Source organism: Ochotona princeps, chromosome 8 (assembly GCF_030435755.1).
Source record: "Ochotona princeps isolate mOchPri1 chromosome 8, mOchPri1.hap1, whole genome shotgun sequence".
Taxonomy (NCBI): domain Eukaryota; kingdom Metazoa; phylum Chordata; class Mammalia; order Lagomorpha; family Ochotonidae; genus Ochotona; species Ochotona princeps.
This window is the reverse complement of record NC_080839.1, coordinates 47,595,427-47,730,371: the sequence shown is the minus strand read 5'-3', so window position 1 is coordinate 47,730,371 and position 134,945 is coordinate 47,595,427. Positions and strand designations below refer to the sequence as shown.

The 134,945-nt window shown below is 46.2% G+C and overlaps 4 protein-coding genes across 6 annotated transcripts; 2 read left to right on the top strand and 2 right to left on the bottom strand.

The window, feature by feature from the left end:
• Positions 1-20,038: 20,038 nt before the first annotated feature.
• On the bottom strand, positions 20,039-23,021 carry ATP6V1E2 (ATPase H+ transporting V1 subunit E2). The gene is made up of 2 exons (XM_004582784.2): positions 22,970-23,021; positions 20,039-20,946 (listed from the first exon to the last, which is right to left on the bottom strand). The coding sequence occupies exon 2, from the start codon at positions 20,896-20,898 to the stop codon at positions 20,218-20,220; it is 681 nt and encodes a 226-aa protein (XP_004582841.2). The 5' UTR covers positions 20,899-20,946; positions 22,970-23,021; the 3' UTR covers positions 20,039-20,217.
• Positions 23,022-33,571: 10,550 nt separating this feature from the next.
• Positions 33,572-70,987, top strand: RHOQ (ras homolog family member Q). Its single transcript, XM_004582786.2, has 5 exons — positions 33,572-34,040; positions 34,563-34,621; positions 64,283-64,447; positions 64,690-64,785; positions 67,733-70,987. Exons 1-5 carry the CDS (start codon positions 33,899-33,901, stop codon positions 67,886-67,888), a joined length of 618 nt encoding a protein of 205 aa, XP_004582843.1. The 5' UTR covers positions 33,572-33,898; the 3' UTR covers positions 67,889-70,987.
• On the bottom strand, positions 68,103-102,616 carry PIGF (phosphatidylinositol glycan anchor biosynthesis class F). 3 transcript variants are annotated; one of them, XM_058667988.1, is made up of 7 exons: positions 102,495-102,616; positions 100,756-101,002; positions 98,886-98,977; positions 97,543-97,659; positions 93,205-93,273; positions 79,023-79,134; positions 68,103-68,427 (listed from the first exon to the last, which is right to left on the bottom strand). In XM_058667988.1, the coding sequence occupies exons 2-7, from the start codon at positions 100,981-100,983 to the stop codon at positions 68,314-68,316; spliced, it is 732 nt and encodes a 243-aa protein (XP_058523971.1). In that variant the 5' UTR covers positions 100,984-101,002; positions 102,495-102,616; the 3' UTR covers positions 68,103-68,313. The 3 variants fall into 3 exon arrangements, with proteins under 3 accessions (XP_058523971.1, XP_004582842.2, XP_058523972.1); XM_004582785.3 differs by lacking the exon at positions 93,205-93,273 and having other exon boundaries at positions 79,023-79,131; XM_058667989.1 differs by lacking the exon at positions 93,205-93,273 and having other exon boundaries at positions 68,342-68,427; positions 79,019-79,131.
• A 98-nt stretch (positions 102,617-102,714) lies between these two features.
• CRIPT (CXXC repeat containing interactor of PDZ3 domain) lies at positions 102,715-110,206 on the top strand. The gene is made up of 5 exons (XM_004582787.3): positions 102,715-102,849; positions 103,784-103,849; positions 104,521-104,575; positions 108,874-108,977; positions 109,351-110,206. The coding sequence occupies exons 1-5, from the start codon at positions 102,834-102,836 to the stop codon at positions 109,413-109,415; spliced, it is 306 nt and encodes a 101-aa protein (XP_004582844.1). The 5' UTR covers positions 102,715-102,833; the 3' UTR covers positions 109,416-110,206.
• The last annotated feature ends 24,739 nt before the right edge of the window (positions 110,207-134,945 follow it).

Sequence of the window (134,945 nt, the reverse complement as noted above, 5' to 3'; positions counted from 1 at the left end):
AAGGACCAATGTCATCTTCAAAGTCCTTACAAGAAGGGATGGGGATGAGAGAGAGTGGATGAGACTGTGGACTCAAGGGACAAAGTCATGCAAGGCCACACGTCAAGGAAGGTGGAAAGCTTCTTGATGCTTGAAGAGGCCAGATTCTCTAACACCTCAGGAAGGAATCCAGTCTTGCAGGCCCCTTTCAGATCTGAGCGCTACAGCTGGCAGAGTAGAAATCATGGCTCGTACCAGTCTGTCACAGTGGCCACAGGAAGCCAGTGCCAGCACTGGGACTCCTCAGCTCCTGCAAGTGTGTTTCCTCTGACAAGGTTTTGTGTAGTGCTGGACCTGAACAGAGCCACAACCCCCAACCCATGCAGGCTTAGGGGCTGTGGGTAGACACCCCCCCATCGGATCCATCAGAGCTCCCAGATCCCAAGACAGGCCTCTCGGGACCTTGTAGGAAGGGATTTTCTCCCAGTGCACTATAGTGCATCCTTTGGGGGAGGCAGGCAGAAGAGGGAATATAGAAAGAGGAATTAAATGTCTGAACTGGCCCAAAGAAGTCATCAAGGCTACTTTACTGGAAAAGTGGGAAGAGAAAAGTAGACACAAACAACCCAACCCTCAAAGCTACACACACACACACACACCCCTTCCTTTGCACCCACCATCTACCAGCCTGAGCAGGAAAGCTAGCCCAAAAGCAAACACGCCAGTTCACACAAATAGTTGTCCATAACAAATGTTCACAAGTTCCCAAATACACCCCAAAATAGCTACAAGGAACATCGGGGGAACCACAGGGAGGTACAAAATAAAGCCCCCCAGCTCATAGAGAACAAAGTTCAGCTGCCCCTAGCCACCAGCTTCCGGAGCCCTCCCCCAACACACACACACCTCACAAACTGTCAGCTGACCCCCAGAAGCCCAGGCAGCTGACCCATACAGGAGACTATTCTAGCGATAATGGGGCCAACGAATGAGGCTAGACACAGCTGTGCAATCAACCCAATGTGTCTGGAAGCCTCCCCTTTCCTGGCTCTCCTTTAAGAGTAAGAATGTGTTTCTGTCCCCCTGGGCCCTCTGATGCTCAGTGAAGCCACGGGAAGAAAGTCTACCTGGGGATTTCAGTGTCAGAACACATTATGATGCCATTGAAGTCCAGAGCAACTTCTCATTTTGCACAGGATTCAATACATTCACCTCCATGCATAGCATGTGGCAGGTGTTTAACATGGAAGTAATAAAGCTGTCTTTTCTCATTAGACTTTCTGTACTAGAACTTCTTGCTATGGGAGACTTCTCACAAGCATCTGAATTGATCCATGAGTTGGAGGTGAAAGAGGATGACATGAGGCTGGCAAAAAGCTTAAGGCCTACCTGCTGACGCAGTTAGCACGTATAGGGAGTCTGAGCCGGAAGATAGTTCAGTCCGTCCCCCTGTTGCCAGATGAAACCTGGCATTTTCCTGATCTTCAGAGAAAGACTCCATTAACTCCCTTGAGCGGTTAAGCCTGTGTCTCCTCTCACACAATTAGCTACAGCCACGAAATTCGCCTCCACCCTCCAAGCACACGAGTCATGGTCACGCCCCAAATGCAATACAGGTGTCTTGGTTCAAACGCAAAGCCAACAATCAGGAGGACCAAAGATACAGTGGACAGGAGAACAGCACAGCTAACCAGGCAACAAGCCAGCCTTCCAGGCATTCCTGGGCACTCAGGGTACAGGCACCCCACTGAATGCTCACAGCAACTCTGTTGACAAAACCGCAGGATGTACACGTGGGTATCCCCACATCTCACACATCAGGACACTGAGGTGTCGAGTGGTAACCGACAGCACAAGGTCATGGCTCATCTCAGGTCGGACCGCAAGCATGGGCTCTTGCCAGGTTCCTAAAGATCCTGTCTTGAGAAGTCACAACCTTCCAGGGAAGCTACGTAGAATGCCCAGGAGAGTGTCATGGACAAGCCAGCCCACTGTTATGAGGAGAGCAAAGGTGTGGAGCTCCCCAGAGCCCAGGGTGATTGAAGTAGCCTTCCAGGCCGTCTCCAACCTCTCCCGCCAACCACTCTGCTCTCTCGCCTGGAGCTTCCCTCCTGTCCGCCAGCACAGAGATACTGTATCGGACAGCCTGGGCTTGAAGGTTGCTTTCAGCTGCAAAAGAAGCCAGCCTCAGTGGCTTACCCACATGGAGACCAAGATTCCTCACTTACCGAGTGGTCCGTCCGTGGAACCGCTCTGCCAAGTCCCAGAGAGCCTGCGTCTCCCCCTTGCCGCAACAGCATCAACCCCCACCGTCGTCAACACGGCTACCTTAACACCAACTCAGCAAACCGCCCTTAATACACTTTCCAAGAAGCCCCACCCAGCCACTGTGTGCTTACGTCTCATTGGTCAGACAAGGTCAGGTGGCTACTCCAGAGCATCTCAGGTGTTACCTTTTGCCCAGACGCTATGGCAGCCTTGAAGAAAATTAAGATTCTGCTGGTCGGTGGGAGGAGGGGTGGGCAGCGAGTAGAGGGGATAAACGAACAAATAACCATGCTCACCACCCCTCCCCCCCCATGTTGAAGGCTCCTGAATGCGGAACAGGGCTGGGGTAGTCAGGTGGAGCACGGGCGGTAGCCAGTGTGAGCAGGGCCCAACACTGCCCTGCAGACCACACACCACAGCGGGAAGGCCATGCTTTTCTAGGCTGCGGGGGACTCCCGATGGAGGTGCACTTGGCTGAGCTTGAGGCTTAAGGTATGAAAGATGGGAGGTGCCTTCCTGCTTCCCAAGTGGTGCCTTCTAGGGTCTAGCCCTGAGTCCAAGGCTGGGATGTGAGTTGGAGAGGCTGCTGACACCTACACTGGGGCGGGGGGCAGCAGGCTTGGTTCCAGAGCCACTTCTCCGCCCTTCCTGCTTCTAATCCACTTTAGTAAGTGGCTGATAGCAAGTCAGTTACACCTTCCAGGCTTCCATGGGCTCTGAATGATATACCCTCTAACTCAGTAGAAATACATGAGAAAGGCCCATAGCCAAGTGTGAGTTTTCATTGACCTGAGATGGTATCCAGGGTTGACTTTCTCACCTTCAAAGCAAAGAAGCAGCAGAGGAGGCAGAGAGAATGATGGGTGTGTGACTGTGAGAGTGTAGGGGAAGCTCCCACCAGCATCTGACACAGGCCCAGGTGGCTGAAGTTCCCATGCACTGTCAGGAAGGGAACCCAGGGCTTCCACAGGACTGCCCCTGCCCCTGCCCCTGCCTGGGTTCTTCCTCTGCTGCCTCTGTCCTTGCCTGGAGCTGCTAAGAAACCCAGCTGTTGCACCTGGCACCTGGGACTCCCCAGAAAGACCCAGACTTCCTAGGCCACTGTCAGCCTCTGTCTTCTTTTTTGATCTGGCTCCTGTGTTATAGCTCCGGGCAACTCCTGCTAATATTCATTCATTCATTATTTAAGGGTTGCCACTGTTTCTTCAGGAAGGTTAAGCATGATTAAAAGATGGGATTTTTCCACAGGGCATAGCAGAAAAGTATGGCTCCTCCATTTTGAAGCTGTTCTGGCCAAGGCTTACTGCATAATTTATAGAGTCTGACTTCTTCAGATTTAATTAGCCGAAGGAACAGCAGGTGCAGGTGGGTGGCCAGGACTTATTAAACAACCTCTGAGGGCTGGTGGGCTTCCCAGAGTGGAGTTTGGACAGGGAGATTTCTTTTTAAAGATTTCTTTGCAAGAGTTACAGAGTGAGGGGGAGAGAGATCTTCCATCTACTGGGTCCCTCTCCAGAAGGACACAATGGCCAAGTCTGGACCAACTGGAAGCCAGGAGCCAGGAGCCAGGAGCTTCATCCAAGTCTCCTATGTGGGAGGCAGAGGTCCAAGCACTCAGACAATTTTTCCACTGCTTTTCCCAAGTCATTAACAGGGAGCCAAATCAGAAGAGGAGAACCCAGGACTCAAACCAGTACCCATGTAGGATGCCAGTGTCACAGACAGTGACTTTACCCACTACCCCACTGTGCCAACCCAGACTTACAGATTTCCGCTGCAACAGAGTAATGTCAGGAAGAAGACATTTTTGTCTCTCAAAGAGAGCAGTTAGGTGGCATCCAAAAGCCTGCATTCTTGGGCAAATCTCTGCAGACAGCCACAAGTTGAAGCTGCCAGCCCCTCGTTGAGTTGAGTGACAATTTAGTGTGATCAATATGTGCAAGCACATGGCACAGGTGGAGATTCATGGGTCAGAGGTGTTAGTGAGAGAGGAGCAGAGAGGTGGAGGAATCACTGGCCTGCATTCCCAGACCTGGGACAGGTGGGGAAGAGCTGGTTCTAGAATGTGTGAGGCCTGAGGCCAAGGAACCATGCACGGTCCACTGTTTTAAATATATTAAGATTCCACTATGGTGATAACAAAGCAGTAACCGAGTGTGGGTCCCTGTGCACTATTCTTGGATAAGCCATGGAGGTGGGCCCAGGGATGTCTTTCCGCCTTCTCAAATCCCAGCCCGAGAGAAGTTGTCCTTGGTCCCCACTCCTACAGCAGGAGGGAGGGGAAGGTCATGTGCATTTGGGAAGGTTTGGGGTAATGGACAAGGTCCCCTGAAGGTCAAGGGACTCCTGGCACACCACCCAGCTCTGGAAGCAGAGTGTGGCTGGGCAGGAGGCAGCTCTTAACGTGCAGGGCACACTCCGGACTTCCAGCTGCTAATCACGAAACTAACACAAGTCCAGGTCTCCAAGTTGGTGGCATTTCCTTTCCCTCCTGGCTTCCGCCCCAGCCCCATTCAGCTGACCATTTTCCCCCCTCCGGGCTAGAAAACCCAAAAATAGGAGAAGAAAGCGTGCTTTAACCCCCGTGAGCCTCTTGCATCAAATGACACAGTCACTTTGCCTCCAACTTGTCATCAAAGAAGCCTTTGTAAGGTCCTGGGGCAGAGCATGCCTTGGAAACCAGCCACCAGGAAGCCGTGCGGCAAGTGCTGAGCAAGGGGTTGGGGGTGGGCGTCCTTCAGGAGCTTCCCCTCCACCCCAGCACCTGCTGCCTGCCCCTAAGATATGACTCTGAATCCAGCTCTGGAGCACACAGAGTTGATAATAGTGAGGCTCCCTGCACCACCACATTGCTGAGAGCCAACAGGGAGACCACAAAAGCTCAATCAGTGCTTAGGGAAGAAGGGAGAATCATTGGATATAAGAGCAGCTTGAGAAAAGCCAAATGAGCAAGAGCATCCTATGGAGGATTCCGGAGAAGGGACCTCACCTTTACCAAATTCCCATGGGTACAGTGTCGTGCCCAACACACTTTGTGCCACCTATTTCATGCCTGGATAGCTTCCTCTGCGCCCCACTCTACTCCCATTTTCTATGAGGTGCACCCATCCCAGGAAAGAGCATAACTTGAACCCAGGGTCTCCCTCTTGAATCAGCCATGCCTGACTTCTTCTCTGAAGCCCAACAGGCCTGGGCTTATTCTGAGAAAGGAGCAGGTGCCTGATAGAAGGCCAGGTGATCAGATAAAATGAACTGTTTCAGTTTATTTTTACAGGCACCCACTTCTGGTCAACTCTATATCCCCCATCCACAAAGCCCCTTGGGAACTCAGCAGGCCTGAATGAGTGCCTAAACCTTGACAATTTTTAATTAGAAGACTATGGAAGCACAGTGGAAGTAAAAATAAATAAAACACCTTACCCGTAGGAGAATTCTGACTTGTAAAACAAGTCAGTTAGGGTGGGATTTAAAAACATGAATACCAGTAGGGCCCAGCACTGGTCTAAGACCCAGATGTACCTCTTCCAATCCAGCTGCTTGCTGATACACCGGGAAAAGCAGGAAAAGATGGCCCAGGTACTTGAGGCCCCTGCCACCCAGACTGGAGAGAGTTCTTGGCACCTGGGTCTGGCCTGCCCTGCCACAGCCCTGCATGAGCTGTTGCTTAGGGAGTAAATCAGCAGATAGAAGATGTCTTTCTCTTTCTCCCTCCCTCCCTCTCTGTCATTCTGCCTTTCAAAATATAGAAATAAAATGTTTAAAGAAGATAAAGCTGGAGCAGTGGCAGACAGGTTGATCTTCCACCTGCAGTGTGCCCTTCCATATGGATGCCAGTTCATGTCCCGGCTGCTCCATTTCCCATCCAGCTCCCTCTTGTGATCTTGGAAAGCAGTGGAGAATGGACCCATGCATCCTTATGGGAGACCCAGAGGAAGCTCCTGGCTTCAGATTAGCTCAGCTCAGGCCTTTTGGTTCATTTGGAGAGAACCAGTGAACAGAAGCTCTCTGTCTCCCCCTTCTCTCTGTAAATCTGCCTATCAAATGAAAAATACGTTAAAAATAGGGAAACTGGGCAGGTACAACTACAGGAAGGGAACAGTGAGCGAAGCAGGCAGCCTCTGTTTACCTGCAACCCACCCACCTTCACCTGGGAGATGCAGGTCCCAGGTTCCATTCAAGGGCATCCAGAATTCAGTCTCTTATGTGGTTCCTGCTGGATTTTAAATGCTGGTTCAATTTTCTTTCTTTTTTGTTAAGATTTATTTGTTTTTATTGGAAAGGCAGATCTCCAGAGAGAAGGAGAGACAGGAAGAAAGATCTTCTATCCATTAGTTCACTTCTCAAGTGGCCACAGTGGCTGGAGCTGAGCCAATCCAAAGCCAGGAGCTTCTTCCAGGTCTCGCACGTGGGTGCAGGGTCCCAAGGCTTTGGGCCATTTTCCAGTGCTCTCCTAGGTCACAAGCAGAGAGCTGGATGGAAAGAGGAGCAGCTGGGACATGAACCAGCTCCCATACAGGATCCCAGTGCTTGAAGGAGGAGGAGGATTAGCCAATCAAGCCATTGTACCAGGCCTTGGTTCAATTTTCTTTAACCACTCTACATACCAAACGAATGTCTGAAGGACTCCCGGCTCATAGTTTCTGAACTTTGGATGTAATTTCCTTCATGAGAGAGTCTCCATTTCACTCAGAGACTTGCCAGGTGTCGGGGTTCCATGAACACAGACTCAGGTGCAAGAAAGCACGTGGCACGCCCCAGGCAATGTGTGAGCACAGAAGCCTCTTCGCTTTGCAAACTGCCTCACCTTGAGGTGTTTCAAGAGACAGAACTCTAAATGCATTTCAAATCAGGTTAGAGTGGCAAAAATCTAATTTCCATGCAGTTTCTGGAAGGGAAACAGGAATTCAGTAAAATTCTGCATCAAGGTTAAGGAAAGTGCATGGCCTGGGAGCAGGAAAATGAGATGGGGGGCGGGTGCGGGTTGCATGAGACAGGGACCCAGGCTGAGTGAAGTGGGGGCCCAGACTACATGAGGTGGGAAAAGGCTGCATGAGGTGGGAACCCAGGCTGTGTGAGGTGGGGGCCTGGCCTGCGTGAGGTGGGGGCCCAGGCTGCGTGAGGCAGAAGGTGAGATGGGGCGAGGCTGGCAGCTGCTCCACAGGGTTGATCAGACAAACACTGGTGAGGTCTGGGGAGCTGGAGAGGGAAGAGAAGGAGGGAGCATCATTAGTTGCCATGGTGATGGGAGAGGAAGAGAAGGAGATCCAGAGGGGGGAAAAAGAGTGAAGAGGGACCTCAGGGAAGAACTGTGTTGTTTTACTGCTCACAACAAATTCTCTCCTCTCTACCTGGGCTCCCTCTGCTTCTGACCGTGCAGCCCAGCCATGGATAAATGACTTTGAAATGAAGTCAAGGACACGTGGGTCCTGAGCGTAGGCAGAATGAGTGGGTAGCTGCTCAGGAGGCTCTAGATCTCCAAAAGTCTTCTTGGATTCAAAAGATTTTCTCCACTGCCCTGCCGCTAAATCTATAACCCCCCTTCTAGGGCAGCATATCTTGGACTCAGGTTTTGTTCATTTCTATTACAAATCTTCATGAGGCAAAATATAATCTTAGCTATCAGTTTCTAGAGCATTGTCCCCAGAATAGTTCTGTGACCTCTGCAATGTGTGTACAGCATGCAATTCCCCCTGATTTTCTTTTTGGGAAGTGCCCTCTCCCACAATCTTAGCCCAGGAGGTAAGTTGATTTCCATTTAAGCGCAGGCCCAGGACAAAGGAAGCCCTGGCCAAACCAGAATTCCATCTTCTGGCTAAGACAATTGGTTCCTGGGCGTACATATCACCTATGTCTGACCAGTGGGTCTCCAACCTGGGATTCTTGCTGGAACTCTTGGGAAAGATAGAAACTTCTCCCCTGGGGTACTAAGGTAGCAGAATCCAAGTCTAGAGTTGCTGGCAGGTGTCTAGTTCTTCCTGGAAAGAGCAAACCTTGAAACAAAGCTGACACCAACAAAAACAGAGTCAAGAGCAAAGACACAGCCAGGGGGAAGAATGTGATATGAGCTCTTAGATCCTAAAAAAGAGACACCCCAACTTTGCAGCTTCTAGCTTTCCAATTAATATTGATTTAGATTGGGTTTCCTCCAACTGGGACAAAGAATTCTGAATCCTGTGATGGCTTTCCCAGTAGAAAACCTCTTCCAGAGTTGGCACTTGGGGTCACAGAAGCTAATGGAGGACATAACGTGACATCTCTTTGTTGGAGAATAATGTGGAAATCCAGCGAAACAAGGGAGTTTTGGAGACATAGAGAGAGGCAGAGCTACTAGGCTCACACACAGCGAAGGGAGTTAGGTCTCTGATTCTTAGAAGAAAACAGCCCTGTTCTAGAACCACTAGGAGATGGATCATTGATGGAAGGGACAAGAGAGGGGCAGCAGGAACTGGCAAGGGACACCACAAGTGGGAAACTCCACAAGCAAGAGTATGCTTAGCCCTGCCAACACGCTGAGCACTGTGCTCCTCAGAGGGTCTAGGAAAGGTCTAGAAGCAGTCCTAGGGTCCATTAACTGATGGGTGGATAATAAAACTGTGGGCAGTCAATATGGCAAAATATTATCCAGCCATAGAAAGAATGAAGTACTGATTCCTATTACAGCAGAGTTGAGTGGGAAACACTATGCCCAAGAAGCCAGTCACAAAAGGTACTGTGTGACATTTACCTAAAAAGTCCAGAACAGACACATGGAGAGACAGAAAGATTAGTGGGGGCCAAGCTCAGCAGAGCAAGAGTTTGCAGGGGAGTTATCAGTGAGGAGGCACAGGGTTTCTTTTCAGTTGATGAAATAGTCTAAACTTGAATGTGATGGTGATTGTGCAACCTGATACTAAAAGTCATGCAATTGTACCTATCAACAAATGAACTGTATCTCAATAGAGTTGTGACCACCACCCAAAAGCTTCCTGGGGTTCTCGCTAGTCTGTGTGTGGTGGGGACAAGGGCAGGGACTCAGCCTCCAGCAAGCCTGGAGCACAGCATGTCACAGCTGCCACCCTGGGAAGCAGTGCTGTCCTCAGGTGGGGCAAGAGTCAGACAGCTCCAGTTAGAGGAGTAGAATTTCTGACAACCCTGCATTATAACTCCACCCTTTTCCTTCACCTGCCACTCTAATATGCCTGCCTTCCCATGAGACACCTGTGTCTCCTCCAGGGCCTAGAAGGAGCAGACATTGCGATGGCTACATGGTAATTAAACTGCACATGGAAGCACCATGAAAATCCCAAAAGGCCTTACATATGCTAAACTGTACTCTTTTCATGTATGCAGTTAAGCTGCCTGCGTACCTAAATAGAAGAGGGACCTCTTTTCACTCCTGACGGTGCTTAGAGAGCTTTCTCTGACCTCCTCCCTCTCCTCAGAGAGAACTCTCTGATGAGTGTCTGTCCCTGGGGGTTGCCCTCACTCACGTGTGAGTGCATGTTCACTCCTCTCAGACAAATCCTTTTCTCACTTGTGCACCGTAGGACACCTTTGCTTTGAGCTCATCTCAGTGGGGACGAGAACCTAGGATGAAGATTGAAATATACAGGCTCGCTTATAGCAGAGGGACCTCGCTCGGTCTGGCATTGCCAAAGGCCTCCACTCTGGCTCGCCTGTGACCTCACCCCTCCTCCGGGGCCAAGGAGCCAACAGGCTCCCAGGGACATGTCACTGTCCACTCATGCTCACACCATTCCTCCCAGACCAAATGCCAGATGATGAAATTCCTCACCTCCAAGATCCAGAACCTGTCTCTAGCTGTCCTCTTTTCCAAGTCCATCCTTGCCAAGGAAGGCTGAATGGCTGGCGAGCAGGTAAGAGGTGGGCTTGCAAAGTGGAAACAGATCTGGAACCCTAGGGGGGGTCCCACAGGTGGAAGGAGAGTCGGCGGTGAGAGAGTGGGTGTCTTAGTGGAGTGGCTGCTGCTCTACCTAGATACCTGAGACTGAGAAACTATCAAGAATGGAAGTTTCTTTGGGTCATGGTTCTGGTTGTCTGGGAAGTCCAAAGGCCCAGTAGCCACATCTGCTCAGCATCTGGTGTGGGTAGATGATGGCAGATGGTGTTTCACGGCAAAACAGCAAGCCACTAGTTTGTTTCTCTCTCCGTGGTCTTATAAAGCCACCAGTGCCACCACGGGGCCCCACCCTCAAGACCTCATGCAATCCTACTTACTGCCCCAAAGTCGCACTTGCAGAGCCCTTTGGCACCCACAGCGCATGGACTTCAGGAAAACAAGCACACACAGGTATGGCAGCCAGCAGGGGTCCCCAGTACAGGGGCAAAAGCTGGGAGGGCCCTAGAGCTGGGGCCTCCCTTCAACCACCATGCTCCAGCTAGCTATCTGAGGAGTGTGAGAGCTCCAAGTTCAGACCCGATCTTCCAGGTCATTAACATTTCCTTGTTAAGACATGAGGCTGGAACATTGCACTGTCCATTTTCTTGAGAATCAGAACATATGGGTGACCCTCCCACCCTGGGTACCACCCATGTCAGGAGCTGGTTGTGTGGCAGCTGTATTTAAGAGAAAAAAAAAATTGAGTTGAACTTTGCTTTCTAGGGGACAGCAGGGTAAGGTTTTTCAGGCTGCATTCACAGATCAGAGAGACAGAGTTCACAGATTTTCTTGCTCCAGGCTAATGAGAGAGTTGACACATGTCTGCCAGCAACTTTGACTTTTAATGATTCCTCTCCACTAAACATCTTCTCAACTCAGTGCCAAGGTTAGACCAAGTAATAAAGTGTGGCTGGAAGCTGGGGTGGTTCTGTGAGCCACGCCAAGGATTCCACGGCCTCTTGACAAAGGTGGTCTTATGCTCTCCACCCTCTGGGCTCACGGTGCTGCCTTTGCTCCAAATAAGACCTTTTTCTAAAAACACAAAGGCACCACAGAGTCCAGCAGAAGCCCCAAGAAGGAGAGGTCCCAGGATGGCCAGGAGAGGCCTGCCAGCAAGGTGGGAGAGGGGGTATTGCAGAACTGGTCCCAGCTGACAGCTGTCTCTGCCTGCTTCAGACCCTACCCTGCTCTTCAGGAGCCCTGCTGGGATGGAGAAGGGATTCTTTCAAGTCAAGTTGAACTGGAAGAAGGCAGGCTCTGAGAGGGGAGTGGGCACTGGAGCAGACAGGCAGCAGCAAGGGCCGCTCTGGACAGAGAGAAAGCCTGCCACAGGTCTGGATAGGCTGCTGGTCACTCTGCCAGCCACATCTTCTCTGTTACAAAACAAACCTTCAGAACCTGGTGGATGCCCCACCCCATCACCTCCCTCTCTCTGCTCACCCATTCAACAATGGCCTATCAGACCAAGGGACGGTCTCCTGGGAACATGTGGAGATTTTTCAAAAAGGTTCAGGCTTTGGCTCCAGCCATTTGAAGAGTCTTCAGTAAGTCCTCACCTTCTGCCAGGGTCCTCTTGGGCAGGTGGCCCAGCTGTGTACGTGTGTGTGATGGAAATGCTACCAGTTCTCGGTCCTGCCCGCCCCTCTCACTTTTCTCACTTCTGCCAAAAGACAGGCATGTCTTACCCATCCTAAAGCTAAGCAGGTGCATTGACCTGGGAGGCCATGTCCCAAGCAACAAGGGAATAGTCTAAATGCTTGTGCTCAGGTTGAGAATAGGTGTGTGCAAATCAACTCTCTGCCAAGTCTCTGCTGTCATTGAAAATGAAGCAGAATCAATGCTAGCTGTCAGCTAATAGATTTTGAATCATCTATCCCTGTGATTTGGGGGTCGTAACTCAAAAGAAGTTTGTACAGTTGAGTGCTAATATGCCACCAGAACGCCTTGCATTTCTTTTGTAGGGAAAGGTTTCTGAGCCCAGCTCTTGTACCAATTTATTTTCTTTTTACTGCTGAAAACTGGCCCCTTCCAGTAATAAACAATATTCATCCAAAGATGTGTGAATTCATGGGAATGGGGAAAAGTTTCATTGCTTTAGGAGATGAATTTCATATTAAATTTTGTTTTTAAGCTTCTTATCTACTATAATTTGTAATAGCATTTGTTTTGGTTGCAAACTGTCATCATGGTACCGATCACCAGGCAAATTTTTCTTTAAATGTTTATTTATTTGAAAGGCAGTAACAGAGAGGGAAAGACAGAGACAGAAAGACAAAGACAGAGATCTTCCATCCATTGATTCACTCCCCAAGTGGTGGCAACAGCCAAGGTAGGTCCCAGGCTGAAGCCAGGAGCCAGGAAGTTTATCCAAGTCCCCCACACGAGCAGCAGACAGCATCTGCTGTTTTCCCAGATGTATTACCAGGGAGCTGGATCAGAAGTAGAGCAGCTGGGACTCCTGGAGCCCATTTGGATGCCAGTGTCACATATGGCAGCTTAACACACTCTGCCACAGCGCCAGCTCCAACAAAGTGTTCTTTAATGTCTAGAGCTTATGGTCACAGTAAGCATGTAAAATAAATTCACTTTCTATAGATTTTTCAGAGAGAAGTATGATGGGGGCCATATGAAAGACTTTCAATCACAAAAATACACTAGTCTAAAATCCTGTAGGGGAAGTAGAAATGTAAATGTAAATTAAAGTAGACGAAAAAAGGAAAGATGAAATATGTCCAACACGTTCATGTATTTTTAAACGGGATGCTGGTGGGATCCTGCCATTACTGGAGTGTTGCGTTTAGAAACATGCTTCAGATTACTGTAACTGTGTTATTTCAAAATGTCAATATTTGCAAAATACTGGCGAGTCAATTCTGCGGAGCCAAATGTTTGAGCCTAAAAATGTGCAAAAGGGGTACACAAGTTTTCAAAATTCCTTTAGGAGTCTGCAAGAAAAATATTCATAGCACGGGGATCGGAGGCGTGTGCCTGGAATCAAGGGCTGTGTATGTCTCCAGCTGTCCGGGCAGGAGAGCGAGGAGCACCTCATTGTTGGGGATGTCTGCCCCAGGGGTGGGCTGTTGGGTGAGGAGCCAGCTATGGGCTTCCTCAGCCCACCACCACTTCCTCATTGCTGTTTGTGCCCTTATTTTGTTCTCAGGCTCCTCTAAACCCACATTCGCTGCACTCTAGAGACTCTGGCAAGTCAGAATGAGTTTTGATCTATGATTTGCCAGCCTGCCTCACCCCTGCCTTCTTCCCGGAAGTTCTCCCAGTCGGCAGCTGGTCCCATTTCAGGACCCTTGTGTCCTCAGCTTCCCTCAGCTGGGAGTCAGGGCAGGGCAGCCCCTCTCTGTGTCTGTCTGCACCTGCCTCGGTGTCCCCAGCAGTGGGAAGTGGGCCACTGGCATGCAGGGAGAAGCAATGCCAGAACTGAGTCCCTGGCATTAGCCAACGCTTGCTAATGCTGTGTTTGCATTGTCTCTGGCTTCCCAGCTGCTGGTGAAGCTGGGCGTCCTGGGAGACCCCCTGCCAGGTCCCCTTTAAGTAACTTGCCAACTTGGGTAATGGAAATGCCCTCTCTTCCCTCCTTCTGCTGCTTTTGGGTCCACTAGAGCTATGAGGTCATGCCCATAGCTCCATGTGCCACGTGATCACTGGCACATCTGTCAACCGTGATACAATTACTAAGACAGTACGGGTGTTTATGACATTTAAACCTGCTCTCACCTCCTCCTCACCCTCTGCCTCCAGCCAGTCCCTTTCCTACCAAGGGATCATCTCAAAACTCTAAGAATCCGAAAGGTGTGGCTCGGCAAGCTGCAATCTGAGAGGAGTGCAAAGGGAAGAAAAGTCCAAGATTGCACTTGCTTCTTTGGAAACTGTGTTTAAGTCCAGTTCTTTAAGATCCTTTCTAGTAAGTTATTTAGTAAATCTGGCAGGAGTCTTTTAAAAGGCATCACACTTTAACCAGTTAATTCCAGTTCTACAACGCTCACCTATAAAGATAAACCTAACTAGGACAAAGGCTCCAGATAAGCAAAACCCATTGCCTTTTTATTGAAGCCATCCAATTAGACGATGAGACTAAATTAAAAGAGCAATATACAGTCATCCCTCCTTATGTGTTTAGAATTGGTTCCTAAACTCCAAGAACAGCAGCAGCCTCATCTATCCAAGTCCCTTATACGAAATGGAATAGCATTTGCATGTAACCCTGTGTATATCTCACTATGTGCCTTAAGTCACCTCTAGATTAGTTATAGTGCCCAATACAATGTAAATACTATGTAAATAGCTTTTACACTATTTGGTTTGTGAAGTGATGACAAGGGAAAATATAATATTTGTTCTCAGTACAGATACAAATTTTTTTAAAAAAATTATTTGAAAGAGTTGCAGAGAGAGAGAAAGGGGGAAAAGAGACAGACAAAAAGATCTTCATCTGTTGGTTCACTCTCCAACTGGCTGCAGTGGCTAGAGCTGAGCCAATCTGGAGGCAGGAGTCAGGAGCTTCTTCTGGGTCTCTCACATGAAAACAGGGGATCAAGTACTTGGACCATCTTCTGCTGCTTTTCCCAGGCACATGGCAGGGTAATGGATTGGAAGTGGGGCAGTGAGGACCTGATCTGGTGACTTACAGGATGTTGGCATCTCAGCAGGTAATTTTGTCTGCTATGCCACAAGCTGGCCCCCAGACACAATTAAAAACAAAAAATGTTTCTCCAGGGTGGGCATTGTGACCCAGCAGATTAAGCCACAGCTTGAAACTGTGAATATTAAAGTACCTGGGATCAAGTCCCAGCTCCCCTTTTGATCCGAGTTCCAGCTAGTGTGCACCCTGGGAGGCAGCAGAGTAAGGCTCAGACACCTGAGTCTCTGCCACACGTCTGGGAGGCTTGAATGGATCTCTTGGCTCCTGGCTTCAACCTGGCCCAACCTGGTTGTTGGGGACTTCTAGAGAGTGAACAAACATGGAATATTTGCACTCTCTCTCTCTCATTTTTTTCAAATAGGTATTTTAAAAAAACTTCTGAAAAACCCTTGAACTTTGCTAACATTTTCCTATTTCAATAAAAATGATGTCATTGAATTAACATGCAGTATCAAAATTAGCATGGAACACGTGGGAATCTCTTCAACCTTCCTGGAGTGATTTCTGCTTTGTCTTATTTCATTGCCAAAACTCCTCACCAGAAGTAGGTGTTCTCTCCTACTTCTCAGAAAGGTGCAGGAACAGTGAGTGAGTTGGAGCAAACCACAAGGACTGATAGACCTGGGACCAAATTACAGGCCTGGGAGTTCTGCGCTGGGACCATACACCACACTGATTCCTGCACATAAAGACTGTGTGGTGCTGCCTGGAAAACAAACTACAATTATCAGGTCCCCCAACTCTGGGACCCAAGGGCAACTCTCTCCAGGCACGAGCCAGGGGCAGGAAGCACGCCCTCTTCTCGTTCTTTGTCTTCAGAGTAAGAATGCCCAACGCCTAAAGCATCCCCGCCACCCTCCAAAGCCACCCATTTACCCACACCCACACACACACATAGTCACCCTTGTCTCTTCCTGGGAACATTCCCTGCCCATGGATGCAGAGGCCAGATGTAGAGTTCACTCTGGCTCACACCCTCAGGGTACAAGATGCTTGGTAGGAACAGCAGAGACCCCCCCCCCCAAGGTCAGAGTGTGCTTAAGCCCAGTGGCAAGGCAAGCCGGTGCCACTGAAGTTGGCTGGGCAGACAGGACAGAGGTAACAAAGAACAGTTAGTGATTGGGAAGGCTGGAGGACTGGGAGACCTAGGGAATTGGAACAGAAAACAAGTGTGCTCATGATAGAGTGAGGAGGAGCAGGGGCTTGGCCTGAGGGCAGGGTCTGCCCAAGGAGAAAAGCAGGTGGCAATGCCCAGACAAGGTCATCTATGAACCTAAAGGACTTCTGGCAATCGTCCATACCAGCATTTGTCCCCACCTGGAGTGACAACTGTGTCCCCTGCTTGCCCTCTCCTGGAGATGTGACAGGGAAAAAGACAAGCTTTAGCTACAAAGAGAGCCGTGTGCTGGGAGTAGAAGGAGTAACAGGCATTTCTTCTGAGGCAGAAAGGCAGGGTGGGTCAAGGGCTGTCTTTGGGTACCTGACCAAAAGGCCACACAGCAAAACGAGGCCTGTGCTTTTCATGGTTGCAAGTTCTCAGTGGCTTCCCGTGCACTTAGAGTGAAGGCAAATGCCTTCACTGCCCCCACCAGTCCCAAAGAGAGCCCATCCTGGGCCTTCTGTGGGTATACATTGATGCCCAACTTCCAAACATACCCTTGTGGTTCTGATCTGAACATCTGTCTCCTTTTCATATTCAACTTGAAACTTAATCCCCAACATGTTAGTATGGGACAAGGAGGATGGCTCTGCCCTTATGAAAAGTGTTGGAGGAAGACAGATGCGGAGCTCCCCTACCGTCAGTGAGGATCTGGTCCTCGCCAGACATGGAGCCTACCAGGACCTTGGGTTTGACCTTGTAGCCCCTTCAGATGGTGAGCAATACACTTCTGCTCTTTACAATTTACCCCCATGAAAGGATTTCCATATTAGTCTGAATTGACTAGGTGAAGTACTTGTGGTTCCCTCTGCTTTGAATGCATGTCAGACCTCCCAGATCTCCCACTGTCATTCTGTTTATGTGGCTGGCTCCTCCTCATCCTCCCAATAGGAAGAATTAAGACAGGGCCCTGGGAGCAGGGTTCATAGAAGGACTTGCTGGACTATAACTTCTCCCTAGCAAGTAGGTCAACTCCAAATCACCCCACTATCTACTTGGGCAGTGTCCCCTCACAAGCCCGTGCCTTCTCCCCTGCCCTTTGCCATCTCTATGAGAATGCTCTTTGGCAAAGTCTGTGACCTTGCCTGTCCTGTCCACCCCAGCAATGCAGTGCCTGGCACTGTGCCTGGTACCTGGAAACTACTCAATAGATACTTGTGGGATGAATAAACAAATGAATGAATGAAGAGGTCTGTTGATTTCAATGTAACCTTGTAAAAACCCAGGGCTCAAATTCCCAAGGAGAATCTTTAGATACTTCCTGTTGTTCTGTCACCAGTGGAGCCACAGCTCACTTCTTTCTCTCTCTTGCTGAGTTCATCAGCACCCATCCTGAGCCAGCCTTGAGCTAGGGGCTATGTGCTGGATCCCCTCTTCCCACTCACTCAATGCCAGAGCCCTGACTCCACATTGCCTTTTCCTGGGTTCCCTCAAGTCTTATCCTTCATGCCGTAACCCACCGCACCCCTCTTCTGTGGGTCTTTGCTATGACTGAGCCCCAAAGTTGGAACACCTGGGAAACAGAGAGGAAGGTCTCCAAGGTCCCCGCTGTTGCAATGCGTCTGCTATTGCATCTGTCCTTCCAGGAGCCAAAGCTCCCATGCTTCCTCACTACATCAAGTTTTTCATAAAATGACAACAATCCCGTCTTTTCAGGCATTTTGCTGTGGTCTCAGAAGACCTGTTAGCAGGTTATGGCCCTGCACTACTTCCTGGATTCCTCTCAGCTTCAAACTCCAACCCACACATGGCTCCCAAGGCTGCTTTGAGTTCTGAGCTTTCCATCATCCCCAGGGACCTGAATTCATGTGGGTGTGGCAGTAGCCAGAGAAAGCCACACAGCACCCAGGGTGGGCTCACTGCCCAGCAATGGAACAAACAACATGCTCAGTTCCATGACTCCAGGGAAGAGATAGAAGATGTGGGTTACTGGGCCAGGAGCCTTCCAGGACTGTCTCTTAGAGTGCCCCTTGGCCATGTCTGCAGGGAATTAGAATAACCTGCCTCCCAGTAAAGGGAATTGCTATATTACAGGGCAAGGAATTCGGCTGAGATGCTAAGACTCCCTCATCTCATCTCATGTTGGATTGCCTGGGTCCCATTCTCAGATCCAGCTCCAAACTCAGGCTTCTGTCAATCCTAGCAGGCAACAGTGATGATTTAAGTAATTGGGTCCTGGCCATTATATGGGCATTTGAGCAGTGAACCAGTGAATGAGAGCACTTCACCTTCCAAATAAATAAAATGGAAAATATTTTTAAAATGAAAAGACTCCTGGGTGAGCTGTGAACTGTGCCGGTAAGCATGGCGTGGGGTGCCACAAGGGAGTGAGAGTTTGTCTTGCGTTAGAACAGACATGGAGGCAGAGGCCAGGGTCCTTTCTGGTGCCTTCAGCGATAGCTGTGATGTCAGAGGTAAGGTTGTGAATTGGAAAGGCTTCAGAGAAGAATGCTAACGAGAGCACAGACTTGGAGGAGGGAATGAGACAAAGCTTTGAGCAACACCCCCAGAGAATCCAACAAGGGACCACAGGTACTCCCCAGAGACCAAGCTGGGGCCAGACCTGCCAGCCCATTTCTGGGGTCCCCTGAACCCAGGGAACCAGAGGAAACCATGGAACCCTCTCTGTCCTTCAGGTCTGGTCTCTAGGCCTTGTTGAGGGTTCTGCCATGTGGGCATAGCATCTCCAAAGTGATGCTTTGGTACTTCCAGTGACCCAGGAAGGAATGACAGCCTCTGTGCAGGGCGGGGCCTCCCTGCTGTTCAGGTCCCCTTGCTGTCCTCCAGCAGAGAAGAGGGAGCCTTCAGCAGCCACTTGTCACCAAGCACAGAGCTTCTGTGTCAGCAGCCACAGTTTCCCTTGCACCTCCAGAGGAAGTGCTAATGAGAAGAATGGTTTCGTGGAAGAGTTGTGCCTGCCTGTGGTAGCAACAGTTTGTTCTTTGAGCTCCTGAGAATCCAGGAGTTTACACAAGGAACATAGCCTACAGAGGGCAAGGTGTTCATCCTAAAATGGAAGGAAGACAAGATCCCAGGCATCACTGAACGTGCCTGGGGCAAGCATCCCTAAGGCAAGACTCCCAGAGGGGTACAGCTCAGCAAGATGCCAACAGCCTGCCCACCCCAGAGGCCCTGGACCAGGGGAAAACTGCCCTGGGGTGGGGCAGGGAGAGCAGCAGGATTGGACAGGCCAGGACAGGTTGCTGATTTTCATCTCTCACAGCCTCTGTGACTTTCACCTCCTTTGCACAGAGCTGAATGAGTAATCAGTGTTCACTGAGGCCCTTAAAAGTCCTAACCAGGCCTCTGTCCACTAATGTGTCCCCCTACACAGTGACACTAGAATGACCTGGCTCTCACTGTTTCCCCTCCCACAAGCTGCCACGCTTGTGCCAGGTCTGTGGGGGCAGAATCAGGGAAGCCCAATAGACACTGCTCCTGTAACACATGCAAGAGACTTGGGTTCTTCAACCCTCTACACCAAGCTATGTTCAGATCCAGCAAGAGACAGGATCATCCCCCCTGTGTTGCCTACTGAAAGTGCCCTACAGCACCCCAGCCTGGAAAGGCACAACCACTCCCATGTCTGACCCTCAGCCTCTGGGGAGCACACATACCCCACTCTGACCCTCCCTGCCACAGGCAGAGGGCAGCAGTGGCTGAGATGGGGTGGGCTGGACCTCAAAGGCCAGAACCACACATGCTCCAATGTCCCATCCAGGGCTTCACTTCCCAAAAAAGTACATTCAAAGAGAGAATCAGAACTCTCAAGTCATTGGCTGCTGAGCATTAAATTCTCAGTGCTGGGCTATTCTGCCCACAGACCCTTGTGTGACTGCGCTGGCCATACACCCAGGAAATTGGCCCAGTATACATAAGGAAAACCTCTGAACCTCAAGACATAATGTGTGTAAGTGAAACCCAACACATCAGCAGCATGTGAAAGAATCTGTGAGCACCCAGAACCACAGACCAAGGTCACCTTTCAGATTTTTTCCAAAGCCAAGTTGAAGAGCAGCCAGCATCATTCCCTCTATCTCAGAGCGCAGGATGGATCAGAAGCTGTGGGATGGGCAGATGAACTGGCATGCAATTCCTGAGCATTAAGCTGAGCTTTATTCCAAAGTTCACGCTTGCTAATGTCCAGAGGGCATTTCATAATAGAAGACAGAATAATATCAGAGCACCAAAGGGGAAGACCCAGGACCCGTTTCCTTTGCCCAAGAGCATTTGCCTCTGTCGTTCAGCAATTCGGCGCAAGCATCACTTCGCAGCAGCTTACAGAAAAAATTTTCTGTTGGCATTTGCTCCAAACAAGGCCGTTCGAATTTCTGGCATCTTCTGCTGGGCTGACAGTTCCAACCGACTTTCCAGGGTATTAGAAACCTTGATTCTCTGATCACTACTATACACCTCCACGCCTCCAGCTGCGTTGGCAGCCAGGTGGGCCTCCGCATCAAGCCGAACCTGCACGGGTTTCCGGGAGGCTAGCACGTACTCGGGAATGGCTCTCTGCACCGCAGCCTCCACCAGCAGGACATCCTGGGGCCTGCAGCGCACAATCACCGTGGGCTCCAGGAGGCGGAGCAGGGCCTGCAGCACCAGCTTGTCCAGAAGCTCCTGGTAAACCTCTGGGTCCTCCACCAGCCTGCCAAGTCCTAGCTTGGCATCATTGAGCAATTCGGAGATGAGGTCGTCTCGGGCTCTCAGCACTGTGAGCCGTGCCTGATTCCTCATGGTGGACATCTGGATCTTCTTCTGCTGTTCAATCTGCTTCTCCTTCTTCTCATAGTACTCCATGATCTTCAGTCTCTGCGTTTGCACGAGGCGCCCTTTCTCGATGTTGAACTCTTCCTCGGCTTTGGCGTCTATTTCCTCCACCTTCTCGTTGGCCTCCTGCTCGATGAAAGCCATCATGTGTTTGATCTGCTTCTGCACGTCCACATCGCTCAGGGCCATGGCTGCACTGGCAAGGAGGCAGAGCAGGCGCTGGTGTACCTCGGGCGGCTGCGATGCAGGGCAGGGTGTCAGGATTCTACTCCTCCCCGTGGAGTGCACGCAAGGAAGAAAGAGAAGCTTGGAGCCCATGGGCAGGGATCATGAGGGTCATCTAGACACCCTTCATGTCACAGATAGGGAAGGGGGAGCGCTCAGCTAGGGAGAGCAACTAGTGGAAAACCAGAGGCAGGGGTCTGGATCTCAAGGGTTCCACCTCTGCCAGACTCATAAAGTCAGTGTAATTCCCTTCAAAATTCCATTAGTGTTTTTGGTCAAGCGGCCCCAAAGAGCCACAACCTTGAGAAAGGACAACAAAATTAAAGACTTTGTACTTTCTAATTAAAATGTATTAAGTATAAATATATAAAGTAATCAAAATAGTATGACTAGATATGACAGACATAAACACCAATGGAACAGAATGAAGAGCCTAGAAATCAACCCATCAAGTAATTTTAGCAAGAAAATACAATGGTGACAGATAATCTCTTTAACAAATGGTGCTGGAAAAACTCAATATCCATACAAAAGAATGAAATTGAACTGTTATCACATAAATACACAAAAATCAATTCTTAAATAGCTAGACATAAAATCTGAAATCATAAAAGTCTGAGAAGAAAATATAAAGGGAACGCATTCATAAACATTAGTCTTGGCAATAATTGCTTGGATTTTACACCAACAGCACAGACAAAAAATAAACAAAAATAAACAGGATAATATCAAATTTAAAAGCTTCAGTAATGGCAAGCAAGGAGCAGAGTGAAAAAAAATGATCTAAGGATTGGGATAAAATGTTTACCAACAATACATCTGATAAGAAGTTACTGTCCAAAATGTATCAGGAACTCCTGTGATTCAATGGAGCAAGCAAACAAAAACCAAGAACAAATAACCTGTTTAGGAAAATAGCAAAGGCCATGGCCATTTCTCCCTATAAGATGCATAGGTACATGAAGAGGCTCTCTCATCATCACTAATCACCAAAGAAATGACCTCACAGTTATTTATATGATCATTATTCAAAAAAGACCACCATCTATGTTAGTGAGGATGTTCAAAGTTGTGGGACACAGCACGAAAGTTCCTCCAAACAAATCTGAAATACCAATGACCCAGCAGTCCCAGTAATGGGTATTTATCCAAAAGAACCAAAAGCAAAATCTTGAAGAGAAAGTTATGCACCCATACTCATTGCCAGGTCATTCACAACTTGGCAACAGGTGGAAGTAACCAAAATGTTCATTGGTGTATTAACAGATACAGGAAATGTGGTGTGAGCATACGAGAGAGTATGATCCAGCCTTAAGAAAGAAGGAAACTGTCTCATGTGTTACAACATGGGTCCACCCTGAGGATACCATGTGAAGTGACATAAGCCCATCAAAAGAAGACAAATATGGGAAGTTACAGTTATAGCAGCTGGCAAAGGCACAGAGACAGAAAACACTATGGTGATGGCCAGGGGCCAGGTCAGGGAAGATGGGGTGCTCCCAGGGAGTGGGCACAGAGTTCCAGTCATGCAGGGCAAGTGAAGGACAGCAATCTGCTGGACAACAAAGTGTTTAGAGTTGGCAATACAGGACTTTGCACCTTAAAAATATGCTTAGAAATTTTTGTGCCACATGAATTTACCACCCTTCCCCCACAAAAAGTGGGAAAAGGATCCTGGTCCAGAATGATGTGTTAATAGCACACCCCGAGCATGGCAAAACACAAGCCAATATTGGTAACAAAAGCCATGTCCTTGGGCTCCACCTCACAGCTGCCATTGGAAGTTTACAGGAACATCATTTAACCTATCCCCTCTTCGGGGAGATACTTTAAAAAGAAAAAGATACAATTCTGTCAACACAGCAAACTATCCTCTACTCCTAAATAAGTCTATGAAATGGTCACTGTGCGGATGTCCTTAGGTAACTCTGCTATCATCAGGCTTGGGGGCACCTGTCTGTGAAAGCAGAGTCCCAGACATAGGAGTCCTTAGGTTATGCACGTAGAGGGAAAAGCACAAAAGATAAACCCTTACCAGTCCCCCCAGCCAGCAGCCTTCCTTTGCTCTGGCGCCAGGAGTCCACAACAGAATGTGGAATTTGGAACATACACTGCAGCCTGGCGCTGTTGCTTTCTTTGTACAGACGACCCTTACGGTCTGACCAGGCAACTTGGCATCCATAGAGACAGGCTGTCACAGGGGAAGGCTGGCCAAGTCTGCCAAGTGGAGGCCAAGAGGAATTTCCTTGGCACCTGGGCCCTGGCTGGGGGTTCTGCTCGCACACTTGGAATTTGAATTAAGTTGGCTCACAGTTGACTTCAGTTCTGGGGTGGGATTGCCTGAATAGATGTGTGTATGTCCAGCGGGTGGTTTATTAGTGTACTAATGAAAAAGTCAGGTGTCAGGTTGATGGACATTAGCCTCCTTTCTTTGAATTTGGATGGCACAGGGAGCCACATTCTAAGATTGCTAATGAGACATCAGCACAAGTAAAATTCTCCAGATGGATACCCACCCCAGGTGCTACTGTGACCTGTCTATGAGACAAGGCATCTCTCTGTGCCCAGACAGGGTTGAGTGGGCATGGTTTTACCTATGGTGCTGGAGTTTGCAGCCTGATTCTGAACTGACCATTGTATGACTTTGACAAGGCAGCTGACCCCTGGAAGCCTCAGTTTCCTCACCTATATAATGGAGTTGATGCTATCACCCACATTATGCAAGTATGGTGAAGGCTAAGTGAAAGAGGATAATTGTCATGGTTGGTGGTTGCATCACCTTTTTTCCTGCAGTTAACTTTGATCATCCCTCCTCTGCTTCGGGCTTCATTCCTTGTGGCTGCCACTCTATCATGTACAGATTTGATTTCCACTCTCTCAGATGGGAGCATATCTTGGTCATGCTTCCTCATACAAAACTTAGATACTTCATGGCACCTTTGCCCTCATCCTTGATAATGGGAAATGGAGCATCAAAATCACAAGAGCTTTTAGCTGGGAAAGGGTAGGATCGTCTGACAGCCTATCACCCCTGTGCCTACCTGTACAGTGCTCCTTGCCTGCACACTCCCCCACCAAGCAATTTGTTAGTACAGGGGTTCAAAGGCAAGTGGCCCGGTGCAATGGTTCAATGGCTAAATCCTTACATTGTGCCAGGATCCCATATGGGCACCAGTTCATGCCCTAGATGCTCTGCTTCCCTTCCAGATCCCTGCTTTGGCCTAGGAAAGCAGTTGAGGATGCCCCCAAAACTTTGGGACCCTGCAGTCATGTGGGAGAACTGGGAGAAGCTCCTGGCTCCTGGTTTCAGATCAGCTCAGTTCCGGTCATTGCCACCATTTGGGAGTGAACCAGTGGATGGAAGATCTTTCTCTCTGTATCTTCTCTCCATAAATCTGATCTGCCTTTCCAATAAAAATAAACAAATCTTAAAAAAGAAGAAGAAGAAGAAGAAGAAGCTGCAGGGCTAGCAGGATCCAATCAAGGCCTGCACATGTATCACTGTAGGAACTCACGTCACTGGCAGATGGACTTTCCAGTCTGTCTGGGAGGAGGTTATGCGCCCACACAAGCCGGTGGCTGGAACACAGTAACAGCAAACAAACCCAGAAATGTGAAGTCTGCACTTCTGCTCTTACCTGAAGGCTTAGACCCCTACACTGAGGGCTAGGACAGAGGGCAGTAGGGACAGCCTTCCAAGCCACATCCCCATCTCTATAACCGCTCAGGACCAGGGTCTCTGCATTGCCTCCCCAAACACATTAGCCAAGCCCTGATTAGCATCTCCAACGCATGCATTTCCCTACTCTAAAACATCTTGCTCTGCTTCCCTCCCCGACCTACATCCCACTCACATTTCAGGCTTAACTGAAGTCCTACCACCTTTTAGGCCTCTAGGATTCTCCTCAAAATGACCACAGCATGACCTGTCTTCCAGGAACAGTTCAGGACTGGCTTCAGGATTACTTGCTCCAAGAGACTCCTCAGGTGCAGGGTCTCTACCACAGAGCAAGGATGCCTCTGGGGGTGCAGAGGCATTGGCCAACCCTGGGCTGATTAGACGAAGGACTCAGAGTTGGGGAGGAGGCTTTCTTTTCTCTTGTCTCCTTTTATTATGAAACATAAGACACAATGGATAAAGTATGGGAGCATAACGATTACGGGGCAAATGCACATGTCAAGAAAGAAGACACTGCCATTGTCCACCCCTGAAAGCAAGCTGAGAGACAGGGTCTGAGAACAAGAGAGTCGATCTGAGTGGCTGTGAGGATGGCTGCCCGGGAGCATGTTTTCTGGTGGCTCTGAAAGGGCCTGTGTGAGGGGTGGGGAGGACAACGGGAGGGATGAAAGCAGGGACTACAGCAAGGTAGTGGCTGCAGTTTCCTGATTACATATGAATCCCGTCAACAGCAGATGGTTTGCTGCTTCCTTTGTATCATGCAGTCCTGGAGACAAACTTTGAGGAGCAGGGATAAGTGCTGTTTGAGGTATTTATCACACGGAACAGAGTCACCTTGCCAGAATGAAAGGTTTAGATGAGACAAGGCAGACCTTGTCCTGACGGATGTGACTCAGGCCTCGTGGTTCCTGCTGCTCTGAATTGTTGCCTTTAGGAGACCCAGTCTTGTGTGATTCCAAATACTTTCCTCACCAGCTTCCCAGGAGTCCTTTCCTGTGGCCTTGAGGAAGGAGGCACTTCAAACCTGGTCATTTCATACGCAGGTGCAGGAAGGACCCTGGCAGGCAGAGTGAGCAGGGAGAAGCTCGCTTCTGGGGACCTCACCTGGTGAGCCTGCATGCCTGCTGGGGGAGGAGCATCTTCAGCACTGTGGGAGAGGAGCAGGTGGCAGGAGTGCTTAGTGGATGAAAGGAGCCTGCCAGCCTGCAGCCCTGCCCAGCCTCTGAAACCATTGCCATTCCTTCCAGTTGGGAGCCATAAGCCAGTCTGAAGCCAGCCGTGCCTGGGATGGGATGTTTTCTCCTAGCAGAAAGAAAACAACACGCAACCTGAGTCTCCAGACCTGTGGCAGAGGAGGGGAGATTGCAAAATGAGGGAGGGGCTTTCCAGAGCTGGGAGCACAAGCAATGTGTGGGGCCTGGGTAGTGGGTGAGGAGATTCACGAAACTCCTTTTGGGGATTTCAAATGTTACATATGCAAGAAGGGAGTATCCCCTTTTCAACCTTCCCACTGCTCTTGGGAACAAAACCCCTGCTTTGAAGCAGCCTGCCTACAGGTGTCAGAGAAGTCATACATTCTTCAAGGACATTATTGATGGAGGAATGTGCCTTTCCCCTCCCAGCACTTTCCTTGACACTACTTGCCTGCCCCTGTGGGCATTGCTTTCTCCGGAGCTCATTTAGATTTTTTTCCATTTTAATGCACAACACTACTAAACCAGGTATGTACAAATGTCTGGAAATGCCTGTGCACAGGGCCCCAAGCAAAACTGCAACCAGAGATGCCACCATCTCATGTGGGAACAGGTTCATGTTTTGACTGCTCCACTTCCAACACAGCTCCCTGCTAATAGTCCGGGAAAGCTGCAGAAGATAACCCAAGTGTTTGGGTCCCTACATCCATGCGGGAGATCCAGATGAAGCTCTTGCCTTCTGGATTCAGCCTGGACCAGCCCTGGCCATTGCAGCCATCTGGAGAATGAAACAGTGAATGGAAGATCTTTCTCTCGCTCTCTCTTCTCTCTCTTTCTGTAACTTTTCTCTGTAATTCTCATTTATTCAAATGAATAAACTAGATCTTAAAAGTAAAAAAAAAAAAAATGAGCTCACAATTCTTTCAGGGATAGTGCCAGGAATAGAAGTGCTGAGTCCTACGTGCTATATTTTCAGTAATGATGTCCCCATCTGGGATGCTGAACTTTAACCCTCAATGATGTGGCGTCCTTAGGAGGTGATGAGGTTATTAGGACAGAGACTCCCTGAGTGCGATTGCTGCCCTTTTAGAGTAAGTTCAAGATGGTTCATTTCTCCTTATCATGTACAGATGAAGAACAGGCCTTTGCCATTTATGGAGCCAGTGCCTGGAACCTTGAATTTTCAATCTTCAGAGTGGTGAGAAGGAAGTCTGTGTTGTTTCATAAATTATCTGGACTAGAATATCTGTTATAGCACCCTGAATGCGCTAGGAAAATAATTTGAGCGCTCTTCATATCACTTTCCATAGGCCCATTTTGCTGCCACACTAGCAGTGCCAAAGTTTTTCAGCGTCTCCACGTCCTAGCCAATGCTTATTTTCTGGCTTTTCTGCTTGTTTCTTGCTTTGGTAGGAGTCATCCAAGTAGGTATGGTGTGGTATCTACTTGTTTTGATTCACATTTCCCTAATGGTTAGTGATATAAGCATCTTTTCCTGTGCTTACTGGCAATTGGCATGTCTTTTCAGTTCAGTGTTTACACAGCCCTCTTACCCATATTTAAATCAGTTTGTTTGATGTTTGCTGTTGAGATGTAGTTCTTTAGCCTTCTATGGTCTTGAGCCTGCAATTGCCAGCTAGTGTGCTTGGCTGGAAAACAGTTCTGTGAAATCACTCTGCAGTAGCAGAAATGAAGCCAAATGGAAATCTAGAATTTAGTACTGCTTTGTCCTTATTTGAAATACATGTGGTTTTTTTCATAACATCTGTTTTAATAAGCATTTTAAATGCCTCTTTTCTGCGTGATATTCATACATAGTTTACAATGAAAAATTCACTTACTGATATGAATTAGAGTCCAAAATCTTTGAAAATCACTGTTCTACAGGTTAACAGAAGATATCCTTTTAGAGAGCAGTTAAGTAGCCATCTATCTTTTTATAACATATTTATTTATTTATTTATTTATTTATTTATTTATTTGAAGGGCAGAATAAAAGAGAAAGAGAGATCTTCATCTACTGCTTGAATCTCCCAATGGCTGAACCAGGAGTCTGGAACTTTCGTCAGGTCTCCCATGTGGTTAGTAGGAGTCTGCACTTCGAGCTACATTCATTGCTTTCCCAGGTGCATTAGCAGGGAGTCGGATCAGAAGTGGAGGAATTGGGACTTGAGCCGGCAATATATGGCTATTGTTTTTGCTTTAAGAGGTAAATTATCCTATATAGAAATGTTTAACAGAGAGAAAATGTGTATCCTGTTTATCCATGTGTTTCCCCCTCTGGCTTTCTATATTTCTTTGTAGGATCCACGTTTCCACCTGCTCTCATGATTGTTCTAACCCTAGACCTTCCTTTAAGGTTTCTTGCAGGCAAGTTTCTCTTTAAACTTTTGTGGTCTGAAAAAAAAATTATTTTAACCTTCAGTTCTGAAGGCTAGTTTTGCTAGATATAAAATTCTTGGTTGGCAATGCCTTCTTTTCTTACTTCCTCTAATCACTTACTGTAAACATGTTATCTCATTCTAGTTTGCATTGTCATTGATGAGAAGTCAGCAGTTATTTCTATCTTTCTACCCTTGTATCTATTACATCTTTCTCTCTTTCAGGCCCACACTTATTACTGGTTCCAATAATTTAGTTATAAAGAACTCTTTTGATGTTTACTTGTGTTCATCTTGCTTTGGACTTGTTGAACTTCTTAGGTTTGTGAGGTAGTGATTTTCATTAAGTTTGGAACATTTATGGCTACCATGTCTTCAAATCACTAACCACCCCCAGTCCTTTTCTAGGTATCCAATTGTACGTCATATTGCATCATTTGATTTGGTCTTACAGGTCATTGAAATCTTGTGTTGCATTGTGTGTGTGTGTGTGTGTACTTTGCTTCAATAGCTTCTACTGCTAAGTTTTCAATGTCAAACATATTTTTTTAAAGATTTATTTATTTTTATTGCAAAGTCAGATATACAGAGAGGCCGAGAGTCAGACAGGAAGATCTTCTGTTTGATGATTCACTCCCCAAGTGACTGCAAAGGCCAGTGCTGTGCCAATCCAAAGCCAGGAGCCAGGAACTTCCTCCAGGTCTCCCACGTGGGTTCAAGGTCCCAACGCTTTGGGCCGTCCTTGACTGCCTTCCCAGGCCACAAGCAGGGAGCCGGATGGGAAGCGGGGCCGCCGGGATTAGAACCAGCGCCCATATGGGATCCCTGCGTGTTCAAGATGAGGACTCTAGCCACTAGGCCATCGCACCAGGCCCGAATGTCAAACATATTTTCTTCTATAATGTCCAATCTGCTGTTATGCTCAGCTAGTGAGTCATTCAGTTCGTGTATACATTTCTAAACCATAGAAGTTTCATTTGCTCCTTTTTTCTATCATCCATTTTATCTCCATTGTATTAATGTTTTCCTTTAAGACTTGTATGTATTTTAAATTCCATTTTAAGTCCTTGTCTATGAATTTCGTTGCCTCTGTCATTTATGAGGTTTTTTTTTTCATTTCTGAGTTTCTATTGAATAAGTTTTCTCTTGGTTTTGAGTTACCCCCCCCTTATTTGCATGTCCAGTAATTCTTACATATTGAATTTTCTGTTGTTGAATGGTACTGTCCTTTTAAGAATGCCAAAATTTGGCTGGCAGTTATGGCACTAGTGGATGAACTTATTCTTTTCAAGGCTTATTTCACAACCAAGTTGGGGGATGTCCAGTATTACTTGTACTCTACAGCTGCTTTAGCTCTTCTGGTAAAGGAGAGCCCGCTGAATTATCTGGACGTTTGATAACATCATGTCACACTGGCCCGCTGAAACTCAAGCATCTCCCAGTCTTATTGAGTCCTGGGACTCAATCAGCTCCCAGATGTCTGGTGGTTCTTTCACCCTAGGCATATGCAACTTAGCCCTCAGCAATGGGCTCAAACAATCTCAGGGCCCTTGGTGCTGCTATACACCCTTTTCTCTGACCCTTTGACTTGAAGTTACTCCCAGCTGTGTCCTCTACCCAATAAAACCATCTTTATCTGCTTGGGTTTACAGTGCCAACGCTCAGAAAATGATGCCGGCACAAAGAGTGGTAGGAGAGTTTATCTTTCCTCCTCTTCTCTCAGTCCTGCGCTATGTTTTGTCCAATATCTGCAAACAGTGGTTTTATATATACTATACAATGTTTGGGTTGTCTACATTAGGAAGATAAATCTAGTGTCTGCTACTTGGTATGGTAGAATTGGAAATCTTTACTTACATCCAGTATCATGCTGTTTCAGTATCACACTCTGCTTCTCCAATCCTTAAGATGCTGGGCTGCAAGTCATAGAAGCTAAGTACGGCTGATTCAACAGGTATCTTAAAGGCTAGAGCTGTTCAAGACAGGAACACTGCCACCCATCACATGCCTCAGGAACTACTGTGATAAGAAAGCCACTCTGGTTCCATTACTGTCACCAAACTTCAGTCAAGCCATGTGTACAGCTGTCACTTTTAAACAGCAACTCAATTATAGCACATCCATTACTGCCACCTATTCTCGATGTGCCACTTCATGTGTTAGGAGCTGAATTGCATATCCCTAAAGCTGCAACTTCCAGAAAGAGTGTGCCCTGTATTTATGCCTAGTTTCATAAGCTCTTCAGTATGACAAGGAAAGCCAGAGTCTGTAATTTTCAGCTGCTATAAAGGATGCTCTTTTTTTCTCACTTAGAGAGGAGAAAAGCTCTCCAAACTCACAGCATGGCGGTTACACACAGGAACCAGAGCATCCTCTACAGCGGAGCAAGTGAGTCTTGGGTGATTTTCTGGCATCCTTAGGATTGCAGCATTGAGGAAAGCCACTAACATTAGCTCTAGCAAAGGGATCTGTGTCCAGTCTCTTTTGGAGCCTTGGGGGAGGGGCCACTCCCAGGTCACAAGCACAATCCTCACGTTTCTCTCAAGAAAGTGTCCTCTCCAAAGCTTAGCACTGGCTGGCAGTGCCTGGAGTCATCTGACCTCATGTGCAGCAGAAGACAGTGAATCATAAAGATGTCAAAATAGCTGTAATGGTGCTTAAGCCAACATTCCCAGAGACTGGGGCATACTTATGAGTTTTGGGTAAGTAATGGTCAGAAAAAGGGGATCTAGATACTGGGATCTAGGGATGTAACTGGAAATGAAAACCAACGGAGTCCATCTGATTTATCATTCTGATCAGTAGGGATCACCAAACTTCAAGAAATTGTTGCAATGTATAAGCTGTTAATACCTTAGGCCAACACACTTGTGCAGTGAACATGACATCTGCATTGCATGGCTCCCAGTGAACAATAAACCAGGTCCCCACACCAGTCAGCCTGCTCCCTGCCCACACTCTTGCCCCTGGGGGCTGGGTTCTGGCTTTACCAGGCCTTCTTGTCCTACTCCTAAGAGCCTCCTAAGCCCTGTGTATAGGATACCACTCCCACATGCTCCTCCTCAGCTTTGCCAGAGCTGTGTACCAGCGGGTGGCTGAATTTCAGGAGCCTGGGCTGGGTTCTCTAAGCACACTAGATAGTAACTGGCCACTTGTGCATTGGTTCTTGTCCACTTGCCCAACTCCGGGGACCCTGACTTGCTAGCTATTTGCCCCTGCCCAGGAATAAAGCCTGGTGAATCGTGGCTTTCAGTCGAAATTGTTAAATGAAATACTGAAAGGAAGTAACAACAAGAAAGGAGGGAGGGGTGGAAAAACAGAAGACGACTAAGTGGCCAGTTCACCGTTCTTGCACAGACCTGGGTCTGTACTGGTGTCTGTGGTTATTACAAAAGGAAAAAAGCAAGCAGACAGCCTCTGTGATACTTAGGGACCCAGCTACTTCCTGTCCCCATGATCTGACTTTGGAGAATTGTTTTTTCCAAATTGAAGGATTCTTGTCTTTCTCCATAGGAAAACTGCTGATCTCCTTCCAACACTTAGGAGCTGGGGTAAGGGCACCTCCTCCCTGCCCCACATCCACCCTGGGTGGGAAGGGCCCCCGAGGTCACTGTCTTCCTGGCTGTTTGCTTGGCATTTCTGTGGTCCAAAGGAATGAGGTCGCTGTCACTGATGAAGTCACCCCTGCATGATTCATCCTTCACCCAGAGCGCTCTAGCATTCTCAGAGCTCCTCCTAGAACTTCTAGAGCTGGAAGGCCCTTGTCGGATGAGCAAACGTCTGCAGATGAACAATCCGTAGCCCAGGGAGACAAAGAGACACACTCTCGGCAATGCTGCTAGGAGGGGTGGGAGCTGGGGCCAGGGTCAGTGTTCTGGGCTTGGGCGCCCCGCAGTGGCTTCTTATTCTCCTTTCAGAACCTGAGTCCCAGCAAATGCTGCCCCTGGAAAGGGTCCTACAGGCACGGTAAGACACAGTAACTCCTTCTGTCTCAGCCTCTAGGAAGAAATGGCGGAGAAGTCTTCGAACCCAGTCCTGACTCAAGACTCTGCCCTATCTACCTCGGTTTGTCAATCGTAGCACACCAAATACCTTCTAGACCCACAGCGCCATCCAAAGTGCAACGCAGATGCCCGCGCTCAAAGGCAACGGGCTCATCTGGGAAAATGCTCAGGGTAAATCTACAAGGAATTTCCAAGAACCCTGGAAGTTCCCTAGGAGAGTCAGATTCAGAGTTTCAACTCTGAGAAATGATAAGCAATGAACAGGGCACGGTGGTGGGTATGGTGGTGTCACAGTGGGATTTGCCAAAAAGCACACCTGCATCTGTGACCCACGGGAAAAGCCTTCGGGATGCCCTCTTCGCCTAGCTCTGGCCAGGCCCCGCCCACCTCAAAGCCACCTCTCCACACAGATTTTCCAAGGTGCAATCCACGAGAGGCCAGCGAGCTGGAGGTGCAGGTGAGGTGAATTCGTGGAGTGTAGCCCCGCCCCAAACCTGGGGTCCAAAATAAAACAGACCTCCGGGACGGACAGAGCACAGAGGCCGAGGCCTCCACGATGAGCAACCCAGTGAACTCCTCCAAGGGCCACTCGGGGTCGGGGATCAGGGGTCGGAAGGAGGCTTCAGAGAATGCCGCCTCCACGAGAGCGCTGGTGCATTCTCTGGGACCGGGGCCAGCGGGTCTCCCCAGCAAGAGGGCTGGGCCGTGCCAGTGGTTCCACTTCTGTGCTCCCCTTACCACCGGCTCCAAGCAAAGGACAGCAGCTGTCGCTGAGAAAGGCGTGGCGTCACGGTTGGGGATGACAAGCAGACAGCCAGGAGTCCTGCCCTCCCGGCTCAGCGACCCCACCCCCTCGTACTCCTTTCATTATTATTATTTTTTTTAAGCTCCCCGGGTCTTCCTGATATCTAGTTTCATTGTGCCCTTAGAAACCGCTGGGACGGCTCCTGCCTTCCGGGGCCAGTTTAAATATACACGTATAATGTTGCCTGACTTCATTGCGTCATCGTGGAAGTCGTCTCGGTTCCTCAGGAGGCCTCCGCGTCTTCTCCCAGCCTCGGCGCCTCCGCACGCTTCCGGGCGCTGCGGGCACTTGCGCGAGGAGCCCTCCTCCCGGGCGCTGGCCGGCTCCTCCCCCGCGCCCGCGGCCGGCCGCGCCGGAGCCAGGCTCCCGGGAGCCGGCAGGGCCGCGCGCGGTGGCGGCGGCGGCGGCGGGGCGCGGGCGCGGAGCCGGCGGGCGCACTCGCGGGACGCGTCGGGCCCGCCCTCCTCCTCGGGCCGCGCCGGGCGGGGCGGGGAGAGCCGCTGGCCCCTCCCCTCCGCCGCCCGCCCCAAAGTTGCCGTCTCCTCCGGGCCCGGACAGTCTTATGATCCAGCGGATCCTCCCGCCGAGGCCGGGTTGGGCAGCAGCAGCAGCAGCAGCGGACGCGGGCGCCGAGCGCCGGGGGCAGCGGACGCGGGCGCGGCGACTCGGGCCGGGGCGGGGATCCGCGCGGCCAGCGCAGCGGCGGCGGCAGCGCCCCGGGCCCGCCGCCCCCTCCCCTCCCGCGAGGGGAGCCGCTGCATGGGGCCGGGAGCGCGGCTCAGCTGTGCCGAGCGGCGGCGGCGGCGACGGCGGCGGCGGACCCCCCCGGCGGGCGGCGGCTGAGCCCGGGGCCGAGGCGAGGGCTCCGGGGGGACCATGCCCGGAGGCCGGCCGGCCGCAGCATGGCTCACGGGCCCGGCGCACTGATGCTCAAGTGCGTGGTGGTGGGCGACGGGGCGGTGGGCAAGACGTGCCTGCTCATGAGCTATGCCAACGACGCCTTCCCTGAGGAGTACGTGCCCACCGTCTTTGACCACTACGCAGGTGAGCCGGGAACTGCTGACTAAGGGCCGCTCCTGCCGGAACTTTGGAGCAACTTTGGCGGAGCCCCCGAGCCGCCTCCCCAGCCAGCCGCTCCCGCCCCTCCCCCGCCGCGCGCGGCTGGGCAGGCCGGCCCCACCCCCGCGCTCTGCTTCTGGCCACCCCACGGTCGCATACCCATCCCCTTTGGCCTGCGCCCTCTGACCCGGTTCGATGCCCTGGACCGACCTCTTTGACCTTCCCATCGCCTCCTCCCTCGGGCCCCAGCCCCTGGAGGGAAAGAGAGGGTGGGAGTTTCGGGGAAACCAAGACGAGACGTGGCCACGGGAGGGGTTGGACAACTTGGGGACCCGCTTCCCAGGGAGCCTGGTGCCAGGGAGCAGGGGTGACGTCTCCGGAGGAGGTGAGGACGAAAGTGCCCAACGTGCTGCCAGCTGGCTGGCTGGGCAGGGAGGGGAACAGAATGACTCCCAAAGCCCAGGTCATCGTTGAGCCTCTCTCCTTGTCCCCACTCTGTCCTTGCAGTGAGCGTCACCGTTGGAGGGAAGCAGTACCTCCTGGGACTCTATGACACGGCTGGACAGGTGAGTGGCCTTGGCTGCAGGCTGCCACCCTTCTTATCCTCCACTTGCGCGGGCCTGCGAAAGACCCTGGAGAGAGAGGCTGTGGGCTGGAGGGTGTGTCTGCAAGGGGGGCTCCTTCTGGACCTGGGCCCTGTGCCTTTCATTAAAGTCAGCAAATGAGGAACACGAACGTAACAGCAAGCTCAGCACAGCCCATGCGTGTTACGGGCCCTGGGCCTGTGAAAGTTTGTGCCGGCGTGGGTCTTTCTATGTGGGTCCCAACTCCTGTTGCAAAGTGGCGGTGGCCAATCCTGAAGCGCCCTTATTTTTAGTTGCCACTGACCAGGTCTCCCCCTGGCTGCCTGTGTCTGGGCCCTCATTGGTGAGTGGTCTGCCTGCCCGAGGAGCCTGATTGGTGGGAAATGGCATCATCGAACATGAGGGGACGGCGTTTGGTCCTGGCTGTGTTTATTACAACATCATTGCACCCTGGGACTCCAGTCCCTGAAAACGTCACTTGCAGTGTTAGCAGAGGGCCACGGGGACAAAAGCAGAGAGACGCAGGCACCCGGCCACTCCCTGGAGAGGAAGGGTGAGGAGTTCAGTGTACATCTGGGAGGCTGAGCTTCCCCCTCCCCCTTCAGCTGCTTTAGGTGACACTGTCCTGGGAGAGATTTGTGGAGAAGCAAAAGGCACACTTCTCCTTACAGCCTCCAGCCACTGGGCAGCTGGGAGGGGCTGGGCTGGGCTCCTGGAGGGCTCTAGACTTGTTTCTGCCTGTCTGTCCCAGCGCCACCCTCTCCTCAGGTCCACTTTTGCCTTGAGGCTAACAGAATGGTGGCATGTGATGAAGTTTTGTATAACCCAGCGCTTGGACTTTAAGAATCAGGCAGCAGTTTGCAAGGGCCATGCAGACTCAAGGGCCTAAGGACATACTGGCAAAAAAACAAACAGCCACCACCAGCCTTTTGCAGGGCACCAAATGGGAGCACAGCACACACCAGGTGCACAGGACAGCAAGTGCTCTGCAGAGCTTGCCTGGATGTGGCTGCCAGTGCTGTGATGCTGGGGAAGAGTCTGTGTTGGATTCTGAGAAATGTCTTGTTGGCCAGAGGATGGATGCCTTGCCTCTGGGTCCTCAGCAGGTTAAGCTAGAGGCCCGTGTACTGGGTGCCGGAAGCCATGCACCCCCTTTCAAAAGAAGGACCCAGGTCTAGCCCAGCCAGTGCTCAGCATACCAGGGCCCCTTCTAGTTGCCTGCCTTGTGATGGTTGCTCCTGCTTCTACCTTCATTGGAAAGCGTGGAGCCAAGAGGCAGAACTCAGTCATGGGGAACCAGATACCTTATTGGTTGACCAGCAGGAAGTTTTACAAATCTGCCTCTTGTTTTAACTTTCTTATCTCTGCTCATCTCTTTGGCTTGTCACTGTGATCCTCTTTGATCACCTTGCAGTCATGGTCATCCTGTGTGCCTTTCCAGCCCAGCTGGTCTCCACTGAGGCCCTTCCACCTAACGGGTAGGGGGCAGCCCCAGGCCAACACCTGCTTTCCTCTGTAAAGCCACCCTGTGCGAAGGTGACATTACATTCCTTTAGATGAGGGAACAAGCTCGAAGAAGCTAGAGGGCTGATCTGCAATCCCACAGCTGCGGGGTGCAGGTGGGTGAGCCCGCTGCAGTTTGAGAGGTACTGCCTTTTGCATGCAGGAGGTCTCTGTCAACAGCATGAAAGGCTCATTGGGTGGTTTGTGTGCCCACAGACACGGTACTTAGAATCTTCACCGCTGAGTTAAGGTGGGACGCCACCTTTCCACAGCAGAACGTGTCAGAGAGCCACTACAGTTAAACCCGCTCCACTAAGTTTTTCATAGGTCAGCAGTGTTGTCTTTTCTGTGAAGAACTCTAAGATGTATGCCAAGCAGCACCCAAATGTGAGTAAGATTGCACTCCAAGGTGGGACACCTGCTCTGCTGGCCAAGGGGTATGTTAGGTCCCCCTGGCATTTCTCCCAGTGTCTAGACTTGTTTATGGGTCAGAGTTCGTCATGATTCAGCTGTCAGCAGTCGAGGGGTTATGAGTGAGCACGCTTAGCGATGAGACCAGTGGGCCCTTGTTGAGCTGATACTACCTGCAAGTGTGCCTGATCCCATGCTGAGCTCCTGGGGGCTGCAGAAGAGTGGGCTCTGCCTCTGCTCATGTTGGCATAGGTACAGGAGCTAAAGTGTGAATAGGAAGTTCCAATTGGTCTTGCTCATTAGGAGTCCGTGCTATGTGAATCAGTGTCACGTTCTCTTCAGCATCATAATGCTAACAATGAGAAAGGAATACACGCATATACTATATGGGAATTCAAGAGATTCATGGAAAAATGAGATTTAATGAAAAGTTTAGGGGTGCATGTTTGCCGCAGCAATTCAGAGTTGCTTGGGATATTTGTATCCTACACTAGGGTCCCTGGGTTCAAATCTCAGTTCCACTTCTGATTCCAGCTTCCTGCTAATGTGCAGCAGGCAGCAGGTGATGGACTTGGGTCCCAGCCACCCACATGGAAGACTCAGATGAAGTTCCAGGCTTTTGGCTTTGGCATGGCCCAGCTCTGGCTGTTGTGGGCACTTGGGGAGTAAAACAGCAGTAGCTGGGAGATCAATCTCTCTGTCTTCTTTGCCTTTCATATAAAATGAAAATAAATAAGTAATAAATAAAATACAGAGAAATTTATACCAAAAATTTATTAAATTCACATATAGGGGTTTTTCTTCCCATCATATGCATTTTCCAGAAACTTTTTGGTGATTCCTTGTGTATGAGAAGTTGTTGCTCTAATAGGCGGCAGTAAAGAGTTCTGGGGCTTTAGAACTAGGCGAGTGTGCGTTCAGTTCACTGCTATAGTCTGTGATTCTAGCTGTTACTTGCTTTCTGAGGGATCCAGAGAAACTTGTGGCTGTCTGAGTACACTGCAAGGTTGTAGGCTGGCTCACACTCTAGCACGTGTGCAGGCAGCTGAGCGGTTCTCCAGGCATCAACATACTAAACAGTGCACTGGAGCATCATGCGGTGCCACGGCAGCTGTGTGGGGAAAAGGGCCACGGGTGGCCGAGCAATGTGTACTGTGCCTGGAACAAACGGAAATTCTATTAAAGGCCAGCTCCTAGCATGTCAAGCTTCCACCTCCCAGGAAGTACGAGGAGCCGCTGAGAGGTCTGGGTAGAGTGTGAGAAACACTTACAGTGTGCAAAGCATAAGTAAGATTCCCCACAGTTCTGCCTCCAGGGAGACGAGAGGAGAGTTGAAGCTGTGTGGCGCTGGACTGTACTTCACTCCCTCCCTTCCTAAAATGTCCACCCAGAGACCCAGTGCATTGGTGGCAGCAGACTGCCTCCCTGGGGCTGGACCTCTCATCTGCATGCTTCCTCTGGGTCTCCTAATGGACCCCTGTGAAGGTCAGAGCCACCTGGCTCATTTATATGTTAGGGAATCTGCCAGTCAAGAAATGTTTCTAGGAGATGCCCTTTTGCCGGCCAGATGAGGCTGCTTTGCATTTGCCCTTTGCTGTTTATCAGCAGGGTACTGATGGGGGGAGTGTGTGGAGCTCAGTCCTCATGCTCTGCTCTGCCAGGGGCTTCTTTCAGCATCCCCAGCACCTGCTCAGCAGCTCGCAGCACCTGCTCAGGGAGCCTTCCCTTCTCCTGGCCCAGCCCTGCTGGTTGGTCTGAGGGCAGCCATGATTTGGGGGTGGAAGGCCCTTTTCTCACTGGGACCTCATGGGGAGTGCTGGCTTCCTGCCTCTGGGGAGCTTCTCCTTCCAGCAACAGCCCTGCTGCCAGCTCAGGGAGGGCCTGAGGAGGCTGGGTCTCCTACCCATCCATCTCCACCCCCACCCCACCCCCCTGCCCTCTGGGCTGTGGAGGAAGTGAAAAGAGCTCTCTCCCTGGCTGTCCAGACAGGCCAGCAGGGAGCTGCCTGGCAAGCCACTCTCTAGCTGCAGGCTCCAGGCTGGCCTCTTAATCCTTGGCAGGAAGGCAAAATTGGATACTCTGGCATGGGAAGGGCTGGAGCCCAGCTTATCCCTGGTCCCAGGGTTCCCCCACCCTCCGGAGCCTGATTGCTGGGAGAAGATCAGGATCTCTAGAGTTACAGACTGGGCCACCGCATCAGTGCATGGAAATCCGTGTGCGTCTTTTGGGGCACGCTGTTGCTATTTCTGTCCACTCAAACACACGAGTTCAGGGATCCATGCATGAGAGCTATAAATATCCTCTACTCTAGTGTTCCTGGGCTGGCTTCTGCAGTGACAAAGTGAGACTTGTTTCACACTTGACACAGCCTGGCAGCTGTGGGGCCCCTCTGGGTGCCCGGAGTGGCGCTTCCCCCCCTATAGAAGGGAGTTTGCTCCTGCTGTGATGGGGAGGGGAAGAGGAAGGCAAAGGAACTGTTGTGTACCATGCTCGGCTGGGTGTCTTCACTGCTCGCAGCTCGCTTCTAGGCAGACTGTGCCCAGAAGAGGAAGTTGGGGAGGTGGTGGCGTGGACTTAAGAGGATCAGACAGAGAAGTGCTCGAAAGAAATGGCCTGCAGAGGTCTTAGGAAGTGCCCCCTGCCCACCCTAGAGGCCCCCAGGTAGAGACTAGGGCTATGGCAGGTGGGATGCTGGCACAGAACATCCTGGTTTCCCTTGGTAACCTGCTGCAGACCTGTCATCTTGTGCATCTCAATAACCTTTTTCCAAAGCAGTTTCCATCCCTCCATGGAAATGCTGGTTTCCTCCTCTGCCTGGGGGAAGATGAATGGCCTTTGCTGTTCCAGGGGAACCTTGGCACCCCTTCTGTGGGAGTCAGATGTGAGTTTGGGATATGCCAGCACAGACCGTGGCAGGGGGCAGAGCCCGCTGGCTCTGATCGGCTTCAGATTGTGCCGTGGCAGGACCCCCTCCTCTCCCAGGCCCTTGGATGTGCCAGGGGTTGCTGAGATGCCATCCCTGAGCCCCAGGGAGTGGATAGCCTCAAGGGGCTGAGCCCATGTGATCATTTGCTGTGAATGCCATGCCAGGGGATGGGTGGGGGAGCATGTCATTTTCAATCTCCTGGGCTACAGGCTTTTATGGTTTTGTTGTAGAGTTTTATGAATTTCAGGAGAGGACTCCTGTCGTATTAAAACAGTGCAGTCAGTTTCCAGCAAGGACTCACATGGTGGCAGAAGGGGTGCTTCAGAGAGGCCTGGCGTGGGGTGCAGTGCAGTTTTAATGAGACCAAGAGAGCCACCAGCCTGGACTTTTGCAAACAGGATGCCTGCTGAATGTCTTCTCGCCATGGGCCATGGCTTTGCCCTGAGCAGGCAGGCTCTGGTCAGGGAGCGTGTTTTGCCTTCAGTTGTCTGCTGTTCTGCTTTGGGTTTCTGGCCCAAAGGATGCCTGGGGCAACAACTGTCTCAGGCAAGGCTGGGTAGAGTTCTCTGGCACTGTGGGGCCTGTTAGGCTCTCTCAGCACTTCCGGTGTATGGAAAAGTAAGGAGTGTTCTCCATATTTCCAGCCTGGTAACTGATGCATGGTAGGCATATAACATGTGTCTTCACATGGCTGATTCTCAATTGACTCTTGGTTTGCTTTTACTTAGAGGCTAAGCAAGGGCTAAACTGTGGCCTGAGGCACAGCCCCTTTCCCAGTGGGAATTCCAAGGTCCACGGAGCACCAGGCATGTAGGTGTGTGGCGAGCATCACCCAGCACTGTTCCTCTGGAGCAGGCTCTAGCACCTCTTGCCCCTGACCTTCTGGAGAGAAGGCATGTTGGCAGTGGAGTGTGTGGGTTTGGGGTTCTGCCTATGACCTTGGAATCCCAGCTTGCCCTTTGCAGCTATGAGACCGTGGGCCTGCCCTACCTCTGTGTGTGAGATGGGAGTGATTTTTGCCTTACAGGAATAGCTGTAAGGATTTGAGGTTGCATGTGTAGTGAGACTGTGGCTGGAGCCCCCTCAGTGGTTACTGAGGCCAGATCTAATTGGGGGCTGCAAGCCCATCTGGTCCAGTTGTTGTTCACTCAGTGTCTTCTCAGTGTTCTAGCCTTCGTGAGGGACAGGTGCTAGGAAGTGGGACAGCTGCACTCCTGGGAGTGGTTGTCTTGTGAAATCCAGGGCTGCGTGGACCTCATGGGGTTCAGACTGGCAGGTGGCAGTAGTACACTGGGGCCAGTGTGAGTCCCAATTTGTGGCTTGCTGGGTCCAGCTTTCTACTTCCCAAGCAGGGACTTGACTTTCCCAAACCTCAGTCTCCTTAAATGTAAAGTGGACTTTCAGGACAAAACTCAAAGTAGACTCCATGGGCTTGGGCTGCTCCTTCCGGCATGAGCAGTCTCACTTCTGTCACTTACTCCTGGCACCCTGCCCATCCTGTGTGGTCCAGAAGCTGCTCTGTGGGCCAGGAAGTGAAGGCTTGGGCAGTACTGGATTAGAGAAGGCCTTGGGGCGTGGAGGGGTGCAGCTCCAGGAAGGCAGCTGTCCCTGGGCATCCATATAGGCCTCAGATGCCTGCTATGATGTCAGCATACAAAACAGTCTTGATCTCTAAATTATGGAGTTTTTCACCCAGTGACTGACAACTTAGTAATTAAAGAGAGATTAATCTGGTGCGGTGTTGCTTGTTGATTTTTAATAGAAAGACAAGAAGGCGGGGGAAGGGCCTTAAGATTGTCGCCATTCCTTCGTGAGCAGTGAGCCAGCTACCTCTCCAAGATACCTGGATTGGACTGCTCCTTCCTGACTTTGGGTGGATATTGGGGCTCGAGGACAACCCTCAATGCCCTCCACACCAAATGCCGCTCTGAGTGCACTGCGCTTTGCATCTGGGACCTGCTGTATAGCAGGACGAAGGAGGTGGCACTTGCCCACTCAAGGAGGTTTTAGACTACCCAACCCTGATGACAGGCAGCCACTCTCTCCTCTCCACCGCCATTCTGATTCTGCCCCCGCCCAAGTCCAAGTCCTGGATTCCTTGTGTTAAATTGTGTGGCAACTCTAACCCATGGGAGACGCCTCCTTCCCCATGGCATGCATCCCACTGTTGAATGTTTCCTATAGAGTGTTCCAGACACATCATATTCCTCTCTGGATGAGTCCAAGGAATTGTTTCCTTGGAGGGTTATGTTTACAGATGGGGCTGTTGCCCTAGTGACTTCTGGAAGAACTTCTGCCTCTTCTGAAGTGAAGGTGCCTTGTCAAGTTGTCCGTGTCCCACTATTCTTCCTTAAAAGGTGACTCACACAGCCATGTTGCTCATGAGTGTGTGGGGGCAGGAGGAGCAGGGAAATGTCCTGTGTTGAACTCTAAATGGATGTTCAGTGTCCAGTCCCTAACCTGACACCAAGAGTGTAGCTTTTGTCTGCAAGTGACAGGTGTCTTTTCTATTCCCAAGAGCCATGCAGGCCTCTCTTTCCTCTTTCAACAATGCCTATCCCTCTGTCATCTGAGTATTTCCTGAACCAACCCCCAAAACTCCCACTACCACCTGCTAATGCTCACCTGCCTTCCCAGCCCACCCCATCCAGCTCCCGCCCCAATGAGCACCCGAATCTTCCTGCATGGGTTTTCCAATCTCAAGCCTAGAGAACAACGTCCATCCAGTCCATCAGCAAATACTGCTGACATCAGATTGGGGCTGAGGCCCATGCTGGGGACAGAGGTCACAATGGGTTCAGGCACAGGGCCAGCCTCCCCCTTTGCTGCCAGAAGGTGAAGGGGTTAGGTCAAGAGTGTGTGCTTCATGTGTTGGCAGTGAAAATCTGGGCAAACTGAGACTCTAAGGTGAATTGTGTCAGCCAGTGGAGAGATTTCATTGTGCTTGGAATGGCGAGATGGGCAACAATTCAGAACTATCAAAACCACTTGAGCAGTGCCCTCGGAGCATGCCCCACATTGGGGACCCAGGGATGGGGTGGGAGGCCGGGTGGGGCTTCTCCATTTATCTCCCTCCTTACCCCAGATACATACACACAAAAATGTAGAAACAATGGTCCTACCCACTTTCCTGTAACCCTTGGTCCTTTGTGCCCTAATCAGCTATATAAAGATTATCAAAATAAAATAATTTAAAAAAAAAGAGTGGGAGCTGAGGAGATGGATGGCTAATGAGAACTCAGTTTAGAAGGAAATCCTGTGGATGGGCTCCAGGGAGAAAAGGGGCTCAGGCTGGATGCTGAGCTGTACCAGATGCTCTTCAGGGGTCCATCTGTCCCTTCCCCCCAACCCTTACAGTGTAGCCTCCTGGGAACCCAGGGATCTCCACTCTCAGGTTTCACATCCAGGTCTCCTCAAAGATTCTGGCAAATCTGCATGTTAGTTCCCAGGTGATTCTGATGCGAGCTGTGGCGTCAGGGCCACGGAATCAGTGACATTCACTGAGCCCCCATCCCTACTCCCAACATGGCCCTGCCCTTCCTTCCCTCTGTCCCCCCATCCCATGCACTCCTACCTTATACCCTGTCCCCAGCACTCAGGGAACTTGATTTGTTTATTTTCTAAAAGTTCTTCTTCTTGATCCCATGAAACATCGCCCCTCTACGCCCCTGCCCCTTATTCTTTGCCTGTGGTTGGGAATCTCCACGGTGGTCGGGATGAACTGGACCCTTAAGTCAATGGGGGCTGCCTCCCCAGCCTGCCAGGCGGGCATGGGCCAAGGCACTCTTGGGAGAAGATAGAGCAGAATTGTGTGCTGCATGCTTTGGCTCCATCTGCATGCTTTGTCTGTCCTAAGATTGTGCTCACAGTAGGCTCCATGTGTATTTATTGATGTAGCCTAATGCCAAGCCATTTTCTCTCCTACACATTAAGCAGCTAGATAGGAAGACTGGCTGGTCACTGCCCCAGCAGGATGGCAGGGTAGTGTGTGCTAAGTTCATTCCAAAGGCTCCTCTTTGAACTAAAATTCCCCAGGTGGGAAGAGGCCCACTGGACAGGGGTCATGCCGTCCCGTGCTGATCCCAGCTTTTGGTGCACTGTCCCCCTCTTCCTTCAGCCATCTACCCATTGCCCCTTTCACTCTTTCTTTTTTTATTTTCTTGTTGTTGTTCAAATTTGTCCCGGTCTAGAAAAAAAAATCCCTTCTCAGATGGTGTAATGTTTGTGATTGCTTTGTAAATGCATGGGTGAGTTGTGCCCCAGCACAGGGTTGCTGCCCACAGGGGAGAGCCTTGAGTTCTGTTCGAGGCACTTCAGCTCCCCTTGTTGCTGCTGGCAGATCAGCTAACTGGTGCAGCGTTCACCCCCGCTGCCTTGCATAGGGGGTGGTAGGAGGTTCCAGGGGCCTGTCTGTCCTGCAGGGACAGCGAAGGGACTGAGTGTGAGGGCATGGGTAAGGAGGAGGCAGCCAGGGCCCTGCTGCTCAGGCAGTTGGCAGCTACAGGTTTTCAGCTTGATAGCAGAAACAGAGAGGGTCGCCGCAGGGCCAAAGCCATCTCAACTGTCACTGCAGCCCCCTGCAGCTAAAGTGTCTCTAAATTGTCACACAGCCTGTTGTTCCCAGGCTGTGTGTTAAGTCTTCATTCCTCGCACAGATGGTGGGGGCTCTGAGGGGACACTGCCTGTGGCCTAGAGCAGCTGTAGGAGCTAGGTGTGCTGAGTTTAGAGGAGACTCTTGGCCAGGTGACGCCAGGAAGACCCTCTCCCATGGCTGTTTCCTCTCTGTGTCAGCTTCTCTCTGCTCCTTTGATCTGACCAGCTGTCGCTGGGGGGTGTGCAGGTCAGGCCCAGGGAGCTCTTATGGGAAAGGCTGTGGGTCTGTTGGGATAAACCACTGACCGGGGACAGGTGCCTTTCTCTAGTGAGTCCAGGCCTGTGGGAGTCCTTGGCATATGCTATACCTAGGACCCCTCTGCATTGAGAGTGACCTGTGGCAGCCTGTGACAAAGAGGAAGTTGGACACTTGCTGGAGTGCCTGATAGGTTCTGCCTCCCCTTGACCAGGAGGCAGACCTAGATGCCTTCTGCTGCCCAAATAAACATCAGCACAAGTCAAGTGGTTGTTAGTGAGAAGGTGGCCACTCAGCAGAATGCCTACTGACGAAACTGTTGATCTGTCAATTTCTCCATCTTTCCCCTTTTTGCACAAGATTTATTTTATCTGAAAGACAGAGTTGGGGAGAATCAAGATGGTGGAGTAGGGTAAGGACATGTTTAAACGGACAGAGAAACATTTAATCAGGATGAAGCAGAGAGAACACATTCCAGGAAATAGGAGAGGACAGAGCAACAGCAGAGGGGTACCTGGAGACTGACAGACACAGGAAAGCAGCAAAAACAACGGTGTGGTGTTGCAGTGACTGATACTCCAGCAGCATTCAGCTAATGGTGATCTGAACTCCACCAGCAGCCAGAACTACACCAGCAACCAGGTGGGAAGGGACTTTCACTGGGAACTTGGGAGGTGAGCCCAGACAAAGAACCGTCCGTCCTGCTGGTCTGTTTGATTTGACCAGGAGCAGAGACAGAGCAGCAGATCCCAGACGGGCAGTGAGAGAAAAGGGTGGATTTCACAGCCCAGTCAGCCCCCTAGAGCCGAATTGGGCGCCATTTGCGTAAGGAGGCAAAGGCAAGGGAAAGGACTGAGCATAAGCTGAGCTGGGAGTGAACTCATTTCTGACTCAGTGAGCTGCATCAACATGGCATCCTACAGGTTCCACCCGGGGCAGGTCTGGGTAGCCCTCAGATCTGATGACCAGCAGATCAAGAACTCTATGTCAGGTGCCATTTTGTACACTGTGGCAATAGCTTTAGGACTGCAGGGGACAACAGTGCTGAGCTGCACATGTGCTGAGCTCGCGAGAACTCACTGACTTCAGTGGATTGCACTGGTCCTGCAGGAAAATAATGCCAACTGTGGCATCGTATGGGTCAAAATAGGTCCGTGTGGCACCCAGACCTAACGTCCAACAGGTTCCGGCTAGATCAGCACCACCAACAACCTAGCTATATAGGACACCTGTTGTCTCTCTAATCCTGGAACCTGCTCCAACCGGAAGTGGGAGAAAGGTTACAGAGACAGTGGTGCAGCCTCAGCGCGGTATCACAGGAGGTGGAGATTGGTGAGCCAGGAGTTGGGGCTACGGAGTTCTTGGTGGAAATCTAACATAAGAACCCAGACCTGGAACTCGTTGGAGGAAGTGGCACAATTGGCTGCAAGGGACGAGCTATGTACCAACTGCAATAAGTAAAATCGAACTGTAGACCTGTGGGTAACAGAGCTTAGAAACCTGCCCCAAGGAGAAGACTCTGCTAACCAGAAGTACAATGACCAAGAGCAGAAGAGACAACGACACAATGAATATTACTGAAAACTCCCCTGCAAAGGAGAAAAGCCTATGCCAACCTCAGAGTTAACTGAGGAAGACATCAAGAAAATAGGGGACACAGAATTCAGAAAACTCATTTTTTTTAAAAGTATTTTTTGAAATTTTTATTGGAAAGTCAGATATGCAGAGAGGAGGAGAGACAGAAAGATCTTCCATTCGATGATTCACTCCCAAAGCTTCTGATCAACAATGAGAAGCACATACAAGAGTTCAAAGAATTTAAGGAAGCAATAAAGCAAATCAAGGCTGGTATATCAGAAATTAAGAACACAGTAGAGCAAATTAAAACTACAGTGGAGTGTCTCCAAAGTAGAATGAAGCAAGCAGAAGAAAGAATCTCAGAATTGGCAGATATTTCCGGTCACCAGGGGAAGCAAACAAAAAGCTGGAAGCAGAGCTGGATCAGGCCAAAAAAAGTATTCAAGAATTGAAAGACACTATTAAGAGGCCAAATATAAGAGTTATGGGAGTCCCAGAAGCTGCAGAAAGAGAAACTGGTTTTACAAATATATTTAATGAAATAGTAAAGGAAAATTTCCCTGATCTAGAGAAAGAATTGGGAAACAAGATCCAGGAGGGCCACAGAATTCCCAAAAGGCTTGATCAAAAGCGATCTTCACCAAGACACATGATCATCAAGCTCTCTTCAACTGAACATAAGGATAAGATCCTTAAATGTGCATGTGAAAAAAAATCAATTGACATACAAAGGAATGCCAATTAAACTCACAGGAGATCTCTCACAGGAAACTCTACAGGCAAGAAGAGAATGGAGTGACATATTCCAGATTCTAAAAGAAAAAAATTGTCGGCCCAGGGTAACATATCCAGCGAAGCTTTCTTTTGTCTTTGAAAATGAAATAAAATTCTTCTACAGTAAAGAAATGTTAAAAGAATTTGCCTCTTCCAAACCTGCCCTACAAAGGATACTTCAACATGTTCTCTTGACAGAGAAGAGGAATAGCACCAAACAAAACCAAAGGCAAATGGGAAGAACATCCCAGTAAAATGACAACAGAAGACAACCAATGAATAACCCATTCCTAAAATGACAGGACCAAAATACCACCCATACATATTAACCCTGAATGTAAATGCCTTAAGCTCAATCAAACAGCATAGATTAGTAGACTGGATTAAAGAACAAAACTCATCTATTTCTTATCTAGAAGAGACACACTTCGCCAACAAAAATCAGCGGAAACTATATCTCATGAGATTTGATGTTTTCGGTTAGTTTCATCTCTTCAAAACTCTTCTGATTAAATTTTTCAATGACTCATAGATCAAACAGTAGCATCATTTTCTTCAAGAAGGTTCTTGATTTTCATTTCTTCAGCTACACGTTAGTCATTTAGTAGCATGTTATTTAACTTCATGGTGTTGTTAGTTTCTTTTTTCTTCCTAATGTTGATTTTGTTTTGTGGCTCTTCATTTAAGGGGATGTGTAGAAGCTGTGTAATGGAGATTGTCGTATCTAGTAACATGTTATTTAACTTCATAGCATTGTAAATTTTTGTTTTTCTTTCTATTGTTGATTTTGTATTATGACTTTTCATTTGAGGGGATGTACAGTAGCTGTGAAACAGAGACTAACATCTAGATTTGAGGATGCAGTGTAGTATGCATTTCTGCTTCCAAAGATGGACTTACAATGAAACTGTTTACTATATCTTGACAATAGGATCTGGACTCTCTGCCATTGTCCATGCCCGCTATGATGGACATATGACTGTGTATGAAGAACTATGCTTTAGTAATGATATAGAGGAACTAGGTAGGGGGAGGGAGGAATTTGGGAGGGGATAAGGGAAATACCAGGAGCCTATGGAACTGTCCATAAAATGATAATAATACTAATAAAAGGTAAAAAAAAAAAAAAAAAGAAAGAAAAGAAAGAGTTGGAGAAAGAGAGAGAATCTTCCATCTTCTGGTCCACTCCCCAAATGGTACCAAGGCCAGGGTGGGGCCAGGCCAAAGCCAGGAGTCAGTATTATCACCTGGGTCTCCCATGTGGCTGCAGGGGCCCAAGGATTTGGGCCACCATCCATTGCTTTCCCAGGCCATTAGCAGAGAACTGGATCTAAAATGAAATAGCCAGTTGTCTAAGCAATACCCATGTGGGATGCTGGCATCATAGGCAGCCCCTTAACTCACTGTGCCACAACCCTGCCCCTCATCTTTCCTTTCTTAAAAAAAATCAAGATGGAAGTCACAGAAGCCAGCAGCCAGGAGCAAGGAGCTTCTCCCAAGTGGGTACAGGGGTCCAAGAACTTGAGCCATCCTCTGCTGTTATTCCAGGTAATAAATAAGGAGCTGGATGAGAAGTGGAGCAGCTAGGACATAAACTGGCACCCATATGATACTAGTGCTGACAGGAGGAGGACTAGCCTACTGAACCACAGCATCAGCCTCTTGATGGATTTCCCCATTGTGGATTCTGCAGAGATGGGGTCCTGCACAACTTGCCCTTTTGTATCTGTCTCCCTCCCTTGTAATGTTTTCATGAGTGCTCCATGGTGTAGCACACATGTAGGATTTCTTCCTTTTTTTGCCACAGTAATTCTTCCCTTTCTGTTCTGTTTCTACCACGGCTGTTGTCCCCTCTGCCCTGTGACCCCTTTTAGGGGTGCAGATCTATCATCACAGATTTCTTATACTGCCACAACCGCTGCTCCCAGAAGGCCTGGGTGCCGGTCTCCCACTTCCCTTCCCCCTTCTTGTTCTGTCCGGGCCTCCATCCAGCAGAAAATGGAATGAGCTGTACAAATGACAGTGTGAACAGCCAGAAAAGTGCCACCCCACAGACAAGGGAGTGTCCCTGTGGGGCCACCTTGATTGGGCAAGGATTTTATCTGAACCTCCATGGATTCTGGATCCATGGTCACTCATCAAAGATCCAAGTATAAATGAGGCTGCCAAAGGGCTAATTGTCTATGTGACCCAAGTGGAAAAATGCACAAAAAACATAGAGACCAATAGCTCACAAAAGAAGAAAAGTAACAACCAATGAAAGTACACTATGGAAAAATATGTAAATAAAATTTCTTTAACTCATCAAATTGGACAAGAAGGAAAAAAAAATCGAAACCCAGGAGATAGGAAGGTGCACATTGCCTGCGCTGTGGTTGGGAGTAACAATAGACTCAACAAGTTTGGGGTTAACATGGGCAGAGACCCTCCAATCTGCAGCAATTCATTTCTTTTTTTTTTTTTTAAGATTTATTCATTTTATTACAAAGTCAGATATACAGAGAGGAGGAGAGACAGAGAGGAAGATCTTCCGTCCGATGATTCACTCCCCAAGTGACCTCAAAGGCCAGTGCTGTGCCGATCTGAAGCCAGGAGCCAGGAACTTTCTCCAGGTCTCCCACATGGGTGCAGGGTCCCAAAGCATTGGGCCATCTTTGACTGCCTTCCCAGGCCACAAGCAGGGAGCTGGATGGGAAGTGGAGCTGCCGGGATTAGAACCGGTGCCCATATGGGATCCCGGGGCTTTCATGGCGAGGACTTCAGCCTCTAGGCCACGCTGCCGGGCCCAAGCAATTCATTTCTGAATATATGCCAAGAAGACCATCAGAGCACACGGATCTACAGCAAACAATAATCTTCACAGTGTTGCTTGTGGTGGTGGGAAATTATAAACGCATTGGTCCTGGTACAAAGGGGCCTGTTCAACCAGAGCATGGTGTATCTTAGAATAGCAGCCTTTAAGGACTGTGCTTTAGAAAACACACTGAAAAGGCCGATGATGTGTTGAGTGTGAGAAGGCAGGTGTCAGAATTGTACATGGCATCATTGCAGCTCTGCAGAACACTCATGTGTATGGTATACAGAGGGAAACTCCAGGCAGAGCAAGTCAAATGTTGAAGTGGTGGCTCTAGCAGAGGATAGTGAATAATTTCAGAAGTGCCTTCAATGTGCTTTATTTTGTCTCCACCCCTCCCCCCCAGCCTCATTAACATTGGGGTCAGTGCTGCGGCATAGTGGGTAAAACTGCTGCCTTGGTGCCTACATTCTGTATGGGCACTAGTTCAAGTCCTGGCTACTCCACTTTCCATCTAGTTCCCTGCTAATATGCTGGGAAAGCAGCAGAGATGACCTAAATGCTTGGGCCTTTATACCCATGTGGAAGGGCCAAAAGAAGCTCCTGGTTTCAGGTAAGCCAAGCTCCAGTGGTTAGAATCAGTGGTTAGAAGATCTCTCTCTCTCTCTCTCTCTCATTCTAACTCTGCCTTTCAAATAAAAATATAATCTTTTATGAAAGTAATATCTTATGCAGATGGCTTCAAGAGCCAGCAGTCCTGCAAAGTCCTATTAGGAAGCAACCAAAGGTCCTTGCACTTGCCCTGCAGAAGGGCCTGTCCCACGGCCCTGGGGACCGTTTGCACCTGCAGCTGTGCCCAGTGGTCACAGGTGTTGCTCTCACACCATGAGTGGGGGTGGGAGGACGGCTTCAGCTCTCTTCCACGTGCCCATTCTGCTTCCCATCTACCCTTTGCCTAGAGCCGGTGGTCATTTTTGAGCGACCCGGCTCAGTGTTCCCTTCTATGTGACCTAGTGGTCACAGCTGAGCCGTGCACTGCATCTGATTAGTGTTCCTGTAGGACTTGCTGCTTCGCTAGAGTGGAGGATGATCTTGCTTCTCTTCTGGCTCAGTTTTCACTTTGTGTGTGTGTGTGTTCTGCCCCAGACACATGGAGTATTCTGAGTTCCTCCTTCCGGGGAGTGGGGACAGCCCTTCGGAGCCTGCCTGCCTGCTGTAGGCTGGACCGGTGCCAACCCCCTCCCGGCCAAAAGCCCAGCTTGTGGCCCTCAGGTTCCCCTTCGTCTGCCTCAGGATTCTCTTCGCCAGTGGCTCCAACTGTAGATCTCTGTCTCTGGGCTCTCTCGCCTTCTTGATTTCCTTTCTCTACCTTGGTAGAATGTGGGTTTCCTGAAGAAGGATTAATTGTAGGCAAATTTTTGACAACTCTTTTATCTAGGGTGTCATAATAGACAACTAGAAAATGGACAGGAAGTTTTTTTTTTTTTCCTTCAGAAATTTGCAGGCACTGTCATATATCATTAGATTGGGAGATCAGGGAAGCAGCAATACAATCCAATGATACATGATCAGGAACCAGCCTCTCCTTCCTGGAAACTGAGGGTCCGCCTGTGCACCTCCTGGGCTTTGGGGTGTGGTGTGGTCTGAGGGTCCGCCTGTGCACCTCCTGGGCTTTGGGGTGTGGTGTGGTCTGAGGGTCCGCCTGTGCACCTGCTGGGCTTTGGGGTGTGGTGTGGTCTGAGGGTCCGCCTGTGCACCTGCTGGGCTTTGGGGTGTGGTGTGGTTGCTGCCAGGGCTTTGAAGTCTGGGAATCGGTGTCTTTTCATTCTGAGATGTTCTCTTGGTTTGTTGGTTTGATTTCTCCACTGGAAGCCACTCTCTTGTTCTGTAATCCTGGGACTTCCAGTATTTCGATGTGGGACTTCCTGGAAGGCTCTCGTTTCCTTCCATCTTTCTGCCCTTCTTCCCTTTTCCTCGGCTGCAGGGAGACTTCCTCAATTGTGTTATCTTCCCCCTTAGTTCCGTGGGACTCTGTTTGATAACACATGAGCCTTTTCTGTTTTCTGGGACGTTTGGTTTTTGCTTTAACCTCGTCTAGGTTTTGTCTGGCTTGCCTCTTGTGGCAGCATCTCCTTGGATTCCTTTGAGGCTAGTTTCTCATCTTGATTTTTTTATGGTTAGTTCTTCAGCTAACTCCTCATGGCGAGAGCCACATCCAGCCGTGTGAGGAACCGGAGCCAGGCCGGGGCCCTCAGCTTCCCCACAGGTCAGCATCGCTCAGTTTGAGGCTATAGGACATGGCACTGTAGGACGTCCAGCTGTGTTTCTGGCCACTTCCCACCAGATGTGGCCCTCAGGTGGGACCAGGGAAAAATATCTCAGGTCAGTGCCAAACGTGCCCCGCCGAGCTTTTCATGGGCCAGCCAGTATGAAGCTGTGCTCCTGGACTAGTCCTGCACTCACGAATGTCCCATCTGCCTGCCTCATGGGCCTGCATACAGCTGCCAGCATGCTGGTAGGCAGGTGGAAGGGGCAACATAAGACCTGGCCTTTTGTGTTCAGCATGTACCAGCCAGACACACAACATGTAGGGTTTGCATCCTCCCTTCTGGGAGCCCTCTTCTGCCCTCCCCAGAGAACAAATAGTACTCGCCTTTCACCACAGCTGGAGACAGTTTACCCTATAGGGAAGACGATTGAGCAGTAAGCTGTGCACTGGACCCAGACACTACTCCTCAGGCCTGGCATGGGAGGGGCCTGTTGCCATGGGCGGGGCCTGCCACCATGGGCGTGGCCTGTCGCCATTGGAGGGGCCTGTGGGCATGTCCTGCTGGGACATCCTGGAAGGCTGTTGGTGTGGGAGGGAGCCTGTTGCTTGGTGGCCTGCCTTAACCTGGCTGCTGCCTCAGGGGTCCATTGTTCCTTGACCTTCTGGCTTCCACCCTGTCCCTGGGATGTCTGTTTTCCTGCTCATTTTCTTCTTGTGGCTTTATGCCTTCCTTTAAAACTTGCTGTCTGTGTCAGAGTTTTGGAGCGATTGGAGATAAAAGCATGTGTTTAGTCAGCTGGTATTTAACTGCAGTTTTCCCCATTTTTTTGTATAATTAGAAACATAAACACCAAGAACAAAGTCAAGGTGGTGGATGTGTGTTTTTCAGCGCCAGCCTCCTGGGCTTCAGGCTTTGGAGCAGAAGGGGGATTATAGACCTGGGGGAGGTCTGGCCTCCCTCAGCAGCGGCCCTGGGGCCTCACGCTGGCCCCTTTTCTTCCAGGCGGCTTCTTAGCCTACAGACCTGCTTCTGCCTGGTGTGGCGTCTTAGCACTGGACAGGGCCGGCTGACTGGGGCTGCTCTAATTAAGTGATTTCCACTCGGCTGGGCTCACCGTGGAAGCTGTCTAGACTGTAATGCCGGCGGCCCAAGACATACTGCGTGAGGGCCGGGCTCTCCCCACACCCCCGCTCCGTGCTTGTTTGCCTGGCGTGGATGTGGGTGTGTCCTGCTGTCTCGGTCATCTCAGACCAGCTCACACTGTGGGGGAGTGATGACTATTAACTCTCAGACCAGAGCCTCAGCCTGGCCCATGAGGTGGCGTCCTGTGGTCTCCCTGTAGATGTGAGCTGCACCACCATTGTCAGAGATTTGGTGGTGGGGGGATACTTCCTGCTGTGGGGCTGGAAAGGAGGAGTCGCCTAGGTGGGGGGCTGGGGCGGACAGGGTTAAGACCAAGTGCCACAGGCTAAGAGAAAAGGCCAGAGCAGGTTTACAGAGGCAGGAGGCTGGGGGGGCACAGATGCAGCCGAGGTCCACTGTTGGTGCTGGGGAAACCACAGAGCTGGGATAGGCGAAGGCTGAGGCGGCAGAGGGGTGGTAACTGCAACTTTGGACTCCACAGAGGGTGCCAAGGGCGCTGTGTGGTCCACACAGTGCCATGGTAAGGAAAGTCCGGCTGGTACCCATCTGCCTCTGTGGGCCTCAGGCTGCACTGGTCCCCTGCACCCTGCATTCCTGCGACACTTAGCGTCTGCCTTTCGTCATAGGTCCTGTGCAGCCTCTGAGGCCTCTTTGGGCCTGGTTACTCATTTCATCATAACAATGACCTTATGAGGGAACAGATGTCTTTCAGCTGTCCCCTGACTTTTTCATCTTAATTATTTATTTTATTAACGGGTAAGGAATCAGGCTCTGAGGCCCCAAAGCAACTTCTACAGGCCCTTGAGAGGTGACTCTGGGCTGGGGCCCCTGGCTCGGGAGCCCCCTGCCATCCCATGCTTCTGGCGGATCCCCCTTCCCTTGCTGCAGGTGTCTGGCAGGCATGTGTCAGGAAGTCAGGGGCTCCTTGAAGGGAGACGGAGAGCAATGCTGCTGGGTTTTCCAAATAGCAGGCTGTGCTGAGGCTCACTGAGGGCAACAAGGCACAGAGCTGACAGACAGCTGCACCCAGCAGGTGTCCAGGCACACTTCTGCAGCACGGCCACCCCAGTCTGCTCCGACCCTCCCAGCCGCTGTGCCAGGGTAGTTCTGCCACCTCAAACTCAGAGAGCTTTGAGTCAGTGCCTACATGCCGGTCCTCCGCTTTGATTTTACTTCATTGGCTCATGGTTATTACCCCCGTCCCCAGCCGTGTTCCTCCTGGGAAAACACATGCTGCAAGGCACTGTCTTGGAGCACAGAATATGCTGGTGTCCACGCATGTCCAGCCAGTACTCTATAGCCGGCTGCTGGACACTGCTCGTGGCTCTGTGCAGCAGGACTGCGGAGGGTTCAAGGCCACACCAGGATCCAGGTGCACCTGGCTCCTTTCATTTCCAGGGACCATTGTTTTTATAAACAGACTTGAGGTGTGTTAATTGGTTTTTTTTTTAAATTACTGTTTGAGGGAGTGGCACAATGGCTCAATTGGCTAATCCTCCCCTTGTAAAGCACCAGGTTCCCATGTGGACTCTGGTTCATGTCCCAGCTGTTCCACTTCTGATCCAACTCCCTGCTTGTAGCCTGGGAAAGCAGTAGAGAATAGCTCAAACCTTTGGCACCCTGCACCTGCATGGGAGACCCAGAAGAAGCTCCAGGCTCCTGGCTTCAGATTGTGTCAGCTCCAGTCATTGTGACCATTTGGGGAATGAATCAATGGATGGAGGATCTTTCTCTCCCTCTCTCTGTAAATCTGCCTTTCCAATAAACAGAAATAAATCTTACAAAAATTACTGTTTGAAAGTCAGGAGTGGGGGAGAGAAATCTTCCATCTGCTGGTTCACTTTCCCAAACAGCTACAACAGCCAAGGCTGAGCCAGTCCAAAGCCAGGAGCTTCACCTGGCTCTCCCATGTGGGTGACAGGAGCCCAAGCCTTTTGCTGGTTTCAGGACATTAGCGGGGAGCTGGATTAGAAGTGGAACACCTGGGACAAGCGCCAGCACCCATAGGGCATGCCAGCATCGCAGACAGTGGCCCTATCCACCACAGCACAGCTCCAGAGCCTGGCTGCAGTCTTTGGTAGGTATCTTTACAAAATACCCAACTTCAGCCCTTGTCCTCATTTAATGTAGTGACATCGTGCTTGGTTCCAGTTGTGTTGCCCAGTTGTCCATGGGATTGGAGGCCACAGATGTGAGCTGTCTGGAGTCTCAGTGTCTACATCCATAAAGTGGGCGCTGTTCTGTCCCACAGGGTAATGGTGAAAGGCCAGCCAGGGGAAAGCTGTGGGGGAGCAGGAACGAGGTATCCTGATTGGGGCTGTGAAGTGAACTAAGCCACCGCAGCTTAATAAGGCATGCTGCGTGCCTGGAAGAGCTCCGCTGGGTACCTCATGCGGGCCAGAAAGGCCAGAGCCAAAGGGGGAGACAAAGGGAAGTAACAGAGCAAGCAGGCACGGGAGGCCATCAGCCATGCGCTGTGCTTGCCCATGGGGAAGTGTGTAGTGGTGAGTAATGCTGGTGTGGGCCCCCGGGACTTCCTGCAGGGCGATTGTGTTGTGGGTGGCACCTCTCTGAATTTCCACAGACCTTTGGATGAGTGTGTGCCTGTGTGCATGTGTGTGTGTGTGTGTGTTTGTGCGCATTCATGTGCGCATGTACCAGTCACATCACCTCTTTGCACAGCCAGGGTTCATGAGTGTTTCTTTTTAATGCAAGGAAAATTCTTACCCAGCATGCATGTAACATGGGCGAATGCAATCCAGCAGCATCTGTACAGACATGATGCTGTGCCACCTCATCCCTACCTAGTTCCAGAACATTCCTATGACCCCAGCAGCAATGGTATGGGCTTCTCCTGTGCATGTGTGTGAGCTACATCAGGCCCTCCTGACCCAGTCTGCCTGCCCTGGAGCCTTACTGACCTCACATGGCAGGTGGGACCCAGGGTGATTGGCCAGTAGAGGGTGGCTCAAGCAGCCAGGGGCCAGGATGGATTTGGCAGACATGACTGAATAGCCCCATGCCACTCGGCAGCCATTGCTGGCAGCCTTTGAAGCCTTGGCAGGGTGCCTGCGGCTCCTAGGATTTTTCTAGGCTGCCCTACCACCCAGTTTAGGCAGAGGATGTGAGAGCCTGTGTATGGCAGGGGGAGACCTCTGCCTGCATAGCCCCTGCATGAAAAAGTATGAGGCAACCTCAGGGAGGTGGGAGTGGAGGGCTGCCACGCCTGGGGCTTGTGTCCACCTCCCTCTCCATAGCCCATCTTGGGGTCAATACATGTTCTAGAACGAGCTGTTGCATGTTCCCAGCTCCCCACACCCCACCTCCCTGGAGACTAAGCCCTGACTCCGGTCAAGAAGGGCCTTGAACAGTCTCCGTGAGCCTCAGAGGTGGGACCCATGAGTGGTAAATCCTTAGACACCAGGAGCTGAGGAGGGAGGAAGAGGAACAGAAAGACCATCAACAGCAGGAGCAGCGGTAGTGGAAGCATGAGCTACCTGCTGCCGTCCAGGGAATGCTTGTTTCTGATTGGACAACTCAGGTCATGTGCCCACTTACAAGCCAATGACTTTGCCAGAAAGGTGAGTAAACCTCAGTGGTTGGTTTAATTCACCCACAGATGCTCTCTGTTGCCAAAAATGGGGTGGGGTCCTTGGGTATGTGTCTGGCTGAAAGAGAGGTATGAGTCTCAATTGAAATCAGGGTTTTGGAAAACAGGAAGTAGGAGAAGGATGCCTGGCCAACTCTCAACAATGTTTTGTGTCCCTAGGTAAAATAAATCTCAGGACAATGAAAAAAGGGCTGGTGTGAAAAATAGCAGGAACTAAAATGTTGAGTCTCTGAGGCCATCCTGTTTGGAGCCTACGTAATCCAAGCAGGTGGATTGGACCATTGGTGCACCATGAGAACACAGCAGCCTGGGAAACTAGCCAGAGGATGCAAACGCTGGGTCCAGGAACCCCAGCGTCATAGCTGATGAAGGAGGTACAGTCTGGGGACATGCAAGCCACTTACCTTTCCAGCGGAATGCTCCCACACACTACTCTCTTTCATTCAGCATGACTTGAATAAGCTGCTGGCCTGAGCTAAGCTCGGAGGAATAGCCCTGTGGAGGACACAGATAAGACAAGATGCTATTGTGTTACTGAGTGAGAGAAGGAGAAGCCACAGTGACACCCAAGCACATAGCGGAGGATGCTCTATTGGAGTTGGGTCAGATCTGCTGGATGAAGCTACTTCTAAATTGAAAGCCAAAAGACCAGTAGGAGCCATCCAGGTAGAGAGGGAAAAGGGGCAGTGAGATGATTGTGGTGGTTGATTGGGTGTGTGTGTGTGCTCGTTGGAGGTGATAGTGAGGATCGCTAGATCCCCCGGCTTGTGCTGCCTGACTGGGTTGTGAGAGCTTTTAGAGATGAGGTCCACTGGAGGAGTTGGTGGCTAGGAGGGAGAAGATACAAGTCCAGTTGAGACTTGTTGGATCTTGGATGCCTGTGGTTCAGCCCCAGTGCAAGTCAAAAGCTGGGCCTGAAACTAGAGGCAGGGAGCACCTCGCATGTGCTAAGCGACAGCTCAGGCCTGGCTTTCAGCCCTCCCTATCTGCATAAGAGAGACAAGGAGTCTGCATGCAACTGCACAAGCTGGGATTCACATGATCCCTTAGCCTTATCTCCAGCCCATGCCTAGGCCCAGATTTGCTTCAGATATGCCCCATTTCTCCACCTGCCCACTGCTACCACCGTCTTCCCTCCCCTGAGCTGCTGTAGGAGCCTTTTTCAACCAGGGTAGCTGGGGGACTTTGGGAGACTTTGGGAGGTGTTGTTGATCATAATGCATAGGAGGAAGGTGCTACACAGCCTGTCTAATGGGAAGCTGCCCTGGGCCCCACAGGTCACTGAGTTGTGCTTGTGAAGCAACCTGGTCTCACCTCATGGTGACTTTTCTGTTCAACCCCACCTGCCACCCTGGGCTCCGTGGCTTCCAGAAGCTACAGGGACCTATCTGAGCTGCCTTGTGTCTGGCTTCTCAACTATGCCACAGTTCATTACTTCCGTACTACCCTCAGAGCAGTCCTTCCCAGCTGCCCAATCTGAGACTTCGTCTATCTGGATATGTCCCTGCCACTTCCTGACTGTCTTTCATTGCAGGATCTGTCCTGATTTGCATCCAGTGTCATTAATGTCTGACTCAGTACCTGCACCTTGTCAGACCCATGCCCTCTTCTCAGAACCACCATTTCCCCTTATCCTCACATGGACTCCATAGGTAATACGTCCCTAGACATATAATTTTAATTCAGTGTAGCATCCTGGTTGTACCATGAAGGAAAAATGAAAGTAATTCATCGTAGAAGATTTGAGGATTTAATACCTAAATTCCCAGAACCACAAGGAATCTTGAAATTGCCATGAAGAAGTCAGTTTCTGTACCTGTTTGTGGAATGCCTGTGAGTGCAAAGGCTGTTGATTGATGGAGCTGGGTTTTATTAGTGTTTGGGTACTAAGAGCCTCATTGCCAGTGGCCTATAATGTGCTATAGTAGTCAGCAACACCTGTCTCTCCTTTTATCTGGACTGAAATGACCTTTCCAAGAAATTTACCAAAATTGTAGACGTAAACAAACTGAACACTCTGCGCATGTTCACAGATACAATGCAGCAGAGTCAGGTTCATCTGAGTCATTCTAGCAGGGCTTTCACGTTTGCTGGGAGTGCCTTGCATTATGGTGACTGATCCTGTGGGACCAAGGGCTGTCTCTCCTGCAGGTTGTGTAGCACACTGGCTCTGTGCTAACCCCTCTCCCATTCCTCCCTGCCACGCAGGTGGGTTTCCTGCCTTTAGCTGACAATCAAAGCCCCTCCTCCTGCATTTCCAAAAGCTGCCTCAGCTGCAGGGTAGTTCTGCCACTTGCCCACTCCTCCATTAGACCCTGAACTCCAATAGGCTGGGGCCAAGGCTGGTTTTTACCAATGGGGCAGCCCCAATGCCAGATAGTTGTTGAGATGCATGAACAAACGAATGAGCAAGTATGCCTTTAGTATGGGCCAGACACCTGTCAAGCAGCGCACTCCATGGCAGTGTGGCCTCTGTGTGCCACGGGACAGGTGGCCTCAGAGTAAGTGGCAGGGACTGGAAGTTCTTGCCTTAGACAAGAGGACACGCTGGCTGGACCTGCACCGCTCAGGCAGCCAGAGAAACAATGTTGCTGCTGAACCTGTGGTTTGTCTGTTTTTGGAAAGTCTTGCCGGCCGGCCTAAAGAACACTTGACCAGCTCTCATTTATCTTAACATGTGTGCGCTATATTTATTCTGCCTCTGCCGATGGGGAAATGCAGCTTGCCCAAGGGCCATATTTAGCGAAGTCTCGGGCCTCTGCCTCGTGGGGTCGGCTTAGAGACAACAGAAGCCCAGAACTTGAGTCTCAGCCAGAAGGCTGAGCCTCCTCCCACGTGGAATCTGTTCCTGGGGCTTCTCCCAGGGTGGAGTGTGGGAGCACAGGCGCTATTCCCGCAGTGTGGCAGTCAGGCAGCAGAGAGGGCCAGTCCTGTCATGGGGTGCCTTCCTGTTACGACAGACGTAAATTTTCTCCTCTTTTTCTGCTGCCAATCTAAACAGGAGCTGTGACCCAAAGAAAAGGAGTGATGGAAAAGAAGCCCAGGATTAGAGCAGCCAGCTCCTCTACAGTTGCTAAATTAATTGGAGAACTGATTAATTATAAATCAAAACAGAGCAGAATGACAGTTGCTGAAATCTCCAATTTCAAGAGTTCTCCGAGTGCACCTGTTCTTGGGTACCTGCTATCCACATGGGAGCCAGGATGCTGCTCCTGACTTTGACCTGGCCCGACCCTGGCCAGTGAGGCCATGAAAGGAAAGAACCAGCATATGGATGATCTCTGTCTCTCCCTCTATCTGTTATCTGCTTTTCAAATAAATAAAAATACGATTTATTTAGGGCTAGCATTGTGGCATGTGGGTAAAGCCACTGCCCACAATGTCTGCAGGTACTTTTTCATGTCCTGGCTGTTCCACTTCGAGTCCAGCTCCCTGCTAATGCACCTTGAGAGGACAGCGGAGGGTGATTCAAGTCCTTGGGCCCCTGCACCTATGTGGGAGACTCAGAAGAAGCTCCTGACTCCTGGCTTCAGCCTGGCCCTGCCTTCATTGTGGCCATCTGGGGAGTGACCCGGCAGATCAGATGGGAGATATTCTCTCTGTCCCCCCGCCTTTTCCCCTCTTCTAGCTCTCTCTTTCCTCCCTTTCCCGATCTCCTTTCTATTTCTCCTCTCTCGACCTCTCCCTCAACCTCTCTCTCACCCTTTTTGCCTCTCTATAACTCTTTCAAATAAATAAATCCTTAAAAAGATTTTTTTTAATTTACTGAGATCCAGTCAGGCTGGTGACATACACATAAATATCATTTTCCAGCCAAACTGAAGATGGAAAAGAAGAGAGCAGACATTAGAAAACCAACAATCTCTCAAGAATTCACAGCTTTTTAAAAATTTATTTATTTATTAGGGTGAAAGTGGGTAATACCATTGTTTCCACACCAATATCATTTTTCCCTGTATCTGGGGTCAGGGAAAAAAACAAAGGGAAAAGCCCCACCCAACCTCCCACCCATCCCAGATCCCCGATGGGAGGCGCGCTCTGAGGGTCCTGCTCATACAGTTTTGATAGTTCATCAGTTCTGGATTGCTGCCAATCTCTCAGTTCCAATCGCAATGAATCCTATTCAGAATCCACTGGCTGACAGTCTCTTCATGGTTGGGGTTCTAAGATCAACAGTTCAGTTGGAGGGATATCCAAAGAAACTTCATCTGAGTTGATTCCAGGCCTGATTCTTACGTGAGTTTGCTAGTACAGAGTCCAGCACCGTCCGTTTCCGTAGTGAATATCCGTTTCCACAGTGTAGTGGTTATCACGTTCGCCTCACACAGCTCTTTTTAAAATATTTTATCTTCACCAAATTTTCTTCAGTCCACAGTAGGGACAATGGCAGAGGTGGTTGGCAAATTCACTCAACCCCTGGAAGATTTTGTAGTAAACTTATCACAGTGTCCCCACTTGGGTTGCAACTCAGTTACCTTGAAAAACCAGTTGTTTTTAAGGTGATGAGACATAGTGTTTCCATTTCACATACTGAAATATGAGATGGACCCAGATGTGGCAAGTAAGCAACAAAAAGGACAAGAGGTTTGGTCAGCCACTCTGGTCAAGCTTGCCACCTGCTGAAGCCAGTGTCCAGCCATGGATGCTGGTGCTGTGTGGTGCTGGGCATGCTTCCAGGGATATGCTGGTGTCAGTTTGGGGCTTCTAAGGGAGATGACCACCATGTGGGGAGGTGACAGGCACTGCAACCTACCCCACAAAGCTGCCAGCTGTTAGCACCAGCTCTGTTGTCACTGGTTTCATGTTATTTCTTTCAGTGGTCAGGAGCTGTTCCAGGCTTGGGAAGGCTGAGGCACTCACCTTTGGAAGAATTCGCTGTGGCTCCACTTTTCCTGATGCTTAGTTGTTAGGGAGAAAAGCACTTGTAGGTTTTGGGAAGTAACTAATCCAGGGTCAAGTCCAGGCCCATGAGAGTGGTATATGATCTACAAAGCCTTTGGCAATGACCTCCCATTTGGCAGACAGAGAAGCTGAGGGTCCAGGGCACATGGCTTTACCCTGGGCCACAGTGATGACCAGTGTTAGAGTTCTCTGTTTTCTGAGGCTCAATTCAAATGTCTCATCCGATAGGCTTTCCTTTAACGTCCCCTAATCATCACCGTGGGTATTTCCCAACCTTCTCACTAACAACGATAGTCACACGCACCTTGACTGCCTTCCTATGCGCCTGCTGTGCACAGAGACCTAACACCTGTCTGCACTTCCCACCTCACCCCCAGGCCTCAGCAAGTGCAATGAGAGATCTTCCCTTACAGGTGCCTGTGCACCCCACAGCACTCTTCATGGAGCCCTGCTGCTACTCCCAGGTGGCCCTTCCCGGTGCCCTTGGTTTCCTATAAAATCCAGGTTTGGGGTGTTTTAAGAGTCTCGTGCTCTACCAACTGAGCTAGCTGGGCAGATGGGAATCTGTAAGAAGTAACACAGAGATCACCCAGGTGGCAGGTCCACACGAAGAGGGTGAGAGCCAAAGCAGAGGCTCCTGGACACTGCTGTCCCAGAAGGACATGCTCAGGGGGCTCAGCTGGTGGGCATCTGCAGTGGGACACAGGCGGCTCTGACTGGTTGATGTCCATGGCAGGATATATACAAGGGGCTCGGCTGGTGGGCATCTGCAGTGGGACATGCTCAGGTGGCTCTGGCTGGTGGGCGTCCATTGGCAGGACACACTGGGGGCTTGGGATGGCAGGCATGTGCCAAGATTGTGTGTTGTAGTTCGGTCTAGGGTTTGCTTGAATGTACCTCTCTGTTCTCCTATCACCTGTGGATTCTCGTCAAGTGACAAGAGTGATGTGTTCCAAGGGCTGAGGCGGTCATCTTCCCCGAGCAAGCACATTGACAGTGATGTGGACAGGACCACCAGAACAGGTGTTTAGAAACCCACACCTGTGGTCCTTAACCAGATGGCAAGACGCTGACGTGTTCGCCAGGCAGCCTAGCAAGCCAGCCTGTTGCCTACGGGTTTGCCATTTGATCCTTGCCATTAACGGGCTCTTCTATGCTCTTCAGAAAGTTCCAGTGACGCGGAAGATAAGTTTCAACGTCTCCTTTTCCATTAGAGTGCAGATAGAACTGGCTTATTGATTAGGAGGGCTCTGGAGAATTGGCTGGGAATGTGGTCACCTCAAAGCTGGAGTAGGTGCTCCCTGTTACACAGCTCAAGCTGAGAGCAAGTTCTTGCTCCCATTTGCTTGTTCCCAAATTCCAACTTCTCACCCTGCGTTCATCCAGGATATAAACAGTCTTATGCGATGCCGGGCACAGTGTTTACAGGGAATAACTCATTTTCTAAAATTTTTATGTACTTTTAGATTTCAGTAACTCAGCCTACATGCAAGCAGAAAGGTCTTATCTATGAAGTAACTGCCAGTTGCTAGAAGGAGTTTGATTTGGAAATCTTTTCCCAAGGAGTATACACCTTGTTAGCAAGTTACTTTCTTTCTCAGGAGTTACAGAATTATCCTAGCCAAATCAACAGTTTAACAAGTATCTAGGAACAGGGGTCGGTAGGTCCTGGGTCAAATTGGCTGCCTTTCTGCCCACCGGCCAGTTGCAGAGCAAAGCTGGGCTGGTTGTGGAGGGGTTCTGCGAAGCAGGTATGCATTCTGGATATTTGGATGTAGATGGTTAAATGATCCTAGAAAACCTTAGATTCAGTTTCTCTCTCTTTCTTGTCATATCCCCTTAGAGAAAGGGCATGCAGTTTCTTTCCCTAATGAGGGAAATTTTTTTATTAACATTGCAAATTTGGTATTCTTAAAAAAGTCTTTATTCCATTTTAAGTAGTCTGAAGGCTCTGGGGTTCCACAGTGACTAATTAGCGTCTCAGGGGTGCTCCCTGCTCTCCTGTTCATCCAAGAATGATCCTGCCCTTGCAGGGCCTCGGTTGCATTTCTGTGTTTTGATGCCATTCAAAAAACCTCACTTCTTCATCCCAGGTGTTTCTCCTCTGTGGTTGGAGGGAGCCACAAAGCCAGGAAGGTGTGGCACTCCTGGGACCCTACCTGGATTTGCAGAGAAATGAACGGGGCAGAGCGGGCCTCCTAGGGTTCAGACGTGCGTTTGTATGGTGTAGATACACAGGTTCCTGGAGAACAGCTGTGAGGAAAACATTGGCCAAGGTGAGGGACATCAGGGAGGAACACAGGGATGGGCTTGCCCTTAATGTTTCTATCTTTAAACTCCCACCGGCACATACTCAAGAAAAGTAATAAATGAGGAGTGTGATACAAAGCTGTAGGGTCAAGAGTTTGGATCCCAGCTCCTTCCCTGGAGAGCTGCGCCTCCTTCCACGTGTGGTGTAACTTTTTGTGCCTCAGTTTACTGAAACAGAGGCAGGAGTAAAGGATGCGTACGTCACACAGCTGTAAGGGGATTAAGTAAGAGCCCCGTGAAAGAGCATGCCAGCACTGGCCGCAGGGAAAGCAGTGACTATCTGTTTTTTGTTGTAATACACAGCTTCTGGCAGTAGCGTGAAGAACCACAAGGTGCTGTCTCTGAGTTCCCATTGTTATTGTTAACCATACCGACCTATTTTTACCCTGCTGGTGACTGGACCCTCAAAAGTGACAGACACGTGGAGTCACCACGAATGTACGTGGGGTGCTGTGGGTTACGATGGCAGAGCAGGTGCTGAAGTGGAACGTTGAACCTGATGTACAGCTGACTGGTAAGTTACAGACACCGACAGGGAAACCATGAGCTTTGAGCTTTGTTTCTCTTCCTTAGGAAGACTATGATCGTCTAAGGCCTTTATCATATCCAATGACTGATGTCTTCCTCATATGCTTCTCCGTGGTAAATCCAGCCTCATTTCAAAATGTCAAAGAAGAGTGGGTGCCGGAGCTTAAGGAATATGCACCAAATGTACCCTTTTTGCTAATAGGAACTCAGGTATGTGTGGGTTTTATCCAAGTATTATGGCCTGTTGTTCGGGGCAGGGGTGGTTGCCATCAGACAAACTCCCAAGGCTAGCAAATGATCTAAGCATTCGATCTCACAAGTGACTGAGTTTAATCCTATTTCTGGAAAGCATAGTGCCCAAAGAATTCAATTAACATAGTAGCTCTAAAACTTAAGTATTTTGTTGAATTTTGGGGAGGATAATGTTATGGAATATGATTGATCTTTTGTAGATTGATCTCCGAGATGATCCGAAAACTTTAGCAAGACTGAATGATATGAAAGAAAAACCCATTTGTGTGGAACAAGGACAGAAGCTAGCAAAAGAGGTATGGATGTTTACAGGGTTTAAAAATAAGCATAAAAGAAGTCTTTCACAAAAGTGTATCAAAATACGCATAAAGTAACAGAAATTACTGTTGCTCGTGTATGCCATGCAGACCCTCTACTGAGTGCTTGATGAACTGGCCTCACTGAGTCCTTGCACTGACTCAGAAGGAGAGCCTAACTATGTCCCCCACTGTCAGAGATGAATAAATCTGGAGGTGACCAGGTGACCAGGTGACATCTGGTGATGTGCCCCAGGCCTGACAGCTCATGGAGTTCAGTCCAGAACCCCACACCAGGGCACACCAGGACCGAGGCTGTTACATCTTACAGCGCCTACAGTATTTCCTTCAAAAATTACATACAAAGATCTTTTCACAATTCTGTGGAAAAATGGAATAAAAGTATAAGTTTATTTTGTTCAAAATATTTTTTAATCTATGCATAGTTTTTTTCATAAACTGTATTTTCATGAACTTTTTGACCATCTCATATGCATGGATTTCAGAATATTTTTTAAAAGACTTATTCATTTATTATTTGAGAGGCAAAATTGAGAGAGGACGGAGAGGTGTTCCACCTGCTGGTTCACACCCCCAAACGGCCACATCAACTGGAACAGGGCCTGTCCAAAGCTGGGAGCTTCTTCCGGGTCTCCTACGTGGGTGCAGGGGCCCAAGCACTTGGGTCGTCTTCTGCTGCTTCCCCAGCTGCATTGGTAGGAAAGTGGAGCAGCCAGAACTCAAACTGGCACCCAGATGGGATGCTGCTGTCACAGGTGGCAGCTTTATGCCCTGAGCCACAGCACCGGTCCCTCAAAATGCTTTTTGCACCAAAGTAAACTCAGCTTTTAATTCTGTCTTCCATCTGTTCCTGAAATGCCTTTGCATAGAATGACACGACAGAAACAGGTACTGATGTGGTACTCATGTTATGTACATATTTGTAGTGTGCCAAATCAGCTTCTTTAGTTGACTCACTGTGCCAGGCAGAAGCATGCCAGAGGACGACACTTAATTTGTAGTTAAAGACAGAAAATTACGGCTGTTTGGAAAGAAATACGTTGAAATTTTCTCCAATCACCTTATGAATGGAAGATTGGAAATATAAGGATTCTCAACAAGTACATATGGTGATAGATGCGGTATCTTCATTCACAACCTCCCTCACCCCTGAGCTAGCTTCACTGTTTTCTCCATTGGCCCTAACATCATTGGATTCTACTTTTTCCAAGTGTTGTGATGTTAATAGGGGGCTTTTGTGGAAACAGAATCTAAAAAGGCTTTTAAAACATACTCATAGGAGGCTGAAGACAGGAAGAAAGCTTTTTGGAGGACAGTTTTTCCTAAAGCAGGTGTCAATGGTTCCACTGTTGCTTTAGGAATTCCACATACTCAGTTTTGTAACTGTAAGGAGAGAATTTCTAAATGTCTTAAAGGTGAAAGTCATAAATGAGATAGTGATGGTTTACCTTCATAAAAATTTTCTATCACATCAAATCCCCATCGCAGGAGTAAAACTAGAAGGCACATAAACCGAGTTCATGTGCATAGTGAAAAAAAGGGCTAAGCATCCTTAGTATACAGGAATCCCTCACACAGGAATTAACCAGAAGAAAAAAAGCTGTAACCTCAATAGAAAAATGGGCAGCTGATGTTAATGGGAATTTCACCCAAACAATAAAAACTACAGTTTGCCCTAGGTAGGGCATATACTCAAACTTGTTTAAGTAATCAAATGGAAGTCCAAATTTCCATCTATCAAATTGACAACAGATGAGAAATGAATTATCACCACTGTGTTTTGTTGAATAAAACGAACCTGGACAACATACAAAATCCTTCCACCTCAGGCTCCCATTCAACCCAATAGTTCTGTCAATGTAACCACGTTTCCAGGTCAAGACATAGGGAGCCTCCAGTAGTTGTGTGGCTTTGGACAGTGTTGAGGCTGAAGTTCCCAACGTTGTGTCCAGCCTGGACCTCTTGCCCACACTCTGGACATGTTATCCAGCTGTTCGCTTACAGATTCACCTGCGTGGCTGAGAAGCTCATGAACATATTTAAGACAGAATTTTTAGTCCTTTCTCCCATCCCAAGCCCATCCTCCCAGCTGCTCAGGTCCAACTTTTCAAAATCACCCAGGGTCTTGTACTTGGGCAAAACATGCTGCTCTACCCTCAGACTACACTCAGAATCCAGTTGATTCCTTCTTGCCATATTCCCCTGTTCTATTCCAAGTCTGGCTTGGGTCACTCCATCACCTGACTGTGCATGGCAAGCAGCCATGGGAACAGCAGCTGGAGTGGGTCCTGGGAAGCAGGCTAGATCAAGGTGTTGCTGTGCTACGGCCTCGGAGCACTGACTCCTGCACTCCGACCCCCTTCTTGTGTGCTCCTGCCCATCTGCCCTCAGCCGGACTCCCTGGCTGAGGCTTAACTCTCTCTGCAGTGCAGCAAGCTGCAGGAGGCGAGGGGTGTGATGGTTCCCTGGTGTGTTAACACAGTGGGCCAGGAGGTGTCCCCTCAGTAGAGGTGAAGGTCCAGGCCCTCCCTGAAGCCAACTGCCAGATTTCCATTCCATTCATCACTCACCCCTTTCCCAGTACCTCTGCCCCCAGCATCCCCTCTCTTGGCTTCTCCTCCCTCATAGGTCCCTCCAGCTGCTCAATAGCTTCCTCCTGGGAGAACCCTAGCAGTTAACTACCCTTTTGTTTGGTTCACTGACAGGCCCCCAGCACCTAAAGAGTGCTCCACATGTAGCAAGGACCCTGTAAGTGATGAATGAATCAGCCTGTTTTTGGGAAGTAGGCAGGGCCACACACAGTCAGCTAGCCCTCATTCACTTGTTCTGTATAGATGTATTTCATAATTTTGCTTATGATGTGTTTATATCCTATACCAACTATATAGCAGATTTTAAATATCTGTTCCTTCTATCTCCTTCGCAGATAGGAGCATGCTGCTATGTGGAATGTTCCGCTTTAACCCAGAAGGGATTGAAGACTGTTTTCGATGAGGCTATCATAGCCATTTTAACTCCAAAGAAACACACAGTAAAAAAAAGAATAGGATCACGATGTATAAACTGTTGCTTGATCACGTGAGCTTTGCCTGCCATGGCCAAGGAGACTGTCCACTTTGGAGAATGTGTGTGCAATGCCGCAGCTGTACCCAGACCTTTCACAGATAAGGAAGCAGCTTCAAACTTGAAAGGGGGAAAAAAGAGAGAGAGCGCCTGTACTCAGAATTCTACAAAGTTTAAGAAAAATTTTCCTCAAAGGTCCAAGAAGCAGCAGCAAACAGCATCTGAAGCCACAATCTATTATAAATACTTTATTTCAACTAGAAGATACAATCTCTCAGGGGTTTCATAGTTTAAAAAGCTACAATCACAATCATGTTGTGAACTACGTTAAAAAAAAAAAAAAAAAACAGTGCTGTAAATGAACTGCTCGGCTCTGCCCATGGACATTTCTGCACAGCCCTATGGAATCTGCACAAAAGAAGCATCTTTCCCCCTTGGCTCCTGTTAATTGTTCTTGTATGTAAGTCGCTTTCTATTCCAGTATATCCAGAGTGGTGAAATGATGAGGCCAGCCACGTAGCCAAAGGTTGCTCCAAGCGTACAGGAGATGGGCCATACCTGCAGAAAGAATGTGTGAGACTCAGAAAGAACAAATGTCTTTATTATTCCTTGAGCACAAGTTACAAGTGTAATCTAAATATTTCTATATTAAGGCTTACTGTGCTTTCTTAATGCCAAAAGTGTAACAAGGTCATACTTGCATTTATTATGAACACGAAAACACTGTATGCATTTTAGTTGATGTGCATTCAATTGTATCCAGGCTTCCAGGAATTGTAGGTTTAGTTTGCTCCCCAAATTGCATGAGACACAGGCTAAAATTACAAATTAAAATTTTGGGTCAGACTTTGCCATAATACTGGACTCAATTTAGCTTTCTGAGTTAGTTGGTGATTAAAAAAAAAAAAAAGGAATTTCATATTGGCTGTGTACATGAAATGAAATGAGAAATGTGTATGCTGACCAGACCAAGACATATGCGAATATTGCTAAGGAGGAAGGATGTAGAATTCAAGCACGCTTGTGGAATTTCCAGCAGAGCAGCTGCTTCTGTGAAACTGATGCCACCTTTCAGATGCAGTACTGGAATTAGTAGCTATAGCCTATAGCTCATTATCACAGCGCCCAGACTGTACACAGTACCAGCTTCCAAACATCCAGTTTCCTCCAGCCACATTACATTTTACAATGTGACATCAAGGTAGAAGTAAATAGTGTTCGTTCATTCCATCCACAACAGTGCGTGTTAATCACTTGGTAAAAAGGCTCTGCTTAGAAGCACAGTTGGAGATGAATATGGTTAGACTGGAGCCTTCTCTGATCTATGGGGGACCAGGCCACAGAAGTGTGTAGGAGTGAACCATCTTAATCACCAGTCCTTTCACCTGATCAGCTGCCCGTTTGTTCTGCTGTACAGCTCTGCCTTACTCCAAATGCTGTGTAAAAGACAACAGTGTCGGCCACACTTTGTCTGAGCTGCACAGTGCAGCTTAGAAAAGCATAATCTAATCCATAAGCTTTCTTTTCCAGCCTTTCCTACATTTCAACCTGCTGTTGCCTAAATCACCATTTATTTTTTATGTCTTTGGTGGGCTTCTGATAATTCTCCTGACTTGAGCTTAGAGTTATGTCTCTTGCACAGATTGGGTAATGGAACACTAAACTTTTATACTTGAAAATGACAGCCTTAAGTGCTCCTATCAGTCACAAACCCCTGTACTGTCTTGTCATGTGTGAGCTTTGTAGAGATTTTTAAAAACACAAGCGTCATCTTCCCCAGTGAAGAGTGGACAGAGTCTGCAGGATAACTTGTCGGGAACTTTCTCTCCGAACTGAACTTTTGATGTCTTCTCACAAAATGTGGTGGTTCCCATTCAGGATCATGGCCTTACATGTGCTCAAATGGAATCTTATATGTAACTTTCTCATTTACTTTTGGTCTAATATTTTTAGATAGAATTGGAAAAAAATATATATATAAATCAATTGCCGTATTAGCTAAGTTGTACAACACATGCTATAAAGGAATTAAGACAGTAAAATATTATACATTTCCAACTTGTCTTTGGGAATTTGATGGAATTTTTTTTCTTCTTCCAAATTCACATCTCTGAAACCCTCTATACTTGGTTGACTAGCTGATGAAAGTTAAAATCTATCTGTCTTACTCTAAAAGAAACTGATTAGGAAGCTGAAGGTTCAAACTGGTGTCACCTCTGTTTCTTGGCTCGGCCTGTTTCCTCAACTTTTACAAGTGGGAGACAGAACTCGGTCTTAGGATTTTCTGCTTTCTATTCACAGTAATCACTGTTGGACGTTGACCTTTTGGTCTCACGTTCTCAGGGTGGTAAAAATCATCTGTTGAGACGATCAGAACTCTGCAAGGTGATTGTATCATCCGAACCTGCGGTGCCTTAGGTACTCTACTGACCTTGATGGGGTTTGGAGTTTCCCATTGCTTATTAAGAACATTTTGATTGCTTTGGCTCCTTGCTATTTCAGCTTTGCAAAAATCCTTCTGACCACTTCACCTAAAAACCAAAGATTTTTTTTTCTTCATAAGCAGATTGTAGAAAAATTGCCTTATTTTTAGAAGCATGTCTTCACTAAAGGCTTAGGCTTTAAGAGAAATTCAAGCTAACCACTAGAATGGCTATTTTAAATTAGTGAACTGTGGGAAATAAAATATTTCTAAAATCTCTTATTGACATGAACTTTGCTAGTGAATGCAAATGCATTGCTTCAAATAAGGTCATGTATGCAAATTTGCAGCTAATCAGTTTTGTACTTGAGATGTACAGCCCTTAAACAATTTTCAGGGCTCCCTGAAATCTTAATACTTTGCTAAGCTCTACACTTATTCTATCTCTACAGCTACATTTCAGGTTAGTTTGTGTTGGATTACCATGTTTCCAATAAGCAGAGCTTGAACTGATGGTTTTTGTTATGAATTATCTTAGTTAATTGACCATATACTGCTTCCAATTGACTTTTAGGTATTAGTTTTCAATAATATATTAAGTACTGGTTTATTGGTTGTTGCTTTTTAAGTGACTGATACTTTAACAGTGTCCCTCCTTAACCCGGGGGTTACAAATAAAATAATCTGTGTAGTTTACTTCCTATGTATACCACTGAATTTCTTAGTTTGTATTTAGCACCTTATTGAAACATTTGAAAGAATATTCTTTCCTCCTTTCTCCTCTGTGTCTCTGCTTGTCATTGGCCTAGAATGACTATCTGCACCCCCTTGGCAAGCTCACTGCCCAAGTGCCAGGGGAATTCAGCTGGTTTCCAGTGCGGACTACTGGATGTTGTCTGCATCACTGTCATTTCAGCATGGCTCTTTGTTCTCACACATACTTTCACACTTAAACCGCCCTATTTTACTTCCAACCGGCTGCCAGAACTGAAAGCAATGTATTAAAACATTTTTGTCTAATGAGTGGTAAATGTTTGACATCCTTGATATTCTATGTTATATAAATCCCAAAAGTCCATGCCTTTGGATCAGAACTGACTGATTTTTAAGATTGTTTGCTAATGATGGACAAATCTTTGTACTTGATAGAATATTCTCTTGACTTTCCTGATATAGGCAATCCTTAATTGTAACAAAGATATTTTGAAAGAGATTTTTTTTAGAAAGAGGCATCTTCAATCTACTGGTTCACTACCCAAATGCTAGAATCAGGACTAGGCCAGGCCAAAGCCAGCAGCTCAGCATTCAACCTTTGCCTCCTGTGTGGGTGGCAGGAACCCAGGTACCTGAGCCCTCACCTGCTGCCTCCAAGGGTGCTCATTAGCATGAAGTTGGATCGGAAATGACAAAACCAGGCACTCCAAAATGGGTCGCAAGCATGCCATGTGGCAGCTTAACCACTGTCCCTTGTGAATAGTCCTGCTTTTTGTAGACCAAAGTTAAAAAAAATAGCAAAAGTAGCAGCTCAATGAAGAACACTAGGGAGACTGACTAATAATAATCACTGGTTGAGCAATTTTCAACTTTCTTATTGCTTCAAAGATGTAAAAACTGCACTATGGCAATAAAACTCCTATGAAGTTGTGCCTGGGTTCTGTCCCAGCTCCATTCTCCTGCTAATTCACACCCCTGGGAGGCAGCAGGTGGTGGCTCAAATACTTGGGTTTCTGCTACCCATTGAGAGACATACACTGGGTGCCTAGTTCACAGCTTCAGTCTGACCCAATCTGTGCAGCAAATGGACAGCTGAAGAGTGAATTAGTGGCTAGGAGATCTGCCTTTTAAATGAATTAACCAGAGTACATTAAAATTTGATCTTAAAATTTTCCATGTCTTACATATAGAGATTTTTCTATTCAGTATTCTTCAAGCCACAAATAGTATTTAAAAATATATGTGGCTTCAAACACACCACTCAGCTGCACTGCCATAAATATTTCTCCAAATTCTGTTTGGTAAGGACAAAGTTTGAACAGACATTCAGGGAAAGGAAGTCATTCACAAATGTTTGCCACCAAAATGAGAACCTTGTCATTCAGTTTTTAAAAAGCCCAATGGTTTTCAAAAAAAAAAAAAAAAACATCCAATATAAAGAATAACCTATGTTTCATAAAAAATATAACAACACAAATGGGTACAAATGTGAAAATTATTATGAAAAAGAAACTTCTAAAACCAGAGAGGGCGGCATCCTGTTTGGAGAGAATTACTACTGTCTTCCCTCTTGACTCTGTGATATATTTTCTATCCCTGAAGCCAAAAAAGGCCACTATTCTCTTAAAATAATGGTGTTGGGAAACAGGGGTCTTGAAAAAGTTCATGAAAAATGTGGACTGTGAAAAATCTGCATGGATTTAAAAGAATTCTGTGCCAAAATAAACATCTTTGAATTCCATTTGTGCATGAACTTCCTGAAGTCCCCTCGCATATGTGCAGATGCAATCTACTCAGTTTTCTGGCTGTGAATGCGTGGTTTACTCCTCCTCTCTAAGGCCAGAACACAGAGCTCAGGAGTGTTACGCACGGGTCTCCCAGGCAGAATGCTTCTCCGGGTCTCACTAACTGGTGCCGGGCCCAGTGCATGCAGTCAGGTTCATGTGGCTGGCATTCTCCCTTCACGTGTCAGTCCTACTGGCACAGCATGAGCAACGTGCTTACTATCATGAGCAGCTTTGGAATCTACAGCCGTCAGGCCAGGCCTGTCCCTTAAGGATTAGGCACACCCTAGCACACACCTAGCAGCTAAAGTCCTCGCCTTGAAAGCCCCGGGATCCCATATGGGCGCCGGTTCTAATCCTGGCAGCTCCACTTCCCATCCAGCTCCCTGCTTGTGGCCTGGGAAAGCAGTCGAGGACGGCCCAAAGCTTTGGGACCCTGCACCCGCGTGGGAGACCCGGAAGAGGTTCCTGGTCCCGGCATCGGATTGGCGCGCACCGGCCCGTTGCGGCTCACTTGGGGAGTGAAACATCGGATGGAAGATCTTTCTCTCTGTCTCTCCTCCTCTCTGTATATCTGGCTTTCCAATAACAATAAAATCTTTAAAAAAAAAAAAAGGATTAGGCACACCCCTCTTCCTGGAAACATAAATCATATGAATATAAATTAATATTTCTTTTGAATATAAATCAGTAATAATCCCTTTGGGAAGCAGAAATACTAATTAACCTAAAAACACACAATTTCTCAATCAGCCAAATCTATAATCTTTTATTCCTCCTATCCCCATTGGCAAGGATTCATTTAGTTATAATCCTATGATGTCAAATTCAATACAAACACATTATTTGCCATCAATGATTTAAGGAATATGTATGTTTGACAAATATTACATTTTTATTCTGGTAAAATTGGAGGGAAAAATTTAAATATGACAATGCCTCATCTGATATATGGGAATACAAATAAATATTTAACAAAATTTTTTTTCAAAAATAATATCAAGCGTTTACAATTCAAAAGTTTCAAACGGACTTGTCTGTAACAAATTATTATTATTAAATTTATTCTGATTTTTAACCGTAAGAAATAAGTATCTTGAGACCTAATTATCTGGTCCAATTCATTTTAGAAGTAGTGACACTGAAATCCAAACACATATGTGGGTTTTTTAGGCGCAAAATACACTGACCACAGATATATTAAACTGTGGCCTGAAATACAGGCATACGATGGTGGTGATGACATTTAAAGGACAAAATAAGACAAAGAAAAGCTGTATAATAACCACTTGGATTATGCCTAAGCTACTACCATCTTGAAAAACCAAAAGCTATTTTCAGTTTCTGGCAATGAGGAGGACCATGTTGCAGCAGGGCTGTGGTTGGAGTCCTAAATCTGACCAGCCAGGTAGTTTTGAGCAAGATGTGTACTCCTCCCCTCCCACACTTTGACTTTCTAGGATGTGAGAATGGGAACGAAACCCTGCACCACAGTGGTCAGCATTTAGCAGCTGCCCATGGGACAGTGCCAAACCCCATGGGTGACACAGCGATCTACAAATGTTACACTTGGTATTGTCATCTCAGATGTCAGACAGGATTGTACATTATGTGAAATTCAAATACCCTGAATTGGTAAAACAATTCACGAGAAATCAACAAAGGAACCATCGTTGCTCCCTGAAGATCTGGTGGGCACGAAGAATAAAACACATGGAGACAACACACAGGAGAACCCAACTGAGGTAAGCTGCATGTGGGGCAGGGGTGCTGGAACACAGTCACTCAGTGACCTCTGCAGAGCACACGCGCCCACAGAAACCAAGCGGCAGGTCCTGAGCTCAGTATTTTACACGGATCTTGTTACTGACTCCTCCATGAGCACCGGGCAGAGCTGGGATGGGCACCCAGCCATCTTCTGCCAGAGCTCTACATCATCATGTTATCTGAGTACCTATTAATAAAACATGTGAGTTTAAAACCTCATGGTCAATTTCCTTTGCACAGAATAACCAACAATATTTCTCAACTGCTCGCCTCACTTTTTTTTCCTTTTGTAACATGAAATACTAGCTTGTGTTTTGATAAAGGAAAGAATACTTTCCAGGTGAAAAGCTCATAGCTAACTTTTTCTACAAAATATTTAAAGCATATTAAATCTTATTATAAAATACATAACAATCTGAATCTAAATTACTGCTACCAGAATTCAACTCCTGTTATGCTTATGTGTACTATACGCTTTGTACATGGCTTGTATATGTTGGTCAGCTACTGAGAGCAGATAGATTCATGTTTTAATGTACAAAGGTCTTCTGTGGTCCCAGGGTTTATTTTACCAGTAACTTTAAGGGTTCTGTAGAAGTAAAGATGGCTACCTGGATTATGAGAAATCCTAAAGTTTATTATCTTACTGAAATTTTTAATGCAGAGAAACAAAAAGATTTTAAAATATTTTAAGTCAACCACAGAGATGTCTAATAATAGACAGGTAGAACCAAATGCTACAGAGAAAAGCTTCCCCCAACCGCACAGACACCTCGTGTCTCTCAGCACTGGTCATTACTTAGAATAATCTAAAATCATACTAAAGAGAAACTTTACCACTGAGAAAATATATTTCAGTGGGCCTTCTCCATCATTCAATGAAAAAGCACCTTTTAAAATACAAAAATGTTCAATTGTATTTTCATTATTGAATTTCTCATTTCTCATTATTGAGCTCTCATCCTAAACAATCTTTTGCTTGGCCGTTGGGACACTATATAGTCAGGTCTTACTTTAACGTAGAGAAAATGAAATAAAAACATGTAACAGTTGTTGGGGATACTGTGTGTCCTTAAAGAAAGTGTAACTGCTAACCACACACTCTAGTTTCTTTGACTAGACTATAAATAAAACCAGGCCACAATCCAGAAATGCTTGCCTTACCAAAAACCAGTATGTATTAGCTCAGGAAGCACAGAGAACTAAAAGCCTTTTAAAATACATGTTATATTTTAGATAAAAAGGCTTATAAAGTACTATTTTCTCATTAAATTTGGCTCTGGCATTATCTTCACGTCTCAGAAATGCTATATTCTCTCATCTTGCTTTTTCTCTGGTAGAGTTTGTCACCGTCAGGACCACACTGAGCACTGGTTCTCTGCAGTGAGGGTTACTAACATAAAAAACAGCAACCTAGTTTACTAAAAACAAAAGCTGAGGGAAAAGAATGAAGCCTCCTCATTTCTCAGTTGATTAGTATGTATCTGCTAAAAGACTGACAGATGAGCACAAGATGAATAAAAGATGTTTAATTGTACACCAATTCCATCATTCCCTCAACAGTGTGTATCGTAATTAAAACAGATTATAGTGAACAAGTGGGTCATTAACTTGCAATACTCTTAAAAACAACCCAACAGTTAAGATGATTACACAGCCAGCATTATTCCAATAGAATGAAACATTCTTAATGAGACCAACATTTGTTACATATTTACATCAGCTAGCTGAAGAAAGTAATTCAAGTGAAACTTCATATTAATTTTAAAAGCTAATATTGATTTGGTTACAGCTCATCTTGACTGTAAATAAACATTGGGTAGAAAAATGAATCAATAGCTAAAGGTCTGAACAAAAGTGGACAATTGATTTGTAAATAATTAACACCTATTTTCTAAGCAAGCCTACACCCACATTTTTCATGGCACACTTATTCCCATGCTTCAGTTTCTGCTCCTGTATAGACTTGGAAACAGAAGACTGAGATACATCTAAGATACCAAACTTCTACACTGTGAAATGTACCATCTGTATATACACTGATAACCTAATTATACACGAGCTCACCAAATCCATCAGGCTGATGTCCTTTATTTGTCAATAACCTGTCTTGAGATTTAACTGCATAATTGGAAAGTAGTGATCCCTAACCATGTAAAACAAATGTCCAGGTATGCTCTTCAGGCCTCGAGTGCCCTCTTGATTACAAATCACTGGCACTCTGCTGAAGAGGCTCAGCACAGGTGCTGTCCCCCATTACGTCCACTGGACTACAGATGAACCCAAGTCTCCCAGTGACCATGGGGGAAACAAAATGGAAACCCTTCGACAGCACTCAACTTTGAGAAAGATACCAGCGACACTGCACATCCCAGACCTCTATGGGTCTCTCTTTTTTTTTTTTTTTTTGACTTTTTTTTTATTAATTATTATGCATTATGTGACAGTTTCATAGGCTCTGGGAATCCCCCACCCCTCCCCACGCCCCTCCCCCCTGGTGGATTCCTCCACCTTGGTGCAGTATTACAGTTCAAATTCAATCAAGATTCTTTCCTTGCAAACATATACCAAACATAGAGTCCAGCTACTTATTGTCCAGATGGGTTGAACAGTTTCTTGGGGAGACCATTTCTGGTCCAAAGTTAGAGCTGGTAGAATATCATCACAGTCAATTAAGAGTCCCAATATAACATTAACAGCAATTTGTAACATTATGGAATTGACATGGTTTTGCGTAACCAGTATGTTAAAAAAAAACAAAAAGGTCACCCACCCCCAACCGGAGCTTCCGCTGGGGATGGAAGAAGTCCAAACACTACCGTGCAGAAACCAACGTCATCGGAAAGACAACCAGAAGCCCTGAGCGGTCCGCAGAAACAGAAGAACAATAAACGTCCTTCGGGACCAGGGAGGAGAGCTTTCTCTGGTCCGAGCCTGGCTCCACCTCTGGACCCCCACCCTCCCTTGCAATGACCGTCAGGATCGCTCCGAAACCCCCTCATAGCAAACAAACAATCATACAAACTAAAAAAAACTAAAATAAATAGACAAACAACAAAAAGTAGAGCTTGGAATCTGACAGGAAAGAGCTGGCATGGATTTGCTCATGCCTCGCTGGGTGGGACACGAAGATTAGTCACTCTTCACCGTGGTGTTGGGGACTTTCCTGCACACACCCCCCCCCCAAAAAAATGTTCTGCACCTTAATTGTTGACAAATGTCTTGTTAGAGTTACAAGCCAGTCTAGATTATCCTAAAATCTGCCAAGATCAGTAAAATTATACTTCAACACAACAAATACTAAAATGAAATAGACATGAGACAGCTGAATGGTACCTTATAGCCATTTTAAGGTATACAGCAGCCGGTCCTGTATACAAACTAAAATTGAAATGTCAATGAGCAAATCATAGGTTGTGGTTATGGGTCTCTCTTAACATAGTGAAAGAAAGGTGAACCCACCAGACTTGCTGAACAGGAAGGGATAATTTGACTGTTCGGAAACACAAGATCCAAGTGCAAGCAAAGAAAGGTACACAACCCAGATCCCAAAGTTGGCAAGCGAGGTGTGTATTAAAGATTTAATCAACCACTCTTCACCCTAAGGAGAAAACTGGACAGGTGTGCCAAAATGTAGATTTAAGGATGGCAGTAAGCATAATTACCAAAATAAAATTGGAACTAATCTAAATATCATTTATAAAATTGGGATAGCAATTTATCCAATAATTAAATATTACATATATGTTTACACTGTCATCAAAGGAGAAAAAAAGTAATTATAAATAACATTGATTAGTTATACACACAGAGGGAGAGATGGAGCTGCAAAAACTATCAGAACACAAATAAGGGTTTCCTAAAAAACTAGTTCTTATTTTCTTCTTTATAACTATTGATAGTCCTTAAAATTTTAAAAACATAAACCTACCAAGGGTCTTTTAAAAGTTCATGGAAAATATACAAGTTAATGCATAGATTTCAAAAGTTTTTGCACCAAAATAAGCTTACCTTCTGATTCCATTTTCTATAAACTTTTTGATGTGATCAGGAAAAGATCACCCTTAGAAAACAATTAGAAAGCTATAGGTTCAAAGATGCTAAGTACACTGGTGTTTATTACAGTAACATTTCAAGATCAACATTCAATTTGATCATCAATCAAGTCAAGAAAATATAAACCTAAGACAAAATGACAGTGAACATAAAAGTTGGGGAATTTCTGCAAATTACACCCTAATAACCTCTAACAGATATTCACAAGATAAGCTTGTTTATTTCTGTGTACGGGTAGGAAAAATAATGCAAGTAGTAGAAACAAGACAACCTAGATGCTGTGGCACTGGGACAAGTCCCAAGGAAGTGGCCTCAAATACAACAGAGGAAATCAGAACAATCAAACACAGAACAGCTTTACTATCATTGTGCAAACAGGTACATTGTCACTTTAAGTAACTGAGACCAACCTGCCATGGTCTTTCCCAGTCCAGGGGAATAGGAAATGCTCCAAGCCACGCCCCCATACAACTAGAAATTGTAGTGATTTGCAGACTATTCTCCCAAATGGATGAAACTCTGTAAAACACAAATATATAAATCATCAGTGGTGTGCTTGGGTAGCTTAACTGCTGTCGATTAAACAAGTAATAACACAAGTGAACATATGTTTTCTGTTCAGTTACAACGGCCATTCCAACTGACAGATGGCAATTTACCAAGAACTATTAACAATTAACTCTTCTTGAGAAAATATAAATTTACCTCCACGATACACATGTTCTATACGAATCAAACAACAGGCAAAAGTACTTGCAGTGACAACTGAGTCTTCTGCCCACTCCTATCATCAACTCCTGGTTTCCTTCCTGAGAGGTAGCTGCTGTTACCAAACTGTTACATGTCCTTACAACAATATTTGATGCATGTACAAATAAACAGGCTCATTTTTGAAGGATATATTCCTATTTGCATAAGTGCAATGTGCGTATGTACATATCCTTCCAAACAAACTCCAGGGCATCACATTATAAACACAATTTTGATTCTGTTTTTCTTTGTTAACAGCTACAACAATATTTCACTCATTTATTCAATAGTACTCACTTACTCAACTATTCCTTTTTATGACACATTTCACTTAGAACAACCAATTGGATGACGCCAGGAAGGGGTAGAGAACAACAAAAGATTCCAAAAGACTCAGTGATTTTACATTCCACACCCACATACTAAAAACACACATCCAGGGCTGGTGTTGTGCGCTACTGGTTAAGCCTTTGCCTCAAACACTGGCATCCCATTTGAGTGCTGGTTTTGAGTCTCAGCTGCCTCATTTCCAATACAGCTCCTTGCTAGGTAATGAGCTTGGGAAAGCAGCAGAAAATGTCCAAGTACTTGGGTGCCTGTCACCCACTCACAAGGGAGACTCAGATGAAATTTCCTGTTGCTGGCTCTTGCTACTTAGGAAGTGAATGAGTGGACACAAGATCTAATTCTGTCTTTCAAATAAAAAAATCTTTAAAACAATAAATGAATCCAAGAGTGCAAAGGTGAAGAGACCTAAATCTGTCATTCTTTCAGCAGCTTTTGGCTTTAGCCTGTCCTTTGCATGCAGTCATATGTAAGAAGAGGCTGGGTGCAGTACAGTAACCTCCCCCCACCCCCAACACAGTGAGTGGGATCCTAGCATTCGACTGCTTGAAGATGCAAAGTGGAATTACTGTGAAGTTAATGAAAAGTGGCACGTTCTAGCCAGAAAACATTTGTTTGCTTTGTTGGATGCTTCCTTTCATTAGAAATAGGGAACTACTGCACACAAAAAGTACACTGATTTAAAATAAGTTCCAAATGATGCTGTAGTTGATAAACCAATCCTGCTATCAGCTGCCCATCTCATGCCCTCCCCTGCACAAACATCAGAGCCCTCGTTTGTTTCTATGGTAAACAGAGGAGACAGGAGGTTTGAGCCAAGATAGCCAAAAAGGGTAGTGTTTGCTGGATTTTCCTATTCTTTTTAAATTTATAAACTATCTATGCAAGTCAGTTTCTTCAAGTAGGATTCACAGAAGAGACCTGCTCTCATCTTGGAGGGAGAAAAACTGGCTAAGCTGAACATACAAAGAGAACTGCTCTGCTCAGGCAATTTTGGGGATTTTCCAGGGTGACTGACTATTCACAACTGCGAACGCTCACCAGGCACCACTTAATACAGAGTTCCTCTGTGTTGTAGTGTAGAGTGTCGTCCCTGGAGAGACCGTGTGGGTGGGGGAAGAGCGGAGTTTACGCTCTCTGTTCAAGTTCACCTTTTTGCTTTGTGGCAGAGGACGGCATTCAGCAGGCTTTGAAAGAAACTAGTAGTACCAGATGGGGGATGGAGAGCTGCATTAAAGGTGACACGGCAGCTAAGAGAACCTGGGTAAAACTGAGACCATAAGGCTGGAAAAGAGGGTTAAAGGTAGGATGTCTAAAACATCAGCTTTACTGTGTTAAAACTTACCTGAGAAAATCTTCTTGCAACTATCCAATTCACTCAAAGTATACAACTCAAAGTTTCATATTATTTAGAGTTGTGCAACCCTCACAACACTCCAAAGGAAACTTCTAACCATTAGCAGTGACTTGCTATTTCTTCCTCACCCTATCCCCAACTCCTTCCCTAGGTCCAGAAAACCATACTTTCTCTGTCTCTGTGGATTTGTCTTATGGAAATTTCATACCAATGGACTCATCTAGCAGGCAGTAATTGGGAACTGCTTTTGTTTCTCATTCAACGTATCAAGCCCAAGCTCCATCAAGTTATTGCCCCCATCAACGCCTCATTTCTCTTCTTGGCTCCCATGGACGAACATTCCATATTTTAGTTATCTGGCAGCAGATGGCCATTTGGCTTGTTTCAGCTTTCTGGCTGCTATGAATAAAGATGGCGTGGACATTCATATACACGTTGCTGTGTGGACATGCAGTTTCATTCCTCTTGAGATTACAGCCAAGGAGTGGAACCACTTGGTCACATGGTTAACTCGATGCTTAACAACTCAAGGACCCGCCAGACTGCTCTCCAAGGTGACTGGACCATTTTACATTTTCACTAGCAACCTATGAGGGCTCCAACTTTTCTACATCCTCCTAACACTTGCCAGTACTTTTTAGATTACAGTCATTCCTTTTTTCATCATAGTATCTCACTGTGGCCGATTAAGCATTAGGATTTTATAAAAGTCTTGAACATCAAACTAAAGGAGCCATAAAAGTTTTTTTTTTTTTTTTAATCAAGGCAGTAAAATGATTAAATTGTTTCGAAAGGATTCATATGCATTATCTAACTTTAGAAATTATCTAGCTCCTGGGGCCGGCACAGCAGGTAGTAGTAGCTAAGCCAACAGCCCAAATGGGTGCCAGTTAGTGTCCCAGTTGCGCCACTTCTGATCCACCTCCTCGCTTATGGTCTGGGAAAGAAGTAGAGGATGGCTTAAGTCCTTGGGCCTCTGCACCCACATGGTTTGGGATTGGCTGAGCTCCAATCACTGTGGCCAATTGGAGAGTGAATCAGTGGATGAAAGATCCATCTCTCTGTCTCTTCTCTCACTGTAAAATCTGCCTTTCCAAGAAAAAAAAAAAAGGAAAAGACAAAACTATATATAATGTATATTTGTGTGTGTATAATTTCTAAACTCCATGTTCCTTGGGATAAAGAGCAAGATCTAGGTCTTCAATATATTTCCTGTTATTGCACATTTGTGGCTATCTTATGTTATTCCAAGAAGTTGTCTCTATTTTGTTTAGTGTATCCAAGGGTGGATACACTATGATCCTCCATATAATAAATGTGCAAAAAGAAACCTAGTTAAAACAGAAACTCTGTAGATGTCTTTTTAAAACTACAAAACAATGTTTCAAAATAAGATGCTATCTTTAAAATCAAGAACCACAATTTGACCAAGAGCACAAATAATGAAACCAGTAGTTGTCTTCTGTGTCCTTCTCCGCTCCTGAAAGACATCTCCAACCTCTTTTTCTCATGGTTTTATTGCCTTCAAATTTAAGTAGAGTTTTTTCAAGACTTAGTTACCTTATGTGCTCTACTATGGGAGAAGGCCCAGCACCCACAAGCCTCCGCCTTTCTTCCAACTCACGACCCCCTTTTCACCAGTACTGCCTCTTCCACTGGTCAAATAAACAGATCTACTTTATAATGACCATGAAACTATTCATCACAGTGAGCCCTGCAGTTCACAATTATTCTCATAGTTATCACAATTTTCAGTTTCCCTTGGATGTTAAGAACTGCCCTGAAGGCAGTATCCTGGTGCAGCAAGTTAAGTCACTTGCATACCTGTTTCTCACACCACAGCCCCAGTTCAGGTCCCAACTGCTCCACCTTCAGTTCTGCTCCCTGTTAATGAAACCTAGGAAAGCAGTGGAAGACAGCTCAGGTGTTTGGGTCCCTGCATCCATTTGGGAGACCTAGGAGTTCCCATCTCCTGGCTTCAGCCTGGCCCAGTCTCAGTCATTGTGGCCTTTTGGGGAGTGAACCAGCAAATGTAGATTTCTGTCTGTCTCTATCTCCGCCTTTCATATGCATTAAAAACAAACAACCCTGCCTTGCTTCCTATCCCTTCACATACCATCTGCTAATGTTACTGCCACTAAACCATTTTTAATCAACCTTCCCAGTAGGTTTAAATGCTTTCTGTAGGCACCTCACCGGCCTCCAGCCACCCTGAGCTGGCTGCTCTCTGGGCCTGATGCACTGCTGTAATCTTGGCAGGGCCCTACACAACCATCCTGTAAATTCCTTTTGCCTCTCAGTTCTATTTCCTGGATTCCAACATGCCCTCCTTCTGGTTTTCTTTTTTTTTTCTCACTGCCCCCTTTATTTAATTATTTAAAATGAATTTAGCTGAGAGGCAAAGAGAGACCTACCACAGACTGCGGACTGTAACAGAGAGGTTGGGCAGCCCCCCACCCCCCAACCCCTGCAATGAAGCAAGGAGCCAGGAAAGGAACCCAATACTTGGAATATCATCTGCAGGATCCATTAGCAGCAAGTTGGTTCAGAAGCAGAGCAGCCCAGAACTCAAACCAGACACTGGGCTATGCAAGGAGGGGGGCCCAAGTGGTGACCTCACCCACTATACCACAATGCCCGCCCTGTCCCCGAGCTCCGTGAACACTCGTCACACAGGTACATGGAAAATAGCTTTACTGGGCTCATGATGATAATTACCTTACTGAGGTTCAAGTCTGCCTAAAATCTTCTAAGAATCTTTTTCCTCACTCTTGCTGGACTACCGTTCTGAACTACTCTCTGCGGCAGCTTAGTTTTTAATTCACTTTCCCTATCTGCCTGTTTGTTGACCTAAAGCATCTTTTCCAACTCTGTCTCTACTTCTGTTCAATTTTTATAGTACTTTCATTTCCCAAGAGCTTTCTTGTTCTCTTAATATTTCTTTTGATTGCCTCCTCTTCAAATTTTATAGATATAAAAAAAGTGATTTATTTAAAGTTCTGTTTTAATCTGTGTTGCCTTTATGTCTACAGTCTCCTTTCTGTTGTTCTCATTTCTGGATTTCATTTGAGGCAGTCTGTAAATGTCTGGTGATTTTCTCTTCTGTTTAAAATGACACATGGGAAATGTCTAGAATGGGCAAACCTAGAAAGAGAAAGCACAGTTGTGGCCGCCTGAGCTGTGGATGAGAGAGAATGGTAAGAACGGGGGATGGCTGCAAAGGCAAGTTTCATGGTTTCGGTATGATGAAACATCCCTGAACTAGATTCTGGTATGGCTGCACAAATGTCTACTAAAAACCAACGAGTTAAACACTTCACATGGGTGAACTTTATGATATGCAGTTACAGCTCAATATAGCTATTAAAAATTAGAACAAAGTGAAACACAAAGCTGCTGACTGGGTGTTCACTGGGCATTCAATACAATGATTCAAACTGTGGGCCGCACAGCACCAGTGGCTGCATGGGCCCCTGCCCTTCCCGAGAGGACTCCCGCGAGCCAGCACCTGTTAAGTTCCCCCAGAATGAAATGTATTGATGTCCTACATGGATGGCATAAACCTGGCTGCCAGGATGCTGGGTCAAACTGGAGAAGAGGCGAACCCCATACAGGATTTCATGTCACCCTGATTCCCCAAAGGGGCCACACCTAACAGGCTAAGCACCCAGACACAGTCGGAATAACTGGGGATTTGGAGGGATACAATTAACATGTTTTCTACCTCTCCCTTACTCCATGTATATTCTGTTTGTTCTGCAACCCTATTCATTCAGTTATCTTCTTGATATAGTGAACTTATTTAATATGCAAATTTGAACAATTCCTTCATTTGAAGAAAATAACTTCTAGTTTGTCTCTTTTTAAAAAATTACTAATTTATTTTTATGTTGGAAAGGCAAAGAGATGGAGACAGGGACACTGTGGTGGCAGGAAGGTATCTTTCATCTGTAGGCTTACTTTGCAAATGCCCACAACAGCCGGGGCTGAGCCAAGCCCAAGCCAGACACCAACAAGTCAGCCTGGTCTCCTGCATGGGGAGCAGGAACCCAGGTACTCGAGCTATTACAGTTGTGGCACATTAGTAGGAAGCTGGACTCTATCTCGGGCACTCTTGGTAGGAACGCGGTGTCCCAAGTGGCAGCCTAAGCATCTGTGAAAAAGCACCCAGCTCAAGTGCATCTTTGAGGTATTTGCTTGTTTGCATTTTCAGGGAACTAACTAGTCTTCCGTTTGAATTTCCTTTGTCTCTTCTCTGCATTTATCCCATCTTCTTTAACTGCTTTGTTCTTCCCATTACCCTCCCAACTCATTTTTTGTTGTTATTTTTAAGATCTACCTATTTGTTTGAAAGAGGGAGAGACAGAGATCTTCCATCCACTGGCTCATTCCCCATACGGGCAGGAGCCTGGGGATTGAGTCTCCCGCCTGGATGGCAGGAGCCCAGGTACTTAGAGCATGTCTACTTCTCCAGGTCATTAGCAGGGAACTGGATCTGAAGTGGAACAGGCAGGACTCTTAACTGCAGGCACATGGATTCTGGTATTGCAGGGAGCCGCGCTGCAGCACAACATAAATCCTTTCCCCATTCTTTTTGGCTGGTTCAAACCTTCACACATGCTAAAACTTGATTTTCTGACTTATACCTGTCTCTGTTTCTTGATGTTTCTTTAACAGTGTGGCCATTATTTTATTTCATTAGTTGTATAGTTTTGCTAATTCTGTAATTCCTCAACTTACTTCATTATCTCGTCTTTGCTCTTACTTTGCTGAATGCAGGATCTTCACTAACATATTTATTTGAGATGCAGAGAGACAAGGTTAACTTCTACCTGCTGATCCACTCTCCGGAACCCCACAGCCACAGCAGCCACAGCAGCCACAGCTAAACAGGGCCAAGGCCAGAAAGGCCCAAGCTACACCCAGGCCTCTCTTTTACAATATTGAAGCCATCACTGATGCCTCCCAAGGCCAAGAGATGCACCAGCAGGAAGCTGGAATTGGGGGAAGTCCATGTGCTCTGGATAACACTTTGCTGTGGTCATCTGTGTGGTTACTGTTTGGTTCCTGGTGTGGCATGTTCTCCCATTTTTCTTCTCCACTAGTGAGTTTTAGGGCCACTTCTCTTCATATTCCTCACCACTCACATGGCCAGGGTGCTGAGGCTGTTTGCTCAAACAGGATGAGCGAGTTATCTTTGAAGATGTCTGGTGAGCTCAGTTGGCCCCAACCTTTCCTGTTTCAAAGCTGCTTTTTGAAGACTGCACATTATTTTCTATCCAGTTTACTGCAACAGGAGGCAGAGGGAAAGACTGAAGGCTGGGGCAGGGGAACTGCTAACTCTGAGATTTAATCAGCAGTGCCCACTGAAATTTAGTAAGCTATGGTCCCACAAATTGCATCTTTAAAATGCAGTCCCCACAGTTTGTGCACTCGATTAGGTATCAGATGAGGAGACTGCAGGGCGCAGAGTGCCCCCTGGCACAGCCCCTGAAGGCAAGAGCCTCAGGAGATTGATTAAAAAGCAAATAGCCCTGATGGGCAGTCAGGAAGCCAGCAGTCTCTGATAGGAACACACAAGGGTACCTCAAAGTCTGTGAAAAGAGGAATTAAAAAACAAGTTCATTTTTGCTGCAAAAAAGTCTTGAGATTCATGCATGATTTCTCATGAGCTTTCTGTGAACTTCTTGAAAACACTCTCATTTGCATGGGTTCCAAAATTTTCACACCTTAAAATGAATTTATCTTTCCATTCAGTTCTTCAACTTCCTACAGTAGTCTTATATATAAAAGTATATTACAGGTTATAGAAATCCTTGGTACAAATATAAACATTTCTATGAAACAAAGATGCTCGTAACATTATAATCACAAAATTTGCTAATGTTCCATAGGAAATTCAACAGATCATGGTACATGGGATATTTACAATAATCACAAATTGCTTGATATTCATCTCAGCCCTCATGATCAGATCAAATGAACATGGCAACCCCAACCTTTCTCGCCATAAGCATAAATACCTATGTCCTGCTTGCCCAGCCTTGTTCGGCAACATCATCAGTTTCCTGACTATTCAAGCAAGGTAAGCTGAAGCTTTGTGGACGCACACTTCAAGATACACCAAGAATAGCATGCAGCTGCAGGGAACTGTAACACAGCCACACAGGTAAAGATGTTCCTAATAGGATAGCAGGAAAAAGTTACAAGACACTGTCTGGCACAGGCCTGTGGCACAGCAGTTAAGATGCTGCTTGGGCACAATCTACGATAGCAAAGACACGTTAACAACCCAGATGCCCATCCAAAGAGGCATGGCTAAAGAAACTGTGGTACATCTACTCCATGGAATATTATTCAGCCATTAAAAAAAACAAAATTATACAATTTGCAACTAGATGGCCCCAACTAGAGAGAGACCATTATCAGTGAAATAAGACAATCACAAGAGAAATACCATATATTTTCTTTAATATAAGGAATCCATCATGCAAATTGGAATGTATAGTGGTAGAGTAATGAAGACTACTATATCCAGAAGTGAAGACACAATGCAACATGCACCTTCCAAACAATAGATGTATTCCCAACGAAAGTGTTGGATATACCTAGACAATGGGATGATGGACTGTCTGACATTGTCTTTCCTAAATGTCAGGGCACACTTAAATAGCAGACTGATGAAACTGTAACTCCTTATGAAGAGTGTGACATTGTGGGGAAAATCAATTGGGGGTGGAAAACGGGGCTGAGGGGTAAATCTCAGACTATACAGAATTGTATGATAAATTTCAAGAATTAAAAAATATAATATAATAATAATAATAAAGATGCTGCTTGGAATGTCCACTTGCTCTACTGGAGTGCTCCGGCTTAAATTCTGGCCCAACTTCTGACTCCAGTTTCTGGCTAATGCGCAGTCTGGGAGGCAGTGGTAATGACTCAGGTGGCTTAGTCCCTGCCACCCCTGATGGAGACCCAGACTGGGTTCCTGGTTTCTGGCTTCAACCTGGCCCAGAACAACCTTGGGTGGGTATTTGGTGAGTGGATCACTGGATGGAAGATACATGTCTCTGTCTTATAAAAATAACTGAATTAAAGTAGTGACTAACCACTTCGTTTTAGAATTACAAACATGGGAATCAGTGCTGTGGCACAGTGGATTAAGCTGCCATTCGGGATGTCTGCATCCCTCAAAGTGCTGGTTTGAGTCCTGATTACTGTACTTTTTGATCCAGATTTCTCCTACTGCATCCTAGGAGGTAGCAGATGATGGCTCACATGTGTGCGCACCTGCCACTCGTGTGAAAGGTTCAGACGGAAGAGCTTGGCTTTGGCCTGGCTTGGCCATGCTGTAGTAAATGAGCGGATTGAGGATCTCTCTCTCTCTCCCTCTCTCTCTCTCTCTCTCTCTCTCTGTCCTTTTCTCCCCCACCCCAACCCTGCTTCTCTCTCTCTTGCTCTCCCTTTCAATTAGATGAGAATATGGGAAAAAAATAGATATGCAACATGTACAACAAAATAGAACAGATAAAATCTGTTAGTAATCATTGTGTCTTTGACAGAATTAAGATCCTTAATATTCTATTTTCTGCAATTATTTGAAATCTGGAAATACCTCTTAGTTATATATACACACATTTATGTACCTCATATATTACATACAAACACATTCAATTGTAATGTGAAAGCTGTCAGATTCAAGTTGGAACATTTGTGTCAACCCTAACCAAAATGAATAATTGAACAAAGCCAGGAGGTTACAAAGGAAGGGTTCTTACACATGACTGCCTTATAGTGACTACCGCAAAGATTTCCAGGACCAGGAGTTCAACACAGGTCACAGAAACTTTATGCAAAAAGTATGTCCACAAGCACATCTGCCCAACAACTGTCGGCCACAGACCAATGTCATCCTCACTATCAATCACTGTGGCCAGAGACCACTGTTTTCATAATATTGATGCAGCCTTCCTTGTATTTGCTTTTAAAAACACCTCCTTGTCTCAACCTGTTTGAACGTGCCCAGTTTCCTACGGAATGCATATCCCCATCGTCATACTCTGCTATTCCCAAGCAAATACCATTATTCCTTGGAGAATCTCTGTCCTTTCACTGCAAGTTGACAGAAATGTTCAGAATAAAAAGAAAACAGGTAAATTCTTTTCTATTAACTAATTCATGGCAGCACTGGCATTAATCTATTACCGTTTTGTAAGTTTCTATGTCACCTAAATTCTATGGTTATTGGATAATTTTTTCCACAACTGAGAAACATTAACATATAGTCCATAGGGATGAGAACAGAATAAATGGCTTGCTGTGCTACTATAAACAACCTTGAAAATTGACTAGTGTTATAAATCAATTTCTGTGACAACAAGCTCCAAGTACAAATTATTTGACTTCACCACAATTCATTTGATCAAGATTAACTGGGGCCAGAGCTGGGGCACAGCAAAAAAAGCCATCCTCTGCTATACCAGTATTTTATATGGGCACTGGTTTGAGTCCCAGCTGCTCCACTTCCTATCCAGCTCCCTGGTAACGGTGTGGGAAAAACAGTAGAGGATGTTACAAATGTTTGGGCCCCTGCACACTTGCCTGGGGGACCCAGATAAAACTCTTGGCTCCCAGTTTTGGTTTGGCTCAGCCCAGACATTGTAGTCGTTTGGGGAGTGAACCAGTGGACAGATCTCTCTCTTTCTAACTCTGACTTCAAATAAATAAATAAACCTTAAAAAAATAAACATTAATTGAAATAAACAGATCATTTTAGTGCCCACAATGTGTCAGCCACAGTGCCAGGCACCTACAGGCAGTTCACAGTAAACACTGGTACGCCCAGTACAATATTCAGTGCCAGGATCCCATCTGTCCCGGCTGCGCCACTTCCCATCCAGCTCCCTGACTGTGGTCTGCAAAAGCAGCAGAGGATGAACCAAAGCACTGGGACCCTTCACTCATGTGGGAGACCTAGAAGCTCCTGGCTTCTGACTCCAGATCAGCTCAGCTCTGCCATTGCGGCTACTCTGGAAGTGAGTCAGCAGACAGAAGACCTTTGTCTTCCCTCATCTCTGCAAATCTGACTTTTCAATAAAAGTAAATAAATCTTTTAAAAAGCAAAACATAAACACTAGTGGTCTGGATATACAGCCATCAAAATACTGTTCAAAAGAATTTGATCCTTTACATCGCTGAGCTGTAAAGTATCAGAAAAGAGGATCTAAAGGATCAAAAAAGATCTAAAAAGAGACATGGTACTGCTCCCCCTAGTGGTGATGAGATGTTACAGAATTCTAAAACTACACCCTTTCCCAATGAATAAATGCCATTTGACTAATACATTTCTGTGTTCACATTCAGGTTTAATTACCAATTTTTCATATGAATAAATCTGTAAACCTATAGTTCAGAATCATTCTTTCCATACAAAATCCATTTTAGTACAAAGATGGCAAGAGGCCTGTTGTGTTCATCCACACAAATATGTCAAAATGGGTCATTTTCCCTTGGACAAAATCACTACACATTTGTATCAGGTTCTTAGTTTAGTGAACGTGATGAAGTCTAACTCACATATTCATGTAACATTAAAAAGCTGACAAACCGAAAAGAAAACTTTAATGAAAAACAGCCTGACAGCAGTCCAATTATTATTCTTTGCCTTATAAGGAAGACTAAACTTAAAAAAATAATCACAATTATAATACCAAGGCAAAAAAGAAACTGAAATAACACAAACGTAGTATATTTAACATTAAATACAGTCATTAGATGTTGACACAATCTTTTAAGAAACCAAATGATCTTTCTTTCTTCAAATTTCCTTATAATAGCATTCTTCAGCTTTCTGTTTTTGTGGAACACTTTTAGGTTTACTTTAAGGTTTGCTAAAACAGTGTCATTTAATTGTGCAGTAAGCCACAGCAGTACCAAAATTGAACCCTTTTCAGTATGTAACTTCTACACCATTCTCAAGCTCAAGGCTTTTGTATTCAGCCTGCATGATTATCATCTCAGGATTACATTGTCTATGAATGTGCAAATACATTAAAAATCGATACAGTATTTTGCTAAAAATAGCAACACATTTCTATTGCTGTACACTATATTCACTGTCATGTCAATTCAAGGTTGGCCCAGTCACACTGAAAATCTTCATCAGATATATTTAGTCATTAAGATTTCTTTCTTTTTTATCGGAAAGACAGATATACAGAGAGAAGGAGAGACAGAAAAAATGATCTTCCATCTGCTGGTTCACTCCTCAAGTGGGCACAACAGCTAGAGCTGAGCCAATCTAAAGTGAGAAGCCAGGAGCTTCTTCCATGTGGGATGCCACGTGGGTGCAGGGTCCCAAAGGCCTTGGGACACCCTCCACAGCAGGGAGCTGGATGAGAACTGGAGCAGCTGGGTCTGGAACCGGCACCCCCATGGCATTCCAGCACACACAAGGCAAAGATTTAGGCACTGAGCCATCACACCAGGCCCGAGACATATTTTAATATAAAAGAGTTTGCTTTAAACTAAAACACCTACCAAAAATCCATAATGCGCTTTATTTCCTAAACATGGCATGAACACCAAAAATAAAGCTCAAATATCCTTAATCAATATTTTTGGCAATATTTTAAAGTATTTAAAATATTCTTCATAAATTATAACTATACCACAAGAACTTCAAATTAAACTTTAATTCCTTTTTCAATCACTTAATAAGAAAAATTATGTATTGGTCATATGTTTTAGATACCCTACTTAAGTAACTGGATTATTTGAAATTAGAGTTTGGTGAAATATTAGTATTACACCATATTTTGAAATTATTTCAATATAACATGAGTAATCATTTCTGTGGCTATATCACATTATCACTGCAGGATCATGAGGTTTTTGAGGTTTTTTTCTGTTTCTGCGAATAAGTGAACATTTAAGAAGGCCAACTTTAACACTAAGCTAGTTAATTCATTAAATTAGCTATTTTCATGCTCACTCAATATGTGACATGCTCTCTATAAGCTCCTGAAAAACTGAATTAATAGACATATATGATAGAAACATGAAGCCTTGAGTTTCCCTTTCACGGCAAAAATCAAATGAACCCCACATTAAACTAGGCACAAAAGCTGCCCCTCCCCCCATGTCAAGCTGTCATCCAGAGGATTAGGAAGTAAGGAGACATTGCAGTCAGGACTGGCAGTGCACCATCTGCTGATCGCATTATTACATCTGTGGAACCATGAAGCTAGACAGCATGTTCAAGAGCCTTTGGCCCCCATACAGTGAAGAACAGAATCCATTTGCTGCCCCTGAACTGTAATTTCAAAACTGTCAGATAATCTAGACTCAAGCCCAGCCCTACCACTCACTGGCTACAGAGCTTGGGAAAATCATTTAACTTGTCAACTTTCTAGAACCTTCCTCTAGAAAAGGGCAACAGGATGATCTCACGAGATTGCTCTGAGAAATACTATGACATATACAACAATGCTTTATAAAGTATGAATATATTTTTGCATTAATATCAAATTCTACTGTTTTGCATTACAAATGGGTTATTTTTAGCTGAAGTCCGCTAGCAACTGACCTGGAACTCTTAGAAGGATAATCTTCATTGTCTATCAAGTTTAGGCAGCATTAGAGAGATATTTCAACTTTTCAATACAAGCCTAATTTTCAGTAAGCAAATAGTAAGTTATGTATCAGCAAAATCCACAATGTCCATTTTGACTAATAAGCACTTAGCAACAACAGCTGGGGTGTTCAGTGGAAGCTCTCCCCGCCCTGGCTTCTGGCTTTGTTGATTCCCCTTGAGACAACCAAGGTTTGATGAATCCTTCTGAAGACACACGGGCATTATCCATTCCCCCCTCCGATGTGTTACATAAATAGCGGCATTTGCCTTGCTTTTTCCTACTTAGCAGAGAGTAGTAACAGGTGTGTGTGTGGGGGGGTTTCCGGCTGCACAGTATCTTATGACATAACTTAATGAGTCAACACACAGTAAAGCAACATAAGCCACCACCTGAGATGCCAGTATCCCATATGTGCAACAGATGGGAGTTGCAACTGCTCCACTTTCAACCTAGCTCCCAGCTAATGTACCTGGGAAGGCAGCGGAGGATGACCACGTACTGGGCTCCTGCCATCCATGTGAGAGACCAGGATGGAGTTCTTGGCTCCTGGCTTCAACATGGTTCACCTGGCTGTGTGACCAACTGCAGAATCAGCAAATGGAATCTCTTTCTCTTCTCTTACTTGTTGTTTCTGTCACTTCTTCAAATAAATAAGTCTTTCTTTATAAAATTTAACTTAAGGGGCTGGCACCTTGGCACAGTATGCTAAACACTTAACCTGCAGCATTGGTTCATGTCCTGACTGTTCCACTTCCTACCTAACTCCCTGCTTGTGGCTTGGGAAAGCAGCAGAGGAAGGCTGACAGTGTTTGGGCTCCTGAGACCACGCTAGAGACCCAGAAGAAGCTCCTGGCCTCAGGCGTGCTCCGCTCTGGCCGTTGCGATCTCAGCTCCAGCCATTGTGGCCATCTGGGAAATGGACCGGTGAATGGAAGACCTCTCTCTCCTTCTGTATCTAACACAACCTTTGTACTAAGGCTGAAACGTATAGTCTTATATACATTTTTGCAGGTATGCAAGTATGTGCACCTCCTGGGTAATATTCTAGGATTGTCAGATGTGCAGTTGTCATTTTTATAGACAGAGCTGTCCCTTGGCACGGAATGGAAGGATTTCAGGACCCCCTGCAGATGCCCCAGTCCATGATGTTCAAATGCTTTATATAAAATGATGTAGTTTTTGCACGTAGCCTATGCATATTTCCTGTACAGTTTAAATCATCTTTAGACTACTTATAATACCTAATCCATTGTAAATAGTTACACTTTATTATTTAAAAATTATAAGGAAAAACATGCACATTTTTAGTGCAGATGCCATTTTTTAAAACATTGTGGTCTCTAGTGGTTGAATAAGCTGTGGAGTTCACATATATGGAGAGCCAACTTTATCACTAACAGCCCTTCACAGAGTCTGACCATGTTACACTTTGTACTGTTAACACTGATGCTGCTTTCTTCTCCAAGCCGTTTCCACTACCTCTTACCAAACTTACTGATGTTATGAATCTGCTAACTAAAACATCGAATCTTCTTTCCTATAATTTTCCATCTCACTTTAGTTACAGAGCCTTCTGAAAAGAGATAAAGTGCTGAAGATATGAGAACAAAATGCAAAGGATTTACTCATCAAATCTCAGAAGATTCAAACAGCAAACTATGCAATAAGCGAAAAAAAATTTTTACCAACTAGTAAGCAAGACTTATGATAAAATATTCTGAGCAATTAGGGACAGTTTATTTCTCTTCAGTTTTAATATTTAATATTTTTTAATGTTAAAACATTAGTAACTTACATTCTAGCAAAAGGAACTTAGACAGTCAAGCCTGTGAGAATATTTATGCCGCCTATCTTTTGGTCAAATCTCCAATTATCATTTTGTGCCACTTAATAATACAGGTTGGGCATCCCTAATCCAAAAATACAAAATTTCAAATGCTCTGAAATCTGCAACCATTTTAGAACTAACATGATGCCACCAATGAACAATTCTATACCATGAAATTCTGTTCCGTGTATAAAAATTATCAAAAGTATTACATAAAATTGCCTTCAGGCTATGTATATAAGGTATATATGACATATAAACAAGCTTCATGCTTAAACCTCATTATACATAGGAAACTACTGCAAACTCTGAAATCTTAAACTTGTACAAGGGATATTCAACTTATTACTTATTAGATGTGGGCAAACCTCCCCACATCTACTTCCAAAACCAAACTGAAAGTCTTCTCCAAACAAAGAGTTACAGTTACTAAAACGCATATATATTCCTTACCTTTTAACACGTGTAAAACCATGCTATCACTTTTTCTAAGTCCTCACCCCATCCTCCAGTGTCACTGCAGAGGCCTTTGCAATGCCCTAATCCCATCTCTCTCCCTGGGCTCTGTGGCTTTTACTGCCCAATTTTGAATAGCACCATGATTTCTGGGAACACCAGATTAAAGTCATGTATTCTTGCAATGTCTCCCACAAATATATCATTAGTATTAGACACAGAATTCAAAGCTGGAGAAATCAACAATTCCAATAAAAGTATTTTTACAAGTTTTCACTGTTTAACTATTTCTAACTAAATGTAGAAGAAATTAATTCCATCTGGGATACTATGCTAACAATGTGGGAAAAAAGCTTTTGGTTGTTACACTTCTGTTTTCTAGAGACTTCACGAATAGTAGATGGTTCATAAAAGAATGAACTATTAATCTCAAAAGGTGTATTGTTATTCATGAAGCCAAGCTGACCAGCATGTCTCCTCCGCTCTCCATGGGTTGTGCTTCTCCCAATTACTCAAAAATACCACATTCATGTTGGTTTCTATGCCTTCATTCATGCCCCTGACATATAAAGTCTTTTCTCTTTCTTCTTAGTGTCACTGAGAAAATACACATCTATGCTGGTCATTGCCCTCCTCTGTCGCACTTCAGATGGTCCCCTAGGACTCTGGGTTCCTACAATACTTGCAGTGGGTTTACACAATTTTAGTTTCCTGGTTTTTTTGCTTATGTCCCTCCTTATCCTTGAACACGCAAGATACTCAGGCAAAGAAATCTTCCTAATATTTCAGAATCCATACAGAACTCAGCATAACATGGTGCAAAGAATAAATCTTCCAGAAATCTCTGCTGATTGGTAAATAGAACAAAATTATAGACATCACAGCTACTGTCTATAATTTCCCTGCACTGTGGCACAGAGGATTAAACTGCCACCTGGACAGCAGCATCCCATATCAGAAGATTAGCTGGAGCCCCAGCTGGCCTGCTTCAGATCCAGCTCCCGGCTAATGCCCTTGGGAAAGCAATGGAAAATGGCCCAACCATTTTGGCCTCTGTGGGAGACTCAGAATTCTGCCACCTTGGGTTGCTTGGCACAGGTCTTGGACTCCCCTGCAAGAATATGCCCTCCTCAGTGAAAAAGGTGGAGCAATGGACACAGACCCTGATGTGCAGGGAGAATACGGCAGCCCATTTGGTACCATAGCAGAAGAATGAGAACAGAACAAATTGGACGAGCCCCCCAGCCAAATGATGGCAGCAAAAACCTGGATTAATGGAGGCTTGGGATTGACCATGTCAGCCAATGGACACTGGGAAGGTTGCATCATCCTTGGATCAGTGAAACTGATAACATTTCAGAACTATTCAAACCACTTGGGCAGAACCCTCAGAACATGCACACACTGGGACCGGGGGTGGGTATCGTGTGGCTGTCTCCCATTCCTGGGTACTGGGACATGTGGGAAGCCGGATGTGACTTTCCCCTTTATATCTCCCCTTCCCCCAGAAACAAGAAGAAGAAAACAGCAAATTTGGAAATAATGATTTCACCCATTTATCCCTCACCTCGATCCTTTCGATCCTGATCAGCTATGAGAAAGAAAGAAAGAAAGAAACAAACAAACAAACAAATAAACAAACAAACAAACTCATTCATTCATTCTGGCTCCTGGCTTTGGCCTGGCCCAGCCTCAGCTCTTATGGTTAATTGGGAAATAAATCAGTAGATGGAAGATCTCTCCCTCTTTCCCTGTCATTCTGCCTTTCTAATAAGTAAAATAAATATTTAAGAAATAAAAGACATCAAATAATACATATTTTCAAAGATTAATTTACAAAGACGGTAACATTTTTAATTAACTATGCTGAAAACATATATAGCTATTTGGAAATAAAATCCTCTAACACTTGTACTGTGTGTGTCACCACACACACAAAAAAGCTGAATATGAAATTGTTGCTATACAAAATAATTTTGTATTATGGACTCCATTTCTACATTTTAAAATATGTGTAAGCAATTTCATTTGTGACAACTGATCACGGTGCCTTATTCCAGAGCAATGGTTTTCAAAGCCTTCTTTTGGTAGTAGAAATCTTTTCTCCAACAAGAGGCTAAATAGAATTCTACCATACAAAAAAGAAAAAGCAGAGCTCATCCTGCTGAAGTGAGGGAAAGGGCCTATAGTTCTGCCTGCCTGGGTCTCCCTTAAGGTAGGGCTCTCCGAAGCCTACCTGCTCTTTTAAGAACTACACTATGCTGGGCTCCACAGCGTAGCCTAGTGGCTAAGGTCCTTGCCTTGATCCCATATGGCTGCTGGTTCTAATCCCGGCAGCTCTACTTCCTCTCTGTCTCTCCTCCTCTCGGTATATCTGACTTTGTAATAAAAATAAAATAAATATTAAAAAAAAGAAAAAGAACTACACTATGCTTAGAAACACTCATGGAAAAAAAAATCAACCTATTGTCCCAAAGAGAGAAAAAAAAAAAAAAAACATTATTTTTATTATTTTTTAATTTCAAACATCACTAAAATATAAAATTAGAACTTACCCATTTCTACTGAAAACTCTTAGCCATGCTTTGAGATTTGGTCCCAACAAACATAAACAAGGCAGAGTGGTAAAGGTAGACAAAATCACTGCAAACAAAAATGTTTCCAACACCAACCTACAAAGAGAAAAACTGCTATTAATTTTTCACAGAGGTACAGCCATATATACATATGTAATCTTAGCTATACATTTAATATGAAAATATTTTCTTATACTTTTTTGGAAGATGATATCATTCCCCCCCAAATGACTATCAGGCATTTCAATATCAAAATGAAAGCCCTGAAAAACAACCTGGCAAATCGTTGGCCTTTAATTATTGATTTCAGAAGTATTAAAAACCAAAAGATCCATTCTGAGATTTTTATTGTAAGAAATCCCATTTCTAGACATTAACTTTTTCACTAAAGTCCTTGAACTTTCTCTACAGCCAGTGGTTCAAGTTTAACTTATTTGGAACCACCAGGAGAGCAAGATTAAAGATCCAGAAGTCCCACCTACCAAGTTTCTGACTGAGGCTTGAGATTGTGCATTCTGACCAAAGGCGATGCTGCTGGTTGCAAGACCAGACATCTGAGAGCTATCATCCCAGACACGCATTCTACCATAAGATCAGACGGACGCTACCACTTCCTAGACCAGGGTTTGTCCTCCCCTGTCTAGAAAGTCCCCTCTCCATTTTACCCTCTCCATTTTATGTGTCTTCATACAACCATGTACAGATATAGGTACATATGTGGTAGCCAGAGTTGTATATATATATCTATCATCACTCATTTCATGTGACAACTGATCCCTGCTACACTGAAATTCGCCAATCCATAACAGACATTACAAAAAACAACTGTGAACTTGGTTTCAACCGGTTTGAAATTAAACCATCTGGAAAAAGTATTGAGTTAGATTTTACACTTAAACTACAAACTCTGACTTATAAAGTACACAAACCTACAAAAATCTATCGACTCTTCTTAAAAAACAAAACAAAAACATTTTCAGGAACTTCAGAGTCACATTTACCAAGAACTGAAATGTGAATCGCAACTTTCACGGCACTATAGTCAGTTCCCTACCGGCTGCACGTTAACTGGTGCGCTGCAGCATCTCCTCTCCCTGCTTCTGACAAGCAACATTAAAAGAAGGCCAGGCAATCATAGCATTTAGTAAATTAAGCTAGTCCACTGTTTCTGAAAATAACACTGGTGCTAACAAAGGACAATGATGTTGTTATCCTTACTTGAGTCATTAAACACATTAGAATTTTTCTCTAATTTCACAAATGTCAGCCCAATGTTTAGTGAGTGCTATAAAATGTAAATGTGTAGGAAGATTCAAACTTACTCTATGAGCGGTGCTCCATATAGCACAAAAATTATATGAAAGGAGAAGCAAGACATAAGAAAGTAGATGCAGCATTTCAGAAACCTGGTTACCTGAAAGAGAGATGAATAATTTGAAAACTCAAGAGAAGGTCTACAGAACAACCGGTTCTTCAATCTTATCTACAAATACAACATATTCCCCTCCAGGAGGACACAGCTGAATGTTCCTTCCAGTCAGATCACGTGTCCTGTGCCCTCTCACAGGCTGTAAGCACACTCCAAGGTCAGGGTTACACGTATACTCTCCCGTACTCCACACTCGCCCATAGCACTGAAGCCAACCGAGATTTCTGTGTCCAGGGTGTGGACTGAGTTACACTGTTAATCAACACTTAGGAAACAGTCATTGATAACAGAGTTCTAGGATACAGAAAACCCCACAAATACATCACAATGATTACTATGTAATGAAACCTCACATAGTAATTTCCTCCAGGATATAATGACTTATAAAAATTATTTTCAAACAAAATTCTTGGAAAAAGTACATCAATAAACTCTTTTTTAAAAACCTTTACATCACATCCAAGTTATTCTGAGCCACAGGAGAGAGAAAAGACCTGGACATCGACAAATAAGCTTATGTACCTACTAGATTCTGAGCTCAGGAAGCACTCCTTGGAAACCATGTGTGTGGAGTGTTCCCTAGCCCAACGCAGCACCAGGTTCTGATGACCTGACAGAGCATTCACACAGAGTGCTAAAGAATGTTAAGTGAAGACTTGGTTCACGGAAGAAGCAAGTATTATACTACAGTGACTATTCCCAAAAAACAGCCTTGTTCAAAACACCAATTACCTCAGAGACTGATTTTGCAATTACTGACAAACTCATTAAGTGTCCTTCAAAAATGCAAAGATAAATGAAAACAAACTGCTGTGTCTTATAAAGGAAGGATTAAAGACAGCCTGCCACATGTAATCTTCCATGGTGGCATGCAATAAACACTGCACAAGTGCACAATGCTGTGCTACCCGTGAAGCAGTTCTAATTCCACAGCTCATGCATGGCAAGAAACTAATAACTACTGTGGGTAGTTTTCCAGCATGCAAATTTACTGACTAGAAAAAAATAAAACTTAGGAACTTGACTCATATACTTTTTTTTTAAAGAAACACTGGTGCTGGGCCCGGCGGCGTGGCCTAGTGGCTAAAGTCCTTGCCTTGAACGCACATATGGGCGCCGGTTCTAATCCCGGCAGCTCCACTTCCCATCCAGCTCCCTGCTTGTGGCCTGAGAAAGCAGTCGAGGACGGCCCAAAGCTTTGGGACTCTGTACCCGCGTGGGAGACCCAGAGGAGGTTCGTGGTTCCCGGTTTCGGGTCGGCACAGCACCAGCCATTGCAGTCACATGGGGAGTGAATCATTGGACGGAAGATCTTCCTCTCTGTCTCTCCTCCTCTCTGTATATCTGACTTTGTAATAAAAATAAATAAATCTTTAAAAAACAAAAGAAAGAAACACTGGTGCCATCCCCAAACTAGTTATCAGGATCCTAATGTGGTACAGCACGTAGCGCAACCCCCTACGACACCAGCGTCCCACACGAGCACCCCTTTGGGTCTCAGCTGCTCAGCTTCAGATCCAACTCCCAGACAACGGCCTGGGAAAAGCAGCAGAAGATGGTCCGGCTGTCTGTGGTCCCTGCCACCCAACTGGAAGAACCAGAAACAAGTCCTGAGTTCAACAGGGCCCAACACTGACTGCTGAGCCCCTCTGGGGCACCTTCCAACAGGTGCAAACACTCCCCTCTCTGTCACTCCCTCTCTCTGTAACTCTGACTTTTAAAAGAAAGGTGTTCCATTTTAAAAAGGAAGTAGTAGGCCTTACCTTGGGTGATGACGAACTTCTTTTAGAGGATGTATTTGGTTTCACGACTAAATACAGCACTAGATTGACAACGGTCACCAACACAGAACAGATGCACAACCAGGTCAAGTGCGTTTTCAATACAGAGAAATTCTCCAAGAAGAATGATGGAACGAAAGTGCTCAGGATAATGAAAAATATGCACAAAAGATGGGCATAGAGTAGCCTCCTGATATCAGTATCTTTCATGGTGCTCTCCTGGGTTTGTCTAAGGAAAAACAAGGAGACAACCTCAGGCAACAGTGCCACTTTCCCCATCCTCCACGTTTCAACATCCAAAACCAACCACAAACAAAAGCCAATTTACTGAGGATAATGGATTATTTCAAAACACTGGAAGATGCAATGCACGTAAATGCCTGTGACAATTTAACATTCTTTTTTACCTTATCTTTTTTACAAACATGTCAGACTCAGAAAGACCCCTTGACTAATTTCTTCAGTATTTGTGACTTATTTGTGCCAGGAGTCACAGATTAGGGACAACTAAGTCATTTATTTGGCTTTTTTGGTGAAGATCAAAGATAAAATCAACTGCATGGATTAAATGATCTGCCTCTGTTGAAAATGTAACCTATGCATTCTAGAAACCTCATGAATATTCTTTTAGCTAAATTGTTCTCTTTCCTCTCCCTCCTTTGCTAACATAGTACTTCACAGTGGATGCCAAGTGAGATCAAGGACACACCTGAATAATTCAATGGCAGCCTCTGCAATCCAGAGAATTCAGGGCATTATGCTAAACCAAGGGATCCCAAGACTCCAGAAATTCCAAAATGACTGTATCTGTTACAAGAGCTGGATTCCAATCAAAAGTAGAACGTGAAGGAAGAAAAAACTTTGTCTCTAAACACATCAGTAACCAAAGAGAAGATGAATATATTTTATCGGCAATGTTAGGACTACTAAGTAATAATCAACGTGCTACATTCCACAAAACAGAAACTTTCTAAAAACCACAGGTGGGTAGGGAAGGATGGAGCTCACCAGTGTCAAAGACCAAAATCTCTTATTTGATTCACACGGTCATTTTCAAAGGCAAGTATTTCACTGACGAGAAAAGTAAGTCAGGAGCACGCGAGGTATCCGGAAGAGAAACAGGTATGCCGGGAAGGGACAAAGAGAAAGTTTCGCAGACTCTGAGCTGCTTGGGGGTCGGTCGGGCAAGGACATCATAAATCCATTCTCTCAACAGACCCCTCGCCCTCTAGTGCCTTTCTCGGGGCCACCCGCAATTCCAGGGGGCAGAACCCGCGCTCCTGCGCTTCCTCACAGAAGGAAGCCGGGCAGGTGAAGTGTGGGGAACGCAGCCCCGCGTCGGGCCCCGCGTGCCCACGGGGACACCTGCCAGGCGCGCCCCCCGCCCGGCCCCCCGGGAGCACAACACACCTGCGAGCGCTCCCAGCGCAGCCTCGGCAAGGGCCGCGGACTACACCTGCACCCCACCTACCGCCCGACCCTGGCCCTCAGCCGGCCGGGACCGCGCCGAGCGGCGCTGTCAGAGTGAGGGACAAGGGGCAATAGGAACGCGGCTGAGGAGGAGGACCGGTCCATCAGTGCAGCCCTTGGTGCACGCCGGCCAGGAGGCCCGCCAGGGGTGCGCCGGCCGCAGGCACGCCGCAAGCTAGCGGCCACTCGGGAAGACGGTGGAGGCGGCTAGCATTCCCGTCCCCGAGGCGAGCGCAGCCGGCGGGGCTTACCTAACGCTCCCGCCCGCGAAGGGAAGGGGTCGTTCAGCCTCCCACCATCAGGCGTGACCGGCTGCCCCGACTCTGGCGCAGGCGCAGGTGCGTGGGCAGAGACTCATCGCCGCACAGCCAATGGCAGAGGGAGGGGGCGGGTCAACGAGGCAGTCCCGCCTACCCGCTGGCTTTCAGTCCTCCCGCGGCGCCCCAGGCGTAGGATTGGCTGGAACGGAGGTTTCGCAGCCGGAAGTGGAGTGACGCAACCCGGAAGGGACCGTCTTCGCAGGCGGCAGTGTTGATGTTTCGTGGTGGCTGTGGCGTCTCCACCGGAGAGGGAGAGTGGTCAGCGGGAAGATGGTGTGCGAGAAATGTGAGTCCAGGGCGGCTTCTGCGGGACGAGGAGGGCTGTTCCTTTCCGCACGGGTCTGCGGTTCTAGCCTGTGTGCTCCGCGGTCCTCCATGACACCCTCTCCCACCCTCACCCCAAGGCGGGTGTGGTTCGATTTAGTCAGGGGGTATCTCTCAGTCCCAGGTTTCCTATGTAAAAAATGAGAGTATGGCATAACCCATGGGGGGGTTCCTTTTTTTTTTTTTTTTTTTTTGAGAATTAAGGGCAATGTCCAAGCAATGCCAAATGCGAAGTTGCATTAGACGCTACTCTGGTCCTCTCTGATGTGTCTCGCCAAGAGTGACAGCAGAGTGGCCCAGATGCTTCTCTCTGTAGATACGATCCCGTACCCCGTTGTAATCTTAGCTTAAAGCTTTGAGAAACATCACTTAAGATGCAATTCACACGCCATGAAATCCGTCCATGTAAAAGGTGGAGTTTAGCGTCTTCACGGAGTCGTGCAATGCCATCATGGCCACATTTGGAACTTACCTATCACTTCAGAAAAGATGCATGCGGCTTTCTGACATTGGCTGCCTTTAACTCACTCAACTCCTTGTACATAAAGTGTTGTTTGGACTTATGTGTGTTTAAGTCTGAATTAAATAGCTTTGTATCAAATGCCTCTTAGGAACAGCTCTTTAATCTGTATCTCGGGCCTTGTCTGTAATTTGTGTTTGTCACTTGGAACACTTGCATCCCCTGTTAGAGTGCCTGGGTCGGAGCCTTCAGGTGCAAGTCTGGTCCGCTGCCCTGCCCCCTGCATTTCAAACAAATAAAAGATTTTCTTAAACCTTGAATCAGTCTGCTAGCCTCTAGCCCGGCACTAACAGGCTGCCACTGTAATATGATTTTGATCACATTGTGTAGCTTGAGCATGTTGTGTAAATTGATTCCCCTTTTACTATTTTAACAGGTGAAAAGAAACTTGGTACTGTTATCACTCCGGATACGTGGAAGGATGGTGCAAGGAATACTACAGGTATTCTTTTCTTTTGGAAAATAGAAATGGAATGAAATACAACCTGTGAATCATCCTTTGCCTTTTACGTTGATTTGTGAAGTGAGATGTCATGTTTTTGAGGCATCTTACCAATAAAGAACATACTAGGACCCCTGGGATTTAATATCTTCCATCTAGTTTTCTGTTACGTGATAGGTTTCTAATGTGATTTAAGCAGGAGACAGCAAACTGATTCAACATTTTCAAGTGATAACTATGCCACACCTTAGAGTGTGTGTATTTAATTTCCCCTTTCCTCCCTTTGTTTTTATTATCTTGGGAAAAAAAAAAATCACTTGAACTGTTTTTCTCCTCCATTAGTGAAGTGTGTTTTCAAAGGAAAGAAAATGGAAGTTTCACTGGACTCCATGTCTGTGCTCCTGAAGTGATGGCTCATGGGTTTTATACTGGGTAGAGTAAACGTGGACTCCTTCCTAAAGTACTGCCTGGTGGTTGAGTCACTGTATTTTGCACATACTTTTATTGTCTCCGTAATATTTTCTAAATGACATCTGAAAAACAGAGCTATTTCATGAGAGTTTTAAAATGCTTGGCATAAGCTCTTCTAAGGGTAGAAAGTCAATGAATGAACTTTGCAATGGATGACTAGCTATTAAATGTCTATGAATAACTTACATATTTTGATACAGAAAGCGGAGGAAGAAAGCTGAATGAAAATAAAGCTTTGACTTCAAAAAAAGCAAGGTGGGTAAGAGTTTCTGTAGGGCAGTCATGTCACTGTCCACTCACTGGAGAACCTGGTGGTCACCACTTTGTTGTGATGAAGCAACATAAGTGTGCGACTTGTCTGTTACAGCCTGCCAGGGAACACTGATTCTCCGCACTGTGTCAGCCCATGAAGATGTCAGACCTCTGCATTGATAATTTCACCAGAAAACGTGAACTAGCAGATGGCCGATGTCTTTGTTTCTGTCTCTCCCTCCATTCCATCTGCCCTCACACTCATCTCTTTGTCTTTCCAATAGGTAAAAGTAAAAACATCCAGAAAACCTTCCAGTTGCCCACCCTAATTCCTTGCTTCCCTTCACAGCAGTGTTTTCAAAAGCCTTATCCATACACGCCGTCAGTGTCCTTAAGCCACATTCTTTCCTTCAGCCTCTGCTGTCATTTCATCCCCCATCACGCCTGAAACTGCTTTTGTCCAGATCATGGATGACCTTTAAAACAGATGGCCACTTCCCTGCGCTTCTCTTACCTGTGACCACTCTATTCCCCTGGCTTCTTGGGCACTTCACTGGCTATTCCTTTTCATTCAGCTGTCTCAACCCTTACTCAACTTTTTTTTCTTGTACACTTATAAAGTCTTCAAAAGTGGCTTTAGTCTTTCTGATTTGAATTCAAACTATGTGTTCACAACTCTCAAAGGTGTGTCCAGTTCTGACCTCTCTGCACTCCAGGTGTATGTCTCATGGTTAATTGAGTAACCTTAGTTGATATCTTTACCATCTCTTCACAGTAGCTAGCACTACTGTCCACTCTAGGCATTCAAGCCTGAAAGCTAGGATTCCTCACTGATTGTTCCCTTTCCTCACTTCCCAGACCTATCAGTAAGTTCTTTGAAACTATCTCCAAAACGTTACTTGAATCCTCTGCTATTATGTTATTCCAAACTAGTTATCTCACCCTCCCTCTCTCTTAAGATTTAGTTAATTATTTTGAAAGAGTTACAGTGCAGGAGTCCAGCTCCAGCTGAGTTCGGAGCTCGAGAAGGGTGCGTGAAATAGGCGTAGAGAGAAGAAACAGACCACTACAATTCCAAGATCATCATGGACCACGCGAGAAAGCTGTCCGCTTTGTTTATACAGAAGCAGTCACAAGCTCTTGCACAGACCTTTTACGTCATGGTGTTGCAGACCGACTGCAGAGTGCGGCCCCAAGCAGTACAATTACAAAGTTTTCTTTAGGGGCAGTTTGACTTAGCTTCAAGGGGGCCACAATTTACAACAGCTTGAGAGGTGAGTGAGGAAGGATTAGGCATTCCTTGCTTATCTCAGCTTGCCAGCCCCCGCCTGCTTTCCTCAGGTCTGGGCTCTAACCTTGGCGCTGCCTGTGACAACCAGATCCTACCTTGAATTATCTATGGGTTAGTAAGGCTGGGGCCTTGGTTTATGGGGATTGGGGTCATTGGCATTAGTTGGCCATTAGACCTGCAAGCTCAGCCCTTAGGGTCACAGTAACAGGATAGCCTTTAGGGTCACAGTAGCTATATTTTTTGTCATAGCAGTTTCAGCCCATACTCCCATTACTTCCATTAGTTTGTAAAGTTCTTATCAAGCCATTTCCCAGAAGGCATGCTATATATCTGAGCCAGATTTCATGGCAATGGGTAGGCACACAATAAGGTGTCCAGAAACAGCATGGGTTTAATTGTACTCCTGTGTGCAGTTAAAGGCCCATTCACCAAGACATTATCAATAACATTAACTCTCTAGCTCGTGTTGGTTGCAAAAGCCATCTCTGGGGCGAACAGTGCCTCAATAGATTACAAAGTTCTTAGTGGGGTGGTTGAGTGTCCATGCAAAAGGGGGTGAAACTGTGTCAAGGTGGTCAGAGAGAAATACGCTGGGCCCTGCCAAACAGCTGGAAGCTCCCCTGGGCCCTGCCAAGCAGGGGAGCAGTTCTCTTCACACTTTCGTGTTATTCACACCTACTGCATGGATCCCAACATTACAGAGAGAAGGGTCTTTCATCTGCCAGTTGAATCCTGAGATAGTCACATTGGCCAACACTGGGCCAGGCTGAAGCTAGGAGCTTCATCTGGTCTCCCACATGAGTGACAGAGGGCCAAACACTTGGGCCATCTTGTGATACTTTTTCTAGGCCATCAGCAAGGAACTAGATTGGAACTAAAGCAGCTAGGACACAAACTGTTGCATGTAAGGGATGCTTGCCACACCACCATGCCAGCCCCACACCCATTATTCATTACGTAAATACTTTTCTGACTCCCTGCTTGTCTGGTTTTGTACAATTGCCTTGCAGTCTCCAGACTAGTACCTTAAAAAGGTCATTGTATGTGATTTCTTTGCTTAAAACCCCATTTTGTTTGTTGCTGTTTTTTTTTTTTTAACATGGAACCAAAGCTAAGCCCCCTCCCATTAGTTGGAAAGCCCTGCTTACAGGGCTTTCCATGATAAGACCTGTCACCCCCTGACTCCCTGTTGACCACACTTGTCCTCATTCTTCATTTAGTCTTCACTTGGTTTGCTAAGCCTGCTACCTCTGGAGAGGTTTGTACATGCTGCTGCTTCCCGGGGTGCATCCCTCAGAACTTACGGATCTGGTTCCTTCTTATTAACGTTGGTGTCAACTGGAATGTCACCTCCTCAGAGGGGCCTCCGAGCTAGCATCAGACTAGCCTCCTCTGCTCTCCTCCTCCTCTCTGCCACATACCCTGCTTAAATTGTCTCTAACACCTGCCACTGTCCGAATAGCTCGTTGTTTTAAATTGTCTTGCCTCACTAGAACATCAGGTTGAGGAAAGTAGTGGTGTTGTGTTCCATGTTCATCTCTGGCATGTAGTTGGTACTCAGTATATGTGCCGGATGTACTGTACCTATTTTGTGACATCGTCCCAAAGACTTAATATAAAAATAACACTTCCACTGCTTTTCACATCATAGGTGCTTATTAAATAATGTTCATAAAACATAGTGGACTAACTCTTCAGTGCGGTGTCACAGCATATATTGTTGACAGACAGTCATGATGATTTGGTTTTTTATTAAGACGTTATTGGAACAGATTAGTGGTTTATATATTTCTAGCTCCTTTTGTTTTCAAACATGCTCAGGTATCATTAGAAAGTTGCTAGGATTTTGGAGTGCTCTAAGCATCTTGCTTTGGAAAGTATACAGCTGTAGTGCATTGAACCCGTGATGTGTACAACCTGCATCATTATTACTTTAACAAAGAAAAAGCTCTGCCAATTAACTGCAACATTTTTGTGATTGAACCATTCATTTTAGGATAGTAAAGTATGCTTTTTTAGAAAAAGTAGTCTCCATACCTACAGGACTAAACAAGTTGAGTTTATTGAAAGGAAGACTTGTATTTCTGTTTTTTTGTTTTGTTTTGTTTTGTTTTTTACAGGAATAAAATGATTCTCTTTTGGGTTTGGAAAATTAGCCCTTTGCAAGCAGGCTGTTGTACTATATAACAGAAAACACCAGGTGTGGGTAATTCAGTGTGAGGATATTACTGAAAGTCACTTTGCAGTTTTAAATCAGAGAGCTGCTGCCAATTTCAGGAGAAATGTTTTGGAATTACTTTGCACTGCAGACACTGTAAGATGGCATTTTCACATAGTAGAAACCTGTTGACCCAAAGTGTTTGAGACAATTAAACGAATATAATTGAAACAGGCAATCTTTAAAAAATACATATCCTTTATTTTATTTTAAATTAAGACACATACCGATTTAATCATTGGTCATTTGGTATTGAGAAAAGGTCTGGTATGAGCCTGCTGACAAGTTCTTTGGCATTTTCCTTCACAAATCATAACTGGTGTTCATATATTTTGTTATCTTTAAAAAAAAGCTGAGACAGTGTGGACTCCTTCCACTTGTGACTTTGCCCCAGTTTTGAATGGTTGTCTTACATATTTGTAATTCAATAGTGGTTGGGATGATCCAGCACTTACCCAGTCATCCTTCAGCAGTCGCTTAGCTTACATGGAATCCGTCACTGTTGCCCTTATCTTTCAAAAGTTTCTGTAATGTTTGTATCACACAAACAGAACAGCACATAGGACTGATAGGAACAGGACTGGCAATAAGTACAGTTTCTTCGTAAGCATACAACTTCCAGAGAGCAGGAGTGGGAGGTGCCTTTTAGACACTCTTCAGGCAGATGAGGCAGTATAGTTTGACAGAGGGCATGGCAATAGCAAGAATGGATTAATCTGAGCATTGCTTATGTTAGGGTACTTGGGAATATTTCTATTACAGCATATGCTTTTCTTTAAAAAAAAATTCTAGGTTTGATCCATATGGAAAGAATAAATTCTCCACCTGCAGAATTTGTAAAAGTTCTGTGCACCAGCCAGGCTCTCATTACTGCCAGGGCTGTGCCTACAAAAAGGGTAAGTCTCTTTTAACGCCATATTCTATTCATATACAAACGACTTTATTTACTAATGATTTGGGTAACAAAAAATGAATAGCCTTTAATAATTCCTCAAGGCTGCGTCAAACAGTTTCTGGAAAATGTATGTATTTTGATACCAAAAAATTTGAAATCCAGTCATTCCTTTTTTGACATAATATATACTTTCCACAAACTTTTTGAGGTTTCCTCACCAAATTCATTTTTGTTATAAGACAAAATAGAAGTTAAAATATGTTCACAGTTAAATGTGTTTTCTCTTTCTGGTGTCTTAAGCGTCAGAGTTTACTTGAATAAACCAAACAGTTGGTATTATGATTTGTTTGCTCATATGTCTTATTTTATTTCAGGCATCTGTGCAATGTGTGGAAAAAAGGTTTTAGATACCAAAAACTACAAGCAAACATCCGTCTAGCTCGGTTGATGAAGCTTCTGACTTTGTAATTTTACTTTCTTATTTGAGTTTTCGAGGGAAAACAGGATGTTCAGATGTTCAGCTTACAAAATAACATGTTTTAAAATAAATAATTTACTTTAAACCAAGGAAGTTGATTGATATTCAGGCTTTAACTCAGTAGTACTGAGCAGCAGCCTGAGAGCCTTGTTTTGAACTAGAATCGGTGACAAAGTTGCAGAGAACAGACCCTCCCAGGCCTGTGTGTGCTGCTTATGTAACATTATTCATGGAATCCATGCCCTCCCTCTACCCATAGATGTTATCAAAGGGAGGTGGAGCTTCTTGATACTTTGCTCTGAACTTAACATTCAGACTTTTAATTCTTCCCTCCTTCATATTTCTTCGAGTCAGCAGCCACTTCATTAATTGCGGTTTCATAGGATATTTAAATGCTTGAGGCGATTATTGCCAAGTGCTTCCTTAGAAATTTAGTTCTGAACCAAATCAAAGACAAGAACTTTGTAAAAGAAATGTGTTATTAAAGCCAGAGTTGCAGTGTCTTCTATCAGTGAACAAGAAAAGAAAGAACACCTTTATGTCCAATTGAATATGCACATGCTGGATTTCAGAAACACATACTGCACAGAAGACTCTGAACTCAGACTGTCACGAAAACTGCGCATCCATGTTGATGTGTCATGAAAATGAATTCTCCACTCCTAGGGAAACTCTGAAGCAAAAGCGAACTTGTTTTTTTTAAGTCTCTCCCCGGCCCCAAAGAAATAAATAAAACAAAGCAAACATCCCAACTCCTTTTTTGTTTATGCTACTTTAAGAGACTCAGGATTTCGGCTTTTCAATCCTACAACCTACTATGGGGGACCGCAGAGGTAGGGAGGCTCCTATTTCCTATGAGTAAATGCATAGAAATACCTATCACTGTAAGATCTACTGTAGATGTGACCATATACGTGGTGTAGGTTCTGTTTTCTATTTGTCTTAAAATAGCCACAAAAAGTATGTAAGTTTTTATTTTCCATATGTTTCAAATAGTGACTTTTTAAAATTATTTTTCATTTTTTAAAACATTGAGAGGGAAAAAAACAGATCACTCTCATCCACTTGCTCACTGCTTAGATGCCCACAAAACCCAGAACAGCTGTGGTCTCAGCCTAGGAACTGGGAATATAGTCTGGTCCTTAGGTGTCAGGAATCCATCAGCTCTGCCTCCAGGGCCTGTGCTGGGGGAAGCTAGTGAGGGGCCGGGGCTGGGCGTTCCAGTGCAGGATGGAGGCAGACAAGAGCTATCCTTTTACATTTTAATCAGTTTGAGATTTTCAACTAAAATCCCGCTCAAGAAACACATGATTGGATCCAGTCAGTGAGTGCCCCAGATCCATCAAAATGGGGTTCAGTGAGGAGAAAAATGGGTTTTTCAGGGATCAGCTGGCATCTGGCCTTGCACAACCCACATGGTACCTCGAGTAGCCACCTTCCAAGAAGGGATTGCTAGTCCAACTCGGGTGCTGCCAGCATGGCTTCTGTCCCTACACCTCAGAATACCAACTACCGTACCTCTTTACGTTCTCTACATGGTGCGGTTGTCCAGATTTGGGAAGAAGTAGTTACTAGATGGGAAGGAAAACCCCAAGACAAAAATCAAATGCTTTTGCAAGGAAGGGATATAAAAACAAACAAGGTGGCAGAATTAAGATCAACCATAACTTTTATCAAAGTAATTGCAAAAGTGAGGTTTTATATCAAAATCATAGACTGTGGTAAATTATATTTCTAAAACATTAGAATCAACTGATGGAATGCTTAAGTAAATTAGTATATGTTAGAATATATGTCAGCAAAGTGATAGGAGAATTACATCTGTGTGCTGGAGTTTGTGCAGCCATGTGGGAAACACTGCCATTTTCAGCATCGTTTTCCTCAGGAATTGATCTAAGAGTTGAAAGAGAGACTCAACCCTTTATGTCTTTTCGCCAACCCCCCAATAGCTTTCAGCTTGGCATTCCTTTATCTGGGGTAGCAAGAAGTGCCGTAATAATTTTATATAATCAGAGTACACATTTACATGAAACTTTGTTTTACAAACTGTAAGAAAAAATATATACAGTTCTATACTTTGACCTTTTAGTTTCCCTGATGTTATCATATCTCAACATGTGCTTTTTTCTTGACCCATTTCAAAGTTTCTTACAAACATTCTACTCTTTTATGTGTAATGAATGCTACGTGTATCCTTTGTAACAAGCTGTCTTACCTAAACACAGTGACCGTTTCCAGGAATTAAAGGCTGGAATAATAATATACAGCCTCCATCCTGATTTCATGTGGTTTTCAGCTCTCATTTTTTTTTTCAGCTACAAGATCCGTTGTGGATCATTTATTACAATTATTGTCAAGACCTCCAGGTCTCCCACATGGGTGGCCCAAGCACTTGGGCTATCCTCTGCTGCTTTCCCAGGTGCATTAGCATCCAAAGTGGAGCAGCCAGGACACAAATCCATGTCCATACAGGATGTTGGCATTACAGTTGGCAGCGTTGCCAGCAGTGCCACAGTGCTCCCCCCAATTTCTCTATAAAGTTTTTTTTTTATTTTTTTCAATTAAATGAATAAGCATCTGGTGTGGAGACTTGAAACCATATTCTGTTTCTCAACAAATTTCCACATACTTATCTTAGCACACAGAGATGTTTGTGAGCTCAACTGTCACTCTAGTGATTGTCAACTGGCGATTTTCAAGTTCTATCATTCTGTGTTTATTAGGGAGAATTCTGCTGTAAAGAAAATCTCTTTTTCTCATTTATGTTACTGTTATCCCACCTGTATTTTCAGTCTTAATTTTGATATCTAATCATGTTGCATTGGGTTGTGGAGACCTTTCCAGCTTACCCTGGGAATCTTTGTCTTCTGCACTTTCCAACACAAAACATTTTGAGTTTTTCGAGTGCTTCTTCCACAGTGAAAACGTTGGCTCCCAACCTCATGGTAACTACTGCTAGCAGAGCTGTGAATCTTTGTTAACATTGGGTACGTGTACCTTTTGTAATTAAAAGTAAAAACTCCTGAGTGAGCCCGCCAGAGAGTTACACATGTGCATTCCATCTGTCAGTTCATGAAACAAAGCTTGGGGACTCCGGTGCTTTGTGCTACTCCCCACATAAATTTACTGAATGAGCAAATGACGCTAGACACTTTTTCTAATTCCATAAACATTGATTGGACCTCTCAATTGTTTTCACCCTAGTTAGATGGCTATTACTGGTTCCAAAGTTTTTGTGCATAAGCAACAACTTGATATACAACCCATGGAAATAATGTAAAATTATCAAAATAGATGTGATAGTAAGTACAGGAAAAGCTGTTGAGAGAAAAGAGATGAGATCAAAGCGGTGGTTTTAGGGCCAGGTCTCATGGCACAGTGGGCTACACTGCTGCTTGTGATGCCCACACAGGGGTGTCAGTACCATTGGCTTTGCTTCTCACCCTCTTCCTGCTCACGCACTCAGGAAGGCAGCCAAGGGTGGCCCAAGGGCTTGAGTTCCTGCTGCGCATCAGGGAAACTAAACAGAGTATTGGTTTCCTGGCTTTGGCCTGGCCCAGCCCCAGTGGTTGCAGATGTTCAGAATAGACTAGCAGATGGCAGCTCTCCGCTTCCACACCCCCGTGTGCAAATGTGTATAGGTGTGTATGTATGCGTGTGATCCTTCCCTGCCACTCTGCCTTTCAAATGAATAAAATTCTAAATACAGCAATGATTTCAGGGAAAAAGCATGCAAACTCCTAATACCATATAGTACTGGAATTACAGAAGTCAGAGGACAGATTTGAAAGACCTGATAGAAGATGTGGCTGGACTCAGCAACAAAGTGAGGAGCAAATGCAAAGGCCGTACATAAGGGACTTCATGCTGAGTCTGACTTAGATGTGGTACCAACAGGTGTCTCCACCAGATGGCAACAATGCCCTTTCTTTAGTAATCCCCTATCATGCTAAGAGATTTGCATTTGTAGCAATTTCCAGGTCAAGTGATGGGGCTTAGGTTCCCAACACTGTAAGACAGTCAGAGAAACAACACACAGCAATCAAAAGGCTGCAAAATATGCATGTGTATAAAATCTACATATATAGAAAATTTAATGTAAATAATTAAAATGCCAACGATGATCCTCAGAGGCCAGAAAGACAAGTGGTTGAGGGCAGGGCATGGCCAACGCCAGTGCTTACCTTGGATGTGTGATGATCCTCAGGCTCTGACGCTGTTTGAAACGGCATCACCAGCTGGAAGACAGAATCAGGGATGGCAGCCAGCCAGGTCAGATCACAGAGGCGTGTACAACAGCTTCAGTGGGTTGACTGGAATACCCCCTCACACATAGGAAAAGATGGAAACTTCCAACTCTTCACTTTAAACCCTGGCAAAGAGTGGGGACGGGGTGAAAACTCTTTCAAAAACATGACAGGGGGCCCAGCATGATAGCATAGTGGTTAAACTCCTTGCCTTGCACGCACCAGAATCCCATATGGGAGCCGGTTCGTATCCTGGCGGCCCCACTTCCCATCCAGCTCCCTGCTTGTGGCCTGGGAAAGCAGTCTAGGACAGTCCAAAGCCTTGGGACCCTGCACCCACATGGGAGACCCAGGGAGTTCCTGGCTCCTGGCTTTGGATCAGCGCAGCACCAGCCATTGTGGTCACTTGGGGATTGAATCACTGGACAGAGGATCTTCCCCTCTGTTTTTCCTCCTCTGTGTATATCTGACTTTGCAATAAAAAAAATAAATCTTTTTAAAAAAAGAATGAGGTTACGTGTTTCAAATTTTATATAACTCTTTCTGTAGTTGTCAACTTTACGATTGCCCTCACAGCACTCACACAGAAACCCAGCTTCCTTCAGTGCCACTGATTCAGGAATGTTTGAGTGATGAGGATTTACCATGCCCTGTGACAGATGCCAGGGATACAGCGGTGGGCAGGACCAGCTCTCTGCCCTCACAGAGCTGACATTGTAGTGGTTACTACCCAAAGCGGCCATCAGACCTAGAGCTGGAGGGATCAGACAGATGAGACATTTCAAGATATCTTAAGGAGAGGTGGTCACCAGGACCGTGCGAACACTGTCATGGAATTATTTGAAGTGTGTGTGTGTGTGTGTGTGTGTGTGTGTAAGTGTGTGTGCCTTGGGTCTTTTAACACCCCTGCATCCTTCATGTCCATCCATCTCTTATGGCTTCCTGCCACCTCTGCTGAGCTGCTTGTTATTTTATTTCACGGTCACCAACCCCATCAATCAACTACTTAACATGTATGAACAATTCTGATATAAACGAGCACTCTTTGGCCTGAGTGCAGGAGGGGAAATCAACTGGTAGTACAGAGTGGGGGAGAAAGATATCCAGGCATTCCCCAGACTGTCACTGAACCAAGCTCCTAGTTCAACAACCCTGTTCTCCTCATTCCCACCTGGAGGTGCCAAGAATTCCTGAGCCTTTTGAGGATTCTAGAATGTACAGAGAACCTGCTCCTGCTTCCTCAAAGTCAGTTCATAGTGTGGCTTCTCATTTCGCAGTTGCCTGAGTCCACTAGCACTTGTTCTCCTGCTTTGTACGCCTGAAACGGGGCTCCTCTGACATCCATTCATTCTATTTATCCTCATGGCTTGTGCTGGGCACCTGCCACCTCCCAAATATTACTGATGGCGATTCAGTGGGGTCAACTGAGGAGGATAAAAATTTGATGTGTTTTACCCTACTAAACCTTCTCAGAACTCTGTCTCTTACATTTTTGGATAGTTTTGTCATATTTCTAATGATCAGCAGATATTGGCTGTTACTTAGAAATGTGGCATGTTTGGTAGAAGGAAATGGATGAACTGTTGTTTTCTTCCCAGTCTTCCTCTTGCTTTGCCCATAGACAATATTATAATTAGGTTTTGACACTGAGAGGAGATACTCCGAGAAGTAATGGGGACAAAAATAAGTGAAGGGAAAGAGGTGGGATGAAAAGAGTTAGTAACAAAGAATATGGAAAATCACCCTGATTGAAGTTGAAATTCTCCCATGGGGAACAAGAATAAAATAAATTATCTGGGACCAGATTACAAAAGCTTAAATAATTGAAATGAAGAGCTGAGATTGAACCCCAGAAGGCAACGAGAAAGCATCAGGGACTTTTCTTCTAAAAAGTGATTTGAGGACAGTAGGTTATAACAATCCTTACAACAGATGCCAGGGACAGGGAGTAAGTGGTGGTGAAGGGAGCTTCTAAGAGCCAGTGGCTGAAACCCAGGTAGCAGGGAGAAGGTGTTAGACCACAGTGGGAGAGCTGGCATGGGAAGGACAAATTATTGGCAAGGATGAATTGTCACTGGTGAGGAAATTTCTATGGGATTTATTGCCTCCAGACAATATAGAGGTTAAACCAGATCACAGTTGAACCTGTGTTCACCAGATGTCAGATCTAAAACTCATATAAAATGTTGCATGGCCACAATGTGATTTGGAATGCATATTGAGCAGTCAGTCACTAGTTAAGGAAAGGGGAAGAGAGGCCCTTACAAATTCAGAATGGTCTTGGTAGAATGTAAGTATTCCTTAAGAACAACTAACCACCTTGGATCATAGACTTGGAAAGAAGGTACTTTATCTTACTTCTACTGTTTCAGGGACCACATCTTGTATAACACCAATTGGTGGTTATTCCATCCCTGAGGCAATATAAACTCTACTGGCCACATCTCCGCCACCAATTGCACGTTCCCTTCTACCCTTCAGCTACTGAAAGATAATTAGGGCCCAACTTCATCTTTCAAAATGAGTACAGGCTATATGAGTGTGAGGAGCCCATGACAGCAGAGAATGGGTTCGAGGAGGGGGTAACCCAGCAACGTTTCTTGACCAGGGACCATGAATATGGCAGGAAAATGAACCCACCCAGTTCCAAGTAAAAGATCTGTCTTCATGAAGCTGATTTGGAATCAACCAAGGTGTCCATCATTAACTGGATGGATAAAGAAAATGTGGCATATATATACACAAATGGAATATTACTCAGATATTAAAAAAAGAATGGAATTCTATCATTTGTAGTAAAATGGACTCAACTGGAGAACATCATATTGAGTGAAATAAGCCAGAACTGAAAGACAAATACTGCATATTCTCCTTTATAAATTGGAACTAAAATTAAAAAAAGAAAGAAAAAATAGAGAAATATTTGTGTGTGCCAGTATTAATGCAAACATAATTTCGTAAAATGTTGTTTTATACCTTTCTCAAACATGTAAGGTTAAGGATGTTATATTACTTTGGTTTAGTGGTATGTTATTACTTTATGATTTACTATATATGAGTGAAATGGTCATTTTAACTTTTGTTTATAGCCATTGTCTGTGTTTCCAGTAAACTAAGATCTTTTCACTTTTTATTTGTTAAATTATTATTTGGTCAAGTATTAAGCTTTTTACTGTGGTGTTAGAGTTTCTTATCTCACAGGTTAAAACAAATGATGGAGTAGTGGGGAGAGGGAAGAAGCGTGGGAGGGAGGAAAGAAGGAAGGGAGGGTAGAAATCATTATGTTCTTAGAATTTTATCTAATCTGTTAAACAGTAATTAAAATTACAATAAAATATTGACAACATGGCCCTTTAAGAAAAAGCTTGTTAACCCCTGTTCTAGACAATTCTAGAAATGCTCAGGGTGCTTTGAGAGTCTTTGGCATCATGTCAAAGGTTAATGGCTGCACAGTGGTGGTACAATGTTTTCCCTGGCTATTTTTGTTGCTTCTTAATTCCTTAATCACTTTATGGATTATGTTTTGGAGCAGATGTCACTCAGATGTCTTTAAAGATGGTTTTACTGGCATAAGCTACGGCACATACTACTCTACATTCACAGATAAAATATTGAGTGGTTTGATTTAGATGATTGTTTACAGTTCAGCACAGATATACTTAATCCGTGCTGGCTATTTACTCAAGGATTACATGTTCTTGCTGTGTTCTCTCAGGAACAATAGTCTATAATGGCTTCCTGTGTTATCAGGAGAACGGGTGGCCTAGAGATGATGTGGTTGGGGTTCCCCAAACAGCATGCTAATCTTCACTTTTCCCAGCTGGGTAAACAGGATCCAAGCTCATGATGCAGTAGTCCAAGGAGCCTCCCACCTTCTCACATCATCCTTCTTTATATGCTTAATGGTAACTTGGTTTTATAGGGGGTCATTTGCAACAAAACTGCAGTTTTAAGGCGCTCTCCCCATATTTGTGTGAGCATAGTTAGGGCATGCTGTGTGGGACAGATGGGCTTTGGCCAAAGAGTTTAGTGATTAAAAACGCATTGCTTGTTAAAGAAAAAGAAGAAGAAAGAAAAGGAAAATGAAAAGGAAAAGGAACAGAGAGAGAGAGAGAGAGAGAGAGAGAGAGAAAGAAAGAAAGAAAGAAAGAGCGAAAGCTAGCTCTAATTTAGTATCCTGGTGCCTCCTACTTGGTTTTGTCAACAAACTCCTCCTGGCCTGCCATATAAGGTCTTTCAAGGCAGCTGCCACGCTCTCCAAGAGGCAGGGGTGAGGAGGGGGGGAGATCATCTGTGATTTTCCTGTTGTATGGGCCCTCCACCCTCTAAGTTCCTCCCACAGGCTCCAGATTCAGACAGCACATGTTCAGAAACATGGAAATTGGGACCGTCTTCCCTAGGCAAGCAGCAATTAGCTCTTTGGAATAAGAAAAATGTGTTCATAATCAGCAGATTTAAAACATACAGCCATGACTGCTCCTGGAAATCTGGGGCTGGCTCACAGCCACATCCACTGCTCCGTAGGTCCTCTCCTAGGTAACAAGCTGCCTAACCAGTGACTGACATGCTGGAACTGGCCTGTTCCCCTTAGGGCTGGAACTCTCTCTTAAGCATCCATATTCCTTTTTGACCTACCCAGGAAGCCTTCTCTGACACTAGAGCTTAGCTAGGTGCCCTGCCTCAAAATCCCCTATAAACCAGTCTTTTCCCCTTCATAACATTCCAAGACAGGCCCTTCACCTATCTTTCCCTGAAACTTTTGCTCCAACTAAATTCTAAAACTTTTAAATCCAATGACTATGTGGGTTTTTGTTTTGTTTTGATTTTTTGATCCACGACTCTCTAAAATAAGGCTTACACAGCTAAAATAGGCTTCCTTGCCTCCCCCGAGTATGTAACTCACCATCAGAATACAGAAGGGTTGAATGAATGATGAAGGGATTTCAGACCAGGCTGGGACAGAAGCTGTGCAGTTGTAAACAGGTGCCTCACCAACATCCCCTGAGATACGGAAATTCCAGAGAGAGAGATTGAGTGGAAGGAGAGTCTTGAGGGATAGCTGCCCCTGGCAGTGAGCAGCTACTTCCGCTTCCTTCCCTGCCATCCTTCCTCTGCCAAGGCTCCAGGCTGATGGGCTGCAATGCCTCTACATGGGACTTGATAGAGCTTTCATGTGTCATTCAATCTTCAGAAAAAGATCCCAGAATTTCTGCCTTGCTGTGTCCAAAAGCCTAGGGCCACACTGTAGAGAAGTGTTAAGAGCCTGTTGCACAACAGCAGCAGGGCCCAGTAGCGCTGATCTCAATTTCTGATCTGATTTTACGTGGGGCTGACCTTGTGCAGGCCCTGGATCCATGAACTCTCTGTGAACTGGTGTTACATAGCAGAACAGCATCCACGGATCCTTCGCTCTGGTTTCATTCTGCTTGTTCCTTCACCTAACCCAGAGAGGTTGCTTGCTTTATGTTCACTCTCAAAGAAGAGTCGAGATAGCAAGTAGCACAGCATTTGCAATATCTTCCTATGTTTTGGTTTCAGGGGAGGGAAAAGATTTAAGAGGAAAGGCTTAAGACTGCCTCTCCCATTCTATAACTCTGCCTTTCAAATAAATATATAAAAAGTATGGCAACTACATTTCAACATCAAAAAAATCCTTTTAAGTTCAACTACGATATTAGCTCTATGTTTTAGTATCAAGGAAATAAACAAGAAGAGCTAAGGTAACTTTAGTGACATGGAGTATCAGCTGTCTTTCTTCATCACAATGCATGTTTGGAAAGTTATCTGGGCCCAGGCCCTTTCCTGTCCGGTGTGCCATCAGAACACACATGGGTTTCTAGATGGCCTTGCAGCCACCTCTGCACTCAGTCCAGGGGCCTGAGTGTCACGTGTTGGGACCGGATGGACCAACTCATTTTTGAGTTGGTCTTAGTTGGGAAATCCAGTGGGTGGAAGAACAGCATCCACAGGGATGTCTCTGTGGGTGTCCCTCTCCACCGACTCCTGCAGAACAAAGAGTTGCCTGCCAGCCAGATCACTCTGTTGTTGTTGTTTGCAAAGTCTACACACCAGCTGAATCACAGCTTGCTTTGCACTGCTTGTAATACCTTGCAACATCACAAAATATCTGTGGGCGTTTGTGCAGGGCAGCTGCAGGATGGGTAAACTGTGAAGAGGCCTTCCTGCCTTCTCACTCCCACCCCTGCCAGCACCTTCTGTTCCAGCAGACCAAAACCGGCTTGAGAACCTGGGTTGCTTCTTCCTTTGAAGACAATTCTTGGCACCCAAGCCTTGGACAAGAACGGAAGCAATGGAAACATTAGGGAATTCTGCAGGTGTCAGGACATAATATTGTCACTCACAGAACTGAATTTCTAACTGACTCCACGAAGGTGAGTTGCTATGGCAATGAGCATTCTTCAACTTCTACCCCTGGATGTAAGGCAAGTGTGGGCAGTTTCTCTTTGGGAGTGTATGTTCCAGGTTTAACGAATAACCATCCATGTTCCAACTCCTAGGCAACTAGACTCCTGTAAATCTAGACCAGAGAGGGATCTTAACAACGACAGAGTTCTACCTCCCATGTTTCCAGACAGGCGCCCCGGACTCAGAGAGTCACACTGCACACGTAGGTAGCATTGTCATCCTTGAATCCAAGCAGTCTCAGTTTTCCAGTGCTCTTTTCTGTATGCCATGTCTTTCTGGATGAACTCACCCAACATCCATGCTGAATAAGCGCATCAGACACTGGCCGATCAAGGACCACCGTCACTTGTTTCTGAGACATTCAATCAGCTCCTGTTGGTGCACTGAGGTCTTAGGTGTCTGCTTTTCTCCAGAGTTACTACAGAGTCCACACTTTATCAACTGTCACTTATTCACCATGGGGAGGTATGCAGTGACTGGGAAGACCTTTGATCTACAGTTATGATTTCCTCATACAAGACACATGAATTAGCCATCTGCAAAGAATTAGAATGTCCTCCAACCAAAGGGAGCACTAGGTAAACTTCCTTTAGTGATTCAAACATGTATTCTATGAGTTTTCAAGGCCCCATTTCTTGAACAACAGCAGTCCTTGTTGCATAAGCACCTGCAAGGATACTTCTGATAAGAATCGTCCTTGCAGTTAATAAATTACCCGGCCAGAGAAAATGTAGTTATTTAGAAGATTCCAAGTTGCTTCTAGAGACGGATGGCAGAAGCTTCATTCTTAAAAGCCAATGCAAAATCTACAATAAAAGCTCAACAGTGAAACTCAGGAGCACTAGCTCATTTCAAAGACATATGAGTGCACACACCTGGTCCCAGGAAGTCTTTTTAAGCAGGAGCGAGTCACCTGGGGATCTTGCTGCCATTCAGATTCCAGACCAGGAGGCCTGGATCAGGCAGGATACAAGAGCCTGCAGTTCGAGTGAGTCCTTGGGTAGCATCAGTGCCGCTGACGCCGACCCTCCAGCTAAGCCTCAGCCTGCTTGCTGCCTCCCTCAGAGTGTTTTCTGTGATTGTCAGCCCTGGCTTTCAGGATGTGTGACCAATCTGGTCGCAGGAATCCTGGTCTCTTGAATTCTTACTGCTCTCTGTATGTGTACATGTATGTGTGTGTTTTATACATATATAGTTACTTTTTATGTATTTGTTTATTTTTATTGGTAAATCAGATTTACAGAGAGAAGGAGAGAGCAAGAAAAAGATCTTCCCATCCATTGGTTCACTCTCTAAGTGGCCACAATGGCCAGAGCTAAGCTGATCCAAAGCCAGGAGCCAGGAGCTTCTTCCGGGTCTCCTACGTGAGTGCAGGGTCCCAAGGCTTTGGGCCGTCCTCCACTGCTTTCCCAGGCCACAAGCAGGGAGCTGGATGGGAAGTGCAGAAGCCAGGACTAGAACTGGTGCCTATATGGGATCCTGGTGCAGGTAAGACAAAGATCTAGGCACTAGGCTATTGCACCAGGCCCTATATATATAATTATGTTTATAATAAGAACATGTCTCACCCACAAGTCACTGCTGTGTGCTGCCACAACTTATGTACTTGCCTTCAATCCCCACCCAGAGTGTAAGCTCATTGGTGTCTGCTTATGCATAGGTGTGCTGATAACTGACTGACAATGAATACTACTTTCTCCTTCCTTAAAATGCTCTGCTGTTGTCAATGAGCTCAAAACGTCACCCTCTGGGTAAGACAGCTTGAGTCCCTCCTGACTAATGGACCCTCCCTGACTTAGAAATCAGTGTCTGTGTGGAGAGCTCTAATTGTGTCTATGATAAGATAACCACCGGCTTGAGGGGTGGAAAGGTTCTGTCACGGCAGGAAGTAAGCTTCCTGGACACATTAGGCCACTTAGGTAGAAGCACCCCAGCTTTCTAAAAAGAACACAGGCATGGGGGTTCAGAGACTTATGGCATCACCCGCAAGTTTTGTATCCTTAGAAAAGTTGCTTAAAATTATTGGGATTTTTTTCCCTCCTCTGTAAAATGGGGCACTTCGTTCTGTTCGTTGTAGGAGCTGCCATAATGCACTATAAATGGATTAGTACGGAAGTTAACATCAGCCTGCCAGCCAATCGTGGCTCCAATTTAAGGCTGCTGCACAGCTCAGCAGCAGGCCATTTGCGCCACCTGGTGGTTCACAGGCATTCACAGAACACCTACTGGGGGCCAGACCCCGATTTGGCTGCTGAAGCTACAACCAAGAGTGAATAACAGAGATATGGTTCCTGCTTTTCAAAGACAAAGGAAAGCTTTGCTGGGTACATTATCCTGGGCTGACGATTTTTGCTTTTAGAATCTGGAATATGTCGCTCCATTTTCTTCTTGCCTGTACAGTTTCCTGTGAGAGGTCTCCTGTGATTTTAATTGGCACTCCTTTATATATCAGTTGATTTTTTTCATGTGCACATTTAAGAATCTTTTCCTTATGTTCAATTGAAGAGAGCTTGGTTATCATGTGTTAGGTGGGAAAGATAGAAAGTAAATAATTACCCAAATAAAACTTGCAGAGAGCTTGTGGAAAGCAATGTGAAGAACGAGTAGAGAGACTCCTGTGAGTTTGTAATGAGGCTCCCCTGGGGCAAGAGGAGTAGACCTTGGATAAGAGACCACATCAGGGGGATAGCAGCCACTCAAGAACATGTCTGTGGGCACAGCAGGTGTCCTATGGACTCTAGATCCTGCAGGTCATGGGCTCTCCATATGTCCTCTTGCACCAACCACTTAGTGTCTATCCCCATCACTTCACAGGCCCCTCCCTGATTTTCTCATGTTCTCATCCTACTTCAGACGATGCTCAGAGAGGTTAAGTCATTTACACCCAGGCAAAAAAAAAAAAAAATGAGATGCCAGAAACAAGACTCACACCCGCATCTTTCCGACTGCAAAATCCATGCTCTTTCTTCTACTCATGCTGCCTTCGGCCAAGCCTGTGCTGGATGCTGTTTGCCTTTGACTGAAAGGAAGCCAGCAGGAGAAGTGCTTGCAGAGAACAGAACTGTGAAGGGAATGAGGGAAGATTTAAAAAAAAAAAAAAAGACCAGTGGGTCATGCATAATGGACAGAGAGGAAACTGCTGGCTGAGAGTGGCTCCTGCTCCTGTGGTAGTGGAAAAGGAAGACTTAGAGGTCTCCTCCAGCAGCAGAGAAAGTGCCCCCAGTCGTGTTCCCTGTGCTTGTGTGACTTCACGTGCACTGCAGCTGCTGCCAGATCACGGTAACCTGGGGAGGAGAGGAACACACACACACACATACACACCCCTTCACAACCAGAACATTCCTGGCAAACCATGATGGCTGGTGGATAGCAACGGGCCAGACTGGGAGGATCTGATCAACCCACAGAACTTAGGCCAGGACCATGACAGCAATTTGGCTTGGTCGCAGCTAACGGCCTGGTCACAGGTCAAAGCAGAAGAGGTGGGACAGAAGCAGGCACATGCTTCCTAGGCTCAGTCCTGGAGTCACCAATTCAAAGCCTTCTTCTCTGTCATATAGGATGAGTAACTCACTCAAATCCTAGAACACTAGTTAACTAGAACACTAGTTAAGCTATCTTAGTTAACATGTGGGAAATGGTCAGAGCAGTCTCTGGGTTACCATGGAGTGCCCAGATGAAATGCGTCTGGCCCTGGATGGATCATATTTTCTGTAGCTCAGTTTTCTTGTCTGTCAAATGGACACTGAAATCCCTGCTAAACCACCCAGAAAAAACACAACAGGGCACACACTCAGCAAAGAGAGAAGTCACAGGCAACAGTTGGGAACTTATGCTGCAGAACCAAACCCCTGCAGGATGATGTCTGTTCATTTATGGAACAAATATGAATGAACACGTTACACCTATTGGCTCATTGGAGTCTCAGCGATCCTGTGCTCATCCCACTGAGCAGGTGAGGTGAGTAAGATGCAGAACGGTTGTAGCTTGCTCAGTACACTGAGGAGCTAGCATCTCAGGCTGCACCCAGTGAAGTGAGGATAGGAGATCCTGGCAGCAACTGGACTGTTGGGCAGTTGAGAGGAGACATGCTCCGTAACACTCTGGGCAGGCACTCTGCAGCACAGTGAGCGCTAGAGTAATTTCCCATGTTACTGCATTGGTAAGACACACGCACTGTTAGTATCCAAATGGAAATTGTGCATTAAAGATAATAGCCAACAAGCAAACTAGTGTGATTCTTTGGTGCAACGGGTTACACAAAACACTAAAGAACCCCATGTACACGAGAGAGCTTGTGGGCCTTGCTGGGAATGGTGAAGAGGACTTTGGGGGTTCACAATGGGCCCCAACCTCCAGGTGTCACTTAGCTGAAGTGGAGGGCCAGAAGCCAGCCCCAGCTCTGGCAAGAAGCCCTCAACAGCCCACAGTGGAAGGCAGGAGTACCTGGAATGACAGACCCTTGGGCACAGGCTCCTCAGTGTTGCTCATCTTTACCTATTGCTGCCCAAAGTCTGAGCAGAGTCCTGGTCCCAGCTGGGGCCACCCTCCTTCTTCCCAGCTTGAATCCACTGTTCGGCTGGCAATAACTCCCTGATTTCCTGCTTTTAGACTCAGCTTTGGATTCCTGACCTCAACCCTTCCCTTTCCCTTTCCCTCTCTATCTGGCCCTGATCCCAGCCAAGACATTCACATTTGCTCCACCAGTCCCAATCCAGGGAATTAAAAGACCATGAGAAATGAATGGTGACCAGTGAGGGGAGGAGCTAAGAGACTCCTGGTAGAGACTCAGGGTCTTGTCCCACATTCTCCATTGCATGGGACCTTTGGCTGCATTTTGGAAGATAAGTGAGAGCTGTAGGGGCAGGCAGACAAGGAGAACCCTTTTGGAGGCCAGTGGCAGAAACAGCAGGGCTCAAAGAGTGTTCAGCCAAGCCTTGGTCCCTCCCCTCGTCTCTTGCTGCTTTACAAGGGACGGGTTCAGGGGTGTCACCTTCAGGGAGCTCTTCCAATGACATGCTCACCTGAAAACAGGGCTCCATCTCCCTCAATCCCTTATGGATCTGTGGCTGGACTATACAGTCCCAGGTTAACTGTCCTTGGGAGCTAGTTTGTGGCAAACCGTATTTGTCTCCTTAGTTGGATGCTACATCTTGTCTCGGGCCAGGTCCTTGAGAAACTCTGTGTGTATGATGTGGATAAGGACATTGCTGCTTTGTGTTTCCACCCGGGGATCTTCCATATTGCCTGCTGCCAAATGCGGCTACAGCAGAGCGGAGCCCAGGTGAGGAAAGTGGTGCCTGGGAACCCACACAGTGGATGACTCTGCAGGGCATATGGGACCTTGAAAGACACAGCTAAAGTCACCATATATCTCTAAGGATTCTGTTGGGAAGGCTTCCAAGAGGAGTCCACACTTCACCTGGATGTGAACACTTGTGTTGGTGTTCAGGGCTATGTTCCTGTCCTGAGTGACTGCCTGGCCTGGTTGCACACAACAGTAATGCAATCTTTTCCTCCAACGTTATGTTGTGTCCTATAGCTCCCACAGAGCTCGTCATGATAACAAAAGTTTCATGCCTCCCACTGCTGCTACAGGAACACCGGATGACATGTGCCACAACACCTGCTTCTGCTTTTCAGGTGTGCTGCATAGGGACACTTCTTATACCAGTCCCCTCCTGCCAAGCATTTATGGCATAAGAATATAATGGGAAGGTGACGGATAAAGAGCAGTGCCTGGAATCACTAACCCAGCAGCTAGTGTAGGGGGCTGGCAAGATGCAAAGGTGGCGGCGTCCGTCTCTGGACTCCTGCCCATGCAACCCATCCTCCTTCCCTCTGCACACATGCCTGCCTTGGGAGATGAAGCCTCAATGACCTGTTTGGTTTCCTCCAGGACCTTCAGGCAGCTGCTCAGTCATCACTGGCCTTGCTGAGTGTCCTTCCCATCAGTGGTATTCTCAGGAGTCCTTCTGCTCTCACAGAAAGGTATCTAATTCGCTCCAGAGGCCGCCCCACTCAGAGTCCCCTCTCCTCTCATGCATGTCTGTCTTTCAAATAAAGGTTCAGAAATGGGCTGCTCTTGTTCTCCAGAGAGGACTTCCTCTTGCCCAGCCCACATCTCCCAAGAAACCAGGCTCACTGAGACAGTGAGTGATTGCTGCTCACAAACTACCAACTGTGTGACTCTCCTTTCTCCTGCATGCCCCAACTCCTCATCGGTAGTAAAGAAAGCACAGTAGTGAAGGGGCCAGTCTTCTCTCCCTTGCTTTCATAGCCTGTGCAACCACAGTGTCTTTGTCATGGTTCTGGGGGAAGCCTGGGGGCATCCTCACAGTAGGCTACCAGCACTATGGGAAGGGCCCCTGTTTGCCATGCTTCCCCCTGGGACACCCTGTCTCTGCAGGGGAATGATACTCATAGGAGGTACTGGCATCCACAGCAGCCTGTGCCCGTCTTGAAATTTCATGGGCCACACTGAGGTCATGTCCTTACTCTGTGAGAGTGAGGGGAAGGCTAACACTCCACACAAGAACACATGACGTGTATATGCGTACTGTCTCCCATGGACATGCAAGGCCCCAGGAGATGGCTTCTGATCTCTGATGCTGCTGCAGCCTGCAGGGCTTCCAGGGCTAAGTAGAGACTTTGAAATAGTCACAGTCAGAAGTGAAGTTGGGTTTTTCTTGGCCCTGATGCCTCTCACAGCCTGCCTCTCTGTTCCCACCCAGGCCCTCCCCAGGCACCCAGCCAAGCAGCTCTGTGCAGCTTACCTGAATTTATAGACACTATGTGGCATGCTGCCATGCCTACCAACACAGTCATTCTGGTCCCCAGTCTGCTGCAAGCTCTGTGACCTTGGGCTTCTGTGACTGTGCTGCTGCTACACCTCACAGAAACTGCAACCATGCAAAGACAAGGAGGAACTCACCTTCAAAGAAAAGGCCTTGGTTTCTCACAGGAAGGTTGGGAAAGAGAGGCATCTGTGTGTCTTCAATTAAAATCAAGTGGTGCAGCTCTGTGTTGAGGTACAGCAGGTTAAGCCATTGCTTACAATGTTGGGTTAAGTCCTGGCTGCTCCTCTCCCGATCCAGCTTCCTGCTTATGCTACTGGGAAAGCAGTGGATGATGGCCTAATGCCATCCACATGGGAAATCCAGACTGAACTAGCTCACAGCTTTCACCTGCCCAGACAGGTTGCTACACCCATCTGGGGAATGAACCAGTGGATGGAAGACATCTCACTCTGTCTTCACCCTGCTCTCCGATGTTCTGTCTTTCAAATATCTAAGTCACAAGATAGACAAATAAATCTTTAAAAAATAAGATAAGGCATGGAAAGTGGCTGTGTTTTTTGTTCTTGGTTATCATCCTGTTCTGACTAACCTTTCCAATGAAGCAACCAACAATACAATAGTCCTTTCATTTTTGTAGTTTCAATTACCTTACCCATGGTCTGAAAATATTAGATTAAAAAAATTCCAGAAACAAGAATTCATAACTTTAAGTAACCTTGATTAGAGGGTATTATAATTATTCTGCTGAATTATTAGTTGTTATTAATCTCTTATTGTGCCTAATTATAAATTACACCTTATCACAGGTTTGTATACGGAGAAAAAAAAACAGTGTCTGTAGGGTTTGGTTCTATCTATCCCAATTTCAGCAGTCCTCCAGGAGTCTTGGCATGTATTCCTCAAAGATGTTGGGGGACTATTGCATTTCTAACTGCATTGGTAAGAGATTCTATGATTCCTCCATTCCTTTTTGTATTAGCATCTGATTCATAACAGAATACAGATACTATGTGCTAAGCATCGTGAAGGGGTGGCCTTGAGCCAGGCACACTGACTTGAGCAAGTACCAGGCAAGGGAAGGACACCAGGCACAGACCCATGCTTGGATTCAGGGTCAAGTGGGGTAGGGTCTGGCTGAGTCTAGCAGCGGAGGGTTAGTCAGAATACAGGAGCCTATAAAGGCATAAGCACCATGGGATACAGAGTTGGACAGGTGGGATAGAGAAGGGGAGAAAATATTTACTAGGTAGCCTTTGGTGTAGCACGTGATTTTACACACTGTGTGTCATTGTATTGAATCATAACAACCATGTGAGAAAGCTCTATTAACTTGAGGAGCAGATAAGGATCATGTACCCAGAAGGCTGCCAGTTGCAGCAGTACTTACCCTGTGGAGGAGCTGGGTGGTTCCCTAGACCATGACAGAGTCACCAAAGCAGTTAACTTACTTGTTTTTAATACAAGTTGGTCAATGGTAAAGCCTGGATCCCCAACTAGCTTCCTTTCTCTGGGGCTCTGTTGTTCTCTTTCCTAACTACTACCTTATCAGCTTTCAAAAAATATGAGACAGAAGATCTTCCTCTCTGTCTCTCCTCCTTTCTGTATATCTGACTTTGTAATAAAAATAAATAAATCTTTAAAAAAATATATTAAACAAAGTGGATTATATCTGCAAATGAATACAATGTATACGAAGATACTTCAAGGCATTTGTGGAAAATGGAATTAAAAGATCAACGCATTTGGGTGGAAACTAATCTTGGAATCCATGGAAACCATGGTTTTATCATTACACCGTAATTTCCGGAAGACCCCTTGTATACACATCTTCCACATCTGAAGATGAGAACAAGCACCTGTAAGTATCCAACTTAAGGTACCCATGCTAATGAGGCCCCTGAGAGCCCCACTCTAGCTGCAGCCTGCCATGCTCCCTGACCCCCAGAAGGACCCCAGGGCATTGAAATGGGCACTGCTGGTTCCTTCATCCTTTGTGAAGCTATGCATCTCCACCACTCCTCCAGGCCCATCTTCCGATCTCCATCCTGCCCAAGGCAGGCTGTCTGGCCTGCACCAGGGGGCACTGGCCAGCATGAGGCACTGACAGCAGATCTGGCCTGGTGGGGGCTGAGAACAAGGTCCTGGCATTGATGGCACTGTTCCCTCCCTGCTGAGCCGCCTGCTGTCAGCTGGTTGCATTCAGCTGTGAAGGCTATGGCTTCTGGCAGGCAGCCCTCTCCCTTTCCATACATCTGCCCTCTCCCTGCCCTGCCTGGCGCCTTCAGGCCTAGAACAGGCAAGCTTCCAAATGTGTTGCTAGCCCTGGGCATGGCACCAATCCCTGTTGATCTCTTGAATGACTGTTCCTCACTGCCCCTCAGTAGCATTTGCAGCCTTTTTTGTCCCTAATCATCTCATGTCATGAAATGCTCATCACACATATGGGCTAATCTGTCCATATACTGTGCATGTCTCTATGTTTTATATATGAAAATTGGTGTTTTTTGTTTTTATTTTGCTTCCCAACAATTAATTTTCACCCTTAGGGTGATATTTTTCTCAGTATGTATGCATTACCTCTTACATTAGCATATTTTTAAAATTACGTATTTATTGAGAGACAGAAAGAGAGAGAGAAAAAAAACAGAGCTCCTACTGTTTCACTCCTCAGAAGCTCGCAAAGGCTCTGGCGGTGTCAGATCTAAGCCGGTATTCCAGAACTCAATCTGGATCTCCCGTGTGGGTGGCAGAGACCCAATTACTTGAACCATCACCTACTGACTCAAAGAATCTGCATTAGCAGGAAACTGGAATGAGGAGCAGAGCAGAAACATGACACATATCAAGGCCTTGGCAAGAAGGAGATGGCACATCAAAGTGGGTCATTCAGGGGAATTCATTAAAGAAGAGGCCCAACAAAACTGTGCATGTAGGTTTAGTGGGTATGATGCCTGTGTTCTCTATCAGAGTGCCTGGGTTCACACCCGAGCTCTGCTACTGATTCCTGCTTCCTGTTAACACAGGCTCTTTGAAGCAGCAGGTGCTGGTTCAACAGATCTCTGCTACTCCAACAGGAGATCCAGATGGAGTTCTGGGACACCAGCTTAGATTGGGACACCAGCTAGCTGGGACACCCACATCCCAATATCAGAGTGCATGCTGCAAGTCCTGGCCTCACACTAATTCCAGCTTCCTGAGAATGCATGCTGTAAGTAGCAGGTGGCAGCACTTATCCCCTCAGGGGATCTGGACTAAATTCCAGCTTCGAGCTGCCAGGTGGTCCAGCTATGGCTTTTGAGGGCATCTGGGGACTAAACCATCAGATTAGATCAATCTCTCTGTCTGTCTGTATGTGTATGTATGTCTTTCTTCCGAGTCCACAAAAATAAGTAATAAATCTTTATATGTGCCAGGATAAGGCTCCTTTCTTTGTTAGAACAATCTTGCTAGTCCTTCCTTGGCTGAGCCCTGTGAAATTTTTTATTTTAAACATTTGGCTTATTTAGAAAAGAGCACAGTGGTCTAAGGACCACAGATGTATCAAGCCTTCATTACAAGCCTCCTTTGGAGCGATTTATTAGAGAATTGGAATTTGTTATTATAGCAGAGAAGAAAACAGGAATGGGTGAAGTGTTGAATACTATTCCAGGCTACGGAAATGTGTGAAAAGGAAAATGAGGCCAGAGTTGGGGCTTCAGATCTGACAATGATCAATAACACCGGAAGGAGACACACTCCAATGAGCCCTCGACAGAAGCCCACGTCCTCCAACGGAGAGTGGAATGGCTCCACTACAAAGCCACGCCACAGCAGGGGTTAATTACGTTTGCCATAGCACTCACTGAGTACCTACTACAGGCCTAGTTTTCCTCTGAGCGCTTAAAATGTCTTCATCAACTTAAATGCCTCCATACCCTCCACTCAGTCAACTCAGAGAACGCTTTTGATTGGCAAGTCCTGAAGGAAGGGCCACCAACGAAAAGCAAAGAATTTGCTTTTGTGCAGATTCTGACAAGCATTGCTCAGACTGGGCTTTCTAACATTTTATTTGTGGATTCTGTTTATTTGGCCTGAGCAGAAAAACACACAGCCAGCAGGAACCAGGTGATGCCGCTTGAACACAGACAGGCTGGTGGTCGCCATGGTGCCTCTGTGGTGATGGGCAGAAAGAAGCTGTGTATTTTAGAGCACTCTGCCCAGGACAGCAATGATATCCTCCACAAGGGCTGTGGGGACAAAGAACACTTGGTCCCTTGCCCCAAGCCAGCAAGTCCAGCTCATCAGATGGCAAGCATGGGCATCAGGGAGTTTTCCAACAAGGAGGTTGCCGCCCAAACCCTTTGTATAGCAAGACAGGTTATAAATAGTTCCATAATTTTTTTTTAAGCAGAAGGCAACAGGCTTTAGCAAAGCTATTCTCCTCTTTTGGTTCCCCTCCCTACATCGCTTTGCCTATGAAATCCCTGCTACCAGGCAGAGCCTTGTGCCCACGAGCCAATCGGCTGCGGCAGCCTCAGGAGAGCCAGGATGGCAACTGGCTGCCCTTAGGACTTGTGACCTTGCCTGCGAAGCAGAGGGAATCTTTCTTTCTTTCCTCTGGCTAATTGGGCAGGAGGTAGAGGAGATAAGGATTTACTGTACAATTTGCCACCTGCTGACTGGCATGCTAATGTATCCCTTGCAGAGAGGCAAGGCTCCGGTGTTAGTGGCAGGCTGCGGAGCAAAGGGCTCTGTGTGGGGGGCCTCTGCTATGTGCAGCCAAGAGCAGCTCAGGGAGTTTTTAATTAGGAGATTGGAAGATTTTTGTTTTTTTACCAGCCTGGCTATGTGTAGTTTGTGAGGTCTGTGTATATTTGGGTGTGTAGGCAAACAAAACAGAGACAGAAACACACACACAAACACAAAAGATTGATTTCATGTCTCCTAACAGATGCAAAGCATTTTAGCATGCATGGACATAGAAGTTATTTCACCATTGCTTCTCAAACTTTGTTACACAGGAATCACCCAAAGGCTTGTTGCAGCAGGTTGCTGGGTGTCACAGTTTCTGATTCACTACATCCAGGACTGTGCTTTTGCATTCGCATTTCTCACAAGCTACCAGGGGACACTAATGCTACTAAGTGGGGGCAGTTAGGGACCTGGAGAGAGGAACAGAGGAAGCACAGCTTCAGGCAACCCAGGCAGCAGGATGGCACTTCTGTTTGGCCCTTCTGGTGCAATGTGCTGTGGGAAGGCTCCTGCAGCTGACCAGGAGCCTCTGCATGATAGTCTGGCCTTGCGTAGGTGACAATCTCCTTTCTGTGCACCATCCAGGATTACCTGTGCGTCATCTAAGCCTACCTTCTTTTCCCGTGGCAGAAATTTCAAGTTCCACATGTTGAGAACTAAGGACCAGCACTAGCTGGAACTACCTGATACGATTATAGGACACATGCCTGCTATGACCTTTAGGTCCTTATCATGGCCTAATAACACTACCAGGGCTTGCATGCCCACTTGCATCATGCACCTGATGCCACGACACTTTGAGTATTTCCATAAAAGGCACAAAAATATGTGGTACTTAAGTCCCACCACAAACTCCACCCATTTTGAATATTCAATTAAGCTCCTCACTAGATGCTGTACCCTATGCCATCCAATTGTATACAAGGACATTCCCAACCCTGTGTGAGGGAGGTTGCTGTGTGGGCTTTTGTTGAAGCAATCTTGTGATTGGGCTTTTGGGTCATATTCTCTCTCTCTTTCTTTTTCCTTCTTTCACCAGCTGGCCTGCACTTATTTCTTGAATTTGCACCTTTGCTTTAAGTTAGGGGTGGGGAACCTTTTTCTTGCCAAGGACCATTTGGATATTTATAACATCATTTTCAGGCCATACAAAGTGATCAGCTTAAAAATTAGCCTGCTATAGATTTATTGAATTTCAAGTCCCACCTGTGGTTGCCTTAGCATGGCCAAACCACATGATTTCACAGGCTTTATGTGGCCCACGGGCCAGATGTTCCCCACTCCAACTTCAAGTAGGCCCAGCTTTCCTGCACACTTCTATGCCTCCACTTTGATTGCTTTCATATGTGGATGGAAGAACTTGGGAAAAGTCTAGCCAAGGGTTCTGCCGCCCATAGCACTAATCTGAGGGCAATATTTGGAACACTGCATGAGTCCAATCTCCTGATTTCACAAATGAGAAAACTAAAACCCAGCCATTAATGGGTATTCACATGCCAGGGCTCACAGTGGTTACTGGCTGAAACCAGGCTAGAACAAAGATTCCTGGTGCCCGGGTGCCTTCCCCACTGCTTCAGGCTGGATCATGGCCAGGATGTCAGGGAGGTGCTGTGCTAATAATAAACATGCTATCCTTCATGGGTGAAGAGTACCAGTCTCCACTCTGTTTCCTTTTCCTCTGCCTTCCCCTGTCCAACAGCACTGGCCCTGCTGGCACAAAACAGAAATAGCCTGGCCCAGCTCACTCACCCACCATCTGTGGAGTTTAGAGTCAAATCATATTCCCATAGTCAGGCACACACTCTGAAGGGTCCAGTGTCTGCATTATTCCCCCAGCATCCATGTCGATGAAGGACCAGGAGATCTGAGACCTCTGTAGCGATTGCCAGGCATGTGTATGGGCCCCAAGGAATAGCTCATTCCACACTTAACGTTCTTCTTTGAACTTGGGCTCTGAGATTCACTTGAATATTTTATGTAGAACCTAAGTCTCTCCTGCTACCCCACTCTGAATGACAACCCTGTGGTAGCAACTGCTCTATTTGTTCTGACTCCAGGGCTCAAACTTCCCAGGTGGTATCTGGCCACGTGGTAATCTTCTGACTGTTTCTCGAATTCCCCAGGGCTTGATTGGAAGCCTCTGGCTCACCATGGTATGAGATCAAAGCTAAGATTGGCCTTGAGCTGCTTGTCTTCCTGTCACAGGACCAGCTAATCCCCCAGCTCCATCTCAAACTAGCCACCAGCTAGTTACACTGAAGGAGCTGCGAACATAGGTGGGGAAAGCAGCCAATAAAGATCCCTGATACTGAGTGGCTGGAGGGGTTTTCATTGCTCAATTGAATTTGTCTGTAGTGAAACAGCCTGACCTCCTCCATGCTCCAAATCTTTCTACACCAGTATAGCATTTGTGGCAGTGCCCTAGGGGTGAGAGCAGGGTACTAATACTGCAATGCAGCCTGCTCCACTCACCTTTGCTGAGACCTGTGTGTACCCAGCAGCACTATCTTCTGGTTCTAAGCTGTAAGTTGCCAGTGCCGGGTTGGAATATCAGTGGAATGAGTATCAGCTGGGAGTAGGGTTGGAAGAAACAGAAAGATGCAATCAACCCACTGCCTGGTAGGCAACTGGGGCTGGGATGTGCAACACAGCCTCTGTTTGCCAGGCCTACAGGAGACTTCAGAAACAACCCTGAGATGGAGGTGCTGGGTGATCCTATGTGGGTCACTACACTTTAGCCTTCTGACAGAACTAGTCTGGAATGACACACAGTAGATTCTTTCATTAAGATCCAATTAACATGGAATCTATGCTGCTGAGGTCAAGGACTTGGGGTAAAAAATTCTTTCCTATTTGAAGAAATAAATCAGGACTAGAGACAAGGAGGAGGTAAAGAAATGATTGACTCAGTACTTATCACATACGAGAAAGTATTCATTGCCTCAGAAAAAGCAATTGGCAATAAGATCCATGGCTAATTCACAGGGATTTATGCTTTCTTTCAATGTTGGGCTTATGGTTTTTAGAGAAAAAAAAAACACCTTAAATCCTCAATGTGTTTTTTACAATTTGGTTTGAAGATAGTTCCAAACCTCTTTCTACCCTATGGATTTTATCTCTTTATTTCTCCCAACCAGGCTTTGCTTAGTGGAGAGATGATGTGGAAAGCCAGGACACCACTTTCACAAAGCCTCCCTGAAGCACTCTGGAATGGGATAAGCCTTCTTTCTCCTCTCAAATAAGTGTCAATCAATGCAGCTGACAGGGACATTGGGAATATGTCTGTG

What these genes read in the sequence shown, in the direction of transcription:
- ATP6V1E2 (XM_004582784.2), bottom strand. Translation starts at nt 20,898, where the DNA reads ATGGCCCTGAGCGATGTGGACGTGCAGAAGCAGATCAAACACATGATG.
- RHOQ (XM_004582786.2), top strand. Translation starts at nt 33,899, where the DNA reads ATGGCTCACGGGCCCGGCGCACTGATGCTCAAGTGCGTGGTGGTGGGC. An exon ending in CGTCTTTGACCACTACGCAG is followed by an intron (nt 34,041 to 34,562) that starts GTGAGCCGGGAA and finishes CTGTCCTTGCAG; the next exon opens with TGAGCGTCACCGTTGGAGGG. An exon ending in TTTTGCTAATAGGAACTCAG is followed by an intron (nt 64,448 to 64,689) that starts GTATGTGTGGGT and finishes GATCTTTTGTAG; the next exon opens with ATTGATCTCCGAGATGATCC.
- PIGF (XM_058667988.1), bottom strand. Translation starts at nt 100,983, where the DNA reads ATGAAAGATACTGATATCAGGAGGCTACTCTATGCCCATCTTTTGTGC. An exon ending in TATGGAGCACCGCTCATAGA is followed by an intron (nt 97,660 to 98,885) that starts GTAAGTTTGAAT and finishes TTCTCTTTGTAG; the next exon opens with GTTGGTGTTGGAAACATTTT. An exon ending in ACTGGGAAAGACCATGGCAG is followed by an intron (nt 68,428 to 79,022) that starts GTTGGTCTCAGT and finishes TTCTTTCTGCAG; the next exon opens with GTATGGCCCATCTCCTGTAC.
- CRIPT (XM_004582787.3), top strand. An exon ending in TGGTGCAAGGAATACTACAG is followed by an intron (nt 103,850 to 104,520) that starts GTATTCTTTTCT and finishes ATTTTGATACAG; the next exon opens with AAAGCGGAGGAAGAAAGCTG. An exon ending in TTGACTTCAAAAAAAGCAAG is followed by an intron (nt 104,576 to 108,873) that starts GTGGGTAAGAGT and finishes AAAAAATTCTAG; the next exon opens with GTTTGATCCATATGGAAAGA.